This window comes from Labeo rohita, chromosome 1 (assembly GCF_022985175.1).
Source record: "Labeo rohita strain BAU-BD-2019 chromosome 1, IGBB_LRoh.1.0, whole genome shotgun sequence".
Classification (NCBI taxonomy): Eukaryota; Metazoa; Chordata; class Actinopteri; order Cypriniformes; family Cyprinidae; genus Labeo; species Labeo rohita.
In genome coordinates this window covers 42865036-43009214 of record NC_066869.1, presented here as the reverse complement: position 1 = coordinate 43009214, position 144179 = coordinate 42865036, and the positions used below count along the sequence as shown (strand labels likewise).

Sequence of the window (144179 nt, the reverse complement as noted above, 5' to 3'; positions counted from 1 at the left end):
TCTATTTCAAATAAATGCTGTTCTTTTAACTTTCTATTCAGTAAATCCTGAAAAACAAATCCCCACAAATATTAAGCACAGTGACTGTTTAATAATAATAATAATAATAAAAATAAATGTTTCTTGAGCATAAATCAGCATATTAGAATTAAAATTGAAAATTCTGCTTTACCATCACAGGAATATATTACATTTTTAACCCCTTAACTGTCACTCCCTATCTTGAAACCAGACATGAAAATGCACTATCCAAAGTTACATTTTTATAATTCATGAACGAAAACATTTTGTAATATGATTTTGATGTACAATTTCCATGGTAATGCAATGTCTGATTTTAAAATGGTTTTCAAAGGATGAATTTTGAGATTTCAAGTTTTCAGTTATAATTTCTTAAAACTTCTATTGCGTGATAGGGAAAAAGGCAAAGAAGAAAGTCTTTTTGTAACAAAGGTCAGAACTGTCATGATGTAGATTTTTGAGGTGCACTCTTGTCATAAATTAATCTATTACTTTTTCCTACATAATTTGTAACACAAAACAGTGGTAAAATATTAATTTAGGAGTCTTAGATCTTCCCAACGATATATATTGTTTGTCATGGTTAGATTAGGATTTATTTGTAATAAGAGGGGACGGTGACAGTTAAAGGGTTAAATATTAAAATTGAAAAGAGATATTTTAAATTGTAACAATATTTCAAAATATTACTGTTTTTACTTTTGATATAATAATTGCCACCTTCATGAGCATAAATGATTCTTTCAAAAACATTCCAAAAATTTTACAGATCCAAAACTTTTGAACAGTATTGCATAATTTACCATACTAAATAATACATTTGAGTTTGACAGCCACGTTTTTATTTAACAGCTGATTTAAATGCTATTACATAAGGCACATTTTTGGGTTATCTGATTTCATTATGACATATGCAATAAAAGAGCAGTCTATATACAAAGAAATTACATAATCTTTAAATATGTGTTATTGTTATGGTAAAGAATATAAAGTATTGATTGACGTGCATTATACAATAACAGAAAACATTAATAGAGCTGGTTATATTTATTGTGTTCTGACATTTAAAAAACATTCATCACAGTTCCTTATCTCGGATGCTTATCTTAAAGATAACTGTTATCGGTATCAAAATTATTAATCAAATTTAATAATCAAATTTGACTGCACAGCAGTATGCTTTGCTGAATATGGTCTATGTAAGATGTGAAATATGAAGCATCTGCTCTAAAGGTGATGATACACGGGGCAACTTTTTATGCAATGTTGCCGTCAACAGGCAACCGGGGGATCTAGTGCCCAGATAGAAATTTGTTACCCATTCTCAGTGGGAAAGTGCCCAGACAACATTGCTCAAAAAGTACAGCACATAAACACACACAGACACTAACCTGACATTTTTCAGGATTTCTCGCTCAGGTCCTCTCTTGCGGCACAGTCCACGGCTTTCTCTGACGCAGTAGTGAATATTCTGGTATGTCAGAGTTGGGCCCGGCACCTTTACAAACACTTGTGTGTCATAATTTTCCCCAACAGGCAACATTTTTAGATCACATACATCCATGGAGCTGGAAAGACTCAGGTAGACAAGGTGACAAGCTTCCAGGTGTAATGAACATTTAAGAGTCTATTGATGCTCCACCCTTTCAGGACCTTATACTCCAGACGTAAATTACCCATACAACCAGAGGTCACTGTGCGTCTCCTGTCAAAGTCCTCACATGCCCCAGTTCTACGTAACACCTGCTGCTTTATAACTCTTGTACTTATGAAACAACATATAACATGGTTCAGAACAGGTTAAATGTTTATACATTAAATAGGAAAAGTGTTACCAATTTTTGTCTCTACATGCCAGTACTTTTTGTGAAATGTAATCAAAAGCTCCTTAAATATCATTTTTTTTAATTTCAGTGGCAGTATAGCTCATTGATGAGTTTCATTTAACCCTATAAAGACTACTATATCATATTTAATATGCAAATTTCTCAATTGTCCATAATCTGCTACATGCCTTCAGTCTTATGGTTGATAGTTTGTGGTAAACATGTCTTTTTGCTGTTAAATGTTTACTTATTTTTATGAAGTAAATGTAAATAAACACTTAATGCACAGCAGCAACTTAGGTTTACTTGATTATAAATGCTTTTTTATGAAAAATCATGTTAAAATATGATACATCAGGCTTTTGAGGAATGTTTATTTCCCTTTCAGCATTTATATCTCTCAGTCATCATTGTACTGCATTGCACTATGTTTTGCAAGCAACAATAACAACTGCAGAGATTGTGTTATCTACCTTTTTCTTCGCATAAGAGCGGGCATGACCATTTGCAAATTTTATGGGTCTGGCTTCTGGTCTCATCTGCTACAAAACAGCTCATTTTACTGTTTGATATTGCAAAGTGGTGTGTTACTATACAGTGCCCTCCACTAATATTGGCACCCTTGGTAAATATGAGCAAAGGTGGCTGTAAGAATAAATCTTCTTTAATACCTGAAGAGTTTGGAGAACACCTGACAAGAGATCAGAGACTATTCCTTCATACAGAAACTCTTCAGATCCTTTAGTTTCCCAGCTCCATGCTGGTGCTTCTTCTCTTCAGTTCACCTCACGCATTTTCTATAGGGTTCAGGTCAGGCAACTGGGACGGCAATGGCAGAAGCTTCATTTTATGCTCAGTGACACATTTTTGTGTTGATTTTGATGTTTGATTTGGATCACTGTCCTGATGGAAGATCCAACTACAGCTCATTACTAACAGATGTTAGTAATGAGCTTCTAACAGATGCAGTCAGGTTTACATTTTTTATCTGTTGGTATTTGCTAGAATCCATGATGCCATGTGTCTGAACAAGATGTCCAGGACCTCTGGCAGAAAAATAAGCCCACAACATTAAAGATCCAGCAGTATATTTAACCGTGGGCATGGGGTACTTTTTGTACCAAACCTATCTTGAGTGTTTGCTGCCAGAAAGCTCTTTTTTTTAAGTTTCATCTGACCACAGAAGCCAGTCCCGTTTAAAATTTAAGTCGTGTCTGACAACTGAATATGCTAGAGTTTGTTTTTGGATGAGCAAGGAGGATTTTTCTTAAAACCCTCCTGAACAACATGTGGTGACGTAGGGGCTGTTTGAATTTTTTTTTTAGTCTTTTGGCCCCAAGACTCAACTAATCTCTGCAATTCTCCTACTGTGATCCTTGGAGAATCTTTGGACACTTAAACTCTCCTCTTCACCATGCATTAAGACGATATAGACACACGTCCTTTTCCAGGCAGATTTGTAACATCTTTAGTTTAATTAGAATTCTGAATTATTGTCCTAATAATGGAAATTGGGATTTTCAATCCTTTAGCTCTTTTCTTACAGCCATTTTCTATTTTGTGAAGCTCAACAATCTTGTTCTGCACATCAGAACTATATTATTTGGTTTTATTCCTTGTGATGGATGATTAAGGAAATTTGGCCTTTGTGCTCTTCATATTTATAATCCTGTGAAACAGGAAGTCATGGCTGGACAGTATCATACTCCTAGTCATTCTAGTGTGCTAAATAAATGCAAATATGAATGGGAATATACTTCAGAGATATTTTACTCATTATAATCTCTAAGGGTGCCAATAATTGCACCCAACATGCATATGAGAAAAGCATTTATTTCATAACGTAAGTTTCCCCCCACTTTTAATTGTTTTACTTCAATGAAAGGTTAGCATTTTGTGATTTTTTTGAATGTAAGATCATAAAGATAAACAAAGCAGATTTATTTTCATAGCCGTCTTTGCTCATATTTACCAAGGGTGCCAATATTAGTGGAGGGCACTGTATTATTATAATGTATTATTTTACTCTTACTTACACTGGTTTGTAGTGCAAACTGTTTTACTGTTTACTACACATTTTTATTCTTCTGGTTATTTCTCTATAGCGGCCAATGAACCGGAAGTCTCAGCCATAGAAAGACAGACTTACATTACAAGCTGTCAGAGTTTCATTTTACTTTTTTTGGCCATATAAACATAAGCAACTGCACCAAACTGTATATTTTTGATCAATTTGGCCCTCCGAACTCAACAAAAAACATATGCAAACTGTTTTTAGATTTCTTTAGATATTTTGTCTAGATGATCAATAAATTGTTTAATAAAAAATAATAAATAATTTACATTGTTATAAAATATTTATATTTTGAATAAACACTGTACTTTTTAAACTTGTTATTCATGAAAGAATCCTGAAAAAAAAAAAAAAAAAAAAAAAAATCACAGGTTCCAAAAAATATTTGGCAGCACAACTGTTGATATTATCCAACATTGATCATTCTAATAATAAATCCGCATATTAGAATGATTTCTGAAGGATCATGTGACACTTAAGACTGGAGTGACAGCTGATAAAAATTCAGCTTTTCATCACAGGAATAAATTCTAAAGTATGTTAAAATAAAAAACATTATTTTATATTGTAAAAACATTTTGCAATATTACTGTTTTTTTTCTATATTTTTAATCAAATAAATGCAGCCTTGATGAGCATAAGAGACTTCTTTAAAGACTATTACAAGTCTTACTTTTGAACGGTAGTGTACATAAAAAAAGAGAGGAGTTTTTAAATATGCCAACGTTAAATTGTTTTAATCTGTAGACAGTGGCGGTTCTAGACAAATTTTACTAGGGGGGCCAAGAAGGGGCCAGTGTTTAACCAGAGGGGCACATTAAAAAATGACAACAAATGATATTTAAAGATTATAAACTTTATTTTACTTTAAAATCATACAAACATTTATTATGGAACTAACATGAACAGCTGTATATTTTTTATGAATTAACGTTAACAAAGATTAACAAATACAGTAACAAATGTAAAAGTGTTACCAAGCTTTTAAACATCTCGAAACCAGCCATTTACAAACTTGATTTCATTATCAGTGTGAAAAACAAAAGTAACACGGTTATGTGCAAGAACAACAAGTCACTCACGAGATGAAATTGTTTCGCTTACCTTCGACTCTTGCAACAGGAGAAATGAATCGTAGCTCCTCTATCCAAGAGTAGTTAGCTGTTGCTGCGCTCTCATTCACCGAGCAGCGCCACAGTGTTTCGGTTCGCCGCTCTAATTTACCCGTGTAGAACGATGCGTCGCGTTAGTTCCGCTTTTGGCGCTCGTGTGTAAAATCTTAATAAATTCATAATTGTTTTATTTGGTCAGCACGGGGGGGCCACAGGGGTGGCCAGGGACATGTCTACAGAGGCACGGGCCTCCCTAGGCCTCCGTGTAGAACCGCCACTGTCTGTAGACGTCTACCTGTAGACGTCTGTGACTTTAAATTGGTTTTGAGCACGAAAGATGCATTCGTGTACTTGTATAATGACGCCCTCTGTAGGCCAAAGAAAGGCATCACAACATGCTGTATAATCAAAATCCCTTTCTCTTTGTTTACCAGACGCCAACTGTAATGAACAGAGGGGCAACAGGAAAAGACTTTGTTAAGGACACTCGCAGCATGAATAGGGACTCATTATGGGCTTGCGCAATCTTGCGTTCCTACTCAGTGTACTTGAGGCTAAAGTATTTGGTGTGGCTGTTCACATAAACAGGGGCGGTGTCTTCATTCATTGTCGCTCCGTGACAGATGACAGACAGTTGACGCATCTAATGAACAGTTGAGCCGTTGACGCCCAACCACGCCCCCGCGTGTCTGCAGCCAATGCGCGTCGAGCATAACTCAAGAGGGCGGGGTTTGAGTCTCGGCAACGTTAAGTTGTTTTCATCGACTGTGTGGCGGAGAAGTGCAAGCACCGTTCGCTATGCAGACGTAAACTAACAGCTGTCGATGAGGCCGCCGCCGACAATCGACCACGGCCGGGTTTAATCACCACGGAGAACTTTTTAAGCGAACGTTACAACATTACAGCAGCGGTTTAAGTGTTTTTGCGGCCATGGAGGAGAAGAAGGAGGAGGGGGAAGCGGAGATCCAGGAACACGGACCCGAGCACTGGTTCTCCAAATGGGAGCGGCAATGCCTAGCCGAGGCCGAGCAAGAAGAACCGAGTGAAGAGGAGACCGAACAGAGCCAGCAAAAACTCTGGCATCTCTTCCAGAACTCGGCCACCGCCGTCGCACAACTGTATAAAGGTGCGAAATATGTCATAAAAAGTCACTGAGAGCTAGCTTTAGCCGGCTAGCTGACACTGGCAAACAAAGGACACTAACTCATAAGCTCAACGAATAGCCGGCAAACTAAATCTAATGCGGGCTAATTAAGTCCCAGAAGGGTGGTTTTACAATAAAACACATGTTTAGGACTCAATTCGGATTATTTCCCATCTTATTTGGCTGTTTTGAAGGTCGGTGGCGTTTAGTGATTAGCATCGATGCTAAGTGGGAGACGAGGAACGTAAACTGACACAAATACGTTTCTGTGAGGATACAGTTGAGAAGTGTCACCGGTTACCCGTCTTTGTTTGTTGATAAAACTAGTTACAGTACATTTAAACGTCTTTTACGATATTTAAAGCGTCACCCAGCTGGTTGTCTTATCAAGCAAAACAAAATGGCGAAGTGCAGGGAGGAGTTCATCTGATGAAAATAACTCGATCTGTGATCGAAAACTCCTCTGTTGTGAACTCAAACGTCACATGTGTAGACAAAAAGATCTAGGGATGCAAACTATAATATGAGCTGATGAAATCGTGACTTTTCGCTGAGAACAATAATAGTATGCGAAACAAAATGGCGAAGGCAGGATTAGCAGGCTAAGTTCAAAGATTGTGAGTTATTGTGTCAGAGCTGGGTTTGTTCATATTACTTATTAAATACATAACACGCCATAAAGCTGGTTTAATTTGCGAGTGCACGCTTTCTACTCAATGTTGTGGTTTGGACAAGCCGGTACAATCAGATAAACTAAAGCAACTCAACAAAATGGCGTAGAGTCCTCTTGCTACATATCAAATTTAGACGTCGTGTAATTAATGGCTGTGTCTCAAAACATAGAGAGCTGCACTTATGGTCATCATAGACGCTTTTAGAACATTCCAAGCGCGCTTATGCTGACCAAATGTGCTGTTTAAGTAGGCAGCTCGCTATCTCATAACACAGCCAGTGTGAGAGGCCGTTAAGGTACTAAATATAAAGCTGATGTTGGTTTAGTTGTCTTGGGTGTTTTCTTGGCTCTCTTTAACACGGTGGCTAAATGTATGTGTCATAAAAAGACGGGAAATGATGTATCTCTACTTGCAACGTAAACATTTCCTGTCTGTTCACTCCCTCAGATAGAGTATGTCAACAACAGGGGCTTTCCTTATGGGTTCCCTTTCAAAATGCTGCAACTGCCGTCACTAACCTATACAAAGGTAAGTTGAGAACATTTTTTAATAGGAACTGTTGCATTTTAAGTGACTGTTTGTGGTTTGCCATTAATTGGGCTGCAGTTTACTGTATCTTGCATCTTTTTTTATATTGGAATCACACTTATTGTTAATTCACTTAAGGTCTTTCGTGCTTTTAAAGACAACGGGCCCATTCTCATTAAGAATAATAACTATATTAGTGTCCACACCAATGCATACATATTATAAGCACACTTTTCTGTTATGTCGTCTGCCGCTTTAAATGTTTGAGCTCTTTAAAGCCAGGCAGATTCTGATTGGCTAATGTTTTTATCATTCATCATCTGGGGAAAAAAATTTCTGATAAAATTGTACTTGTGGCATGGACTTCTCCTTCATAAAATTAGAATGATTATTTTAGAACTTGAAATTAACACTTAGAATAGTTATCGTTACAGGTCATTGGTGTGAACCTTAACTGTAGCACAAACCAATAGCATTAGAATGCAGGCTGTAAGGATCAATGTCTTTGGTTGGACCTACACTCTCAGAAAAAATAGGTACAAAACTGCTAGTTGGGAAGGTATTAAAATGTACGTTTAGGTACTAATATGACCCATTTAGAGTCATTGTTTTGACTGAGCGTTTTGTTGTTTGCTTAGTTAATCATGTAAATCTATCTTGGTTACAACAAAATAGAATAAGGTTGAAAGGCTATGAAACTGTTTTCTAATAAATCTGTAAAGTGAGTAATTCAACCACTTATAGTGAAAACAAGACACTTTTTGTAACCTGCAGAAAGAACCACAGTACAATGTTTTGTTTTTTAATTGAGGTAAATTAAAATCTGAGAACCTACTATATAATGGAGAACGCCTGTTTGTCCATAAAAAAAAAAATAGCTGTTGAACAGTGATTTGTAGGTTGTTCATATAGACTAGCAACTACATGGTCGACAGCAGTTCTTAAAACCCTGTTGCTGTATTCCCCTCTCCAGGCAGAATCTGATTGTAATAGTGGAAGTCTTACTCACAGCCTAGGGTAGTTGTGATTTATTAGATTGCAGTTATGAAAACTTAAACCTATCACAATAATGTGTACGCTATTGTCTGCTAGCAAATCTTGAGTCCTCATTCAGATGTTTGTCTGTTTGGTTTGGGGTAATGAGAGATGATGTGGTGGGGAGAATGTCAGATGTGTCATGTGAATGATTGGAGTCGCGTTATTAGGAGCTGTCAGGAACAGGGAGTGTTTGTTTGTTCAGTTTACTGGAGATCACTGCCTACATATTGACTGATTTAGCAAGTTCGCTATTGTGAGACGTTTTCGAGGCATATAGGATGTGACCAGCTGAAGTTTGATGCTTTAGTATGGAAGTTCACAATTTTGACTGACCTTTGACCGAACCAGAAACTGTTCAGTCCAAGTGTATTTTCTAAACCTCCTCATTTTTCTTATAAAGACCTTAGTGAGATTTTATCTTTTCTTGAATCATGCACCCCATCTCAAGATTTTCTGAGCGTATAATTCATTTCAATCTGGTTCCAGCCTGGCAATAGAAACCCTGTCAATTGAAACAAATCTTCATGCCTGCCAGTTATGGTTGAGGTGGTTTATTTGTTGCCTGTTATGGATTGAAAATATATTGAAGAACAGTGGCTGCTGTTCCTGAGGAGATGATGATGCTGCTGCTGTTCTGGCAGAATGAGAATTGATGCTGTTACGCAATTGCTTTGGAAATCGATGATATAACATTTACATAATTACGTTATTAAAAAGCTTCTTATTTTAATTATCAGCAACAATTTATGTGCTGCTCTGTTTCTTCACATAAAATACTTGCTCTCATATTGATGCCGTAGAGCAATTTCTGAAATCAAAAGCCCTTATTAGAATTTTTAAATGTGACTGACATCAAACATTAGGAGACCTGATGCAGCTAGGCTGATTCCTGACATACATACAGAAATACTCATGCCAAGGATTTTTTTCTCCCCCCATCTTCCAGAGAGCGTTGATGCCCATCAGCGGAGTTATGAGCTGGGTATTCAGATCGGTCATCAGAGACGAAACAAAGATGTCCTGGCATGGGTGAAGAAAAGGAGGCGGACTATTCGGCGTGAGGATCTTATCAGCTTCCTATGTGGTAAAGCCCCACCGCCACGTAGCTCCAGGGCTCCGCCAAGACTTGCAATGGTGTCGCCAAGCCGACCCACGTCCTCGGAGACAAGTTCATCTGTAGAAACAGACCTGCAGCCTTTCAGGGAGGCCATTGCTCTGCATGGTGAGTGAGCCTAACGACAGTGCCATTTAATTGCTTGATTTGCAAAATATGTATATCTGAAATCTCATTTGTATTGAACTGCAAAGAAACATGTCTTATGACATTCTTTGAAGCGTGTAATATAAAGTGCTTTCTTGCTTTGGGCAATATGCATTGTACACTTTTCCACTGCAGCTCACTCTATGGCCTCTAGTCATAGAGATAGTACGGCACAATACAGCAAAATGTCACTGGCGATGCTTTTCTGAGTATATGAACTAGACTTAATAATGTCATTTTACAGAGCTCTGCACATAGCCACAAATTAAGAATTTGTTCTCTCGTTTTATTAATTTTCTCCCTTCTTTTGATTCATTCAGAGGCACAAATTAAGAATTTGTTCCCATGACTTAAAGGTCCACTGATGTGCTTTATAACCCACAGTGTTATTCAGTGTGAAAACAGAAGGAAAGGACGGGACATATCAAACAGTCCCCTTTTTAAATAGCCAATAGTTTCCTTTATATCACAGCTTGGGCCAGAGCCGTTGAGCTCAGTAAAGTCACATTTGACAGCCACAATTTCATCCATATTGCTATAAAGTACAGCATTCTGTGTAGAATTTAAATGTTTCCGATACGTTTTATTGTCTGCACCGACTCGGGCATATATGATCCGCTCCATGCTATCGTTTCTCTACATGTGTGACACAGCACAAAACCAGACTTCTTTTGTCCCAATGAAAAGCATATTTACACTGAATTATTCCCTTTCCCCTATATAGTGCACTGTGTCATTCGCTGTACAGAAAATACTAATTCTGTGAACAAGTGACCGTTTTCAGCCACCGCTTTAGCATCTATTTGTAGTGTAGGGGGTGGGACGCTTTGGATTCTAGAGAGCATTTGATTGGACAAAGTTTGAGAAGCTGAAGTGCAGGGTGATGTCATCAAAATCATTGATCCTCATTAGCGGAAGTTAGAAACTAAGTTTTGAATGCTTGTCTTGTAAATTTGTCATTGTTTTGAAACACAGTAGCTTATAGAAAACCTTAACTCATACTAAAAGCCAAAAACGTCATGGGGATTTTGATTCAGCTTGCTGGGAATGATTTTATATATGTAATGTGCAGGGTTCTGTATTTTTCAACAACAATTTTTTTAATGGTTATAGTTGTAGCATGTTGTTATTTTGTTGTCTTGATGAACTAGGGGTTGTGAAATGTGTTTAAGTCATCCTACCTGTGTGTGTTAAAGGTCTAAGCGGAGCCATGGCGAGTATTAGTATGCGCTCCGGAGCCCCAGGTTCACCTACACACCTGAGCGCCAGCTCCGCCCCCAGCCGCCGCAGGAACGGTCTCCACGACGTGGACCTCAACACTTTCATTGCCGAGGAGATGGCGCTCCACCTCGACAACGGAACTCGTAAACGAAGCTCCGCCCAGTGCAATGATGTCATAACAGACTCGCCCACTCACAAACGCAATAGGATGATCTGAGCTCTTAAGAAAAAGAAACCAACAACAGCGAAATGCGTGAAAAAATGCCACTCCTCAGTCATCCTCCCATCTTTATTCAGACCAGGAAATAAAAGCAACCAATAACAGTGCTCACCACAGCCCAGCACATTCTCCGATTGGTCTACAGAGCCCAGTTGAGGTGATTGGTGGGAGATGGTGTTCAGTGCAGAGGCCTAAGTGCCCTTCCATAGGATCCTGTTGACAAACACACAACCCTCATTCACTATATTGCTGCGTGAGTTGATTGTGTGTGTGTGTAAGGTTGTGTTACGGCTGAACTGAGATGTGATCGAATGCAGGAACAAGAAAACATTTTTGTGTGCATGTTCGCAACATAATGAGCAATGTCTGTATGATTGCGTGTGTGTACAAGTACTTGATGTGCGTGTGTGTGTGTGAACGAGCGATTGAGTTTTGTGTTAGAGTGTGTTTGTGTGTATGTGTGGTACCTGCCTCTTCCTCCAGCACCTGTCACTGCCCCAGCTCTCAGTTACCACGCTGCGGCTTTGAAAAGCAACAAATGTTTTATTTTAATATTATTGACAATGTTATTCATGATTATTTTCTTCTTTTTTTTTTTGCCTTCTCTTAATTCTGCTCTAGCAGCAGGCACAAGTGCTGTGATAGCCATGCATCCGCTGTCATGCACATCTCTCAATCACTCTTGTTTTCTTCCTGAGCATCCATCTTTTTTTCATTCATCATCTTTCATCACTCTTTTCCCCCCAGCACCTTTGTCTCCAGTGTAACATTATGTCATGTAAATACCTGTAGGTGCTGACATAGACTTGTGGTACATATTGTAAAAAAAGCTGTGCAGAGACCATTGAATTGTTAATGTACAATAATGATTCTTGCATTAAAGAAATCAAGCTTTTAACTACCTCTTTTTCTCTGCTACCTTTGTCTAAATAGGGTTTTATCCTTAAACTAGATTAAAATGCTAATATATTGAAAGTACATTCTGTTGTATCAAAAGTGCAATCTGTTACTGTTCCTTTAACAATCTGTGAACAACAGCTGCCAATAATAATGCTTTCAGAATGATTGCTTGTGCCCATGTGTTCAGCTGTGTTTGAACACTCTGTGAATGCACCTCCATTGGCTGGAGATGCTATGGCCCCACAATACTAGCTATAATCCAACACTTGTAGTTTTTAACATCTCATATGCAGCATACTGGAAATATAAAAGGGAGTTAATAGGGTTTCATAGAACTTAACGTGCAAGGAAGTGTGTGGACAGAACTGAAGAAATCAAATGTCAAATCGGAGATGATTCTCAGCGTTTCTGTAGAAATGTGTTTGGCAGGTGACAACGTGTCAAGCGGTGTCAACAGTGTGACATGCTATATTCCATCCAAAACTATTTTAAACATTTCTTCTAAAAGAATATTTAAAAAAAAAAAAGTGACATTGCAGAACAGCACCATTAAAATGGTAACAAAACTTAAGACAAAGACACTCTCTTATACGATCATATACATTTCAACCTGAAACCATATGTATAGGCTTAAAGGGGCAGTTCACTCAAAAATGACAATGTCATTATTTATTAAGCTTTGTTAATGTTAAGTTAAAAATACATTTGTTCATTGTTCGTTCATGTTTGTTCACAGTGCATTGTGATTTTAAAATTAACATCAAATAAGATTAAAAAATGATTTAAAAAATTAGTAAAGTGTTACCAACTATTCCCTTAACTTGTGTAATTTTTTATTTTTTTCTCCTATATCTTCTACATTTATGATTTAATAAATTCTATACTGCAGTTATAAAATTATTTCACAGAATGACGTTCAGAAAGCTGCTTCATAAACCTCATAGGAGATCCCATATAAATGTAATATGACTATAATATGACAGTTAATCAAAAATGAAATCGGAACATCTCATTGAATCGGTTCGGTTAATGAGCGAATAACACCTACAACACAAATCTATCCACCGACTTCCCAGATATGACACGCTTGTTACTCTTTAGAATATTGTCTTTGAACTTCTGTTTCTGCGGTAGCTCTGTATATTTCTATGGCATCGAGTAATCAGTGTTGGGGAGTAACTAGTTACATGTAACGGAATTACGTAATTTAATTACAAAATAAATGTAATTGTAATTAGTTACAGTTACTGAGAAAAAATCTGTAATTAAATTACAGTTACTTTTGAAAAATGCCAGTGATTACAAAGGGGATTACATCTGAATTTTTTCACATACACCCACCCCCACTTACAGATTTAATTGACTTCTTTTAAATTGCATTGACTGCTCTAAATTGAGGCACCAATGTTTCAGGAGTTTAGGACAGAATAGGACACATGCTTATTCGATAACTGTTTTATTTCCTATTTGGGTTTATGCATAAACTTTATTTTTTAAGATTGTTTTTTCCAAGGCATTGTTAGATGTTAGTGTTTTCTGTCAGAACTATGCAAACATTTGATTTCAAATCCAGTATTATGGCTTCTAAATTATTTCTTGTTATGATGTTATTTATGTTATGATCTTGTTATGACATATAACGCAACTGTGCTCACGGTGACCCGAGTTCGATTCCCGTCTCGAGGTCCTTTGCCGATCCCGCTCCCCTCTTTCCTGTCATCTCTCTACTGTCCTATCACAATAAAAGGCATAAGAAGCCCAAAAATATAAGTAAAAAAAAAAAAGTCTGAATTTGTGGTGGCTGTGCTTTAAATTTAATTATTACACAGCTCATACTCTTTCAGGGCAACTTAAGTCAGTGCTATATGCTTGAGAATTTTTCTTGGCGGAAGCTTTGCGTTTGGTTAGCTAATAAAATGTTAAAGCCTAATTCAATATTATGTGTACAATTTCTTAATTCTGTCACCCTGGTATCGTGGACTTGCTCTATTGTTTCATACAAACGCAGCTGCTGCCATTTTTTATTTTATTTTTTATTTTTTGTACACTGTAATGGATTATAAGATAACTAACAAACTAGTACTACTACTTAATTATTTATGTGGTGAAATGTTGTGTAAGAAAACTGGTAGGACTGCACTGTATCCCTAAAATGTTTAGTTTGAACCTGCCGTTTGCTAGCAACTGATTTCTTCATAGAAGCTTTGCGTTCAAATATTTCAACTCAGATCAGTGTTTCGTGTCTAATAATTTTGACAGGAAACATCTAAATAATCTATCAAGCAGATATGTAATAAGTGAGATAATGTACATTCACCCAGTTGTTATCGCAAAATAAAGATGTATGTTATCCCTTACTTATTATAATCTTAATTCAAGTGCTGAAGGATTTTGAAAGTCTGACAGTAATCAGTGTTGAACACTACTGTAAGGTTAACTCTGTCTGGTTTAAATGTTTCAAAGTGATTAACAGTTGAAAATATTAGAAATTTAGAAAAGTAATCAAAAAGTAATTAAAAGTAATATGTTACATTACTTTAATAAAGTAATTGAAAAGTTACACTACTTATTACATTTTAAACCAGGTAACTTGTAATCTGTAACCTATTACATTTCCAAAGTAACCTTCCCAACACTGCGAGTAATTTATTTGGTAAACTGGCTTTATGTATAGTAGAGTTAACAAAAATTATCGTGAGGGTTGTAGTGTTTAAAGCAAATGTCTTAACAAATGTCAGTAGACCTGTAAGATTTTAAAACGAGCGGTTCATTCATAAATTTGTCAGGTCACTGTGGAAATACAACCGGAAGACAGACAGCAAAAGCAGCGCTAAAAAGGGGCGGGGCTTAATGATGTCAATAACGAGGTTTCCACTACAAACCAGTGTTCATAATTAAGATAATACATTAGAACTAGATAAAAAAGTTTGTCAAGACAAACTTTAGGTTGGCTTGAGAAAGCCGGACCAGAAAGTTTAAAAAAGTTTGAAAAGTTTATAAAGTTTGAAAAGTTTAAAGAGTTTTAAAAAGTTTTAAGTTTGATGGTTTTCAGTCTGAAATAGTTTGAATTCTAAAGTAGTTTTAAAAGGTTAACGTTTGGATGTTTTGAAGGCAATACAGTCTGTCAGAGATAGATAGAATGTTGTTAGCATGTTATTAACATGATTAACATGTGACTAGCATGATGTTATAATGATTAGCAAGGTACTAGCATGTTGTTAGCATGCTTATATGATTATTAGCAAGTTACTAACATTTTACTAGCATGGAGCTAACATAATTAGCAAGTTACTAGCATGTTGTTAGCATGATTAGCAAGTTATTAGCATGTTCCTAGCATGATTATCAAGTTACTAGCATGTTACTAGCATGATTAGCAAGTTACTAGCATGTTGGTAGCATGATTAGCAAGTTACTAGCATTTTACTAGCATGGTGCTAACATAATTAGCAAGCTACTAGCATGTTAGCATGATTAGCAAGTTACTAGCATGATTATCAAGTTGTTAGCATGTTTCTAGCAAGATTAGCAAGTTAGTAGCATGTTAGCATGATTGTAGCATGATTAGCATTTCGTTAACATGTTATTATCATGATTAACAAGTTACTAGCATGTTACTAGCATGATTAGCAAGTTACTAGCATGTTGCTAGCATGTTTCTAGTATGACTACCAAGTTACTAGCATGTTGTTATCATGATTAGCAAGTTACTAGCATTTTACTAGCATGGTGCTAACATAATTAGCAAGCTACTAGCATGTTGTTAGCATGATTAGCAAGTTACTAGCATGTTTCTAGCATGATTGTAGCATGATTAGCATTTCGTTAGCATATTATTAGCATGATTAGCAAGTTACTAGCATGTTACTAACATGATTAGCAAGTTACTAGCATGTTGCTAGCATGTTTCTAGCACGAATAACAAGTTACTAGCATGTTGTTAGCATGATTAGCAAGTTACTAGCATGTTGCTAGCATGTTTCTAGCATGAGTAACAAGTTACTAGCATGTTGTTAGCATGATTAGCAAGTTACTAGCATGTTGCTAGCATGTTTCTAGCATGAATAACAAGTTAGAAGCATGTTGTTAGCATGATTAGCAAGTTACTAGCATGTTGCTAGCATGTTTCTAGCATGAATAACAAGTTACTAGCATGTTGTTAGCATGATTAGCAAGTTACTAGCATGTTTCTGGCATGATTAGCAAGTTACTAGCATGTTGCTTGCATGATTAGCAAGTTACTAGCATTTTGATAGCATGATTAGCAAGTTACTAGCATGATTTTGGTTGCTAGGCATAGATAGATGAGTTTGAATGAGTTTAAATGGATTAGAAGGGAAGCTTGATTGAGTCTCAGAGGATTCTGGGAGTTTTGACAGTTGGAATTTGAAAAGTGTTGGCTCATTTGAATATTCCGTCAATGTAAGTCTATGGGATTTTTCCCAATTTTAAAAGTCTTTTTTAGGAAAACCGTAAGTCCGATTAGTTAGAAAAGATATAGCAACTAACTCCAGATCAGTCTGAAGATCTGGGCTGAGTTTGGAGTTTGTAGAGTTAAAGCTCTAGGAGGAGTTAGTGTCGACAGATTTAGTCTCAGAAGAAAATAGCATATCAGTAAGTTGGCTTTCTCAAGCCAATTTAATAATTTGGTAAGACACACCAGTTTGCAAGATCAAGCAGCAAAACGATTTTTTGTACATATAAAAATAGCTGGACATGGATGAGACCGGAAGCCAGACCCATAAAATGTACAAATGGCCGCGCTCATTCTTACGGCCAGAAAAAAGGTGGATAGTAGGACTTTAGAAACAAGACTTGTAAACTGAATAGCATCTTTTAAATAATGTTTTTGCAGTTTGAATTATTCAGTGACCATTTGATGTGAATACGTCTGTATATTCTTCAAAATATTTTCTATTGCGTTCCGCAGAATAATAAAAAACACACGGATTAAGAAAGCCGTGAGGGTTAAGTAATGACAAGGAATTAGTTTTTGTTGTTGTTTTGTTTTGGGGGTGAGCTATCTCTTTAAGATGTTCTTAAATTCAACACACCTTTCTTGTATGTTGTTCTCTTGAACCCGTTTTACCCAACCCCTCACAACATCCATTCCTTCCTTATTCTCACGCGAAACCTGTTGTTTCATTGATAAAGTAAGCGTTCACGCTTTGCGTGCGCGCGCTTCAGGGGTGTAACGTTCCCCTATTTCTATGGTAACAGTCCGCCGCTCACCGTACAATGTCATCGGCTTCGCATTCCTTTACGCTGCTGCTGTCCTCCGAATCATCTTCGCTTCTCAGTAAAGAGAACCGTGAGCCCATCACCATAGCAACACGTTACATATCTAGAAGTAATATTTATCCTTCCCGGCGAGGAGAAACTGAGGCTGTTTTTATCCTTTGCCACGCAATGCCGACCAGTCACCACTAGGGGGCAGCAGTTAACAACACAAGGAAGCGTGACGACGAGAGCGTGGAAAATCAAATCCGTCAAAAACACCAAATTGCTCTTGCGGATCGCGTCTTCTCGACATAGATTGTGTGTAAATGAGGTAAAAGCATCTTTTGAAAGTAGTTTTGCCATGAAAAAGGTCGATACAAGGTGGTTTTCTGTCTCTTTGAAGAGAAATAAGAAAGGGAGGGGGACTTGGAGAGATACATTTCTGTAAAGAAGATGAGCTCACTGGTGCTGTGCTGAATGAGAAAAATCACAAACAAAGCTTCATGAGTGGGTAGAGGGAAAGAGAGAGAGAGAGAGGACGAGAAGGAAGGAGAGAGAAAAGTAGAAAATAAATGTGTATTGTAGAAGCCTGTCTATAAAACACATCAAGCACTTAATAATGCACACTATAAAATGAAACTTGTGTCATCATTTGCTCACCCTCATGTCATTTAAAACCTGAACGATTGCTTCTGTCTAACCCAAAAGGAGATGCTAGGCAAAATATAATGAAAATGACAACAAAACCATTTCCTATTCTTTTTAACAACATGAATGAGGCTGACAAGCTCAGTATTTAAAGGAACAGTTCACCCTAAAATGAAAATTTGCTTATACTTTTCTCAGCATTCACGATGTAGATGAGTTTGTTTCTTCAACAGAATAGATTTGGAGAAATGTAGCATTAGCACACTTGCTCACCAATGGATCCTCTGCAGTGAATGGGTACCGTCAGAATGAGGTTCAAACAGCTCATAAAAATAATCATTCACAACTCATCAATTAACATTTGTGTCTGTAAGAAACAACTCCATATTAAAAGCATTTGAACTTTAAACTGTCATTTAAAAGTGTTAAATACATCTCAATAATGGATTCGTTTATTACAAACAAGCAGCTTTTTGCTTCACAAGACGTTAATTGTTGGCCTGGAGTCATGTTGATTACTTGTGGACTGCTTGTGAATTACTTACAAGTGATGTAATGCTAAATTTCTCCAAATCTGTTCCAATGAAGAAAAAACTCATTTACATCTTGGATGGCCTCAGGGTAAGTGAATTTGCAGCAAACTTTCATTTTGGGGTGAAGTATTCCTTTAAATGAGTTTTGAAAGCTGCCAGGGAGATTTCAAACTAAACGATTTCAGTTTTGGTCTGTTGATTACAAATGAATATATCATATATAAGAAATATGAATTACCTTCATTGTGCGTTTTTGCATTTTTTTTTTTTTTTTTTTTTTTTGGAACTTGGCAGCTCCACTACCCATTTACTTTCATCAGAAGATGTAGATTTTATGTGTATTCCTCTATTCCTTTAACCCAAATACAGATTTGCTCTTCCTCTCGTTTTCTCGTCCACCTTGGTCGTGTTCCACTTGCAAACACACAAACACTTTGGTTCCTCTCATGTATTGAATGGTCTGTGAAACCCAGCCCCCGGAGCACTTTCAAAATATTATTACTTCTGTCTAAGGGCAACTCTGTCTGTGGCTCTATCTCTGCCACACACACAAAGTGAGACCCCGAGGCTGGTTCTGTGAAATTACTTGCATCTCAGAAACACCTCCGAGTGAACAAAAGCCTATTTTTATCACCAGAATCTTTGTGCGCAAATGTCCGTATCTGTAGATGCCTTCTCTGACAGGATCATGTTTTTGCATTTGATATATAAATTGCAAATATATAATGTTTAGTCAATATGAAATCAAAATAGAATATTTACTTCCACAATGCGTGTTCCAGGGCATATTGTACATGATTCATCAGTGCATGTTATTTCAAATAACTTTCTGTGCCTTTGAAATTACTTTTCTTTACAGCTGATGTCATCTAGGCCACGGGGGCGGGGCCAGTAGTGTTAACCAGTTTTTTTTATTTTATTTATATATATATATATATATATATATATATATATATTATTTTTTTTTCATTTGGGTAGTTTAAGCTGTTGTGTTTGGTATTTGTGTGTTTTGTTTGTTTGCTTTTGTAAATGTCTATATAGTTTATTAAAATTATGTTTATTTTAGTTATTGTACATAGTAATGAGCTATTTTATTATTATTATTATTATTACTATTTATATATTTTTTTTTTACATATTTTATTAGATACATTTTGTCTTGGCAACTAGCTGAAATAAAATAATTGTATTTTTCTATTTTATTTTAGTTAATGTTTATTTATTTATTTATTTTTAGTTAATGTTTAATTTATTTCAAGTAAGTTTTTTTTTAAATAATAATTTTAGTTAACTATAACACTGGTTCTCAACCAGGGGGATCCAGAAAACTTCCAAGGGGGCCTCAATATGACGATTTGATGACTTAAAAAAAATAAAATAATAAAAACAAGCATTAAAATAGGCAAAAACAACTAAAATTTAAGATATTTTTAATATCAAGTTATTATTCTTTTCTTATTTTAGGCCTAATTTTAAAAGTGTGATGTTAGAGATGGAAGAATCATTTAAATGAATGAAATTTGCATTTTAAAATAAGTATATACAGTTGAAGTCAAAAGTTTACACCTTGCAGAATCTGCAAAATGTTAATTATTTGACCAAAATAAGAAATACATTACATAGAAGGGAATTTCATATGTATCATTCTTTACATATAGTCCACAAGAGAAACTAATAGTTGAATTTATAAAAATGTCCCCATTCAAAAGTTTACATACACTTGATTCTTAATACTGTGTTGTTACCTGAATGATCCACAGCTTTTTTTTTGTGATAGTTGTTCATGAGTCCCTTGTTTGTCCTGAACAGTTAAACTGCCTGCTGTTCTTCAAAAAAATCCTTTAGGTCCCACAAATTCTTTGGTTTTTCAGCATTTTTGTATATTTGAACCCTTTCCAACAATGACTGTATGATTTTGAGATCCATCTTTTCACACTGAGGACAACTGAGAGACTCATATGCAACTATTACAGAAGGTTCAAATGCTCACTGATGCTCCAGAAGGAAAAATGATGCATTAAGAGCCAGGGGTGAAAACTTTTGAACAGAATGAAGATGTGTATATTTTTCATAATTTATCCAAAATGTCATTTTTTTTTATTTAGTACTGCCCTTTAGAAGCTCGATTAGATACTTACATGTTTCCCAGAAGACAAAATATGTTAAAATTACCCTGATCTTCAAGTTTAAAAAGTTTTCACCCCCAAAATATTTTCACCAATGAAAATATTTTTAATCCTTAACCCTTATCCAGTAAATAATAATAACAATAAAATAAAATAATGGAAAGGTCATCCGGCTGTCAAATATTGTTGTGAACAAATGAGGGCTGGTAGCCGAAGAGGTTGAGAACCACTGTTTTAGGCTATTGCTGTAGATAATGAAGCTTTTCTAAAATGTCGGTCTCCAAATGAGTCCCACTTGTAATTTTTTCTCTAAGCATCTCATTTTACTCTTTTTAAATATAAAATGGGTTCTGAAAGTCACTGTGACTTTAATTCAGCATTCGTGATACTTCACAAATACATTTTCTCCATTGTATTATCACCATATTTTTGCAAACACCATCTGGTCTGTAGTATATTCGAGTTTTGTTCTAATTTCATAAGCTTGTCTTACATTCGTCTCTGATTTGACTGGTTTTATAGTCACAAAGACCACAGAGATGGCTTTCGTTATACACAAGCAGATGATGAGAAACTCAGATTTGTCTCTTGTGGAGAGCAAAGACGAGCTTTGCTCTTTCATGCACAGACTTCAATTACGTCGCGTCCCATAAAGTTGTTGCGACAAGCGGTCCTTTATCGATCCAAACATCTTTTTATTTTTTTAAATCTAAAATCTTTTTTTTTTTTTTTGCTAAAACAGCTTTGTTACTTTCAGGCCACTCAGCAATGTTCCATCTGACACAAAGTTTTCCTTCTCAATCTGGGTTAGACCAGCTGGCCGACACAAACACACACACACACGCACACATAGAGACGGTGAGCACTTATCAGAACGGACAGAAAATGCTAACTTTAGTTCAAGTTTTGCATTCCCTAGACACTCACTCTTTTACTCTCGATTCCTCCGTCTCACTCTTCCTCTCCCTTTCTCTCTCTCTCTCTCTCTTTTACCCTCTATCTCTCTCCCTTCATCTCCCGCAGGGTGTGCTGTCTGGGATGAGAGCTTTCACAGCAAGAACATTTTCTCTCTCTCTCTTTCTCAAACACACACACACACACAGTCGCAGGACTCAGCATGGACCTATGCACTATTTTGAATAATATATGTTGACCGCAGGAGCAGCTCAAGAGAATCATCCTGTCTTTAGTAGGGTAGTAAATTTAGCAAGTCTGATCTCATACGCTTTTGGGGTCACTGTACGATTCATGCTGACGTTCGGATGGTGTCACCCGTTCGCTGCAACTATGAAATGAGGTTGAAATAGAGATTAATCTAGAGAGCATTTATAGTCTTGATGAAAAGCTTTCTGATTCGGGAAAGGCCGTAGGTGTATGTGGAGTGGAACAGCTAAATATCTCAAGGAAAAAGTTATGTTTGAGTCATAAAAACTGTGTATATATGGCACAGGCTGAAAGCTGCTGGCGATTGATATTTTTAAGGGGTGATTCTAAGATGTTGAGACTGTCGCTACAGCAATAGTTCATACAAAAAAAATGTCAAAATCTGTCATTTTCATTTACTCCCTAATGTAAATGAAGGAATTAATTGGAATATTCAACATCCATATTTAACATTCACGAAAACTTCCATTGCACAAGTGTCTTTAGATTTGCTCTACATACCAAAGGCTAGAATACTCTACATGACTTTGCACGGATTTGTGCCACGCTTTGCATTCTGGATGAGTCAACGCTAGTTCCCAAAGTAAGAACCAGCCTGCAAATAGGGATTGGGCCGTCGGAGGTGACACATTTTGCAGAAAATCAGTTCCAATTTTAAAAGTTGTGTAATGTATTTCCTGCCTTAAAGGAATAGTTCACCCAAAATTTAAGATTTGCTCAGAATTTACTCACCCAGGCTGTTCAAAATGTAGAAGAGTTTGTTTTTTCATCAGAACACATTTGGAGAAATTTAGCATTGCATTACTTGCTTACCACTAGATCTTCTGTAGTGAATGGGTGCCGTCAGAATGAGAGTCTAAACAGCTGATAAAAACATCACAGTAATCCACAAACAATCCACACCACTCCAGCCATCAGTTAACTTATTGTGATTTGAAAAGCTGCATGTTTGTAAGAAAGAAATACATTATTAAAGCATTTTAACTGTTGCTTCTGCTCAAATATTTGAGTCCATAATAATAATCCATAATGGATTTCCCTGTTGTCAGTGCATCCTGTTTAGGAATTTGTAAATGGTGCTTGATCTAAGCATATTTCTCTTCTGATTCAGACGAGATGACTTATTATATTATAAATAATGGACTTGTTTGAAGTTAAAATGTCTTAATGGATTTGTTTCTTACAAACATGCAGCTTTTCATAAGCATGTGGATTGCTTGCGGATTATTGAGATGTTTTTATCAGCTGTTTGGACTATCACTCTGACGGCACCCATTCACTGCAGAGGATCCACTGATGAGCAAGTGATGTAATGCTAAATTTCTCCAAATCTGTTCTGATGAAGAAACAACTCTTCCAAATCTTGGATGGCTTTAGGGGGAATACATTTTCAGCAGTTTTTTTTTTTTTTTGGGATGAACTATTTCTTTATGAAAAAAAAAACGTAAAAATCTTAAAAACTGAAAGAAATCCATCAAGGTGTTGTAACTTTTAACTGTAGCTTTTGGCCAAAATACAAGTCTATAATCCATAATAACGCCAGTGAAAAAGTCCATCCCTTGTCATCATCACACTTCAAAATGCACAGACATATGTGTTTAGACCTTTTGTAGATTGTAAATCTGCTTGATCTAAGGATATTTCTCTTCTGATTCAGACAAGATGACTTTCACTGGAAAAAGCAATATTATGGATTACAGACTTGTTTGAAGTAAAAAATGTCTAAATGGAGTTGTTAATTGATGGACTGGAGTTGTGTGGATTACTCGTGGATAGCTGTGATGTTTTTATCAGCTGTTTGGACTCTCATTCTGACGGCACCCATTCACTGCAGAGGATCCATTGGTAAGCAAGTGATGCAATGCTAAATTTCAAGAAACAATCTCCTCTACATCTTGGATGGCCTGAGGGGGAATACATTTTCAGCAATTTTTCATTTTGGGATGAACTATTTCTTTAAAAAAAAAAAAAAGATTCTTAAAAACTGAAAGAAATCCATCATTAAGGTGTTGTAAATTTTAACTGTCGCTTCTTGCCAAAATACAAGTCTATAATCCATAATAATGCTGAAAAAGTCCATCCTTTGTCATCACCACACATCAAAATGCACAGATGTGTGTGTTTAGGACTTTTTTTAGATTGTAAATGTGTTTGACTTGTGCATATTTCTCTTCTGATTCAGACGAGATTACATTTTTTTCCTGTAGAAAGCAATATTATGGATTATGGACTTGTTTGAAGTAAAAATGTCTTAATGGATTCTTTTGTCTTCACAAGATGTTAACTGATGGACTGGAGTGGTGTGGATTACTTTTGGATTATTGTGATGTTTGGACTCTCACTCTGACGGCACCCATTCACTGCAGATTGGTGAGAAAGTGATGCAATGCTAAATTTCTCCAAATCTATTCAGATGAAGAAACAATCTCACTACATCTTGAACGGCATGAGGGGGAATACTTTTTCAGCGAATTTTTATTTTGGGATGAACTATTCCTTTAAGAAAAATAAAAGATTCCTAAGAACTGTTCAGTGAAAGGCTGTCTGGGGAATCCAAATGGCTCTTATAACATGGAAATTCTGTCTGTGCCTTTTTGGCTTTTTAGAGGAAAAAAAATCCACGCAGGTTTGGAATTACACAAGGGTGAGTAAACAACAACACCATTTTAATTTTTGAATGACCTCTCTCTTCAGTCTAATGAGGTTTGATGTTTAAGTTTAATGACTAGTAAGGGGAAGATCCAGTGTGAAATGACCTGTGAAATAAGATATCGCTGTTTTTAGTAAACATGAACGATCATATAATCACTGACTTTTAGGGTGCTGACAGCTAAATTCATTGCTGATTAGATGAAAGACGAGGCCTGAAGCCCCCCTTAACAGGCTCTTTAATTGCCCATGTGATGTATTATCAAACAAAGGCCCTTGTGCAAATTCAGGTGTCCTTATTAGAGCAGAAATTCCCAGATTAGAAGCAATCACCAAAGACGCACATATAAGGCCGTGCCAACCCTCGTGATGTTTGATCTGTTTTAATCAAATTCAAATCCAAATGGTTGGAATTAGGAATTCAGATTCTGCAATAATTAGAGCGTACTTTGAAAGAGGAGGACAGGCCTGTGATTGTGCGGCACCAACATTGTCTATTCTGATTTGCCTATTAAGACTACCTGACGGACAGAATAAAAACGCCTGACTTAAGGGGCTGAGGAAGGATTCGAGAAGCAAAGGGGGGACACATCAAAGCGTGGATCTTTGAAAAGTAATGATTATCTCCCAAAAGCACTGACAATGAATATTCTCAGTTTCCAAAAGTGAGGGGGACATGTCTCCTCTAGTTATAATGATTGCCAGGCTCCTGCCAAAGCCTGCAATCTGGAGGAAACAGGAAACACTCTGCTGCATTCGGAAGATTTCCCCCCTTAGATGTAGACGGGGCGCTGCGTGGCTGATTTGCATATCTTTTTTGCCGTTATATGCTTCTCATTCGGTATGAATGGGAGAGATGGGAATGTTTTTGAAACGGGATGGTGAAATTCAGCCAAACAGCTGGTCCTGGGGAGATGCTGGTGATACTCAGCATGAACCTTCTAGGAAGGAAGACAACTTTTCAAATTATATTCTCCGTCGGAGCCGTGACGCAGCAGGATTTGCACGTGCTCGACGGGACGCTGGTTTGAGTTTGCCCCGCGCCGTGTCCTGATCGAATTCCCACCGGCTATCCCTTCACGCTGCTGTCTGCTCTTTTTGGTTCCTGCATATTAAAAAAAAAAAAAAATCAATAACCTATATGGAGGGTGAAGATAAGGATTTAATGAAAGAAACACAAATCTTTCCAAATCTAATTTATAAACATGGATGCTTAGAAATGCAATCTAGAAATGCAGTCTCAATCTTTATTTTGTTGGTTCTGTATTCATATTGGTTTGAAAGCCATTTTCAAGAAGTTTTGCTTTCATGACTGTGAAATTGCAAGTGGTGCACCTACTAATAGCTTAGCAAAAAACATTTTACAGAGTTAAAAGTATTTGCATATTATAAACTAACTTTGCCAAAGGGCAAATTATCTGTCAGGAGAGTCTATTTCTTGTCACATGACAACAAAATGGATTCTCTTATACCTTTTTTTATGCTTCACACAAAATATCAAAATGTTTTTTTTTTTTATTATTATTAAAGGATTTTTATTAAAATATCCAAAAAACACTAGAAAAGTGTTATATGAAAATTACGAAATTATATTTTTTTGAGGAAAATATTTCAGGAATTATCTCCATATAGTGGACTTCTATGGCGCCCGCGAAGTTAGAACTTCAAAAATGTAGTTTAAATGCAGCTTCAAGGGGCTCTAAATGATCCTAACTGAGGAAGAAGCATTTAAGCATTTAAAAAAAAACAAAAAAAAAATTTAACCTCAAATGCTCGTCTTGTCTAGCTCTGTGTGAACTGTAACGTGTATTCCGGTTCAAGACAGGGTATGTCGAAAAACTCCCATCTCATTTTCTCCTCCAACTTTAAAATTGTCCTACATCGCTGCAGAAGTACCAGTGTTTACAAAGTGAACCTGTAAAGAAGATCAAACCCCCTTTACAAAAAAAAAGTTAAAACAGCGATGTAGGGTGATTTTGAAGTTGGAGAAGAAAATGAGATGGGAGTTTTTCAACATATCCTAACTGTCTCGAACCGAAATACACAGAGTACACACAAGGCTATACAAAATGAGCATTTGAGGTTAAAAAGTACATAAATTGTCAATTAATGAAAAAAAAAAACACAATCGTTAAGACGTTGTATAATCATAAATGATAAGACCTTTCTTCCTTGGCTGGGATCGTTTAGAGCCCTTCGAAGCTGCACTTAAACTGCATTTTGGAAGTTCGAACTCACAGGCACCATGTAAGTCCACCATATGGAGAGAAATCCTGAAATGTTTTCCTCAAAAACATAATTTCTTTGCAAATGAAGAAAAAAGACATGAACATCTTGGATGACAAGGGGGTGAGTAAATTATCTGTAAATTTTTGTTCTGTAAGTTAACTTTTTCTTTAATGATACAATAACTGGTAGATGGATGAATAGATGGAGAGAAAGTACTTTGCTAAACATACTGTAAAGTTCTACTAACTAATGGCCAGTGCATGAACTGAGTTGGTATATAGGCTAATGGACAACACACAAACGTATGTTCATGACTCTGCAAATGTGTCTGAAAAATGTGTATGAGACATTATGTGTGTACCTTTCATGAATAGATTCATGAAGCCTTAGATGGAAGCATGTAGGTGTGGGAATTTGTGTGTGTCGTACATAAATATATAATTACATGTCAAAGTGTGTGTGTTCATGTATGTGCACAGGGAGCAGAGAGCTCATCATAAATATGTGAATATAACTCTAAAATGAGTGTGCATGGCATGATGAATTATGTACATAGTGGGTGTCCAAGTGAATAAATATCACTCTGTTAACAGTTCATGACCCCCTTGTCTGTTTGTATGGGTGTGTGTGTGTTTGTTAATGGGATGTTAGATCAGACTTCAAAAAGTCAAAAGAGAATCTCACAAGATGTTTTATTGTAGCCTGTTAAGTAAATGTGTGTGAACATTTGGCAGCTAGCATGAGACCGAAAATGACATGAGCTGGCGCTCATTACGGAGAAAGAGAGAGAAGAGACACAAAAAATATTGATCAAATTAAACCAGCCATTATTCCCATTAAATTCTGTTAGTTTGTTGGAGACGTGGCCCGGCGGGTAGTAAATGGCTCCTAATGTGCGGGTGATGTGTCGCTGAATCTTACTTAGGTCACATCTTGGGTCACAAAAAGTATTAAAAAAACTGCATTTTGCAATTGTTCTGGCTCGTATCTTAATGGCATTGCTCGGAGTCTAGTCGCTGTCACAACTGCAGCAAATGCTCATTTTATTTCTATATACTAACTAGCGGCACAGATGCTGTTTTCTCAGAGTGCTAGGAATCCCAGCATGCACTGGGGCATGAATAAATAATACAGTTGCATTGTTTGACCGTTTGCCAGTTTTATTTGCATAGTGCTCTGTTCAGTAACTTGTTCTCTGGTGATGTCAGGCTGAGTTTGTTCCTCAATTACAATGATCAGTTGATTGTTTTCCTTTTCGTGTTGCAAGTCTGTGTGTGGCATTTTAAGGTTTTCATGAGTGTTGTTTTGTTTCATGAATGCTCATGTGACATGTAAATAATTTAAAACAGAAAGTGCTTTCCTTTCCGTGTGCATTCATTATTGAGACATTTTATGTTAAGTGAATATGTTTCACGAAAATAATTAGGTTGATTACCTAAAAAAGGATAGTGTGCCCAAAAATGAAACATGATAATCACGTTAAAACATGTTAATCATTCTAACATCATGCTAATCATGCTAAGAAGCTAACAACATGTTAATCATGCTATAAACATGTTAGCAAAATGCTAACAACACATTAATCATGTTAAAACATGCTAGAAACATGTTAACAACACGCTAATCATGCTAAAAACATTCTAACAACATGCCAATCATGCTAACAACATTCTAATTATGTTAAAACATGATAATCATTCTAACAGCATACTAATCATGCTAGAAACATGTTGGCAACACGTTAACAAAATGCTAACAGCATAATAATCATGTTAAAACATGCCAGCAACATGCTTATCATCTTACAAACATGCTAACAACATGCTAGAGACATGCTAATCTAGCTAGAAACATGTTATCTAAAGTTAGAAACATCTATCTAAACTTTTAGATAAACGCTTTTACTATCGCTTTAAACTTTTAGTCAACCCTGCTGAAAAAAACAACTAAAACCAGCCTAAGCTAGTTGGCTGGTTTTAGTTGGTCATCAGGCTGGTTTTAGAGAGGTTTTGGCCATAGGTTCCTTAGTTGGCCAGGCTGGTCTTAGCTGGTCAGGTTGGGAACAGCTAATACCAGCTATTTCCAGCTTAAACCAGCTAAGACCAGCCAACCAGCCTAGGCTGGTTTTAGCGTTTTTTTTTTTTTTTTCAAGGCTTTTTCAAGTCATCTTCAAAGTTTGTTTGCAAACATTACTCATCTAGTTAACTATAATATCAGTTTAGTCCATTTAGAAATGTTAGTACTTGAACTTATGTATCAGTTAATTGCCAGTTCAATAAGTTTTCCATCTAAATTTATTTATTTGAAATTATTTTCAGTTTTACTTTTACAGTTACAGAAAATGATTTTTAACAGTGTTATTTAACAATAACAATAAACTGAAGAGAACACAATTAGGCAAATGCATGATCAAGCACATAATCATTACATCAAAAATCCACTTGGCTTAAACATCAAACTTCAGTTTAAACAGGCATCACACGTCTGCTTCTCACAGATCAGTTCAAATGACTGAACGATCGAAAGCCGACTTCTACAATGGTGCCTTGTTTCGGATTGGCAGCGTTCATTCTTCTGGTTAGCGACAGAAGAAGCCTGCTGGTCTCTACACCCTCTTCCAACTGCCGTCAAGTTGCATACTACTCCCACGCATTCTCAGGCTCTTTGTTTTTTTCCATCCGAATGTCTCCAAAACCCCAAAGTAATCCCAAACCCCTTAATATATGTTTAATGAGTTAGCGAGACTGAACAACCTCTAACTATAGTACAGTAATTGCCCACTGCCAATTAAAGGAGGACAGGCTCCCCTCGGGTCTGATTCCTCACTAGGTTTCTGCTCGTTGCGCTGCTCTATGGGAATCATTCCTCCCACAGGTCGCTTAAAGGTACCCTACGGCATTCTCTGAGGGTTTCAGACCCAGCATTCTGTGAAGTTGCTCTCTGACAAGATCCATTTGAAGATGCATCGCAGTAGGAAGAAATTTAATAATGCATGCAGTTGAATTGTTGGAAACCATCAGCATAAGCTGTTGTATAGGACTAGACATCCGGCTGAGAAGGTGAAAGATCTATGATGGAGATGGAAAGCTGCTCATCTAACATAACAGCGCTGGAGAATAACTAACTAAAGGCGGCGTCCAACCGGCTGTCTTGAAACAACCTGATTTATACTAGCGCTTCTCAGACATTCAAAATGTTTTCGCTGAAATCTCGCTCTGTTCTGTCGGAGGTAACTAAACGACTGCCTCTGACATTTCTGTCCATTTTCCTGTTGCCAAAATGTGAACGGGAGCACGGCATGAGCATAAACAACTGTAACTCATGGAGTAACTTTATGCGGTGAATGTGTATGATTATGCATTTGTCCCTTCGGGGCTGTAAAATGTTCATGCGCAGCTTCAGTGAGAAGATGATTTACATTTAATAAACAGACTGCTCTGCCTCGACTTTCTTATTTTATTAGTCATTTAACTGTAGGAAATATCCCAGAAAAACACTCTGTGGATAACAAATCGTGGTTGTGATTTATGACTTGCTGTTTACTGAGGAAAAGGTTTAAATGAGATCAGAGCATTGACACTGATTTATCTTAGCAATCGTGGCTCAGCCAATGATGTGAATTTGGGGCGGGGCCATCTGTTTTAGGAAACTTGTTGGGTAACAATCTTTTTTTTTTGCTGCTCTTCTTGGTGATGTGAACTGTGATCCATAATGTTTTTGTGCCAAATAAATATACATAATTTGTAATTAAAATAATTATGGGGTCAGTAAGATTTTTTTAATGTTTTTGAAAGAAGTCTGTTATGGTCACCGAGGCTGCATTTATTTGATTAAAAATAGAGTAAAAATAGTGAAACTGTGAACTATTATGACAATTTAGAATATTTTTTCTATTTTAATATATTAAAAAAAGCTTTTAGCTGCCATTACTGCAGTCTTGAGTGTCACATGATCCTTCAGGAATCATTATAATATGCTTAAATAAATAAAGTTACCTCCCAGTGGTGATGTCAAAATGTAAGCATCCATGTATTCCACTCCAAGTATTCTGCTATTGCAAAGTATTCTATTATTTGGGTTGTGATGTTAAATAAAGCATTAAAAACCCCAGAGCACTCCAAAATGTCAGCGGGAAACTTGTACTAATATTCAGCTCTCATGTTTGCAGTTTCAGTGACTGTATCACTGCTGTACAAGATGAGAACACATCTTTATAATTTCTTGGATCAAGAAAGAGTCGATGTACTATATATTTCTTACTCTCCTACAGTGAAACATTTGCTCTGACTGGATCTGCTTAAATATGCAATACCAATGTTTTCCTGTTATATATCACTATGTCTATGGCTATGTTACTGCAAAAGTGTCCTTATTGTGCTTTCAAGTGTTTTATGTTTTATGTTTAGAGTGTGCAGTGTAATTACAAATATAATTTATAAATGGAAACCAATCAGGAGGTGTTCAGTCTATTAGTATGAGAGTAAATTGTCCTGTATCTCCTACTGGAGGGAAGTATAACTGTATAACTGCATACCAATGTTATTTTGTGCCATTTTGATAACTTGTAGCAGAGCTCTTGTACGACTCTTGTACAACTACCACACCTGGATGTGATGCAATATGTCAGTACGCTCTTCACTGCACGTCGATAAAAGTTCAAAATACGTTTCTAAATAAATAAATACATGAAATCTTACTGATCCCGAAGTTTTGAAAGGTATGTATTCGCTATATTTTCTGAGTTTGCAAAGCTTAGCCTTGCCAACACTGCTTGTTATACATGTTAATTACTATGGCAAGCCATTTTAACATTTAATCCCTAAAACCTACAAATATCTATTTTCATGCTAGGAAAGCTGATCCTCCCTATATACAAAATATGTATGCTGCATAAGGTCCACAAAACACCAGGGGCCCCCCTTGCCCCCTTGAAAGATGATTTAATTTAGTTGTGTTTTTTATTTTGGCCAGCGGTTATGAAAACATGAATGTTCCTTTCCTTCTCCTTATGCCCTTTCAATGTAAAAAAAACTGTAAAATCATGCAACATGAATGCCGTATAGAGTCTCTTGCTCAATAGGCTACAAAAAAAAAAAAAAAAAAAAAAAGTGTGTTTTGCTAAGAACTGGCATCTCTTCCATTAGATACTAGTATTTTTATGTACTTTTTTGACTCAGACACTAGTTCTTACATATTTGACACTAGCACTTATTTTTATAGTTACTACGCTGTAAAAAAAAAAAAAAATTGTTGAGTCAAATTAAAATAATCTGTTACCCTTCTACATTAAAATTGTAAGTTCAGTCAACTCAAATAAGTTTAGTTAACTTGAAATGTTAACTTGTACTAAGTGACAATTTAGACATTTGAGTTGACTTAACAACAAATTTTGTTTGCTAAACTGCCCAGCTGCCTTAATATTTTAAATTGAATCAACTCAAATATCAAAGTTGTCACTTAGTACAGCTTAACATTTCAAGTTAACTAAACTTTTTTGTGAGTTGACTGAATGGAAAATTTTAAGGCAGCCGGGTAACAAATAATTTTAAGTTGACTCAACAAATTGTTTTTTAAAGTGTAGTAACAATTCTATTGTTATAGGGATTTGTCATTCTGATATCAAATATACAATTCTGACTGGTATAACCCTGCACTGGGTGAAATATGGACAAACCCAGCAGTTGGGTTGTTTTGACCCAGTGGTTGGGTTAAATGATTAACTCAACCTTCTGGGTAGTTTTAACTAACTCAACTATTGTTCAAAAATTACTATATGCATAGCTTAAAATGAGCCCCAAATAGGTTGTATTTTAAAAATCGGACACATAATTACTAGAAGCATCAGCAATAATCAAAAGGTGAACATTTATTTATGTTTATTATTTAATTATTATTTATTCAACTTATTAATACATGTTCATTTATTGAACATAATACATTTTTATTTCCAGCCTATTTTGGGTTCATTTTAAGCTAAAAAAATAAGTACTAGTATAAAAACAGATATTAGTATGTTTTAAGGATTAAATGTTAAAACGGCTTGCCATAAATTACTGCACTAAAGTACCAAATGCAGTTCTTAGAAGACAAAGACTTCATGAAACTGCTTTGGAAGGCAAATTCTTGGAATTACAGACCTGTGCCTGTTCAAATACACATAAACACACACACTCGCTGTAAGGTCAACACCTGCCAAAACAGCAAAAAAAAAAAAATGTTCTGCAAAACTACCGGTATTTTGGCAGCTTAAGTTGCTAGTGTGTGTGCTCTCATTTTAGGTCTTTCGTCAGGTTGCCCTACTTAAGTGTGTTTGTGTGTATGCGTGTGTGTTTATGGGCTAATATTACAGGCCGACTGGAAACTTTGGTCCATCTGTTACTAAAATGTGTTCTCTCCACAATTAGGTCTAATGGAGACTCCCTAGTAGAGAAGTTCTAAGTGCCGACCCCGTCCCCAGCCTATTAAAGTCTGCTATAACACACACGCGCACCAACAGAGGTAATTAACTGTGACCAGTGCTTCACACTCTTCAAATTACTGATGGACCTTTATTCCATCCTGTGCCTGAAGAATGGATCCACTCGCAGTAGGTAAGTCTACTAAGTGAACTAAAAGTAAAAATTATTCGAGGGTTAGATATCCACCCCCCTGGAGAGCAATTAGTGAGACTTATAAGGTATTTTAAGAGGAAATCACAGGGTAGGTATTTGAGAAGGAGATAATCTGGATCAAACGCGAATTACTTGACTGGATATTTCTAATTTACAGTGACATTTGAGTTAGAAAGTTAGAAAGTTACTTTTTCGCTTCCCACACAGAAGCCTTAGTGCTTTAGCAGGCATGCATGTTCAACTTTCATGGGAATATATCTGTACGCTATCATCATTTTAATGGGTTTAACAGAATGAATCTTTATCTAATCTAATTAATTAAATTATCTTTATCTTATATCAGCTCTGGCCCTGGTATTTCAGGCTTTAGGTGCAAAAATACAACTTCTTGCAAAATCAGCAGTACCTTTTCAAATGAAACTGAACTACAGGCACAAACGGCGAAGTTTTCTGTGAACGACCCATTTTACAGTTTTGTGACTGATAGGTACTATGCGTGAAGCTGTCAGGATGTCATGTATCGTTAGGTACGATCTTGAACCTGGAGGCTTGGAAACAATCAAACAAAAGATGTCAGCCATCAAACTGCAGCTTTTGTCCCAATGACCCAATATTTTTTTAATTGAGATGTTCTTTGTGTGTGTCGTTTCTGAAGTTTGCTCCACGGGTAGTCAGGATGACATCATCGCTGCAGCCCACACTCTGACAAGTCAACACTCGAGAGATACATATTAAATGTTAAGATATCACATTAAAAAATAAATATATAACACTCGTCATGAATTAAACATGTAGGGGGCCACCTGCGTAATGTTCCAGACTTTCCACTGTCTTGTCAACCCCATCCACATTCATCTCTCTCACACACGAACACATTTATGAGGGGAAACTAGGTCTTTGCATCGACTGACAGCTACATGAAATGCCCAGCAAAACAGGAAATGTTGCTTCTTTATCCCCAAAAGGCAAAAGAGAGAAGATAGAACAAACAAGAGTAATGAAGTATAAAAATTCATTCTTTCAGTTTTAACAACTCCACAAATAATAGTTCATTAATTTCTTTCCTTATCCAATACACTTGTAAACTAAGATGTTTTTGACACTTTAAGAAATAGTAAATGCAAAAATGAAAAATGTACTCGCTCTCAGGCCATCCGAGATGTAGATGAGTTTGTTTCTTGATCGCAACAACTTTGAAGGACTGTAGCATTACATCACTTGCTCACCAATGGATCAATGTGGTGAATGGGTGCCGTCAGAATGAGAGTCCAAACAGCTGATAAAAACATCACAATAATCCACAAATAATCCACACCACTCCAGTTCCTCATTTAACATCTTGTGAAGTGAAAAACTGCATTTTTATATTAAACAAATCCATCAAAACATTTTTAACTTCATATATCCATATATCCATAATATTGCTTTCTCCAGTAAAAAAGGTGTTATCTGAATCAGGAGAGAAAAATGCACAGGACAAACAATTTTAAACAAATATGTCATTTTGATTTGATGTAAGAGGACCGCAGGGTTTGGACTTTTTCAACTTGAGCAAGTGTTATTATGGATTACTACAGACTTGTATTTTGGCCAGAAGCGATGGTTTAAAATTAAAATGCCTTAGTACCATTACAAACTGACACAAACAACACTTAATTTCAACATTTCTATCTTATTTTTCAATGTGGAAGTACACTGTTTTCTAGTAATGTGCTAGAGAAGTAAAAAGTTATTTTTGTTTTCTTTGCACACAAAAAATATTCTCATAGCCTCATAATAATTACAGTTGAACCAATGATGTCACATGGACTATTTTAATGTCCTTACTACCTTTCTGGGCCTTGAACATGTCGGTTACATTGCTGTCTATACAGGGTCAGAAAGCTCTTGGATTTCATCAAAAATATCTTATTTTGTGTGGCGAAAATGAACGAAGGTCTTACGGGTTTGGAACAACATAAAGGTAAGTAATTAATGACAGAAATTTAGTTTTTGGGTGAACTATACCTTTAAGTTGTTGTAAAAGTAACAATGAGCAACAATCGTAGTTATGTTCTCTTCAGAGATTTTATTAAGGTAGTTAGTTATCATTGCGATATTTACAAAGCCATTGAATTCTTTTTTTAAAATGTAGGCACTTCATAGCCAAAAATCTGTGAACAGCTGAACTCCTCACCCATATGTGCTTGCTGAACATTTAACAGCTTCTATTCTTCTGGGAAGACTTTCCACAAGATGTTAGAACATGGCTGCAGGGATTTGCTCCCATTCAGACATGAGCATCAGTGAGGTCAGATACTGATGTTGGGTGATGGGGTTTGGCACACAGCCAAATTCATCCCAAAAGAGTTCAGTAGGATTCAGGTCTGGGCTTTATGCAAGTTCTTACACACCAGACTCAGTAAAACGCTTTGTACATTAATGTTGGGCGATATGCTCTACAGTCATATCATCCTATCGTCAGTCTGCGAGATCGCAGATACACGATATTATCATGCTAATTAATTTACTTACTTTCATAGCCGGAGAGTGAACCAACTCCAGGGTAAGGCTAAAAGCAGCCTAATGTTAGTGTAATCTATTACATCTTTTTAGTCAAGTAGCATATAGATATTTAGTATAGGCTTTTGGGTATATTTGGTCACACCCTTTATCTAAATGACCCCGTTACAGCTACCGAAAGGGTAAAATGCAACATCTTTTGATAATTATTGTTCTAGAGATTCCAGAGAATTGTGCTGCAGTGGTTCTATTGACGTTGAGCAAAAAACCTGGGAATAGTTAGCAAAAGTAAGTTTTTAACATAACTGAGAACATTTAATGATTTTGACAGCAGTGGTTCTTTAGGCAAAGTTGCTCAGTATTAGAAGATCTATCAAATGATGTGAATATTGTGTGGATGTGTAAAACACCACGTAATTACAGAAGCATAAAACTCATTAGCATCAACTAGTGGCCGATTTCTTTCAAGATTCTTACAGAACTTTAGGGTCATGATTGAAACATGTCCACTAGGTTTCCGAGCGGTCTCCATTAACCTTGTCTAATAGGTGCTCAAAATTCATTGGCCATTTTTTTTTTTTTTTAGATACGTGAATGTCCTCATAGACCCTGGTGGCACATTGGACAAAGGCGCTGCATACCAATTTTCAAATTGTTTGGATGAATGGTTGCGTAGTTAAACCCGTTTTGATGGGTTTTCTCCCCATTATAGTGCCACCAACTGGCCAAGCTGCACAATTTTTTAAATTTGACCAAAGATTGAGCTTTTACACATGCATACCAAGTTTGATGAAAATATCTCATTTCGTTCAAGAGTTGTAGCCATTATAGTAAAAGTGGCCCCACCTCTTTCAAAAGTTTTGGCGCCTCTTTGCGACGATGAGTCGACTTTTTTGGATAATTATTGATATTTACTGTCCAGAGAATCTTTCTGCACCACTTTGGTTCTAATCGGGTGAAAAAACTAGGACGAGTTTTCAAAAGTAGTTTTCTCAAAAAATCCAAAATATCAGTGTCATAAGACACTTGAGCCTGCGACTAACAGTTTAGGAGATATGAGCCATTGCTGTAGCACCAATTGGCCAATGGGGTGAGCCTTGGTGATGCTCAAACTACACACTTGAACCCCTAATAATAATAGTATTGCTATCGTCAAAGGCATCAGCCATATGCGATATATCTGACGTTGATACACAATACTATTGTCTGTCAGCACAACCCTATTGTGTATCATCATGCTGGAACAAAAAAAGGGCTTCATTCTGCTGAAAAGGAGTTTTCTTGGCTGCACAATTGATTTTATGCACTTGTTAATAACATGTGCAGCTGAAATCTCTAAACCTGTTAATTAAACCAGGGTGTTCACATACTTTTGGCCATGCAGTATGTTTATTAGATACACTTCAGGCTTACCGTTCAAATATGCATCCAGTTATGTCAATTCTATTCCACAGAGTATTAGTCTTTTATTGTATTGAAATGAAATTTCATCACGTTCTGCTTGACGGCATGTCTAATGGCGCTATATTTAATCCAAACATTTTGACTTCTGGCTCCAACTGGGAACTCACCTAAAATAACACTGATTTGCATGTGCATTTGCATAAACAGTTCCCATTTGGTGTGTTTTTGAACGCATAATTAGAGTCATAACTTTGCTTTATATGTGCGGCCTCTTTCCCTAGTGACTTTATGAATGAACATATTCTCATAGACTGACACTCTCTGGGCGCAAGAGAATATTCGTAAGCCTATACACTTTCACACTCTCACACAAACAGAGAAGCACACATTATTGGGTTCACATGCAATATACTGAGTTTAATATTGTTGATATATGAATATTGATTAGTTTTAAAATGCTTCCAAACTTAATTTGAAATAACTTGCACTGCACATCAGGCCTGTATGCATGACACATTATGATGGGATTCTTAATGCACTGTAATTCACTCATTATGCTGTATAATACACCTGTATGTTAAAAACATTGCATTCATCTTTTGAATTATTGAGGTCACAATCATATATGTTATGGTAAATGCATACTTGGTTATGCACCTTAAGATGATACTGTATTAAAACATGTTCAACAACCAACCTCATTTATTTTATATATATAATTATTGCAATTATTCAGATACAGACCATTATAAGCTATATTATAATGCATTACTACGATATTAAGAATGTATTTGTAATTAATAATTAGCATACAATGTATTACAATGTGTATTATAAGGCATAACAAAAAGCTTTTTAAATTAATACAAAAAGCCTATATAACTGACATGCTTTTTTATTTTAGTCATGGCTGAAGGGCATTGATGGGCCCAACATGCTATGCATTGATAAACACGGTAGCTAAGTGAGCAGCTGTTTTGCATCATTATAGCTATGTTTTTCTTAGCACAACTGGAATGATATATCGACCAATCCACATTCAGCATCTGTTTTAAAGTGCATTGTTCATTTTAAGAATACACTGATATTTAAAATGATGTTATTTCTATTACTTTATCTAAATTTGATTCAACTCAACTATATTTTAAAAATTCCTATATGTCTTAAAATGAACCCAAAATAGGTTGTTAAAAATTAGACACATAGTAGAGGCGTCAGCAATAATCAAAAGGTTAACATTTATTAATAAGAAATTTTAAAAAGTGTTTATTATTTAGTTATTATTTATTCAACTTATTAATAAATGTTGATGGATGTACTATATTAATGTTCATTTGTAACCTATTTTGGGTTTACTTTAAGCAAGAATTATAATACACTCTAAAAAATGCAGGGTTGTTTCAACCCAACTTTGGGTCAAATATGGACTAACCCAACTGGTGGGTTACATCTTTCAATTACATTTTTAAACCAAAAGTTGGGTTAGTCCATATTTGACCAAAGCAACCCAGCATTTTTCAGAGTCTACAATTTAAGCAACAGTTGAGGTTAAATAAAACTACCCAGAAGGTTGAGTTAAACATTTAACCCAACCGCTCAGTCAAAACAACCCAGTCACTGGGTTTGTCCATATTTCACCCAGCGCTGAGTTGATTTTAACCCAGAATTTTTAGAGTGCTTGAAATAACATTAAAATGTATTGTATGATAACCATTTTTCATATGGGACATTACAATGTTGCAATTCCAAATTTATATGTAGAATATAAAACTGCTTATTTTAATTATATATTTTTATTCCGACAAAATAGTATAGAATTTTAATATAGTTATTGATTACACATTTCAAGATTTGCAAAAAATAAAAATAAATAATAATAAATAAATAAATAATAATAATAATAAAAATACATTTTAGAAAAATGTTATTCACTAAAATGTATTATTCAATTTTTATTTAGTAAAATGTATCATTCAATTATTAGCGCTTTGTGTGCTTGTTTGATTATAGGTAATTATAGTGAAATGCACAATAAAAAAATCCAGTTTCTCCAATATCAGCTGATAACTAATATGGTACAAAAGTTGGCATCCCTAATTACTAATAATTACAAAAAAAATATTAGTCAAACGACTAATCGCGATTAATCGTGAGTTTGCCTTATATATGTGTGTGTACTGTGTGTAATTATTATGTATATATAAATACACACAATTTATTGTATATATTTCAGAGAAATAGGTTATATACAAAATATTTTTATTTATATATAATATAAATTATATAAATTTTTAATAAATACATATACTTGTAAATATGTATTAAATATACTTTAAATAAATATACTTGTATTTATATATACATAATAATTACACACAGTACACACATATATAAGGCAAACTCAAACTTTTATTTTGTATGCGATTAATCACGATTAATCATTTGATTAATATATGTATATATATATATATATATATATATAAAAAATGTAAAAACATTTTTTAAAAAAATTTAAGTGTAAAATGTGCATTAGCCATCAGGTGTTTGATATATATTGTGCATCTCTAATTACAAAAAAAAATAAAATAAAGCAAATGTTATGTAATTTAAAATTCAATTAAATTTAAAAGTATAAAATGTAAACCAGGACTTCATTTTATCCATCTGTAATTAGTTAAATTAAAAATGGGCAATACATATCAGAAACAGTGTCTAAATACAAGAATTAACATTATGAAAATTCACTGGAAATTTGATTGCAGATTAGGAAAGCAAAATAGCAATTTGGAATAACATGCACTGACTAACCGCTCACAGTAAGCCCCCAAACGTAAGTAGGGTCCGTTTTAATTTCATGTCGACTTCAAACGTGCATCGGCTCCAATATCCTGTACTTTGATTCACCACATAATGTGTGACATGTGGCATTATGGTCACACCACATATGGAGGCCTGGAAGGAAAGTCTCACACATCCATCTGAAACACGCACGCACACACACACACACGCAGATGATCATAAAAGGTTGCGACTCTGAGAGTGGAATTTGAAAGGAGAAACCCTTGCATGGTGTGCCACGTGTGCAACGCTCCCCTGCTCGCCCGAACGTCATCCTCTTCCTCCTTCTCTCTCTCTCTCTTCCTCCCTCCCTCTCTTGCCTCCAACTATCTTCCTCTGTATTTTTAGTATTGGAGAGTAGGCGTCGCGCCCTTATGAATTTTCATGGGTTCTTCTATGTGTAGGCAGAGCGCGCTCTTCTGGCAAAAGCTCAGAAATACTCGCTCACAAACGCAAACATACACTCATTCTTTCTAAACTGCAACCTAGAAGAAAACTCATCAGCATCATCTCTGTTCCTCCTGTTTGGCACAAATACACACGTATACACCCACACGAGCGAGATACAGTACACACCTAACACTACATGAACATTCAATGTCTCACAGTAGATTAAGCCAATGAGAAATGACTTATATCTAAAAATGGATAGATCTGGGTCTCTCGCTTTCCTCACGGGCCCCCACACAGACCTTCAGAGGAAAAAATCCCTCGACTTCTTCACGAGCTCCATGCTAGTGACATGATAATACAATGTTAATCGGGTTTTTACGGCAGGCGCGCTTCTGAGATTTATTTGGAGTCACTGACCCCTCCGTTTAAGCTCACACGTACGTGCGCTCGCACGCTCGCAGCCGTGCGGCTGAACGCACACGCGTGATTACGCGCAGACTCAACTTATGCAGTACTTACTGACAGCAATCCAGCGTATGAAAATCATGTGTGAGTGTAAATGCTAATGCACGAGCATATTATAGGACTTCTTTAGCTCGAGGGGACGACGCATATGTCCACATTAGGGCCTTAATTATGCTAATTCTTCAAATTTGATTCATTTAACGGCATTCTTTTATTTTTTTGACATGTGCTTCTATGTGTGTGAGTAATTGTCTCCAGCTCCCCTCTCTCTCTCCGATAGGCATCAGTGTAAACATGTCAGGGCGTGCATGCCATTTTACTGCGGGCTATACAGTTGTGCATATGGATCAAGTCACGATTAATTAGATTAGGATGATCTGACTGCAGATTAACGCCTGTGTATTTGAGGCTGTGTGTTTAAAGCTGTATAAATGATGGAAAGTTGTTTGATAGACTCTCATCTGCCCTTCGCACTGACTCCTCTCAGCTTCACCACAATACATCTGGACCTTTTAGTGCCCAGTGATGAGTAAAAGTAATGCTTTCGCCCATGTGCATCACTAAACACACTATGACACATGCATACACACACTGAAAGACTCCAGATTTCCGGAGTGGGAATGTATGGAGGCGTTAGGTCCGTGATATGCATTAAAACATAACAGATATTATAAATATAACTGTCGAAAGTAATTAATAAAGAGAGAAAGGATGAAAACATAAAAATTGCAGGACAAACTAGAGAACAAGGGAAAGAGCTAAATAAAATAAAAAATAAAAATAGAAAAGGGTTTTAAGTATACAGAAAACAACAGTGTTCTTTTCATAAATCAAAATATTAAAACTCATTGATACACTACCAGTCAAAAGTTTTTGAACAGTACGATTTTTAATGTTTTTAAACAAGTCTCTTCTGCTCATCAAGCCTGCATTTATTTAATCCAAAGTACAGCAAAAACAGCCACATTTTTAAATATTTTTTACTATTTAAAAAAAACATTCTATTTGAATGTATTTTAAAATATAATTTATTTCTGTGATCAAATCGAAATTTTCAGCATGAGAAAGCATTCTAGTATGCTGACTTGCTGTTCAAGAAATATTTTTTATTATTGTTATTATCATCAACATTTAAAACAGTTGAGTACATTTTTTCATAGAAAGATCCAAAGATCAGCATTTATCTGAAATAATAAGCTTTTGTAACATTATACACTATATCATTCAAAAGCTTGGAGTCTTTTTATTTTATTTTTTGGCAAAGAAATTATAGAAATTACTACTTTTATTTAGCAAGGATGCTTTAAATTGATCAAAATGGATGATAAAGACATTTATAATGTTACAAATGATTCCTATTTCAGACAAATGCTGTTCTTCTGAACGTTCTATTCATCAAAGAAACCTGAAAGAAAATCTACTCAGCTGTTTTTAACATAATAATAAATGTTTTTTGAGAAGCAAATCTGAATATTAGAATGATTTCTGACCTCCTCTCCACATGGAGGGATGTTTAAATGCGTTCACAACAAGTTACAATATGGTATAAGCATTCGCCTGTTTGCCACAATAATAATCTTTTGTCAGGCAATATTCCATTTCATTGTCCGCAATGGACTCATAATACAGTAAACACTCTGGGAGATATCTATGATGACAGTGGTTTAAAATCCTTCCAGGATCTTAAAACTTAATATAATTTTCCTGGCACCTCCTTTTTCATGTATTTGCGCATTAGATCGGCCCTAGGGGCCTATGGGGTGCCTTGGAACTCTCAGTTGCCTATTCACCCTTTGCGCAAACCAGTTCTTCCTTCTGAGGAATCTCCCTCCTCTGCTTCAGTTATCAATCTCTTTCTTCTTGAGCATTCATACAAACCTTTATTTATTACAACTGTTTGGGCTAAGGATCTTAAACCGTTGGAGTCCTCCTCACACAATGGACAGACAAACCTGGAAAGTGTATTTGTTGGACATTATATCAATGGAACTCTCAACTTCTCGTATACATGGATCTAATGTCAAAACTGTAAATTTATGGCATTTCGTTTTTTTTTATGTTGTGTCATCTTTTCTAAAATCTTTGTAAAAATATTGTATTATTATTATTTATTTATCTATTTGTTTATTATTATGATTTTTATTATTATTATTAAGGTCTACATTGTATTTTATTTTTACTTTATTTTATTTATTTTTGTTGTTGTTTTGTTTAAAGTCTACCAGGGGTGGGATGGGTTGGGGTGGGTTCTTAATTTGCACAGTTGATTTTTTGCTTTATATTACTGTTATTTGAAGAAAATTCAGTTGTTAACAGTTGTTAACAACAAAAGAATGATTTCTGAAGGATCATGTGACTGGAGTAATAAGGCTAAAAAAAAATCAGCTTTGAAATCACTGGAATAAATTACATTTTTAAAACATATTCAAACAGAAAAACGTTTTAAATAGTAAAAATATTTCAATTGTACTATTTTTGCTGTACTTTGGATCAAATAAACACAGGCTTGGTGAGCAGAAGAGACTTCTTTAAAAAAAACATGAAAAATCTTAAAACCCTTGACTGGTAGTGTATAAATATTAGATAAATATATTTTTAAAAATGATAAATATTAGAATACATTTTTTAACTTAAAATATATTATAGAAATAATACTAAAATAGAGAAAAAAATCTAACATCTAAATATAAAATATAAAATATAACAAAAGTTAGAAAAAATATATATATCGAAAGTAAAATAAATAAAATAAAGAGTAGCTTTGAATGGAAGTATATGAATATAACTCATGCTCAGGCGTATTACAAATACTTCTTGCCCATTTCATTAACACAGTAACATGCTTTGTATCATTAGTTATATGGGCTGGAACCATATAATGCTGCTGAATGGCCTAAACTGTGTTAAATGACAACCCAAATCATTATAAAATCATCTAAATTACAGCACTGAAAATCAAACTGTTCTGTAGTGTACTTACATTCTCCCATTGAGGTTCTCTCATGAAGTGCATTCCCTGCCATTAAAGTGCTCTCAAGAAATAGTAGGTCACATCTGGTTGAAAGTTGTAAAGCATGCAAAGCGGTCTTTTAAGCCTCTGTGAAAAAAAAACAAAAAACAACAGTGATGGAGAAATAAAACTAGAAATTATCGCTATCCTTTATTTCAGACCACAGGGTCTCAATGGATACAGAAATCCATCATAAAACATGCATGAACATTATGAAATACAATTATGGAGAAAAATATTAGGAAACATCTGAAAATGTATCAGATGTCTTTATATAGTACAACTCAGCAAGTAAATCCTTGTTGAAACACGATAAAACAAGTCTAATTGCCTTTTTTCTGAATTCTACTAGAATTTTTTTTATTGGATTTTAAGTTACAGTATGCATTACATTAAATATTGATTTAAAACAGTTTAAATCAGTTCATTTCTGCATTATATTGCAGAAAAAAAATCAATGTAACAGCAAATTAAAATGGTTAAAAAAACATCCCAGTAAATTTAAAGCTGAAGTGTGCAATTTTTGTGCCACCAAATGATTGTTGCCACACAAGTTTTCTGCACACTCCTACCATCTTCTATTGGTTGGACAAACAACCTGGTTGGGGCAATGTTGTGGTTTTGGGCTGGTTGTGATGCTCAAGTAAACAGAGCAAGGTTTGGACAGCAGTTTTAACATCTAATAAAGTTACACACTGCACCTTTAACCAGGACAATTGAACTGTTGAGTCATATTAATCCAAATGATTAATCAGTTACATTGTCTTACTAAGACACACTTACCGAACAATCACACACACAGTCCTCACACATACTAGTCGGACATCTGAACTTCAGGGACATACACAGTGAACATAAACAGCATTTGTCTACTGCCAGTGTACACACACACACACACACACACACACACACACATTAGTCTATTCATAGTACATCAGCCTACTTGTACTATATAGTCTACCTTGGACAAATACTCTGGCTGTTACTGTGTGTTACTGTGTATGACAAGGACGGACATCTATATATACACTAGCTATCGGTCAAAAGTTTGGACTAATTAAACTTTTTTAACATTTTTGAAGGAATCCCTCATGCTCACCAAGGCTGCATTTATTAGAATACATTAGAATGATTTCTGAAGGATCCTGTGACACTGGAAACTGAAGAAGAAATGACTGCTAAAAATTCAGCTTTGCCCTCATAGGGCTAAATTACATTATAAAGTAGAAAACGTTCATTACTTTGTAATATTTCACAATATTACTGTTTTTAATCAAATGGTTACAGCTTTGGTGAGCATAAGAGACTTCTTACAAAACATTACAAAAACCATTGTGCGTGTGTATACAGATAAATGATATTTGTGAACATTTTTGTGCAAAACTGGTGTAGAGTAATGCAGCTATTCTTTCTAAGACTCTCAAAAGGGCTGATAAAGTGAATATTAAAAGGCTAGTTCACCCAAAAATGACACTTTGTGACCCTGGACCGCAAAAGTAGCATGGGTATATTTGTAGCAATAGCCAACAATAGATTGTTAGGGTCAAACATTTTTCTGTTATGCCTAAAATCATTAGGATATTAAGGAAAGATCATGCTGCATGAAGATATTTTGTAAATTTCCTAAATTTTCCTATGTCAAAACTTGACAACTATGTCAAAAAGTTTTTGATATGCAAAAAGTAACATGCATTGCTAAGAACTTTATTTGGACAACTTTAAAAGCGATTTTCTCAATATTCCAGTTTTTCAAATAATTGTATCTCAGCCAAATATTGCCCTATCCCTAACAAACCATACATCAATGGAAATCTTATTTATTTAATAATAAAAAAAAGACTCTTATGACTGTTTTTTTTTTTTTTTGGTCCAGGGTCACATTTTGTCATCACTGTTCCAAACATGTATGTATTTCTCTTTAATGTTGAACACACAGACGAGAAAAAAAAAAAAAAAAAAAAAAAAAAAAAGATTTAATGATATAGCTTGGTAACCACACAGTTACTGGTAGCCATTGACTTACACAGTATGGATAGAGAGAAAAAAGGCAATAACTTCTATAGTATAGAGAGAGAGAAAAAAACGATTAAGTCAATGGAAGAAAGAAAGAAATAGAGGTTTGGAACAACATGAAGGAGTGCAAATGATAAAAAAATTAAATTTTTGGGTGAATTATCCTTTTAAGGACATGAATACTAGTTGTGATGAAATCAGAGCATTTCTTCCTTCTCTGAGCCAATTGCAGTGCCACGAGATGCCAGATTTGTCAGGGTCTTTTGGCAACTACAAATTACAGGGAAAAAAGGAATAAAATCTAATGCAAAGTTGTTTTGAAAGACCTGCCAAAAACCCATCATGAAACTGTTATCAACATCATTATGTTTCATTTGAAAGGAACTGCTGCAGGTCGTCAGCATTAAATGTGTTATATACCTTGCTGACACTACCTATACATTAGCCTCTCTTATATACAGAAACACTGTCAGAGGCTCTCTACATCTGTGTTATGTGCTTGAATTATATACTGTTATATATACACAATATTGCCAAAAGTGCTTTAGAAATTTTCACGAATACAAATCTTAATGTTTAAGCATATAATGATATTCTAGGGAATTGTGTGCTTCTGATTTTATAGCAACAGTTTGAACAAGGCCCTTTCCTATTCTAACATGACAATGCATCTGTGTATAAGGCAAGGTTAAAAAAGAAATGATTGATTCAGTCAGTGTGGAAGAACTTGACTGGTCTGCATAAAGCAAAGTCCTAATCCCAGCTGAACACCTCTGGTGTGACTTTAAATGCAGACCTTGAGCCACAAACTCATCAAATAAACACTTGTACATGCACTATATGGACAGAAATATTGGGACACCCCATTCTACAAAACAAAAAAGGCACTTCCAAAACTGCGCTAACAAAGTTGGAAACATAATTTGTGTATTTAAAAATTGTATTTCAGTTTCTGTTGCAACAGTGTTGGCAGTGTCTAAAATGACTGTACCCACAGGTACAAGTCCTTGGTGTTTGGTGCTGAGTTTTTGGCTCAATGTCTGCATTTAAAGTCACACCAGAGGTGTTCAGCTGGGATTAGTACTTTGCTTTATGCAGACCAGTCAAGTTCTTTCACACCTTTTGAACATTGTCCTGTTAGGTATGAAAAGGGTTCTTGTCCAAACTGCTGCTATAAAATTAGAAGCACATATTTCCCTAGAATATCATTATATGCTTAAACATTAAGATTTATACTCATGAAAATTAATAAAGTAGTCAAAACTGTTAATTAGAAGTGGGTGTCCCAATACTTTTGGCAATAGTTCTATATATATATATATATATGTATATGTGTGTATGTGTGTGTGTGTTAAGGAAAGATGAAAATTATTTTTCAAATAGGTCAGATTTTTCAGCGGCTACATGATAAACTTGCAACACCCTGGCAACCAGTTTACAATAGTATAACTTTGTGGTGGTGCTGCTTTTTGCACGGTAAGGCACCACACAAGATTTCAAGTGTTTGCTAGAAGATTTTTCCTTAACTGTTCAGTTGTTATTCAAGTGGTAATGTAATCAGCAATTTTCCAGTGATTATAAGTTAGCTGATTAACTTAACGAAAAGCAGCTGTTTTCTACAATTAGGTCAGAGAAAAACAAATCAAGCATTACACAGCAGGAGCAATTTCATATCCAGCTTAATTTTATAAAGAGAAAATTTGGCCAAAATATGTGAAAAACTACCTGATTAAAGCTTCACTACCAGAGGACTAGTCATCTGCCAACCTGTCATTTTGATTTACTTGCATAGTTAGATTTTACCTAAAAGAATAAAACATACTGTTACTGGTCATATTAAAATAACCTAAATAGTCCAAGCGACACTGAAAGTTTAAGTAAGCGTAAATAGATGCAGTTCGATCTCACCATTTCAAAAACATTTTCTTCCACAGCACATAAATGATTTTCTGTCTGCTAAACAACCTGATGGAAAAAATGAATAGTTTTCAATTGTACTTATCTAGTGAAATGAATACATTACAAAACCATACAAATAGCAAGACAAAAGACTCATTTGGCTATTGTGTCTGTTTCCAGTCTATAAATGACTTACAGGTCTACATATGATTTCAGTAAACACTAATTTGTACATTTTTAACACTTTTACATGTTCGATTTTGAAAAATGCAAATCCAACTGTAGGAATACAGCACAATGTTTGAGGAATGTGACTCAACATTTGCATAATTTAACATTATTACACTATTTTAATGTAATGAATTCTAGCAGGGGATCAAGCAAGTATAAATTGGTCTAAATTTGCATAATGGAAGGAATGTAAATGATGTAAAACAGATCAATGTGCAAATAGATTTATTCAAAATCTACCTGGAAATACAAACACACACTGGTTGTGTAAACCACTACAATCTAATCACAACCCATCTAAAATATCCTACCGTGTCTTGGATCTAGTTGTTGTTGTCTACATTCGAGTGAGATGTTGACGCACACAGACATGGCCTTTTCCATGGAGGCTGATAATAAATACGAAATATGAATATGCTAGTATTTCATAGACGTTAATGAGGTTAAAAACAAGCAGCTCATTTGAATATTTCTTGAGTGTAAACACAAGAACGCCTGCCCTTCCGGATACAGAATGGAAATGGTTAGAGGCAGACGTGTAGCAAACGACAGACTGACCTTATGAAAAATGCTTCTCTCTTCTAAAGCCACAATATATTCTTTATTATTTTCAAACCATGTTCGTGTGGTGAGTCTGAAACCCGGTATGTACCCTGAAATGTTAACCTCGCTTCGCTTCGGACACAGCGTTTACTGAAAGCACAGCAAAGAAAAGGTGATCCAGTTAACATTTGGTCATACGACAGTTTTATGTTTGTATTCAAATGAGAATCAAAATCACATCTGAGATGAATCCATATTTTCACATTCACTGTAAACATATACTCCCATTCACATCAAAATCAAAAAGAACAATTCTAAAAGTTTGACCATAGAGAAGATTAACATGCTGTTATCTTTTTTCTTTTAAATATATATACGCAATTAAATCACATTAATAAATTAATTCCACATGTATAACATTTCATAAAATGAAAGGAACTAATAATAAAACATATTAAAACTAGGAAATTTCATACATAAATATAATATTGCAACCTGATATTGTGCATATCGCTGGAACGACCATTATAATTCAAAACAACCAAAAATATTTGTGAAGTATGAGTGTGCGGTTGGATTCTACAGGAAGTGATGTGTTTGTGTGTTCGAGGCAAACAGGAACTTTTTATATCTCGGTGGTTCTGTATTGACATCATTAGTTGGTGTGGGCTTTTACATTTTCGACGCCTTCTCCGACCACAAAAAAGACGGCATACCTCTTTTTCTCTCATTTCCCTGCATTCCTCTGTCTTCTTTTCTATGACACAGCAAATAGACTTTGCACACCTTTTTCAAATATTTGGCAGTGTATAAAACTGTGTAAAAATTGACTATCACTTTTTGCAATATTCTAGACAACTATAGAAATATGCTCAAGATGATACAATTTCGAAGAATGAACATTGACACTTACTACACTGTTGTGCTGTGAGCAGAGGAGTGTCTTCCTGCGTTTGCGCTCTGCATGCAGGCAAGGTTAAGGACAGATTCGAGGGTGGGGAGGGTCAAAGACTTTTTCCACTTGGTGTCCTCAGAGACACGAACGAGTCGCAGGCCTGGTGTGCACCGAGTTTTCCTTCTCTGAAATTCTCTACCGTACTTGATTTCAGAGATTACACCCGAGACTAATCATACAGGTAGTGCATTTTGTCACAGTTCAGGCTGGAATGGAAATCTAATCTTTGAACTCTGAGCAGTCTTTGTGGACCGTGCCTCAGTGCAGCTTTTAGATCGAAATGCATTCGTACATGCATTCATAAGCCGTTCAAACAGCGTAACAGATGTTCTGCCGCCTTTCCAAAAACTCAATCAGGTTTGGATCTGCTAAGCAATTATTTATTTCAGAGCATGTGATTGTGTGCAAGTGCACGCCTGCCGTTTATGCTATTACATTGTACGTGGTACTTGTTTTTTTTGGTCAAGAGAGATTCTAGTTTATATTTAACTTTCAGTTTATATCATCCTTTCAGTAGTTTGAGATCATGTATCGTTTGTGCCTCTTGCATGTGCATGTGTATTTGTGTGTGTGTCAAAGTGCAGAATGTGGGTATCACTTATGTTTTTATTTATTCAATTTTTTGGTTGCTCGTGTTGCGTGAAAAAGGAAACTCTTTGGAGCTGCCCCTGTACTTCCAAGCAGCTTTCGCTGCTCTTCCTTCGCTCAAAGGCGCAAGAGCGTCCTGCCCACCATTTTTGATGTTTTCTGGAAGACACAGAGCTGCCGCTCGACTAGAGGGGAGGACCTGATGTAAAGTTGAACTCTGACTTCTGTTCAGACAGATAAGTCCAAGAAGGGAAACAAAATATATTCCAGACTCGCTTGCCTTATAGTCAAAAAGCTTTACAATCCCGCCAAGAGTTCCATGGTTAAGCCATATCCTGGTGGAAATATCCATGCATGTCTTTTCATAGTCTTCCAGAGCACGTTGCACTCTCTCTATCAGACATCAGACTCGATGCTCGGCATCCTCTTGTAGACACGCCGAGCGCCCCCAGCGCTCATCGCCCTGGGAGCGGTGTATGTGCCGACAGGGGGAGGGGCTACATAAGGCATGACATGCTCGGGGTAATAGAGGTCAGGGGTCGGCATCCCCACGCCGAGCACATTGCCATCGGCCTGGCCTAATGTGAGTGGCACGAGCTGCTTATAAATGTCTGTGGAGCTGCGGCCGTGAGCTAGACGCTGGTCGTCGCGGAGCGTCTGGAGAAATGGGTTTTCCGTCGGGCGTGCCGGATACATCGACTTGCTGCGACGGCCGATCCCGAGTCCGCTGACGCCCACCCCGGCGAGCGTGTGGTTTAGGTGGACCGCCTGATTTTTTGGGGGCTTGTCCGGGATGAGAGTCGCCGAGGGAATGTTGGCATACGGCGTGTTGTCCTGCAGACTGACCCGCCGTGACGAACTCTTCTGGGGCAGGTTCTCGTACGAGTGCTGGCGGATGATTACGCCCTCGTTCTGGTAGTGACTAATAAGACCGTCGCCCTCTTGGTCACTCTGGGGAAGATAGGCTGTGAAGGAAGCATCAGGCTGAGGGAGAAAAGGAGAGAAGGCCCTGTCAACACTTCCGCCACCAGTGCCCCGTCCATCTGGATGGAGGAACTGGTCTTCGCTGATGTCGTACAGGTTTGCGGAGTGCAGACAGGCATCGCAGCGATACTGAGGGGACCGTACAGTGTAAAGCCCAGAGTAACTGGACACTTTCGACAGGCAGCTGCGGCAGTGTGTCTGTCGTGGATCCTGAGTAGAACCAGGCCCGCCGGCGATGGTCCCTGCGCCGCCAGGCTTTCCGTACGTGTTGTATTTCTTGTCCTTTGCGATGGCGGTTTGCATCACGTCCGGTTCATGGGCCTGGGAGAGCAGACTGCTGTTGAGCTGCAGAATTGGCTGCTGCTGCTCGGAGGAAGAGGAAGGCCGGAGCTTGTTGTCACGGTGATCGCTGAAGATATCTGGGTAGTGCAGCCCGTGCTCCTGATCGATGGAGTCGATGGTATAAATCTGACTCCCCTGGCTGCTCTGAGAGTAGATCTGAGCACTGTGGTTGCTCTGCTGACTGGGTTGGCTTCGCAGAGTTGAAAGCTCAACGTCGCTCAGATCCCGCGGTAGGCGGTTCCGTTTCCGAAGCGTTTCTTTCAACTTGTGCTGCTTTTGCAAGTCCACCCGGCCGGAGCAATCTGAAATATCCGAGCGGGCGGGTGCGTCTTCAGGCAGGTACCGCTGGCTCTTCATAGGTAGAGTCTCGGAGGCCTGCGGGGCAGATGGTGGGGAATTTCCCCCAGGTCCTTGGTTCTGCCGTAGAGTCTCCACAGACTTCTTCCACAGAGCACGCGGCTTGGAGGCTGGAGCAGGTCGAGCAGCCTCACCTCCGCCTCCCGAGCCACCGTTTCCAGCAACACCTGGCTGAGCATCCGTCAAGCTTAGGGCACGTTGCCCTGGCAACAGAGTGTTGTTAAGTGGCTCTTTGTGACGGTTGCTGAGCATGGTGCTGGCATTGCTATAGGGAGCATTTTTCTGGGCGAGGTTGTTGCCTTTTGCTCCATCTATAAATTCCAGCAAGCCCGTGGTAGGACGGAGAATGCTACTCACGGGCCGCTTGGGCGAGGTAACTCCAAGGGTGGTGATCTCTTTAGCCGATTTCAGAAGGTGTAACATGTTGGCCTGAGGGCTGAAGTCCAATTCTGGGGATTTTTTCATCTCAATATGGACACCGTGAATACAACTCCAAATCCCCTGTAGGTGGAATAGAGACGGAAAGGTTAACAAATAAAGTTCATAAGTGGAGGCTAACAGCAAAAAGTATATATTAGCACAATATTTCTCAATATTGTCCCGCTGTATTTTTTTCCAGGGCCTGAAACTCTATAAACGGATGAAATAAAGTAATATATCCTGCTTTGACAAACAACCGCACCCTGTAACTTTATTCTACAGTCGGTGGCTGGCGCTATTATATTCTGTTATATAAGCTCTTTCTTATTTCGCAGCAAAAACTGTTTGTCAGCACATAAGCAGCAATCCCTACACTGATGAAGCTTTAAGACGACTGTGGTAAACAGCCACCATGACATGTTAATATGTCAAGATTGAGCAGATAATGGTTGCCTTCAGCAACGGAACCTCTCTAGTTAATTTACCGTAGTGTTTCTGCGACATACCCTGCTGATAGTGAAGAGAATTCCTGGCCGACCAGAACAGAGACCAGTGAAACAGTAACGTAGCCTCCAGTAGAAGAGGTGCTCCCAGACAAAAGTAATTAGCGACAGTGCCATGGCCGCCGCAAGCATATAGAACACACCAGCCATATTATCCACATCCAGCTGACTGCTCATCACTTCATTCTTCTCATTATGACAGATACCAGTCAGCCACTGGGCCTCCAGCTCCTCCATCTCACCTAGTACACAACACAACATCACACAGTTAATGCTTATGCACAGACTCACAGAAAAACAGGCTCACTTTCTGGCTCTGTTCCAAACACTAGCAAGCTGTTTACCTGGGCTGCATTTTTAAGCATTTCAAGCAAGCTCCTGATGCAAAGTCTGTTAAATAGGCAGCAAAATAATTTTGCCTTGTGAGATAAAAATAAACTGAATAAAAAAAACAGCTAGTTTTTCCATCCAAAACAGTACAATAGTTTAATCTAAAAGATCTGCACAGTGAAAAATTATCCACCTCTTTCTTTCCATAAGAGTGGGTGCAGCCATTTGTACATTTTATGAGTGTGGCTTCCGGTTTCATCCGCGTCTAGCGATTTTTAGCTGTACAAAACAAATAGTTTTTCTGCTTAATATTGTAAATTGGTATGTCTTATTATTATTTTGATGTATTATCTTAATTATAAACACACTGGTTTGTAGATCAAACAGTTTTACAGTTTACTGGACATTGTTACTCTTCTCATTATTTCCCTATAGCGAATAATGAACCAAATTAAATGTGATTTTTTTCCGAAACACTTCAATAGTATTTTCTTGGTAAAACACAATCTTTACTTACAACTCTGAAAATTCATTTTTACAGTGCATTTACCCATTATTACTCTCTGGTATACCAAATACTAATTGGTTTCTTGCAGCATTGTGCATTATTATTATTTCTTTAAATAATGACTATAAACGCATTGCATATTTGAACACTTTGAACATTTTTGGCATCTCTTTGCCACAGTGAGTCGAAAGTTCAACTTTTTTTTTTTTGATAATTATTGATATTCTCTCTCCAGATAATCTTTCTGCACTGGTTTGGTTCCGATCGGGCAAAAAACCTAGGACCAGTTCGCAAGTAGGTTTTGCAAATAATGTGAAATACCTGAACATTTTAATCGAATCTGAGGCATGAGCCAAGGATTCCAACGACATAGAACACTTGAGCCTGCGACTGACAGTTTAGGAGTTATGAGCGATTTCATACTTTTGATTGCTGTAGCGCCCCCGTCAGGCCAATTGGGGTCAGCCTCGGTCATGTTATAGGCGGTATGAGTACTACCATCCCTCCAAGTTTCAAGTCTCTACGACTTACAGTTCGGTCTGCATGATCAGTTTTATGTGGAAATCACTCATACGTGACCATTCTAACAGTTACTATAGGGTTTTAGCGCTATGCGCTTGAACCCCTAACAAAAGATTCCTATTGTAATATTTTTTAAAATAAGTATGAATATTGCATGTTCAAGGTCAAATATATTCTAATCAACTGAGTCACATGCATGATATTTATGCTGCACATCTGGGTGAGTGTTTTATCTTCTTGTAGTGTGTTTCAAATCAATCATTTATGAAGTTACATTTCATTTAGGATGCTGCCTATGTAGAGAGCAAGGAATCTCATCAGGGAAGGAACAGAGAAAAAAATGCAGGAAAACGATTTACCGTCTCCAATGATCCCAAGGATAGCAAGGTCAACCAGCCGTTTCCAGTAGGATCCTTTCTGCAGGGCAATGCCATATCCTGTTGTGGCAAAGATGTAGCCACTGCCAATAGTTACTAGCTTACAGCCATCATCACGCCCCGCCATATAGTTGAGCACAGCCGCATCATATATGAAAGCATCCAGTTTACTGTACAAATCACAAAAGTACAATTAGTGGCTTATATATATATATGTATATATATATATAGAAATATTAACATTAGGTACACCAGAAATGATCTTGTTGACCACGCAATACAAAAAAATGTGTATATGCCAACCATACCCCGTCTTGAGGCTGACCAATGCATCCTGAACTCCAGTCTGATGGTATTTCACCATGTACTGGTGCATGTCTGGGTAGTTTTTCCTGATGTTTCGCTCTGTGCTCCCATTAGGCACGGTCCCGAAGCGAAACGGCGGTGAATAGGAATAAGGACTCTGAAACTATAAAAGATATGGGAAAAATACATCAATTACATGAAGAACAGTGAGGGCAGCTTTAAGAAATACATTGAGAGAATCAATACAAGCTCAAATACAGAAACATATACAGGGAGATAAACCTAGTAACTGGTGTAGTTCAGACGTTCCATCTTGTAAATTTATAATGACATACGGGCGCTTCCTCAAAACCTAGTGAGCTGCCAACTAGACAGCACACTGTAAAATGTGTTTTGTCAGGTAGCCTGAGAAATGTGCTTCATGTGGTAACATCTAAATTAACTGGCTTTATTGAAGTCAGAGAAATTATTTATTATGACTTGAATAAACCGGAAAACATTAGGTTACACCAGGATTCAGTCCAACAGAGCTGCTGTCCTGCAGAGTTCAGCTTAGTCTTCAGGATTATAAAGGCTATAGGCAGGTGAGTTTTTTTTTAGGATTTGAGCTAAACTCTGCAGGACAGCAGCTCTATATGACCGAACAGGCCTACCGCTGGATTACACAAAAACAAAAAAACATTAAGGTAGAAATGGCTTTCTATAGCACCAACTGCATATTCTTACTTTTTACAGGGCATTTTAAGCATGCACCTACGTGTGTGTCATCCACAGATAAGATCATCTCACAATGGATTTGTGCTGAGCTCGGCAACAATAATCAAGATGGCTGACAGAGCCAGAGTTGGATGCTGTCTATAAATGTAGGTATATATTTATATTAAGTTAGAACTTCAGTGTCAACAAGACAACTGCTGCCAGGGGTGTCATGCATATATTTTTTGAGGGGGTGCCAGTGCCAGCCCTGCCTCACTCAGTGCCCTAGGGAAAATAAGACATGACTTAAGTAAAAACACACATTAACTACTTTAAAGATTATATTTATACACACATATATATATATATACACACACACACACACACATATATATATATATATATATATACACACACACACACACACATATATATACACACACACACACACACATATATATATATATATATATATATATATATATATATAAATTACATTAGAGACATTTATAATGTTACAAAAGATTTCTAATGCAAATAAATGTTGTTATTTTGAACTTTCATCAAAGAATCCTGGTGTAAACATGTATCACGATTTTCAAAAATATATTAAACAGTACACGGTTTCCAACACTGATAATAATAAGAAATGTTTCTTGAGCAGCAAATCAGTATATCAGATTGATTTAAAAAAAACATTAGACAGATTCACAGAAATATATCACATTTTAAAATATATTAAAATAGAAAACAATAACAATATTTCACATTATTACTGTTTTTGCTTAATGTTCATTTCATTAATGGAAACTATGAAAAAAAAAATTTTGACATTGACAAGCTTTTTTTTTTCCATGACTAAAACGAGATGATAACAAGGTCAATAAATGATACATGTGACTATATCTACATACAATACCGTTGATGATAAAAGACAAGACTAAAATGTATTTTAAAAAAACAAAACTTTACCAAAATCTCTTTTTATTTTTGTCAAAACAAAAATTAAAACATTATTGCGGACTGCTGTACACGCTTCTACTCTGTGAGCTTTCATGTGTGCGGTTGCTAGATATCAAGTTCAAATCCCCAAAACAGCTTCTCTGTTAAAAGGGTACATTTTCTGCCTGGTGTTTTGTTTATTTTTGCAATCTGGCAACCATACACATGCACTTGCTCTTCGTTGTGGAAGCCCCGACGATGAGCAAAAAATGCAGACAAAAAAGTAAGCTGGAGCTTAGTGACCTTCATGTGAGATGTTCGACTTAAAAGACATTCAACCAGTCTGTTTTCTGTCATAAGATCTCGATCACTTACTTAACCATTGTTGTTTTGATAGAGAAACATTTTTGCAATTTGGAATTATTGGAATTGCTATTAGGAATTGTTATAATAATATTGTTTGTTAGATTTATCTGTTTTAATAAGAGAGAGTGCATAAGTGCAAACAAATTTATATAATAAATAGCCTATAATAAATCAGTACAATAGATGAGGTAAAATAAGCAATGTGTATGAGTCGACACTGTTGATTTGTGCTTATTAGTTAAAGTGCTTGAAATGCAAAAAAAAAAAAAAAAAAAAATTTCAAATGAAAACAAGCATTACCTCATTTCATTCATAATTTTCATTGACTAAAGCTTGACTAAAATGCTCAGGCATTTAGTTGACTAAAATTCGACTAAAAAACAGAACAAGGTTAAATATGATGTACTAAAAAGTACTTGATTTATTTGAGTATTTGACACAGGACTGAGACTGAGACTAATTTAAAAGACTATGACTAATTCTAAGACTAAATTTAAAAATGGCTGATAAAATTAACACTACTTTTGATCAAATAAACGCAGCCTTGGTGAGACATATTTCTCACATAAGAGATCAATTTTAGTTCTTTCCTAACATACAGTTACAGGTATAGACATACATACATACAGGTTAGAGAGGCAGAAGACAGCTCACTGTATTTCATAATACATAAAAAATTACCTTTCTGTCACTAAGGCCTGTGACTTGGTCCACAAACTCCTCCTGGATCATAAAGGCAGCCAAGTTGGCAGTGTAGCTGGCCAGGAAGATCACAGCGAAAAAGGCCCATACGGACACAATAAATTTACTAGTAGTGCCCCTGGGGTTCTGTACTGGGACAGAGTTGTTGAACACCAGACCCCACAGCAGCCAGATAGCCTTGCCAATGGTGAAGGAGGGTCCATGAGGGTCTATAAAAATGCAAGAAAGAGGGAAAGTTAGTGAGTAGGAGTTAGGAGTAAGTGGGAAGTCATAAGAGCTTTGTAAATCTACAGGTTTCTCTAGGTGCCTATTGTTTAAATTTTTAATGTTGGGATTTTAAAATTTTAACTACGTATTCTGGCTGCTTCAAAGCAGACGTTGGTTGACTGTGTGGTTGAGGTTGTGTATCATACCTTTGCCCTGTGCCAGGTTTCTATTGAAACCGAGCGGACTGATGAATTCAAAGAGGAAAACAGCGATTGCTGTGACGATGAGTAACATGACAAACATCATAACCCACACTGAAGCACTGAAGGGTTCTGAGGGAGGAGAGAGAATAGAAAAAATGCATGAGGGAAGGCAGGGATAAAAAACACACTGGTTCCAGAGGGATTTCAAAGATATTATTTCATCTATTACCTAGAAACGCAGAGGGCGACACCGTTCCATTGCTACGCGACACCATCACGCTGATGCCTGTCTCGACAAATGGGACAGAGAAGTCTATGACCTCTGACCGCTCTTCATTTATGGTCAGTGAGCCCACAGCCATTACAGCCTTTTTATAGACTACCTATAGAGCAGGGGAGAGAAAACACCTCAAGAAACAGAACACACTGAATAAAACAGTGAAATATATATAGACAGTGTATGTGTGTGTGTGTGTGTGTGTATATATATATATATATATACATATATATATATATATATATATATATATATATATATATATATATATATATATATATAAAAAATGGAAGACAAGTATGGATGGATAGATAGATATAGAACAAAAGACTGATACGATATATAGATAGAGCGACAAAACGACAGAATGATAGATAGATAGACAGACAGACAGGCGGATGGAGAAACAGAATGATAGACAAAGAACAAAAGATTGATAAAACGATAAAATGACAAACAGATAGATATAGATAGACAGACAGACAGACAGGCGGGCGGAAAGATATAACGATATATGGATAGAACGACAGAACGATAGAAAGATAGACAGACAGGCGAGTGGGTGGAAAGATATAGCGATATATGGATAGAACGACAGAACGATATAATGATATAGATAGAATGACAGAACGACAGAACGATAGATAGACAGACAGACAGGTGGATGGAGAAATAGAACGATAGACAAAGAACAAAAGATTGATAAAACGACAGAATGACAAACAGACAGATAGATAGGTAGACAGACAGACAGATAGACAGACGGGGGAAAGATACAACGATATATAGATAGAACAACAGAACGATACAACGATAGATAGATAGATAGATAGATAGATAGATAGAAAGATAGATAGATAGACAGACAGGTGGGCGGAAAGATATAACAATATATAGATAGATAGAACAAAGTATGATAGAACAATAGACTGACAGAACGATACAGATAGACAGAACGACAGAACAACAGAACGACAGAACGATAGATAGATAGATAGACAGATAGATAGATAGATAGATAGAACAATTGATAGACAACAACAGACTGACTGACTGAATGATATATAGATAAACAAACAAAAAAAGACAGACTGATAGACACAGACAGAAAAACAGACAGAACGATGGATAGATAGACAGCCAGACAGTGATGATTTACTCATTAGGTTAAAGTGACTAACCTCCCCCACCATGCCGTTCCACACATTATTGATCTTCTTGCCATGTTTGCCATTTGTGACCAGGTACAGGTCATAGGTGAACTTTACATTTCTGGCAATCTTCTTCAGGATGTCTATACAAAAGCCCTTGCAGCACTGCTTGATATAGGAGCCCTCTGTGGTATTACTGCAGCATATACAGGCACAGCAATATAGAAATCAGCTGATACCGAGAAAGACTGCAGATAACTCAATCTAATAAGTTCTAAATTTAACACACACAAAAGTTCATAACCACATTAGAGACTGCACAATTATTTCTGTATTCCCCAGGAAAAGAAAGCTCTCACGCTAAAGGTTAAGATAGGATGTATAACACCTGCTGAGCCTACTAGTTTATTCAAAACTGGTATTAGCTGCTATGGTTAAATAATCAAAACAAAACTCACTCTTTAATGTGTTTCCTGCAAGGTACAGAGTTACGCATACAAGTGCCAGTAAGAATGTCCACATCGTCCACTATAACAAAGGGTCTTTCCTCTAGAGTCACAATGCTCAAGTGGTTCTCATCAGCGTCCATGTCTCCGAACGAGTTATAACGGGGCCAAACTGGAAACTTCAATTTCAGTGAGTGGTTTTCCCATCGTCCCATCTGTAGACATACACAAACAAACATTGGCTCACAAATAAACAAAGCTTGAAGGTTCCTCTAAAGTGGCCTCCATTATTATAAGTTTGGGGACGAAAATGTGATTTTCCGCTCTTCAAAGCAAAGCTAAGAAACGTTATTAGAGAAACACTGTATATTTTATCCAGCAAGCAAATAAGTCACATTCAAAGACTGGAAACCAGGTCTATCTTTCCTTTAGTCCTCCTTATTCTGTCATCTCCTTTGCTCTCTTTTAGAATGTTTTTAACATCTACATTTTCTATCTATCTATCTATCTATACATACATACATACATACAAAAAGTTTACCAATTGTACCCGGTCTACTCAGTTTACTCGGTCTAACAGTTTTCTGTTTTAATATACTTTAAAATATCATTTATTTCTATCATGCAAAGCTGAATTTTCATCAGTTATTACTCCAGCCTTCAGTGTCACATAATCCTTCAGAAATCATTCTAATATGCTGATCTATTATCAATGCTGTAAACAGCTGCACTGCTTAATATTTTTTAGGAATCTGTAATACTTTTTTCAGGATTTTTTGTTGAATTTAAAGTTAAATCGAACAGCATTTATTCAAAATAGAAATCTTTTCTAACAATATCAGTCTTTACTATGACTTTTTATAAATTTAGCACATCCTTGCTGAATAAAAGTATTAATTTCTTTCAAAGAAAGAAAGATAGAAAAAATTTACTGAATTTTTAAATAAATGCTGTTCTTTTTAACGTTTTAATTCATTAAAATCACAGGTTCCAAAAACATTATTAAGCAGTACAACTGTTTCCAACATTGGAAATCAGCATATCAGAATGATTTCTGAAGGATCATTTGACACTGAAGACTAAAAGTAATGATGCTGAAAATTCAGCTTTGCGACACAGGAATAAATTCAATTTTAAAGTATATTAAAATAGAAAACCAATTTAAATTGCAGTAATATTTCACAATATTACTGTTTTTTCTGTGTGTTTTTAATTAAACAAACACATCCCTGATGAGCAGAAAAGACTTCTTTAAAAAAAACATTAAAAACTTTACTGATGCCGAACTGTGTATATTATAGTTTTTTATATTTATATATTTTTTATATTTATATATTTTAGATTTTCATACATTTTTGCAGTACATTTAATCAGGATTTCTCGACTGGTGGTTTGTGACCTAGAAATGCAGGCCTTTTTTGATGTGGTTTTACAGGCAGCAAGGGAAAAAGCAAAATGCAAACAGTAAAACACTAACCCAACCCTCAAATGTGCACAGTCAGGACAGAAAACAAATGTGCTTATTAAGTTTTAAAACAGAGGAGAAAATGCTTCCCATATTATTTGTTGTTTACATTAAAGTCTATCTAATCGAACTTTATGGTGTTTTGCTGCGAATTCATCTGACACTTATAATAATATGACTAATACCAATATTATATTTGGCCTGCTATTTGTTCTGAATGTGTCAGGCTGGTAAAATCACAGCTGTTCCGCTGTTTATGCATTAGCAAAATTCTCAGTTTTCCCATTCAGCCTATGTCATGTTAATAATTTCGCACATTGTTTGGCCTGTGCGGTTCATGCTAATATTAATCAATGTGTAATGTTACTTTTGTACAATAAACAATTTTAGCCGCAACTTGATGCCCAAGATAATATTGGGGACCAGTACGGAATCAGAGATTTAAATAATCCTGCATGTGTACTAATTACAAAAGAGAAAAGCTGTTTAAAGTAGTTTCAGATAGCACGGCACATTGCGAGATACTGCTGTTGCTGCTGGAAATGCCATGTCAACTATTCATATAACAACGTGTCAAATTTACCCCATGTATGTGCACGGCACTCTGTGCGATAGTTATGTGTTCCGTCAAGAGTATGTGCAGTTTTGTTGCTGCTTGAAATGCCATGTCAGCTACATGTGTAACAACAAAATGTGTCAAGTTTACCTCACGTTTGTGCAATGCACTCTTCATACAATAGTTATGTTCTGTCAAGTGCGTGTGTTCGTCTATAAGCTCCGATAACACGATCGGCTCACACCCTGTTCTAGCCCCGCTGCAGTGAGAAATGATTAGTGTCACACTATTCACACAATCACTGCAGGGTTTTAATGTGAGTGTGTGAGCCTTCACACACACTGCAGGGCACTGTCAAAACACACAGCATCCAACACACCTCAGAGAAATAACAACTCATTAAAAGAACGCATGAGTGAGCAAACGATTACGAAAACGAGTGTGTGAAGCGCCGAGATAGAATAGGAGAACATGTAAAGCTAATTAGAGAAAGGGAGCAAAGACAGAGAATAGATTTCTGTACATAAAAAACATGCAAATTATTAGTGTTAATAGCCAAAATGGAGAGAGAAATGGAAAAGGGCAATAATCGAATTGGATGGAGACACATGTGCACTCTTCTCCAATTTACAGCTGGAGGTAATTTTACAATAGATCAGTTATGAAGCCAATGCCTTAATAAGGGCTATTTTGACTCTTTATGACTAAGCAAACAATATTTTGAGTCATGTGCATGAAAAACCCCAGGCTGTGAAATGGGAAGTACAAATGAAATGTTCTTTTTCTCTAATAGCAAAGTCCAGTGCGTTTTCAGTCACAGTCACAAAAAGGCTTTGAGCTAGTAAACAGAATATTGATTGTTATGGTTCCAGAATCCCCTTACAGGCAAAGCTAATAGAAGAAAATGAAGATTCGGGAAGGATATGAAGATTAAAGGCTCTTACCTTCTCCCATTCCCTCTCCGTGTTCAGAACAATGACAACCAGTTTGGGATTGACTTGGTAGCCATCGTCCATGAACGAATGATCTCTACCCCCTAAATTGACTCCCATCATATACCTGCAACACACACAGACACAAAAACCCCAAACAGTTAAATATCAGCAGAGCTACGACATGCTTTAAGGTTTACTTATTGGTCTGCCTGTCTATCATATTGTGTTTTTATTCTTTTAAACTGTTTGGGAGTGGAATACAAGTCCTTCAATGAAATATAAGTGAAAAGCTCTAAGGTAAACAATATAAATAACGTCTGATTGAACGCCATTAGGCGTCTTATCTATTTTTGCAAGACATTAAATTGCCTTTGTAATCTTAAATGAGTTTGACAAATCAATCTATCCCAGTTCTGTTTTCGAAGCCAAAACCCCAAATTAAATGAGCCAGCAAACACAAACACAAAGTCTTGCAAATGCATTTAGACCATCAACTAATTCATTTTAAATGGACAAATTATGCATTGTTTCTTTTCCATCTTTCAATGCATTAAAACTCTTCATTATTTTAATGTGCAATGTTAGAAGTATTCTGAACATCAACAGCAATAACAGTTTAACGTATTCAGGCTTCACAATTTAATATTTGGTAGATGCACAGTTTGCTGCAAAGACAATGTTTGGGTGTGTATGTAAGAGCTTCACACACTCTACAAGTGTTAATTTGCCCTTTAATTTAATTCTGGCAGATTTGTTCTAGGTTGTTCAGGTTAATAGGATGCCACTTGTGCTGTTTGCAAACTTAGTTAACAACATTCTGATGTTGTATGGAAATTCTCCTTTATGTTCTTAAAGTGACAGTTCACCCTAAAATGAAAATATTGTCATTATTTACTCACCCTCATGTCACTCCAAAAACAAATTATTTTTGATGAAATCCAAGAGCTTTCTGACTCTTCATAGACAGCAACACAACTGACACGTTCAAGACCCAGAAAGGTAGTAAGGACATCATTAAAATAGTCCATGTGACATCAGTGATTCAACCGTAATTTTATGCTTATTTTTATCCTTCTATTTGACTATTTGATGTGCTTTCACGACTAAGGCTGCGTTTACACTGCAAGATTTAATGCACAGATCCGATCTTTTCACCATATCCGATTTTTTGGCTCGCCTGTTTACATTCACTTTAGACAGGCCTCGTATCCGATGTCCGTGTTTACACTAATCTCCAGCATAAAATCATTCCACTGGCTTTCACTACCATGAGCGCAACTACTGACCCTCAAATTCTGGGTGGACTTGTGCTTATTCATATTTTCCAAAGTCGACAAAAGTATACCCGACAGTAAATAATTAAACAAGGAAAGCGGAAACTGCTTTTTAATGCTGCCATCATAAGGATGGCGTTAATGCTTTCTACATCAGTTTCTCAAGCGCGACTGGCTGCACGAGCTTTGATGATGACAGCTAATTCACAATTTACCAGACTCACTCACTGTATTTCATCCCATGCTTTAATAGGGTTACAAGCTCTTTTTTTATGTTAATGCTATACGTACTGTGCGCACTGTATGCTATGCGTACTGTGTCATGTTTATCAAAATCGTCTACCCTCCTTGCTGAACGTGTTCGTTCTAAAGTGAAAGTAAAATTGGAAATAATAGCGTGCATACGAGTGGCAGGAGTGGTGAAACCAAGTCGACTCTTTTGACGAGAAGGAAACGGTACAACATTTTTGAATAAACAAGTCTAGCTTTGAGTTTCTATGCGAGCACTTTTGCTTTCTTTGTTTATTATTTGCTGTCCGGTATACTTTTGCAAGGCGTGTCTTGCAAGCACATTCGACTTTTTTGTTTGTTTGTTTCAGTAGCAGATTCTCTTGTATCTTTCAGCATGTTTTTCATCCATTCTGTAGCCATTACCCAATTTGCACCAAATTGTTATTCACTCATAAATCTTCTCCTCTGCATGGACTGTATTCATGCTTCTTGACAGGAGCTTGACAGACCGCAACCCCTTTCAAAGCCCTAATATGTTGTGTTTGATAGAAGAAAGAATGTCGCAGGTTTGGAAAAAACATGAAGGTGAGTAAATAATGCCAGAATTTTCATGTCTGGGTGAACCTATCCTTTAAATCATTTTTCCTGAAATGTTCCCAGACACAACAGGGAACATTATCTAAAAACACCTTATTCTAGTTAAATCTGACCAAGTGGTTACTTTTGCTACATCTACCATATGGCACTATGATAATGCTTGACTGCTCATTCTTTTGACCATATTTTACTTTCTTCTCAACTGCTGAACTCTGTAACTCTTTCAAAGTGATCACTGGCCTCTCTCACAAATCTGCTTGTTTGTGCACAGAGTTTTGAGGGATGACCTTTTCTCGATTGCGTCTGGGGGGTTTGTGGTAGTTTCCACTTCCTCATAATTGAACCAGCACCGCTGGGACATCCAAAGATTTGGACATTGTTTTGTAACCTTTTCCTAAAGCATTTGTCTAACATTATCGCTGACATATTTAGAATGCTCTTTAGTCTTCATTTTCACAACTGTCGTTTAGATTAACAACCTGAATAATTATCCTGTAACCATGACAATTTTGTTTATCTAGGAAAGGTTATAAGGACTCACAGGTATAATCCAATTGTACCTGTTCATATCCTCCACCAGCATATTTTGCTTCATTTTTTTAAGTATTTCTTGAAAGTTGTAAACTGATTAACATTTGTTTTGTTTTTTTTTTAATCAATTTTGTGCTGTTTAAAGGATTAGTTCACTTCCAGAATAAAACAATTCTTGATAATTTACTCACCCCCATGTCATCCAAGATGCTCATATCTGTCTTTCTTCAATCGAAAAAGAAATTAAGGTTTTTGAGGAAAATAATTCCAGGATATTTCTCCATATAGTGGACTTAAATGGAGATCAGCGGGTTGAAGGTCCAAGTCTCAGTGCAGCTTCAAAGAGCTCTATTTGATCCCAGTCAAGGAATTAGGGTCTTGTGTAGCAAATCGATCTGTCATTAAAATGTATATATTTTTTAACCACCAACGCTCGCCTTGCACTAGCTTAACTTCGCGCATGTAGTCCCATTGGAAATGTCACGCGAGACATAGGCGGAAGTACCGACTGAGTGTTTACAAAGCAAACGTGTAAAGAAAGTCAAACGCCCTGTACAAAAAAAAGGAAAAACAACAATGTCGGACGATTTTGATTTGGAGGAGAGAAGTACACAGACAAAGAACTAACCATGTGTGACCTTTCCAACGTGGCTGTGTAATGCATGAAGTTGTATCTAATACTGTAATAGTATATAAATAACACTAAGATAAAGTCACTTTTTTTTTTTTTTAAATCATTTACTACTTAATTACCATTAAACTGTACTCAATTTACTCTAAGCTCACAAACATTGTATGGTTTTCAGAGTTGTGAGATTCTGTAACCAATAGCCACTGAATACACACACACACACACACACACATCATAATCTATTTTTTTTTAAGAAACAATGGGCCTCATTTATCAATCTATCGTAGAAATGAGCGCCCAATTTTCTGCTGCACGTTCGTTTTGTAAATAAGGCCCAATGTAACTCATTAATTTACTATTTTGATGCTTAAAAGTAAAAATGTCACAGGAACTTGATGATTTGTAATTTAGTAAAAAGATAGTTTGGTTAAAGAATTCATTCTCTAAAAAAGAAAAAGCCTGTTCTTTACTCACCCTTGTGTTGTTCCAAACCCATATAATGTCTTCCATGGAAAACAAAAGAAAATTAAAATTTTTGACATCTGCCCTAAATCTCCTGGAAAAAGCATCTTTTCAATTAAATGTTGATCCAGTTCACAAAAACAGTCTGACTCAACAGTTCACAGGAGGGGAAGATTACTACTATACACAAAGCTATCACATGGCTTCAGAAGACTCGGAATTGAGTACACAAGTTGTATGGACGACTAATATCACACTTCTACAGTGCCTTCGTGTCCTTTGAAACTGGAAAGGAAATGAGCGACCAGTCCCGTTATTCAAAACGTCTCCATCTGAATCACACGGAAGACGGTCAAACGGGTTTGGCTCGACATGAGGGTGAGTAAATAAAGCCTGAATTTACATTTTTGGGCGAACTAATCCTCACTTTCGCCAAACCCTGTTCATGCACACAGACTTCTCTGAATAACAGAAGCTCAATACTGTATCTCTGCCTTCTCCATGTAACGCACAATGAAGATTAGCTCAGCTGTGCACTACTCAGATGGCACAAACACACACAAACTCTCTTCGGAATTTAATTAAGAAACAGGAACATAACTAGGAAATGGGGTTTAGCTTCAGGCAGGAATGAAAAGAACAGGGTCAGAGCTACACCTGCTACTCAAACACAGCTTCTGTTGTGCATGTTTGTTTGTAAATGTGTCTTATTCATATATTGGATATTTCCACAGCGCAAAAAAAATGAAACTTGATTTTTGTCATAGCTGTCACAGTGTTTTCTCTTAAACAAACACATCGTTCTGCACATCTAATCTCGCTGATTGAGAAACAGAGAGAGACGGGGAGAGTATAATATACTAGACACTACACAGGGTGACCTTTATTTTCCATAGTCTTTCTGAAATTATCGAAAGCTTACGACTAATTATGTCAGTAAGCGTTTGCGGTTTATAAAATGTCATTTCAAATGGCTTTCTGTACACAGAGCCTCTTTATGCATGATCTCAATTAACAGTGAAATGTTAGTCGCAGATTAGATGTAGTTAAATGCATATTAGGTTATGATAGTTCCACATGGAGCCACGAATGCTATTAATCTTTCTCTGGTCAGGTCTTTGTTAGTGTTAGGCTAAAGTGTATGATCGCTAACAGGGCTGTCACGATAGTAAAATTCTGGCTCATTGTGACAAATTATTGCAATAGACCCTTTTGTTCAGATGAAGTATAAGTCATTTCATATTTACATAGAAATTGGAAGCCTTGAATAATATATAAGGCTTTGTAATACAAATATTGCACCTGGGAAATAAAATAAATTAAAAAAATAAAAAAAATAAAATAAAATAAAATAAAATAAAATAAAATAAAATAAAATAAAATAAAATAAAATAAAATAAATAAAATAAAATAAAAATCACTCCAACCAACCTAAAAGTTATAGTAATATTTATTTTTATTATGCAGTAGTAATAAATTCTGTCCTTTAAGGCAGGCCAATTAACCCCATGAGCCCTTATTTCACATGAAAGAAGACCTTTAAGTTTCTGTGTATATTTCATGATAGTCTTTTCAACATTTTCTTCACTGTCTCATCCCAATAGAAATAGAGGCATTTCACTGACCTTGCATGGTAATATTAAAAATACTGGAGACCACTATGTTCACAATGCATGTTGAAGCTTTTAAATTTAAAGCACATAACATTTGTGGTTACCGGAAATAATTGTGATCATGCATTTATATAATAATTATGACAGGCCAATCACAAACTAGGAATATAATCCACCTATAGGCCTCTATGAATACAACATCATCTGTGTTAAAACACCTTAGCATATCTAGTGTATAAATATGTCAAAATGTGAGTAGTTGAACATTAAAATGCACAGAGTTAGGACATTTCAGTAACACTTTACAATAAAGTTTCATTTGTCAACGTTAATTCATTAACTAACAACTAACAAACAAAAAAACAATACATTTATTACAGTATTTATTAATCTTTGTTAATGTTAGTTAATGAAAATACAACTGTTCATTGTTCATGTTAGTTCACAGTGCATTAACTAATGTTAAAAAGCACAACTTTTAATTTTAATAATGCCTTAGTAAATGCTGAAAGTAACATTTACTAATATCACTAAATGCTGTAGAAGTATTGTTCACAAGGGGAAATTTTCCATATAGCAAACTAAGAATTTGTCAGATCAAACACAAAAATGATGAATTATTAACTGAATATTAGAGAACATTAAATGGCATTTCTGTAAGATAGACTATGTAAGTAAACACAGGTTTGTCAGTAATAATAACCCGGGCTGACATATCCAGTGCAACCAATAAGAACTGGCCCAGCAGTTATTATGTTGTTTTGTGTGCCGAAAGACAATAAATAGGAGGTCAACAACGAGGGAAAGCTACAACATAATGCTTCAGAATCGATTTTCAAAGATCCTGCCTTGCCTACAAGCGAGGCAAGTAAACAAGTCCAGAATCAAAGGACAGTAAGCGTGGAGAAAAATGTCTGATGGAAAACAGATTCGTGTTCCCATAATACAGGGCTCGCACCGCTAAGGTGTTTAATGTTTAAAAAGTATATCAAGCGTTGAAAATACCCCCAGATGAAGTCGACTTAAAAATCTGTACAGTATGTGTGACTACATTAAAACTGAGCAAGGGGGAAAAAACGAAAACCAAACAGCAGCGCTCTAGACGAGCAGATGATAATCGATGCCATTAACAGTTAATGTGTCAGACTGTGAATAATTTGGAGTAAAGGAGTTGCCACAACTCTGGCAAAACAAAAGGCAGACACTTTTGCCTTAGGCTGTGAAATCACTCAAGCGCTTAAAACATGAGACTTGTCAGCCTCATGGCAGCGACTTCTGTGTAAAGGTGATAATGTTGCAAGAGGTGCTTATGAAAGGAGCTGCTGTATTTGCGCTTGAGCAGATACAGCAGGTTTGTGTTGGGCTCACAACAACAGTCAGATAAACACAAACACAGGCAGAACTTACAGAACTCTCTAAGTAACTAAAGTTTACATCAACAACAAGGGATGCACAAAATAACAGTAACTGTATCACAGTTATTTCAGAAATATGTATACGAGCCGATACCTGATTATTAAGAACAACATGGCAATAGCAAAATGAGGTGTGATGCAACGACTTCCGTTTGTATATATAGTAAAGACTTGGGAACCCTTTAAAAGGTTAAATGTCAGATATATTAAAAAAGGAAACTAAATTGCTATAGGATTTTTTTGCACAAAAATTAATTAAATCTAATTTCCCCTTCGCAAAAAGCTTGATTGACAGGCGATCTGACCAATCAGAATGCCAAATCCACCATTCTGTCTGACAAACAAATCAGACAGGAGAGTAGATTAACTTTGTGGACTTAAACTTCAAACATTATGTGTATTGATGATGCTCATTCATGTTTTTTCGTGTTTTAATTAAAGACAAAAAGACAATCGGTTCATGTGTCATTGATCTAATAAGGCAATACAGTGATCTGTCACGACACATTAAAGAGCCACAAAACAGTATTTATTGTTTGAATTTCTTTAAAAAATGACAACATTTTAAAGCTGAGACCTTGTTTCATACCAGAAGTAACTGCTCTCTTTTGTCTGTTGGCGTGTTGTCAGTTGTGATGTGTAGCGTGAGAGCGGCATTGTTTGTCGGACACAGCCACAGTAACTAAGGGGGGGCAGATTTTTGTGAAGGGTCAATTCATCACATTCCAAAATTCATAACCATCACAAAAAAACAGGGAGCTTTAGATTACATAATAACAATAGGAAGAGATTGGGCAATATTAGATTTTGCAGACACAGATTACTAAAATTGGAAAATATAGCCAATGACAATAATAACATAACATTAATATGAATTAAAACTTAGCCCTTAACGTAACAATTATAAAGTTTATTAGAAAATTAACCAGGGTTTGACTGATTATCTGCCTGGCTGATTATTAGAGCCAATATTAAGCATTTTAAAAGAGTTTATATATCGTTTAAATATCATTTATCTACTTGATCTGTAATAATCAGAATTGGCCCTGAAAAACACATATTGGTTGACCCCTAAAATTAACTTATATATGTATATAAATTAAGAATGTTCTGTAATTATTAAAATAAATTAAAATACAGCTTCATCACTAGTGACAATGACTTTATTTTTTATTTTATTGTCATTTGAAATATATAAACGAACAAGAAGGAAAGAGAGGAAACATTTTTAATCTAATACACGTGTCTTCACATGATTATGGAGAAATTAAAATCTATCACTGCTGATTTTTACCGATATCTATCTGTGCTTATTAATTGCTAAAAACTTTATATACTTTGTATTTATGTTTATACCTACATTATACCTCCATTATTTAAATATATTTTCCAGATCATTGTTATAATTTCAGAATTTTGTACATGCAGTATTTTTTTCTTCTAATGTTGACAACCCTAGACCAAGCAACACAGCGGAGGTCTTTTATTTTTAATGAATCACTTAAGTCAATGATTTTTTTTTTTTTTTTTATGTTTTAAAATGATTCAGTGAAAGATTCAGTGATTCACATATCCACCTTATTCTTAAACGTAGAAGACTTCCAGTCCATTAGCCGCTTTAGGGAAATAACGAGAATAACAACAATGTGCAGTAAATGGTAAAACTGCACTACAAACCAGTGTGTTCATAATTAAGATAATACATTAAAATAACATGGTAAGACACACAAATTTGGAATATCAAGCAGAAAGACGAGCTGTTTTGTTCAGATAAAATAGCTGGATGTGGGCGAGACCAGAAGCCGGACCCATAAAATTTACAAATGGCTGCACCCGTTCTTGCGGGAAAATAAGGTGGATAAACACTGCCACTTGCTTTGTTCCTGAATGAATCTGTGGTTTTGAACAAATCACGTGAAGGAATGATTCAGTGATTCACTTGTAAAGATAGTCCCTTGTTTCATTCCAAAATAGATCAATTTTTTTTAAACAAATCACTTTTTACTGTTACTGAAAAATTCCCACCACTAATGCATAGACAGTCTATCCGACAACTGAAGCAAACTTTTATAATATATAATTAGATATTAAGAACATTAACACTTACTTGCCTGTGTGATATTAAACAATTTTAGACTAATCTGTACGGACCAAAGCTTCTATATCAGCATATTTCTACTAACAACACATGACAGTCTGTAATATAGGGACTAATTGCTGGCGTTACTGTTCGAGGGCAGCTGTATGTACACATGTGCATGTGTGCGGAAGGGGAGTAACAGACTTAATTAAGACAACACATACAGTACATTTGTCAGAAACGGGGTTTAGCCTCTAGGCAGACAGAAGGACGAAGGCCAGAACTACACCTGCTACTCAGATGTAGTATTTTTGGTTTGTGTCTATATGTATATGTATGACTGCTTTTAAGATACACAGCCAACTGTTTTATACTCTGCAACTTTCACTGACATCTTACAGAACGTTTTTGATTACAACACCACATCTAATTCTCTTTTATGATCATTCTGTGTTACGTAAAATACCACTGCTCACTCTATACTATATTTGTGTACTTTGCTGTAACACAACGCATCTATGCATCTTTCTTGGAGGCATTTCGAAGGTTAATTCTAGCTCTGTGCATGGTGGCGTCATACAAAATGTTCCCACATTGAAGAGTCTGCAGTGTCCCAGATACAGACAGCCTTAGCAACGAGGGAGAGATCAAAAGGAACACCTACTCGGAGCAGACGGATACCAACGCTGCAAACAGCTACTGATGGTAACCCATGGCAACTCCTGATAACTGTGCATTCTGAAAAAACAGCCACAGCAAGTGCCTTCGCAATCTAAACTAACAGTAGATTCTGTTTCCGACTACCGTGTGCGATACGGACGTCTTCCTGGCCGATGTAGACATCACAAGGTTGCTCTCGCAGCTCAGAACGGAACTGAAAACCAATCCAATCATTGAGATATAAAAGGAATTGGGCAGGAGGAATTAAATGGGATCCAAAATAGCAATCTTTGTGCTTCTTTAAATATCCAGCACCTCTCAAATGGAGCAAGAAAATGTGTTGCCTGAAAAAACTCCTTGTTTGTCACTGCTTAGTAAGCTGAGACCCAGAAAAGAAAAATATTTAGAGACCTAAAAGCCAAGAAAAATGATTTAAGCGACAGTAAATAAAGGGTATCTGCAGAGTTTTTGAAAAATCAAATAAATCACACAAATAAAATCAAAACAGTTTGTCCAAACAATCTTTAAATAAATCATGTATTTCATATTCTTTTATTTAATTAAACAGGCTGTGGTACACATTCAACAAGGACTAAATATATATATATATATATATATATATATATATATATACATAGAATGTGTTAAATAATGTTCTTAGAACATGGCTGTAAATATGCCAGAATTAGCCAAAAAGGCTTTTTTTCATCATGTTAAGGAGTCACCCTAAAAAAAATGCAAAGCATCTTACTCACACATACACACAGCTACAAAGAAGAAATAAAAGAGTAAATACTATAATATATAGTATATATAATAGGAAGTATTTATGTTTTCTTCCCCTTTAATAATAAACAAGCCTAAAATAAACCAGAACTCTTGTTTTGAAATGTCTATGATTTACTACTGCCAGCCGCTCATTTAAAAAGATTAAATATGCACTCTCATATTGTCATGATTTATCAAAAGTAGATCATAAGCAAATAAATGTGCAGTATTCATTGATTGTGAACTGCTGTGGAACCACAAGCCTGTAGAATCCACATCTGCAGTGCTGCGTTTGTACATGCAGCATTCACATTCAATTAAGTCAAAGTCTTTTGAAGTTTAATAATCACATTAAAATGAATAGCCATTTCTGTTTTTCCATCCCTCGAATGTAAGACCTTCTCAAATTATAATTAAGACTTTTGTTATACAATTTAAGATATTTAGGACTTGAAATTTTAAGAACCCACAGGAAGTTTCGAAGTAAATATTACATCATTTTATTATGTGTATGTTATACAAGTTACACAGTTTTACAATATCTAGACTATAGCAGTGGTTCAGGCTTAAATATTTCCAATATTTCTGCTGTAATTATGACAAAGCTGCTTGTTTTTATTAAAGGGGTCCTATTATGCTTTTTCACTTTTTGAATACAGTGGCCATGTCGGAGTCACATGCCACAGACGTGTGTAGTGCGTGGTAAGAGATTTACTGATCATACAGTGTAGCTTCACTTATAACGCAAGTGTTTTTTAAAATGTATAAACTTGCACTAGACTAGGCTAGGATAATCAGTGATGATGTTCTTTGATAATGTTAATGTTCTTTTCTCGTTTTCTGTAGCACTGGAAATGTAAGCATTATAATTAGTAACTTACAATGTTTTTTATTCAATTATTGTCATGTTAAATACAAATTAAGCCATATTAATAACATTAGACTGCTTTTACCCTTATGCTGGACCTGGTTTCGGGCAATGAAACGAAGTATGTAAATAGTTAAATAAATTAGCACGATAATATCACGTATCGGTGATCTCTCTGGCTGAAGATAGGACCCAACACTACTGTAGCATATTATTTACTCACCCTCCATGCATCCTAGGTGTATATGACCTCCTTTTTTTCAGACGAATGTAATCGGAGTTATATTTAAAATTATCCTGCCACTCCCAAGCTTTACAAAGGCATAGATAGGTGATTCTCTTCATCAGTCCAAAACAAGTCCAATAAAGTGTATCCATTCATAATAAAAAGTGCCTCACATGGCTCCGGGGGGCAGTGTTGCCAAAATTGGGCTACTTTCATACTGTTGCTGCGGGTTGTTTTTCATGTGTGTTTCATGTAACATATTTTGTTTTTCAGAAGACAGGGCTTCATCAAACCCAGAACTAATCAAGGCATTTGTGCCAGGCTGGGGAGAAAGGTATTGTAATATTGTAAATCATGTAAAAAATAATGCATTTTTCAAACCACCAAGCATGAGAGCATGTTCTAGTACATCCTCAAAACAAAATCAAGACTTTGTAAGAGCATAATAGGACCCCTTTAACAGAAGCTGATATACTGCATGTCCCTATGATTAATTTTGTGATTCCAGAAATTGCAAAAACCGTATGCTCTTTAATAAAAACACATATTTTTAGCTATTGATATATTGCTTGTTGATTGTTTATGGGGTTTTTTAGCTATTGAATTTTTTTTTTTTGACCTTTATGTTTTGCTGGCTACTAAGTTAAGTGCACACAACAAGACTTGCTTGTCACCCTTTTGTCTTTTAAAGGGATAGTTCACCAAAAAAAATCATATTCAGTATTCATTTCAGCATTCATTTTCATATTCATATTCAGTATTCATTAATTACTCACCCTCATGTCGTGCCAAACCTGTAAGACCTTTGTTCATCTTTTAAAAAAGAAAAATTAAGATATTTTTGATGAAATCGAGAGCTTATTGACCCTGCATAGAGAACAATGTAATTACCATGTTCAAGTGCCAGAAAGGTAGTAAGGACATCTTAAAATAGTCCATGTGACATCAGTGGTTCAACCATAATTTTATACAAACTACAAAAATACTTTTTTATGCTCAAAGAAAAGAGAATAAAAAGTTATTTTCGTAGCATCATAAAATTACGGTTGAACCACTGATGTCACATTGACTATTTGATCAATGTCCTTACTACCTTTCTGGCTCTTGAACATGGTAAATATTTGTCTATGCAGGGGCAGGAAGCTTTTGGATTTCATCAAAAATATCTTAAATTGTGTTGAGAAGATGAACAATCTTACGGGTTTGGATCAACATGAGGGTGAATAATTAACGACAGAACTTTCATTTTTGCGTGAACTATCCCTTTAAGCATCAGATCGTCATGGATGCTCATAGTGTGCGCACTTGTGACACACTCCCAAACTTGTTTGAAATCTAGCCGAACCGTCAAATATGTGCATTTGCGCATCTCCAAGCAGCAATGACAAACAGATTTCCAGGGAAAAAAAACAACACAAGAGTAGGGCAAAGCAGCGGGAATTGGAAGCCAAAAACAACATAAAAAACATCAAAGTGGCAGCTAGCTACTGCCCACGTCTGCTCATCCACTGTCTCATCCACATTGTTTGGCTCTTTTTGCCCATTCTGTGCAAATCTCAAGACCTTTCTCCACATTGTTCGCTGACATGTTGTCAAGAATGGACTTACTACGGGTTAGCATGTGCATGAATTCGTATTTTGCGAAGGGTGCTGAGTTTGTGTCTTGCAGTGCGAGGAGCTCTGTAATGCCTGGAGAAAGCTGTCCGTTAGCATTCATTTCAATGCCAGTTGCTCGGTCTTCTTGGAAGTACGCGATTTGAATGCTGCCATCTTTGCTTGCAGCCACACAGTTCCGGACACAATTGTTTACAAGTCAATCAGGGGCTAACTGAACCATGCTAACCAGCCAAACCTTGACCCCTCGGTATGTCGCCTGTCCCGATTTGTCTTCCGAAACAACCAATATGATGGTTTTAGCCTCTCTTCTGCCCCCAAAAGCTGTCAAAAGCATCCAGACAATAGACTGACCGGTGCATAAGTTGAAAAAAACATTCTCTGGAAGTTTGTCTCTATAACTCGTTCAAAGTTATCTCAACATGACGGCTACATCAAAAGGGTCACTTATGAACAATAAAACAGCTTTTTTTAGTCCACTCAAACAGTGTCAGATCATTTTGACACAATTGTCAAAAGTACTTATCATTTCTTTAAGTACTGTTCTCATTTCTAAGTGTACCTATTGCAGAGCGGAATAACGTACTCTGGAAACCCATATTAGCCACTTTGCTGGATTGAGTTACAAGAAAGAGTACTGTTAGCCAGTGTAAAAGGAGCTGCTTGCCCAAAGAAGTAGGTGGCCAAGCTGTAGTACAGAAAGGCGAGCCAAAAGACACAGCATGAAGCGTCTGCTTAAGTATGTTGAGATTACAGAATTTGAAAAAGAGTGTGCTTTATCATGTTAACGTTCATGTAATCTCTCTTTCTCACAGATTAACTATCATTGCACAGCACATATGAAAGCATTTACCTCGGATTAGCTCTGTATTTGTGTATGTCTGCCCATTTCATTATACAAACAGACTTTCATGCAAGCAACCGTAAGCAATCTGTGCTTACCTGCGCAGAGCATTTGCTGGCACCTCCGGCTTCTCTGATTGGCCGTAGCAGCTAGCCGTTCCGTCAGGTATCCGACCTTCCTCTCTGAACATGGTAGCGGCTGCAGAACTGATAATTCCCACAGCGTCCTGTACACGTTTCTCCAGGGGATAATCCCACTCGTCGTACGCCACAGATATCATACCCGTCGGAAAGGCTTCCGGGGTATGTTCGAGATTTCCTGTCGTCAGACTAGGAACAATCCACACAAAGCCAGCCCCCGTGAGCCCTAGCGAACGGGCTTCCTCCATAACCAACGCCGCTTCATCTTTGGAGCAGTAGAGGAGGATGACGGGCGACTGGATGCGTTTAAGCTGCACGTGGGCTCGGTCCTCGGGTTCTCCGACGCCGTCCAGCGTCACTACGCTCTGGAGGTCCCAACGAACGAAGCTGTGGTCCACCGTGACACGGACGGTGGCTATGAACTCCTGGAAACCTGGGAACTTGGTGGTGACCACCGAGAAGACGTGCCAGTCGTACTCCTCCATTATAGCAAGCATCAACAGCGCCTCCTGCTGGAGGGAGGCCCCAAACTGGAAAAATGAAGAACTGGCATCCTGGAAGAAAGAGACAGAGATAGAGATAGAGTAAGAGAGAGCAAGAGGGAGGGAGAGCCAGAAAGAACAGGTGGTGGAAGAGAAAAGGAGAAAGGGAAACATGAGTAGGAGTGAAGACAGAAAAGGAAAGTTAGATAAAGAAATGCGGGGAAATACAAACCATGCGTTGTCACATCCGACTCTAATAGTTGGGTAATTGTACTTCCACCTGCGTTCTTGCCAAAGGACAGTCGTGAGTTGTGGTAAATCAGCTAAACCACCTTAACTGAACTGGAACAATAAAACCTCAACATTGTAAATGGTCTTTTTAGCTGTGAGCTTCCAGTTTAAATATACACCAGTATCTGAGGAAATAACTAGCGAGGTGATTCTCAGACAGAGCGTTATGGTCCTTAAAAAAAACGATGAGTTGTACACTATTCAGGTGACTCTCAGATGATTTCATGCAGCCAACTCAAGTCCAAAGAGACATTTTGAAAACTAATGTTACTTCTAACGTTTCACTGATGCTGTTGCAGCACATTATTTTCCTTTTTACTTCAAACGTAATGTAGTTGCAGACACAGCAATGTTTCCATCTTTGCTGTTACGTACACTGCATTCAAATCCAAACTCACATCTGCAATTTATCTTGATGTATACATTCGGTCATTATACACTGAAGCTCATTTGACTGGGGCTAGAAATATGCTTTTATCTGAACAATTTAAAATGGGTATGTATAGTATATGGAATAAAAAGTGCATGAAAGTAATGTGAACATCATTGTTCTCTCTGTGCAATATTGTTGTTTACCAAGTCCAATTTTTACTCATAAATGCATGCTTTTTGTAATGCATGCCCCTGTTTCTCTAATGCTGTTTAATGTGATATATGTAGTCTTGTTTATATTGCATATTTTTTCTTTAATAAAAACAACTTTTTGAACTGCTGTTTACACATGTACAGTGACCTCAAAAAGCACCTGGACACTTACTGTAAGCCACATTTAACATGTATGAATATCAATTTATGAATAACAAAAGTGGCATTTGTTTAAAAAAAAAAAAAAATCATCACACTCTGAAGCAAAAACCTAAAAACGATAGGTCTTAAATCAAAAAACAATGTATGTGTCCTTGGACCACAAAACCAGTCATAAGTAGCACAGGTATATTTGTAGCAATAGCAAACAATACATTGCGTGGGTCAAAATGATCAATTTTTCTTTTATGCCAAAAATCATGAAGATATTTTGTAAATTTCCTACCGTAAATATATCAAAACGTAATTTTTGATTAGTAATATGCATTGCTAAGAACTTCATTTGAACAACAGTATTTTGATTTTTTGCACCCTCAGATTCCAGATTTTTTAAATAGTTGTATCTCAGGCACATATTGTCCTATCCCAACAAACCATACATAAATGGAAAGCTTATTTATTCAGCTTTCTAAAAAAATAAGACGATACAAAAACAAATATGACGATAAAAACATTAATAATGTTACAAAACATTTCTATTTCAAATAAATGCTGTTGTTTTACAATTCAATCCAAAAACTAATTCCACAAAAATATTAAGCAGCACAACTGTTTTCAACATTCATAATCGGTTTGCAATTACAGGAATTAATTGCGTTTTGAAAATATATGAAAACAGATCCAGCACTGGTGAACATGCAGTAAGAGACGGTAATGTACTTTGATATATTGCATCTAATGCAATGACATTCATAGATTTGTAAGTGTGTTACTTACTCTTGCTTTAAACCATCAAATATCTGCTTTCATCCAGTCGTGTAACATGAAATCATTTTGTTTCGTCACCCCTGAGAAATATTTAAAAACGGTGGAAAGGCTGTTTCTCACTGCCACTGATAAAGCAGAAGTTTCTTTACCCTACTACTGAAGCCTTCAGCTTTGCGAACATGGAAGTGTGAAAAAGGTCTATAGAGGGAACAGGAAGGAGCAAGATAGAAGGGCACACACATCAGGAGCAGACAGTGAGCTGTTGAATACAGGAGAGGGGAGAAAGACAGAAATTGCTGCACACTGTCACACTGGAGTCGCTGACTGAGTTAAGAATAATGACTGCATCCTTGTGCGGTGACAGCTTGATATCTCAGAATACACAAACACATAAACGAGCGACAATGGAGCTTATGAATATCATGGTTCACACACTGTGCAAACACACAGACGCTGATCTGTCCACCACGGTGCTCTGACAGATTTAAAATACTGAGCTTAAGCAAACAGTGACATGCAAATAAACAGGTAAGGAGGAGGTATTCGCCGAGGATTAGCACCGTACTTTGCACGGAATAAAATAAAGAGGCCGAAGGCAATTGAATTTACATGGGGTAAATGTACGCTCCTCAAACTGTACTTCACTGTAACTGAACCTACTGAGAAAATTGAATCTTCAGCTCGTAACTGAGTCACAAAGCAATACATCTCCACTGATCCAAAACTGAGCGAGCACCAAACTTCACATAAACCAGTTATGTCACGTTCTAAAAATATATCACACAAACAATTCAGGAGACATTAAAACTCTGTCCCAGATACACTGAGGAGTTAATAAATCAATGCAAATGTAGTGGCTGCACTCGATGTTTTGGATGGTCCCTTTTGCACTGTGAATGCAGCACTTCAGCGTTTAAGAGGCTCTAGGATGAAACTGGATTAGAGGTATGCACACAGCTCACGAAGCGCACACATACACACGAAGGCCCACACAAATCTCAGGTGTAAACGGATATAAGCCAAGGTGCACACTGTACGTTTATAGCCACGTACATGTGCGTACACATGTGGCGCGTCTAATCGAAAATACCCGCTCTCAGACCAGGTTTCCAACATTATTCATACAGACTCACACATAGGAATCGTTTTTTTGGTACTTGAGGTGTTGAGAGGTTTTCCAGTTTGGCAGGAGGTTGATAAGCATGTGAAGAGGGTTAGGATTTAGCTGCAGAGCTGGCGGTTTGCAGGTAGATGCACACACAAACAAACACACAAAAGATGTGTGCGCCAGGAAATTGCTTTAATCAGAAAGGGTATGAGGGTCAGAGCGTGGAAATATCTTTCCATTAAGGCGCTTCTTCAATCTTGTCACCCATTTGTCCACACATCCTGACCTTGCTGCTGCCATTTTCTTGATAATGCTGCATACGAATGTTGCTTAATGAAACATTTTTTTGATTGCCACGATGAAGACATACAGTATTATCGTTGCAATCATCTGTCTAATCTTTATTCTTTTATGCTTTCTTTGATTTAATTTTTGTTTTCCAGCTTTGGAATGTCATGCATATGTAAAAACAGAAGGAAAAATCATATCAATAATTCAACATCTGCAGGGATCTTTTGAAGTAATCTCGAATGATATGGACAGACTGCAGAGATTATCCTGATCATGCACACACACTTACTGATGCTTGATATCCACACATACTGATTAGCCCTTAAAATGTTAAAATGGTTAAAAATGTAATTCATATTTGCATTTCCAAAGTACAGTTTATCAAAGATTATTTGATTTGTTTATGATGATTGTTAGCATTATGATTCAGGATACAACGCTTGGGAGTTTGCTATCCTACGGTCATGTTTCTTTTTTTTAAATACAGAAGCTTAAACACATTAGAGAGTAATGAGCGACTCTGGCACTAAAGACATTCGGAATAAATCTTTCTGAATACATGCTATATGTCCCAAAGCAATCCCATTTTTTGGGTGGAAAATGCCTGCTGTTCTCACTTCATCAAAGTGGTAGAAGTACAGAAAAAGCTCCCTGTTCTGCTATTACTCAGCAGAGACTGGCCAGGGTTTGAACAACTGTGTGACTGACACTCCCGGGGAAAAACAAAAACAGCCAAAAACTAAAAAAAAAGACCCCAGGACAGGAAAAGAGACTAGCATCCACCCCTATTACTTCTAGCCCAAGAGAATGATGGAGGTTGCAAGCAGTCTTGCAATTTCAGAGTTGACTTGCTTCTCAATATTTAAGTAAAACAATAAAAAAATCCTAATATATTAGTAGCATGTTGGTAATCAGCCAATATTAGGAATGTTTTAGATTATTGGTATTTACAGTAATTGTACATGCTTATTATTTTTAGAATATATGTTTGATGACAAAGCAAAGCAAATATTGGAAAGAAATGATAATTTAATAATACTGTTAAATCCAATATTTAAAAAAAATATATATATTTTCATTCTTTACATTATAAAGCTGTGATGCTCAAAATCACTTGAATTTAATGACTGATTTTTTTTTAATCAGACAAAATATGGAACTTAAATATAATGTATCAGCAATAATATGACCAATATAGCTGCAAGCAGCGATTACCGGGTTTCAAGTGCTTTGAGGCATTTAAGCACAAAAAATACATTATTTAGCAAGCCTGTAACCATCTAAATCAATGATTTAAAAAAGCAATTTTGGCAAATCCAGGTAATTTCCTTGTTAAAAACACCAGCATATGCTGGTTATGTACGTTCTGAAGCATAGCTGCTGTTTAAACTGGTTAAAGCTGGCCCTTAGCTGGTCATGAGCTGGTTTAAGCTGGTCCTAAGATGCTCCTTAGCTGGTCATGAGCTGGTTTAAGCTGGTCCTAAGCTGCTCCTTAGCTGGTCATGAGCTGGTTTAAGCTGGTCCTAAGCAGGTCCTGAGCAGGAGCTACTGTATTTGCTTAGGACCAGCTCATGACCAGCTAAGGAGCAGCTAAGGACCAGCTCAAACCAGGGGCCATGCTTCAAAACATACCTAACCAACAAAATTACCATAGAAATGTTATGTTTTTTAATGTTTATGACCGTTATAGTGCCAGCTGTGGTCCGATGTCCTTCAAACTTTGCATGCTTGTTTAGAATCACATGTTGCATGTGCTCAGCAGGTTTTGTGAAGTATAGAGTTTTGGGTAAATTTGGAAAAGCCCCTTTTCTAAACGACCCCGTTATAGCTTCCTTTATAGGTAAATTTAGAATGTTTTTTTTGATAATTATTGACCCAGAGAGTCCAGAGAATTGTACTGCAGTGTTTTTTTCCAGACTAAGATAAAAACCTAGGACTAGTTGCAAAAGTATTTTTTTTTTTTCATTTTCTCGATCCCTTAACAAATGATCTGATTGACAGCAGTCGTTCTAGAGGCAAAGTTGTCCGGAATGAGGAGTTCTATCACGTGATACATATATTGCATGTATGTGCGAAAGCACAATGTACAATCCGTTTGGGGTCGTGAGTCAAACAGGCTCAGTGAGTTTCGTTCTGATTGGCCTCTGTTAACCTTGTCTTATAGGTGCTCAAACTTGATCGGCCAATGCCGACCATGTTTTTTTTTTGAGATACACAAATGTCCTTAAAGACACTTGTGGCACTTTGGACTACGACCAATCGCACAGCGATTTTCATGTTGATAGGACCATAGTTATAACCATTTTAAAGGTTTTTCCCTCTTATATCGACACCAAGTGGCCAAGCTCCGCAATTTTTTTCTTGTGACCTCAGACTGAGCTCTTACTCAAATCTGAGGTATGCGTTCTGTCCGCCGTGAGCCAAGGATTCCAACAACATGAGATACTTGAGCCTGGAACTGACAGGTTGGAATTTTATACCAGTCAGGGGCAAGCCTTGGTCTGTGGTGTGAGTACTTCCACCCCCTTCAAGTTTCAAGTCTCTACGACTTACGGTTTGGCCTGCACGATCAGTTTTATGTGGAGATTGCTGATCCTTGGCCTTTCTAACAGTTACAAAAGGGTTTCAGCATGATGCGCTTGAACCCCTAATAATTATAGACTTATCAACAGCTGCCAGAATTGTAATATTAGTGTATACAAATGTTGTCCTCTATTTTGTAGCACTTACACTACCATTCTTTTTTTTCAAAATGTTACAAAAGATTTCTACTTCAAATAAATGTTCTTGATGTTTCTATTCACCAAAGAATCCTGGAAAAATGGGCCAATTTTCCACATGAATTCAGTTTTGCCATAACATCTTATTTTTTAAATATATTACATAGTCAGGAATGACCCATTCATTTCAGCTAGCATGATGTTTATTCATTTAGACAGTACTCAGCCAATTATCTCTTCTAGTTTAAGTTAAAGCCAATGACAGAACTTGCATTTTTTGTTTGAGCATTTTCATCCTTGTAGCATCGCCTACTCTGATGAGCACTGGTGACCACTGAAGAGCACAGTCATGAAGAATAGGACCAACTTGGACCGTACTTCCTTGTTGTCATGAAAGTGGTACCTCAGGCATTCTGCTAGACGACCTATCTCTGCCATCGCCACTGGGTGTTGTTCCACCATTGACCTCTTAGATCAGATCAAGAAAGAACACTCAAAAAGGATCACCTTTAGTACACTGACAGCCCACACTATTCAGTGAGCTCCTGTGAGCCCCAGGCTTCAACCTACCTTCATAAAGATATATTAGAGCCAAGGGATCCATCAGTCAGAAACTGACCCTTGCAAACTCCAGGTACAAAGAGGTGCATGAAGCCTTTGCAATCAATTGTGCTGTCCTGTTGATAACATCTGTGATTGTAATTAAAAACCAGACTCACATGAACACGGTTTCTTGTACATGGGGCCGATCGACAGCCCTTGACCTTGCCACCTGTGCTACAGTCACCGACCCAGAAGCTTGCCAACAAATACTTCCTCTTCACCTCTTCACCTCTACCACTTCAGTGCATAGCAAGAAACCCACTGGGAACAATAGTTTTAGATGTTTTATATTTTAGATTGTCCAAAGAGGCTATTTTTAGCTTTGATGACAGCTTGGCACACTCACAGCATTCTCTAAACCTTATCAAGTGTTAATTTGTGATATTTCTCAATTTCAGACCATTAGTTGTCTTGTGTAGAGGAAGGGGGAATAAGCCCTATTAGTGCTACTACAACGATCTACAAATTCATAATATGGCAAGAAACCATTTAATTAAAAAAAGACAGTCCATAATTACTGTCAATCCAAAAAAAAAAATCTCAAGAACTTTGAATGTATCCGCATGTGCAGTCTCCAAAACCATCGAACGCTATGATGAAACTGGCTCTCATGAGGACCGTCTCAGAAAGGAAAAACCAAGAGTTAATTCTACTGCAGAGGATAACATTTATCAGCCACAGAAACCACATATTGATAGCACCTCAGATTACAGCCCACATAAATGCATCTCAGAGTTCAAGTGGCAGACATATTTCAACATCCACTGTTCAGATGAGACCATGTGAGTCAGGCCTTCATGGTCAAATTCCGGCAAAGAAACCATTACTTTCCATTAAAAAAAAAAAAAAAAACACAAGCAAAAAACACATGGAATAGACATTAGATCAGTAAAAAAAACCTGTCCTTTGGTTTGAGGGGTGCAAATTTAAGATTTTTGGTTCTAACCGCCACACCGCTTTCAAATTTTGTCATTTTTTTAAAGAAATACAAACAAAAAATACAATTTTTTGGCTCTTTAATGTGTCATGACAAGTCGCTTTGCACCTCGGTTCAATAGGCATGTGAACCATTCGTCTATTACTAATTATAAAATAACATGAATGAAACTGAGAAGGTATCTTGTTTCAACTGTGGATAAACGTCAATACACAATTTTCAAGTTCAAATCGACTGATATTAATCTTCTCTCCTGTCTGGCTTGTTTGTATGACAAAATGGTAGATTCAACATTATGACTGGTCAGACCACCTGTCAGTCAAACTCCCGGCAAAGGGTCAATTGAGATGGTTTGGGATGAGTTGGAAAAGCAGCCAACAAATACTCAACACCTTTGGGAAATCTTTCAAGATTGTTGGAAAGCCATTCCAGATGACTACCTCATGATGCTGACTGAGAGAATGCCAAGTAGGGGGTGAACTTGTCATCAAATAAAAAAATGGCTACTTTGACGAACTGAAAATATAAAACATATTCTTTTAAATGTGTTATTTTACACATTTTTGTTGACCAAGTAATTCCATACTTGTTGTCATAATTCTAACGTCTTCAGTATTAATATACAATTTTGGAAAAAAATAAAAACCATTGAATAAGAAGGTGTGCCCAAATTTTTGATGGGTAAGGTATTAAGTTACACAGACGTAAACTAACATAAAATTAAAATGCACGTCTACATTGAAATCATGTGCACACTCATTTTGGCAGTGTAAAGAAAACAAGACCTATATAAAACATGCCTTTTGGTGATCTTAAGTCTTGCTGCATTCAAGATACAACAACAACAACAGCAAATATCACAACGTATCTAATAGTTCGATTACAGTGCATAAAAAAAGACATTTCAAAGGAATTCATCATCATGACCCAACTATAGTATAATAACATTGTGTCTTGGGATTCTTTCTGATTTCTGCCTCTATAAAGACTTGCTGAAGGCAGCGATGGAATATTTTAGTATCATAAAATTACTCTTGCACTGAGAGGCTATAACAAATGATGAAATCTCAGGAGTAGGAGATAATGAGCCAGTTAAGATAGCAAAACAGAGATAAATTAGATAAAGACAGACCTGGACAGACTGACAGAAAGGAAAAATTTGCAGCAAGAAAGAACCCGACAGTATCCAAACCACACAATTTCATCTGTGAATAATGTCCCAAGGATCATGGTATATGGGTACTACTGGTTCTCTCCAATTTGTCATTGTTGGTGATTAAACTGTTGGCTCTTATCCACTCGAATGCCTTAAAAATCATTGGATGGGACTTTATTTGGCAGCTTGACTATAACTCTGCTTAGGCACCCTAGGAGCGTTCGGGCACAAACAAACAGGAAAAAAATGTTTAAAACAATTGTTTAATCTGAATCCAACTGTGTGTTTTTGATATCCGAATGACAGCGAACAAGGAGGCACCGAAGGTGGCAACAGTACAAGCCTGGCAGAGCATCACAAAGGAACATGTCCAATGTCTACAGTAGGAGCTGTTAGCTTCAGGTAATGAATAACTGCTAAAAGTAGAGTACTGCTTTCCACAGGGTTGTGCAAAATTCAACTTTTTCAAAAAAATGTTTTAATTATTGTTCAATTCATCCATCCATCTATTCTTCAATCATCCATGCATCCATCATCCTTCTATTGTTCCATCCAACCATCCATCTATCCATCTATTGTTTCATCCATCCATCCTTCTATTGTTCAGTGCATCCATGCATCCATCCATCTATTGTTCCATTCATACTTCTATTGTTCCATCCATGCATGCATCCATCCATCTATTGTTTCATCCGTCCATTCTATTGTTCCATCCATCCATGCATCCATCAAACTATTGTTCCATCCATCCATCCGCTTTTTGAGCCCACTATAGGCCAATTTCCAAAAGGCATTAAAAAGTCTTTACTCATGCAATAAGAGCATTACACAAGTTATCATTCCTTTATATATAGGTTTTAAGAGCTTCCTTTATTCCCCCGTTTCATTTATTAATCTGTATTCGTCAAAGTGTTCTCTGAATGTTGTCTTAATAAAGAGGTTCACTGTCTCTCCTGTCACTTTTGAAAGAACTTTATTTCCCCGTCCTCAAATCTATTCTCTTTTTTTCATTTAGGTATCAGGATGCTCTTTCATTTCTAACATCTTTCCATCTGAACATGCCACCATGAAGCAGGTCTTGCATGCTTTCCACCGCTCTTCTAAAACATCCTTTCATCAGAACACTGTACTTGTTTATTCTAACCATCCATCATCCGCCTAACTATACTCTCAGCCATCAAAACGTAACGTTTCTCACTTCACACACACCTCCACCCTGACATCTCTCCATTCCTAAAGCCCTTTATCACAACAACCACTCATCCATCAAATACCACTATGATGCTCACACACACACATGCATACGAGAGATATAGGCAGGGTTTATATTTTGCCATATGTGTCACTTATCACTTATCTGTTCTCTCTTTTGGAAAAAGTAGAATATATTACATAATTTAGTATTCAGTATGCATACAGAAATACATGGATGTGTGTGCGCCTGTACATTAGTATTCGGTGCTGAGTCTCTCTTTTTGAGCGGAAACACATTACGGTTTCTGCTTGCAGAAACAATGCCTTTTTAATGTCTCTATTATTCTCCCCGTAGGCTATTCAAACCCCCAAATACTCAAAATCCCAGAATTCATTAGAACTTCATTACTGTGGAAAACTCAAAGTCCAATAAACTTGTAAGAGCAGAAGCATCATGCGACTTAAGGAAGACTGAATTCATACCATGAGGTGCCATTCAACCAAAGTAAGCATTTCTTCCAATGCCTTTCCTTATTAGATCAGGAGTAATGAGAGCTCCATGGAAAAAAAAAAAAATCATATTCAAATCCCATATTAACCACTATCTATGACTGGGTCCACGCAGAATTTTCATGCCTTTGCACATTTTCTGATCTGATTGTGATGGAAAATCTGCGGAATGAATTTAAAGCCAACATGAAACAGCAATCATAACCCACTTCACTTCAGTAATGTGACATATATTTGAAACTGGATATTACAGGATAAACAAAAAGTTGGCTAAGATTCAGTTTTATCCATTAGAATTGATTGGACTGAGAAAAGCGTGTGTTACAAACCAAAATGAGAACTTTTTTCCTTATAACATGCACCAAGGATGCACAATAAGACCAGGAACACCCATTAAGGATGTAAAAAGGGTCAGTTATGATTTCAAGTTGACTTGGAGCTCACAAGTTCCACCGCCTTATATTCAGGTCATTGCCCACTGGTAGAGTGGGTACATTGTGTTCTTGCTGACTTGCATGAAGGTAACCTGTTCTAAACTTTTTTTTTTTACATCCATCCATCTATCGTTCCATCCATCCGTCTTTCTAATGTTCCATCCATCCATGCGTCCATCCATCTACTGTTTCATCCATCCATGCATCCATCAATATATTGTTTCATCCATCCATCCTTCTAATGTTCCATCCATCCATTAGTGTGAACATAGTGTATTGGTAGCTAAAAGCATTACTAAATTGGCCAAAATATTTAATGAAAAACCATGCAAGCAGCAGATGCATATGCAGAGCTTTTTATATATATTTTTTACATTCATCCATCTATTGTTCCATCTGTCCATCTATCCATCTCTATTGTTGCATCCATCCTTTTATTGTTCCATCTATCCATTAGTGTGAACATAGTGTATTGGTAGCTAAAGGCATTACCAAACTGGCCAGAATACTTAATGAAAAACCATGCAAGGAGCAGATGCATATGCAGAGTTTTTATATATATTTTTTACATCCATCCATTTATTGTTCCATCTGTCCATCCATCTATCTCTCTACTGTTCCATCCACCCATCTATTGTTTCATCGGTCCATCATCCGTCTTTCTATTATTCCATCCATGCATCCATCCGTCTACTGTTCCATTTTACCATCCATCCATCTATCCACCCATCCGTCCATTGTTCCATCCTTCTATCGTTCCATCCATTCATTTGTGTGAACACAGTGTATTGGTAGCTAAAGGCATCAGCAAATTGGCCAAAATATTTAATGAAAAACCATGCAAGCAGCAGATGCATATGCAGATCTTTTTATGTGGAAATTGTGGAAATTATGCAAATTATGTGGACATCTGCCCAGGTTTCTGCTAGTTTCATGCAGGCCTACCTATAACCACCGCTGTTACGCCCCTTAACCATCGTCCACGCCAGGAACACCATTTATGGCTCGCTGCACCCGTGTTGTTGCTCTTTCTTCTGTTTCTGTCAGTAGAGCATTGGCATGCCAAGCAGCCTTCCCAGTATTCCCAGGTAGGTCAACTACATTAAATTCATGCAGCAGACCCAGAACATCATACAAAAGAAAGCAAGAAGGCAACTCTGGATAACAAAAACAAAATCTCATGGGAACACAAGTCTTCCTGGTTAACTCCATGCATAAAACAACACAAAATAAATCGAAAAACAAAATCTCAATGACAAAAAAATAAATTAAACAGTACATTTTTTATTTAGTGGTTATTAACAAATTAACCTAAATAAAATAATAAACAATGAAAATAATAGTAATTGAACCTCAATATAGAGTGTATAGAGATTTGTGAACAGCAACAGAGGTTTAAAAAAAAAACAAAAAAAAAAAACAAGTGCAAAAAAATCTCTTCCTAGTGATGGAATTAAAAACTAAAACAGCCTTACATCAAATCTACATTGCAAGGAAGTGGTTCGATATAAAAAGCTTCAATTAAAATCAACAATTTCTACACTGCAAGCACGGTTTGCTGATTATAATGGGAGCAATTTAGTTTTGTTACATCTTGCAGTGTAGATAAGAAACTCTACTAATTTATCTTGCTTTTTAAAGTGTATTTAGAAGTACGTCTTAATCTTAAATTCAAACGTTTTCCATTATTTTGGAGGTAAATAACAGTGAATGCTCAGCTGATTCCTTCAGGAGGAGGAGAAAAAAAAAACCTGTCATCATTTACTCACCCTCATGTCTTTTAAAACTCATACGCTATACCCAAAGGAACTAATACAGTACATTAACTGACTATAATTACTGTGACTAAAAACTGAATTTAATGAAAGTATTACTATGGGATTAGTTTTTAAAACTAAAGAACAGTATCAGTAATTTACTTCCAAAGAAATCAGTGTATTACATGTTTTTTTTAAGAGAACTGGATCTATCATTTTTTCTAATAAAAATAAACACAATGTCTATTGCCTGGATGTGGGGAATACAGAAGAGCATGTGCTCTGAATGCATGATAATAAAAAAAAAACAAAAAAAAAAACACAAAACCCAATAATTACAAATTATATAATCACATAATGCAACATAATTAAGGAACAAAATTAAGGTGAGAATGATATCTAATGCGGCTAGAGTGGCTATTCTAAGCAGTTTCTGGGATTGGACTCTCTTTATTGATTTAATTAAATTTTTTAATTGGATGGGATGCCAGCTAAAACCACCAACTTGTTACAGAAAGTTGGGGAAAAGGTCCATATTCACAATGAAGGTGCATGAGGCAGGGCAGCAACTTTAGTTTTCAGCTTTAGTTACGCTATGCGCTTACGATAAAGGTCAAAATAAATGGGAAGAAGCATTGTGAAAAAAATATTATACCGCAATCACATACATTTCCATCCCAACAGGATTAGGTGTCTCAGAGGACCAGAGTTAGCTGAAAAACACTAGATAATTTGCCAAGGTTATGTGAGAAAAACACAAATGCGCTTGCTTCGGATGGAATTAAAACCATGTCTGTGAAAAATGTCTGTGAAAAACAGTCCTAAACAGGGCTTAAGATACCAAAAAAGTGCCTATGAAATACTAAATAAATAAATACACTGAAACAAACACATATCGAATTAATTTAGTAAACCCGAATATAGTATATAAAGTATTATAGTGCAAAACTATAATAACCTTAATGCTCACAGGCACAAAGATAAGCGCATGTAAAAATCAAATCGCATTAGTTAGATCAAAGTTTCATGTTTATTTAACCTTACCCAGAGTAACGTTCTGTCAACATTCTGTCTAGAGACGCATATGACAACAAACTCCTATCCGGTTCAGACAAATACAGACATATTAACAAGGTGGCTCACAGACTGGAGAAAAGACTTCACTCTGATCTAATCAAAATCATTCACACCCCCACACACATTTAGCTATGAGACACTTACCAAACCCTTCATCGCATTGCAATCACACACAAACCGAACACATGACAGGACAATTCATTAATTAGACCGCCAAACAATGATTAAAATACACGCCATGTTAAAAGAGGTGAAATCAACATCTTCCTTTCTGTCTTCCTAAAAGAGCATCTGCCATATTAAGTGCGTCTGCTCGTGGTAATGACATGTTAGTAGCGTCTGAAATCTAAAACACATTCACTGAATCTTTGTAAGTGCGGCTGGTGAGATTGCTGAGGGCAAAATAGTTTGTGCCAACAGCTTGCTTCAGCAGGGTAAGCAAAATGTATATTAAGCTTGATTAAAAAAGCCCATTAGGAACCACTTCCACAAAACATCCAAGTTCAATATCTGAGGCACTTATAAGGGAGCATTTCTTTTTCAAGGAACACTTCCTGTAATTTAGCTATCTGACGTCTATGCAAATGATTATTGAACTGTTACGAATAATTTGCATATTCCAATGCCAAGCTATTAAGCCACGAGGCAGAAGACATCAAGCTACAGTAAGCTAAATAAAACCTCAGTGCAATAAGAGTTCAGTATTTGCATTTCTGTTTTTGCTAAATCCAAGTAGTTTCCAAATGCAAACTATTAGGCATGTATTAAATATTAAAATTATGGCCAACAGGTTAAGCTGTAAAATTATATTCGTATTATGGCCAAAACCAATAAACAGACAATATTAAAAGTATATAGCATTTTGTCTAAAAGTTTTAATTTAGGCATCAGAGCATTATGATTTAGAGTATGAAAAATTAATACTCATTTTGAGATTTACTTTTGCCCATTACCTAAATCTCATTGAATCTAAATTTAAAAAGAGGATTAAATATTTAATAACAACTAATACTAATGCATTAAAAAACAAAAAACACTGGGCTACTTAATAGTAAATGAATAAATGGACATAAAATATTCATATGAGCTAAAAAATATTTGAGAAGAATGAGATCATATTAAAAGCAGAGAGATGAAAGTAGGAAAATGTCTGGGATAACAGTCAAATGTAAAATTTAACAGCCATTACACAAAAATATTAGACCTCACATGACACATCTGACCAATCAGAATAGACTTTTCCAAAGAGACGTGTATTAACTTTGTAACACCACAAACCTTACAGAAACCTCTAATTTAAACATCAGAGCAACAGCTTCATTAATAGTACATGACTAAATATGAATTAATGTGTACTTGAATAGAACAGTGCTAAAAAATTAATGAATGTGAACACTGACAATAACACAGCTGGCTAAAAAGAAATTTAAAGGTACAATAGTTTCTTGCTTTCACATTATGTGTGATCTGTAGATTTAACAAATAACGAGAAACTAAGCAAATTCCTAAGATTCCATACGGATGCACTGACATTTTTATTGGAAGTGTACAACTATTATTCTTTTGTGTTTCACTGAGGTAAGAAAAAATAGAGGTTTGGAGTGAAATGAAACTGAGTGCATATAATTGAAGTTAAATTCCTATATTACATACACTACCTGTCAAAAGTTTTTGAACAGTAAGGTTTTTAATGCTTTTTAAAGAAGTCTCTTCTGCTCACCAAGCCTGCATTTATTTGACCCAAAGTACAGCAAAAATAGCATATTATACAAAATTTTACAAAAAAAGTAAAATATTTTTACTATTTAAAATAACTGTTTTCTATTTGAATATATTTAAAAATATAATTTTATTCCTATTATTTTATTTCAAAACTAAATTTTTAGCATCATTACTCCAGTCACATGATCCTTCTGAAATCATTGTAATATTCTGATTTGCTGTTTAAAAAAACATTTATTATTCTGAGTAGAATTTTTTCAGGTTTATGTGATAAATATAAAATTCAAAAGAACAGCATTTATTTGAAATACAAATCTTTTGTAACATTATAAATGTCTTTATCATCATTTTTGATCAACTTTAAGCATCCTTGCCAAATAAAAGTATTAATTTCTGTAATATTTTCTATTAAAAATTATACTGACTGAATGGTATAGTGTATAATGTTACAAAAGCTTTTAATTTCAGATAAATGCTGATCTTTGGATCTTTCTATTCATCAAAGAATCCTAAAGAAATGTACTCAACTGTTTTAAATATTGATGATAATAATAATAAATGTTTTTTGAACAGCAAATCAGCATATTGGAATGATTTCTGAAGAACACTGGAGTAACAATGCTGAAAATGTATCTTTGATAACAGACATAAACAGACATTAAATTACATTTTAAAATATATTCAAATAGAAAGCAGCTAATTTAAATAGTAAAAAACTGCTTTGGCTGTAGTTTGGATTAAATAAATGCAGGCTTGGTGAGCAGAAGAGACTGCTTTAAAAACATTAAAAATCTTACTGTTCAAAAACGTTTGACTGGTAGTGTACATTTAAAGGGGCAGGGGATATTCCTCTGTTCTGCAGAAATCTGCACAGCTTTCCCGCCAAACATGCCGGAGCAGATTCCGAGCAGGATTACAGATGACTTCAAGTAAAAAGCTAAAGCTAAAGCTGTACTCCCTGAAGTTTTAAATGAAAGCCATTATCGTGAGCCTCGATGTTTACTTTGCTAAAAAAAAAATCTGTCAGTGTCATATTGAAAGAACTGAACTAAATTAAGACTGACTCTGCTGTAACAAGTTAATCTTCTTGCTAGAATATTGTCAAGTTGTCATCTCTTGAGCTTCAGCCAGCAAGCATCATCCAAGCAATACAAGAAGATTCACTCAACAGTGCATTGGGATAATTGATGAGAGAGATTATTACGAGTAATGCTTCAGACTAAGTGGGATAAAAGGGTGGCAACAAAGATTGAGCAAGGGTGCAGACGATTACAGCCATGGAGAAGCAGCTGGCTCAGTTCAAGCTTGAATAAACACATTGGAGAAGCAGGTGCATGAAATAGATCACGGTGATAGTTTGGAAAACTGAAAGGAGAACGAATGCACGGTTTGTCTGAGACAATGAGGACGGCGCCGAGGCTGAAAAATATTTCGTCATAGTCTAGTTCCCGCGATTGGATTGAGAGATTTTCACAAATAAGAATTAGATTTTTGGACTATTTAGCAGTACCACAAAGTAAGCCTACAGTGCAAAACATACAATGGGAGCAGTGCACTTCACTTCCAAATGACTCAACTGGTTCTATTCAGTGAATCAGCTGCACTTATGAATCATGTAAAGTGTTAACGGAATCTGACTCAAAATTTGAGTCAAAAAAAGAAATTATTTAACATGACTGCATTGGGTTACTCTGTGAAGGTAATTTTTCAGGGTCAGATCAGGTAAAAGTGGATTAAAAACTGCACATTTTTGCTTTTTATAGTTCAGTATCAAACCTTTGAAATCCACAACTAATAAAATAAAAACATAAAAAGCTTGTGGCCTTCCAGGGTCCAAGAGCTTCTGAGCATATGGTGAGAACTGAAAAATTCAAAGGTTATGTGAGTAATCAGTGACAGGCGCGAGCCCTAGTGGACACAGTTTATAAATGAATCCAACTGTTCACACTAAAACAAACTGTATTTAAAGGGACAGATACCCAGTAAATGACAAATCTGACTACTCAGCCTCATGATTTTCTTCTCTCCCAAACAAGGATTATAGCAGGACTTAATTCTGTAGTTAAATCTAAATAAATAAATAGAAAAAAAACAGATGGGTGAATTAATAAACCAAAAATAAACAAAAAGAGAAAAGCATCATTCAGTTATCAAAATTAATTACATGGTTGATCTATTTATGATGTGCCAACTCATCATTTTCTTACATAAAATCTCTCAACCAAAATATTTAATTTACCATATGGCTTTAAAAGACTATATATAGTGTGCAGTCATATGGAGTTTGACAGCTGTGTGAAAAACACAAGTATGGACATTCTGCTAAACCTAAATCTTCTTTTTTACTTCCTCTGAGATATAAAATCATTCATGCTGAGAAACATGAAGGTGAGTAGATGACAGCTGATTTTCGGTCGGATATTCTCACACTATTTTTCGATTGTAAGCATAAATCCACATGTGAACAAAAAAGCAGCACACACTGAAACCAGCTAATTTGGCATTGTTGAAACACCTGCATAATTCTGCAGATTAACCATCTCCCTCTTGTAATCATCCTGCCAAATCAGTAAAAACTCACTATAGAGGACCACAGCAAATAATTCTGGGCCCTACATGGTGAAGAGTGAACATGCTCCAAAATGTTTGCTTGGCAGTCCCACCTATATTTAAAAATTAAATATTTATTAATATTTCATAGTAGTAGTTTTTAAAAAATACACTGAAAGAAATGTCTGTTAAACATTCTCACTCAATCATTTTTGTAAATTACATAAATAATTAAAGTTTTGCAGCATTGAAAGGGCCCTCGCACCCATACTCACCTCCACCCGGAGGCTTTAGGAAAGCAGCAAATGGTGAGCAATATGCATTTAAAGTGGTAAATGTCTTCAGGCCAGTACTCTTACCAAACATGTGAAGTCTAGTACAGATTGGACATTGCAAGTTTAAGTTAATGTAAAACGTAATTTCTTGTTGCCAGCTGGTGGCGCTATGATTTTAACAGAATATTGGCCTTTAGATGTGTTTAGGCCAGGACTCTTATTTAACAGGTAAGGTTTGAGGCAGATCACCGCCACAGACACGTCCTTCAACAAAAAACTCAAGATATTCGTAATTTAAGATCACAAAGTGCTTTAGATTACACTGATCGAATTTGGTCTTGATCTGTTTAAATCTCAAGGAGGAGTTTGTTTAAATACAACATCTGAAAATGGCAAAAAAGGCACAAAACTTTTAGAGAAAATTCAAAATAACAGAATTCCTGTTGGGTTTCTGACTTCAGGTATTGGTGCGTTACATGTGTCTACCGAATTTCGTACATGTACGTGAAATGTCGCTTGAGGGGCACCTTGTTGAAATTTTATAGGTGACACACCCACTTCTGAAACCCATGTCAGATATAAATTTTCACCACTTTTGGTGCGTGTGCAAAGTTTCATGAGTTTTCGAGCATGTTTAGTACCTAAAAATGCGATTCAATTTGGAGAAGAAGAAACTGAGCAATTCCAATAGGGTAACACTCAATTAAACTTGAAATTCTAAATGTGGAAAGACTGAAACAGTATTTTCTCATAAAATGTACACCAATTACAAGCTCTTTTTTTAACAAAACAGAATTTGGTCATGCATTGTGGCTCTTCACCTTTCTTTTCTTTTATGGGGAGAAGCAAATGGTAGCAGAGATAACTACGGCATTGTCTCAAAGAAGGGCGGCTGCACTAAGCCCTCTTTCTCTCGGTCTCTTTGTCTCCTTTTTTATTTAACCTCACTGGCGGCACTGTCTCTCTCTCTTTTTCTCTGTCTCCTGTCATTACTTTGTGCCTTGCTTTCACCAAGGGGTCGTCTAGAGTCCTGCTGGCCAAAATCTATGAAAGGCGCTCAGCTTATGCAGCCCATTTTATTCCTTCTACAGGGCAAAACAGTCTGATGTTTTGTTCAACCGCCTGGTTCTCTCCCTGCTAACATTTCTACAAGCATCACCATAAAACACTGCATATTTAGCATGTATTATTGAATTTTACAAATATTATTTTTACACTTATGTTAAGTTTTATTTGCACAAAAATATAGCAAGGTTTAAAACAAATGTGCATGATCATCAGACGTGGGATATAGTGACAGTGCAACGACAGTTGTGACAGTTGTGTCAACTGGCCTAAAACACACTCACACTGCCCCTGGGCCAGCAGACCATCATTATTGTTGAGCTCTGTTCTGTGAATCTCTCTTCCTCTCACACAGAAACATACGGTCAGAGTTATAATTCAGAAACACTGCAGTTTTCGGTTCACCGAAAAGGCAGTGCTATCACTAACCTACAGGAGTCCATATTCAACACTTTCCCCTAACGTCCACTAATAATGTCAATCAAGTTGCATCAAAAAGTCTAAAACAATTTAAAGGAGAAGTTCACTTCCAGAACAAAAATTTACAAGATCCAAGATGTTCATGTCTTTCTTTCTTCAGTTGTAAAGAAACTGTGTTTTTTTTTTAAGAAAACATTTCAGGATTTCTCTCCATATAGTGGACTTCTATGATGCCCTTGAGTTTGAACGTCCAAAATGCAGTTTAAATACAGCTTCAAACGACTCTAAACGATCCCAGCCGAGGAAGAAGGGTCTTATTTAGCGAAACGATGGGCTATTTTGTAAAAAAGATTACAATTTATATACTTTTAACCACAAATGCTCGTCTTGTCTAGCTCTGTGTAAACTCTGTGTATTCTGGTTCTAATTAGGGTATCTTTTTTGTCTCCTCCAACTTCAAAATCATCCTACATTGCTGCAGAAGTACCGACCCAGTGTTTACAAAGTGAACGTGCAAAGAAGATCAAAGCCTTTTACAGAAAAAAAAGGTAAAAAAGCGATGTAGGATGATTTTGAAGTTGAAGAAAAAAAATTAGATTGGAGTTTTTCGACATACCCTAATTGTCTTGAATCAGAATACACAGACAACAGCTCAACAAGACGAACATTTGAGGTTAAAAAGTATAGAAATTGTCATTTTTTTAAAAAAAAAAAAAGATTTTTTTGCTAGATAAGATCCTTCATCCTCGTCTGGCATCGTTTAGAGCCCTTTGAAGCTGCATTTAAACTGCATTTTGGAAGTTCAAACTTGGGCGCACCATAGAAGTCCTGAAATGTTTTCCCCAAAAAAACTTAATTTCTTTACAAGTGAAGAAAGAAAGACATGAACATCTTGGATGACAGATAAAATTTATCTGTAAATTTTTGTTCTAGAAGTGAACTTTTTTACATCATTCAAATATGATGATTAGGTGCCTAAAACATTTATTATTAGTAATGTTGAAAGCAGATGTGCTACTTAATATTTTTGTGCAAACAGAGATACTTTTTTTGCTGAACAGAAAATCCAAATGAAAACCAAATCTTCTGTAACATTATAAATGTCTTTACTGATGCATTCTTGCTAAATAAAATATTAATTTCTATTTAAAAAAAATAACTAATCCTTAGTACACTGGCATGCATTGAATTACTGTTAACTATTGGCAAGGTTTTTAGATCAACCTTTTTTCATAACTGCTAAAAAGTTGTTTTATAATTGATGAACTTCAGACCGTTATTAAACTGAACTGAATCAACAATGAACTGAGTGGAGCTGAATAATGACACTATTGTCTTGTTAGAGCTGCTTTACAACAGAAATTCGTCTCACATTTGAAGTTTTCATCACTGATTCTGTTTGTTTGCTCTTTAATACTGTGATACTGTGAAGCTGCTTTGAAACAATCTCTATTGTATAAAGTGCTATAAAAATAAAGACCTGACTAGCCTGAAACAACACCTAAATATCTGGCTAGTCGTTAACATTTTTCCCCCGCTCACACAGTTTTGGTGACATATTCCGACTTTTCTTTTATTTTTTGTTTAATTTTTTTTAAGTTGATTAAACAAAGGTATGGTCACTTTTACTGTTGCTTGTTAAAATTGTGCAAAGAAAAAACTGTAATTATTGTTAGACAATTTAAGTTGGTTATGTGAATTTACTGTGTTGTGTATGAGCTGTGGTTGTTACATCACTGCCTTTGACAATAGAAAATTAACCCAAGTTTGGTTTAAATATGCACTGACCATAACATGACAAAAAACATGTTTTAAGAAAGTAAACAGAGTCAATTTTTTAATTCTAAGTACGCTGATACGGATGATACTGCATTCCCCATTCAAAATTGGAAGTGGTCATACAGTGAGTTTAAACAATATACATCCCATACTATTACAGCGGACGAATGCCATGCATAATATACATGACAAGTACATCTCATAATAATAATTACATGCAAGTCAATCAGTGGAGTGGAACTCAGTAATGATCAATCAGTCTGCAAAAGACACATATATAATCTGCAGGTTCTATGGTTTGTGTGTGTGAACATAAGTGCGTTATTCTTAGAGCATCAAGGCTCCGCTGATGGAGAGAAATAGCCGCTGCAGGGTACTCATGAATAAAACACCAAAGTTACTCAAGAGCATATCTATTCACACACATATGCACACATACTGACTCTAATGGGAGCTACATGACTTGATGGTTTACACACTTCTCACACACATGCACCCACACGGAGGGTGCAAAACTAACATCAAATTGGCAAAGAACTACTATGAGCTGAAAACTGCTTAGTTAGTACATAAAAGTGGCGTTTTGTGTCGTAGCAGTTTTGCATGTTGAATTCAATCATGAAAACTGCTCTTGAATGACTTCTGCGTTTTACTAAGGCCATTCATTTTGAATTTACTCTAGCTCTGTAGTACTGCAGCATCATGACGTCTGGATGTCGGTCCGCACTAAGTGACCTCAAACTCACTAAATAATTCACTGGGCTCTGGGATGCGTTGGAATGTTTTTGCAACTTGACAAATGTTGCCACTGCAGCTTCAAAGACAAACTGACACACTTCATAACGAAGTGGACCGAAACATCAGAGGCCAAGATTTGCAGTTGCTCATTTCCTTTGACCAGCACAATCATAGCAGCTGGAAGGATCCAAAGAAATGGGTCTGTGCACTGCAAATAATTTGGTTTATTCAGATTATCCAGAGCCCTTCAAGGTGCTCCAGAAATCCCTCCCCCTGGGCAAACTCCAAACGGATTAGACATTAAATCCATTATTTTCCTGCCATAACATCATACTGCATTGGAAAATTTAATCAGTGTCAAGTATAAAAATTATAGACTGTCAAACAGCGTTCATTTAAATCATTCTGTATCAACACACATATGGAGCAAATCAAACAAAAAGCTTCTCAAATAGGTCACGTTTATTTGGTGCGCTTAACTTGCCGTTACTGCATTATAAATTATGACTTTCATTTTATGCATTCTGACCCCTTGCAAACGCCTACACTGGAACTATACGTGAGATTTAGAAGCAGGACTGATGAATAATGAACAATCCGTTTCCGACAACTCGAGTTTCCCGTCTGGACCAAATGTACCAGCAAATGGGAATAAACTTCTCTCATTAAAGTACAAGTTCAGTCTTCTGTGCCATATCTCAAATCCTGAAATCAAATTTCTGCACCATTTAGTGCATACCCTAAAGTTTTAACTTTTAGTTCCTTCTGTTCAAGCCCGAATTCGATTTGAAATATCATGTGTGCATTGCAAATCAGCCTCAAAAGGAATAATTACCTCTGTCAGCACTTCTTATTCACTTAATATTATGACTCAGGCTTCTTATGAACTAATCTACAGAGTTCGTTTGTTAGTGGAATTAAGCAGATAATAATATCTTTAAATTGCCTGCACAAATTGGTATTCTGAAAATAAAAAGGCCCCATGCTGCAAGCCCCTCTGATGGCAGATTTGTAGCGGAATCTAACAGACACATAGGGCAAGCCGGCAGGTTCGTGCTTTGCTTTCATCCCGTGGTACTAATGGCTCTAAAGCTTTCATCTTCCACCTTGTGACATATTGAGATTGGTGCACAATCCATGCAAAGGTTTCGCCAAAAGACCTTAGTTCAGAGCTGACCAGCCAATAGCAGCACAAGATGAAAGCAAAGGCAGGAACCTGGCTAATTTCTTGGGAATTATGATTTCCTTTGACTTCTTTTAGAGCAACTTTAAAAGCACCCCATTGTGCAGAGGATTTTGAAGTTTATCATTATCTTTATTCCTAGGAGATTATATGTTCAAAAACTTTTTTTGCACCACTCTCTTGATCTGGATAATTTGAATAAAGTTTGAAAAACAATTCTTAGTGTACTGGAGAACACATTTATACTCTAAGAAATGTCTGTAAAAATAGGGCACAATGTACTGTTAATATTAAGGCATTTTAGGCATTGTTTTACCTGTATTTTGAATTGCATATTCCATTGTGGAAATGTCAGTAAACTTAAGGGGATAATTCACCCAAAATTGAAAATAACCCCATGATTTACTCACCCTCAAGCCATCCTAGGTGTATATGACTTTCTTCTTTCAGACAAATACAATCGGAGTTATATTACAAAATGTCCTGGCTCTTCCAAGCTTTATAATGGCAGTAAATGGGTGTTGAGATTTTGAAGTCCATCCATCCTAAAAAAAAAAACTGCTCCACGCCTCTGGGGGGTTAATAAAGGCCTCCTGAAGTGAATCAATGAATTTGTGTAATAAAAATATCCTTATTTAAAACTTTACACATAGCTGTCTGTACGACAATTAGCGGTTACGGTTTATCAAGCTTTAAACATGGATATTTTTCTTACAAAAACACTTTCATTCACTTTAGGAGGGCTTTATTAACCCATAGAGCCATGTGGAACACTTTTATGATGGATGGATGCACTTTATTGGACTTTTATTGGACTATTAAAGATCAACAGCCATTCACTGTCATTATAAAGCTTGGAAGAGCCAGGACATCTTTAAATCTAACTCTGACTGTATTCGTCTTAAAGAAGAAAGTCATATACACCTAGGATGGCTTAAGGGCGAGTACATTTTCATTTTTGGGTGAACTATCCATTTAGATAATGCAGAAATTCAAAGTAAATTTGCTTCTACTGCTTTATTTTTCAGTGTTCAACAATTAACAGGATTTATTTACAGGATTTATTTAACAGCATTTAGAAATCTAGGTAACGGCTAATTCATAAAAATTGCTATTGTTCATTGTTTATTCATGTTAATTCAAAACCTTTAACTAATGTCATCTTAAGTGTATAAATTAACATTAACCTAAATTAATACGTTTGCCAAAGTATTGTTAATTGTTAGTATATATTACCTAATGTATTGTTTATTTATTTTTTTTAATTTAGCTAATGCATTAGGTATTATAATACAAATTAATGTGTATATTTAAGAGAAATATGTTATTTATGTACAAAATATTTTTATTTTTATATAACAGAAATTATATAAAAATTATAATAAATACATATACTTGTAAACATTTCTTAAATATATACACATGAATGTGTTCGTATTTATATATACATAATAATTACACACAGTACACACACATATATTAGGCAAACTCAAACTTTTTTGTATGCGATTAATCGCTTATAATCATTTGACAGCCCTAAATGTGTTATATATACACCTAACTATTTTGAGACATTTAATTGAAATGTTCAGAAATCTAGTATGGTTTTGATGCATATGCTAAATAGACTTAATTTTAACTTAATAAATTCTGCAAAAGCATTGTTGATTGTTAGTTCATAATACATATAGCACTCTATTTAGCACACCTACTGGATGTTACATTGCAATTTCATTAAAATGTTGAGAAATTCTGTATTTTTTAAAATTTAGCATAAACTGGAAATGAGCTTATTTTATCTGAACATAATTCAGACTTTTTTTTTTTTTTTTTACTTAAAACCAATATGAAGTGCAGACAGTGTATTTCACTTGACCTTTAAAATGTCCCTTGCTATCAAAATCTCAATTGATTTTATGTTAACCTTGCTGCACCTTTCAATAGTAATGATATTGAATCACTGTAAAATGATATTGATATATTAGAAAACAGTTCGCACAGTGTAATAAACGCATTTATCCATCAAACATATTTGGACCACTAGAACAATGTCTGACAGGGCTGGGTGTGTGACCTGAGCTAGTATGTGATCAATATTTCATTGGATTTTTGCAGTGACAGTAAGCATATCTCTCTGGCACATGCTGCTGCCTTTCAATGTATTTGTACGGCATTGATAAGCACAGTGTGAGCCCAGCCATTAGAACAAAGCCCTGCTGCTGCTAAAACACACACTCCATTCTCTTTCTCTCAATCTGTTTCTCCTCTTTTCGTTTTCTTTTCTTTCTGTCATACAATCACACACACATACACACAAAGCCGTGCCATTACCGCACTGCTGGTTGCTGTATTATGCCTAAACACACCCAGCAGCGAGCCAAAGACTTATGCAAACACTGTTAGCATGTTAGACGAATCATTCATGTTCATTTGCTATGGTATATTAATTTGTGTGCAAGAATAATTTGGTGAATAACGGTTCTCATGAGCCCTCTGCATATGTAATATCCTTTTAAATCCATGCTACTCTGCAGTAAAAAGAGGTCAGCTGGTGTTATCACCGAATGCTTGATGCGGAGACATCACTGCTGACTGCACAACTGACAAACGTCAATCAAAAAAGGTTTTGTTACCCTTCAGTGATTTGGATGGATTGGAATCTGAATCTGAATGAATGTGAGCAGCCAAATCACATAACGATCTACAGCAGTGATTCCCGAGCAGGGGGCACTTAAGCAGGATCCAGGGGGTCCTTGAAAAGATTTCAATTTTACTTCGTTAAATCTATAAAAACAGAAAGGACTAAAATAACTACTCATGATTTATTCAGTTCTTTAGGAAATAAAAGGGAAAAAAATATCTGTAATGGGTGTAAGAGTCTCTTTTTCACTAAAAGGGCTGTAGGGGAACAAAAGACAAAAAAGGTTGAAAAAAAACAGCCTACATCATATACAACCTTTAGAATAGATTAGAATGCGCTGTAAAAAACATTTGTAATTTTTACAGAATAACACTTAGGATACTACAGTAAAAACCTGTTATTTGGTTAACTGCAAGCAGGGCCCTATGAAATCTATTTTAGTTTTTCCCAGATTGTGTTTTATTTTTTTCTATTATATTTTTTCTGTTTTTTCTCTGGGGTTTTGTTTTTCCTAAACTCTGTTTTAATGGTTAAATAAAATTTTATTAATCAAAAGGCATGTCTGATTAATTGAAATCATACATAATGTAACAGCAATTTATTAAAAGTTTAACAAAAATTATATATATTATATATATATATATATATATATATATATATATATATATATATATATATATATATATATATATATATATATATATATATATATATATATATATATATTATATATATTTTTTTTACCAAATTCTGTTTTTCATTGATTATCTTGATTCCATTTTGATAATCAAAGGCATCTTTAAATAATATTTTTCTGGTAAATAAATTCTGGTAAATATTTTTTTTTATGGTAAATACTCCTTAAAAATAATGTTTTAATAATATTTTAGTATAATTAGTAGCATTTACTATCATTACATTAAATAATATATTTCTGTCACAATTTCTTTTCATGTCAAACTGAACTTTTATTTTGACGGCTTGTTGTAAAGACCTGTAAGTTTCTCTATGTATATATTTATGACTATAGTTTTTCCAGATGAAGCGACTCTCAGAGCAGTTTTAGAGATGTACTCATACATTATGGTGGCACAGGCAAAACACTACGACCGCCACGCATGCTTTAGTATGTGTGCAGTAAATGAAATCACACGTCTACTCCATTAATTTACACAGAAACACGCAGAACATGCAGGATTTATATTTAAATAGTATTTTATGGCTTAATATTCACAGACATTCATCCGTATCATGTTTTGATTTGTGTTCTGACCTACTTTTGATATTTTCATCCAAAATTTGGCAGATTCCGTGACATTCCGCATTATACAGTAAACTCCATTTTTAAGACTGGATTCTGTGATTCCATAGGGCACGATTAAGTTATACTTAACATATAGAGTGAATTTTTTTTTTAATAGGTTTAATATCATATGTAATTTTACCAAAAAAAAATAAAAAATAGAGTAGGATTTACCTGAAAAAGCTAGGAAAAAATTTGTACAAATTACAAGTACATTTCACAAAGAAACAGAAATTAAATTAAACACACTGAATTAATGAAATACACAGCTATACGCTGTCAGGGCTCTATTTCCATTTCAGTTGCATTTGTGACTGTGACTATGAAAAAATATTTAGGAGCACCATGTGCGAGTGACCCGATCAGCATATTTGTGTTTGCGCTGAGGGGAGCTTCAAAGGTTTCTACATGTTTTTGTAACGTTGAGTAATGTATCACAGATCTCATAAATCCTTTCATAAACAGAGTGTAAACAAGAGATTCATTGTGCAGTGTAGAGACATTCGTTGATTATAACAGAACTTTGTGAAATCGTGATGAACTAAGATGAGTGACAGCTTTAAGGATTTTTAAGGGAGTTTGTAAATTAAATATTGATTTAATACAATAGTTAAATAAACAAAAAGTTAATATTAAATGATTTGCATTATTTGTCTATAACACTGTTACCTGATTTAGCTTTATTTCATCATCAAAAATAGTCTGAAACAAGTCACAACTGAGCAGCTGCGCATCTCCATTCAAACACAGCGTTGTTTAGTTTATGAATGAACGTGCGTTTTTAAACGAATCTAGTGAGTCAAGGATTCAATTTCCCCATTCATAAAGTGAGTCACTTGCTTTATTCCTGAATGAATCAGCCGTTCGAACAAATCAAATGAATCAAATGAATGATTCAGTAATTAAATCAATGACTTGCTGCCACCTACTGGAAGTTTTTGTTTCGTTATTTAAATAATTTAATATTTCTGTAATCAAAATTTTATATTTAAAACATTAATCTCAACATGAGTTTATGAATTTGATTGCACTCATGCCACCTCTGAGTCTCATTAAACATATGAAAATACACCTACAAGCCACTTTTGTGTTCTTGTTTGTGTACTTGTTCTTATTCTTTTGTTTTAATTAGAAATTTTAAAAAGTTTAAAAAATATAATTCTTGAAAAATTGGACATAAAACATGACATGCTTTTAATAAAGTTTGAAAAATGCCATTACAAAGGTAAAAACAAAATTCCCCTGTAAATCACTTTAAGGTGTCAAATATCACCTTGTAATGGGAAGGCTAATTTATTGATCAGATTTTTTGATTAGTGATTAGAAGGTGCTCCTGAAATTTTGACCGCGCTCCTAAATTGTTTGAGTTAGGAGCACAAGTGCTGCTAAAGAGAAAAGTAAGCATAGGGCCCTGGCTGTAAAATATATAGGAACCAATATGCCATTCTGTAAACACCGGAAACACAGTCAGACTATTTTTAGCATGAATTTCTGCCAACCAGAGCTGTCAGTTTTCTACCCTGAATTTAACAGGAAATTGAACGAGATTAGAAAACAACACAGCATTGCGTACTGTAACGCAGCAGAAGAGAAAAACAAATCACAACCAAATCTCTGCAATCTACTGACGAATCAGAAATGACTCCTATCAGAAAAATAAAACTGCTTTGACAATTTACTCCAAAAAAAAAAGCGAGCGCTGTACATGCGGATCTACGTGGTACAGGTTTCACTGTCTTTGAGGATTTTCTAAAACATCCCTCAAAAGACGATTATGTAATGTAAAAGGTATGCGCTATAGAGGGATGAATGATACGGCTGAAAAAGTTCCCATGATGCCATGCGTGTTCGGCTCGCCCCTCATGGGGGCTTCATTAAAAGATCAAACTATCAAAACCAACAAATTTCTCCCTCACTCAAGCCTTCATCCGTTATACATCTCTCACCGCGTCTCTCCCATGTGCGTGCGTTTAACAGCTTTGAAATAGAGAAGGTTCTGAGGTTTCTTATCCTTTTCTGATATAATAACTCCAATAAAGCAGCACCATACATCCTTTCTCGCATGCATTGCGTCGTAATGATTTTGATCTCTCGTTCCCACTGCTCTGAGAGCCCTTTGAGAGCAAGCGTGTGATCACGAGCACACGCGTGTTAGGATGTGGGTGCACATGTTGCATGTAATCCCTTTCCTAGGGAAAATTCCTCCACAATCTTCACAGTAACAGCTGGGGTTACCGTGACAACACCCCATTACTGTTGCGCAAACGCTCTGGTAGCCTTGGCAACACCGCGGTGACACCATGGCAACAGAGATAAGAGAGGTGGTTTGGTTTTTAAATTCATCACCCTCGTCTCGCATCTGCCCTCTCGTGCGCACATTACTTTTATAGAAATTGGATTCAATTCATTTGCAGGCTTTAGCGTTGAAAAATGTGATCAACTGTAAACGTGGCCTTTGAGAGTCAATGGCGATGATATAAAGATGATGATGCCGCCACGCTCGCTTGCCTGTGTTTGGAGATCCTCTAATATTTATCATCTGGCCCTCGATCTATACGTCTTCATCTGCGTCTCTCCCTCACTGGTGCGGAGGAGAGTCGAACAGTCAAGCTTTATTCTGTCAGGCTGTAATTAGTTTTCAGATTCGATGACACTTCTTTTGTTTATTCATCCTTTGCGGTGTCTTTTTCCTCATTGAAGCGTGGCTTGGAGGAGTAACATCCTTTATATCAGATGAGAAATAAAACCGTGTTTCATATTCTCAGAACGCTCCCTCACTTCTCTCCGAATTCTCCCTGCTCCCTCACGCTATTCTTCTCAAAGACTTTAACTTTTACAACGCGCTCGTGTTTCCTTTCTTTTTTCTCCCCATCCCACTCTCCCTGTTGTCTTGTTCTGTAATTCCCTTCCTCTCTCCTTCCGTCCATATGTTTGTTGTGCTTTTCCTCTAAACTCTTGTTCAGATCTTTCCCTCTCTCCCATGGCCTCTCTTTGCTGATACTAAGGTCTGTTTGCTGTTTTTGTAGCTTCCTGTAAGCGAAGCCAATCTCCACCAGATATAGGGCACTCAAGGAAATAAAGTCAGCAATTTAACTTGTCACTCTGAACTCTGGGGAGACAGTCAAATTGCTAATGCTATATGCTGTGCCGCAATCAGACAATCGCTAATGCATCTGACATTTGTTCTGTCGGACCCTGCATGCATAATACCAGTAATAACGACCATCTGAAATGCTGTCTTTAAAAGAAATAAACAAATAATGACAGTGTGGAATAACTACTACTAAGCAGAAAAGACATGGCAGATAATAATAAAATGCTTTTACAATTCAAGAAACTTTATGGAGTTTTAAATGAGTTTTAAAGGGAACCATGGGTATTAAGACTCATATGGCTTAATATAACATAAATGATGTCTCTTTCTGAAATATGCAGTAGAAAACCCATGAAAGAATGGTTGCACTCGGTGAGCTACTGACACTACCTGTTACTATTTTTACCACAACTCAATAAAATACTGATACGACGCCACATTGTGCAGCTTTTGGCTGTAACTTTCAGTCGAAGTGCAACAAGAGAAGCCATGTAAGTCTTCACTGCTTTCCTAGCGATAACAAGAGGAGAAAAGAATGGGAAAAAGCTTGTGGATAAATAAACCTTTCTAAAGACACGTCTTTGTCCTCTCCACTTTAGCCCTGATGCCTTTGAGGCTTTTAGTAGAGCACAGCTACTGAAAGAGCTTACAAACGGCAGAGACAAGAAACGCTAGATGCCATCCTGGCAGGATGTAAACATGCCACTAAAGTTTCTTAGTGCAGATTTCACTCGATATCCTGGGGCATTTAGACTCCTTGCGAAAAAAAAAAAAAAAAACGATGGTAAGGCATTTGGTTTAGGCCTACGCTTATGCCCATTGCCACCTGTGAGCTCTTTCAGTAGCTTTGGTCATCGAAACGGTAAATGCGTCCCAAATTATGCACTATACACTATGCACTTATAAACTATGCACTCAACCTTGTAGTGTATAAATTAAATAAGATTATTTTGTCATTCTTAATCGGATTCTGACTCCCCCTTCACTACATAATTAAAGCTGCAACAGTTGATTGCATAAAGTGTTCAACATTACACACTTCATTTTCCCATTATTCTTCATTATTTAAGTGCATCATCCGGGTATTTAAAGTGCACTTTTTCAGTGTGAACACACTACTCTCACTATTTATACTACAAACTGTTATAGAATAGTGCATAAGTATGAGATTTGGGACGCACATAATATTTTATTTTCTAAATTGTGTTGCGATAAAAATAGCAAGAGGTAGCGCTAGTAGCTCACTGAGTGCAACCATTTGACGTCATCAAAATAATGGTGCTCTCCACAGTCCAAAAAAAAGATGTGGATTTTTTAAAGTAAATCTTTCATGGGTTTTCCCCTAGATGTTTAAGTAAGAGACATCATTTACATTATATTAAGTCATACAAGTCCCAAGGATCTCTTTAAAAAAAAAATCCATCCACTTTTGGTATGGCAAGATGTCTTAAAATGTATTTCTTTTTCTAACACTTAAACTTAGACCACATTATTAGATTACCCTTTGACTTTATGAATACACATAAATCACAGCTTAAATGTTTTTTTGTGCATTTATTTACCCATAAGGAAGGTAACACCAGTGACAATTTTTTTATGGAAAATGCATTTTACAAAATTGCAGGTCATACCAGTGAGTTCAGGTAAAAGCTTCATATGAAATCATGAGATAAATGAGAAACTTTCTGATAACTGAAAAGAAACAGTGGACTTATCATGGGGCTTTCTTTATGGATCTTTAGGAAATAGGAAGGAGGAAGTCATCAGTGGGATTTTTATTTCAAAATCATTTTTTTTAAATGATAACACCAATGACAATTCCAGGGGACCACTAGTTTCATTATATATTTTATAATATTTATTCAGCATTTTGTTTTTTATGCCATTCAGATCATATATTTGTTAGTTATGAGTACATTATTGTAGTTTTATGGTTTTTGGAATTCAAAAAATTAAAATAATAATAATAATAATAATAATAATAATAATAATAATAATAATATAATATTAATATTATTATTATTATTATTATTATTATTATTATTATTATTATTATTATAGTAACACTGATAGCTCAAGGTGCTGTAATTGTTCAAATAATATATGGTTTCATTTTAAAACATAAGGAAATTGCAACCCTAAAGTGTTTTTCCAAGTATTACAATATTATAATATTTCTGTAAAGGCTAGGAACTGAAAAATGGACATTTCCATAGAATGACCCATTTGTTCTCAATCTCAAGTCTAGGATAAACAATTGAGATATTAACTAAATCTCATTTGTGATTCATCCTTCCTACCGGTTGTTTTTCTGCACCATTTAACACAATTTAGTCACATCCTCATGAAAGCAGAAGAGTTTTAAGCCATCTCTTGGTAAAATTGAAAGTTTAGAAACGTCCATCACCGCTAATGCTAAAATCAAAGTCAAGTTTGTTTTTCCAAACACTTTGTTCAATACATTTCCCACTCTTTTACTAAACAGAAAAGACATGGCAGATGTCAAGTAACACCTACTGTAGCATCCATTTTCAAGAGTTGAACATCTTGTCTAAACCAGTCATGACATGACAAGTTTTCAGCAATAAGTAATATGCCTCCTCACTTAAAGTGAAAATGCTGGACAAATCACAGCTAGTCAGAAAATATTCCATGTTTGATACAGAATTATGTGGATAGTGATTTTGCATCGGCAACATTTTACTGTGGGCAGCGCTACCCTAAATAGAAACTAAGTTACCCCTCCGCTTGACACGGCTAGTCAGGTAAAATACATAAATGTAGTATAAAATAACATGTAGTATGTAAATGTATATTCCGGGTGGGTTCCTGCAACAACAAAAACTAGAAGTACACAGGGCTCTTATAACAGCCTGCACTAAAAAGCATTTAACAGCAATAAAATTTTGGGTGGGTGTCAAGATCCCACGCATGAGGAGACAAGCGATTGAGTAAGCCAGTGGTCAACCATTAAAAATCCTTAAATGGCTGCTGTCTCTGGCCTAAAAATCTGCAACAAGTTTTGTAAATGGACCAGGGATCAGTCACTAATGAACTGTGCAATATTGTTGAGGCACTCATCCATAAAGGGAGCTGCACTTTACTTACAGTTATTTGGTCTGTACATGGGTCTTTTTTTGTTTCGCCTAGAGGAGTTGTTTAATTAGTTTAAGGAAGATGTATTATTTCTAGGACACAGCTGGCTATTAAAAAACATCTGACAGAATCATTTGACATTGGTTTTTTTTTTTTTCCAAGGTTCACCTTGGATTTAGCAAAAAAACTCCTTTCTAAGAATCATTCCTGGTCTAAATGATTAATTTATAGAAAGGTCTAATCTGGTTCCTAAGTCACTGAAGGTTATAGAGGTTTGAAATAACATGAATATAGAATGATGTATGTTCTGACTGGCTACAGAAATGTTTAGACCTTGAGACTGACACACAAATTTAAAGAGATAGTTCACCCAAAAATGACAATTCTGTGATTAATTACTCGCCCTCATGTCATTCCAAAACCGCTGTTCATCTTTGGAACACAAATTAAGATACTCTTTAGGAATGCATGATATTATTGGACTTCGGCCGATATTATCGGAAATCGGCCGATAATGACTTTAAATGTAAATTTAAATGAAAAATTATGCTGATATGTCTTGGCGATAAGAGAAATAACTCACATGTGCTCAGGGTGTGCTAGCGATTAAATCACTTCAGCAGTGTGGCTCATTCTTGAATCAAAGTTTTGCTTGAATGATGATTAGATTCCTAATGATGATTAGGTCCTAATGCACCTACAGTAAGGAGTTTTTAATTCCGTAGGGGGCGCTGTTGGCCTACTTCTAATAAAATGAAAGCAAAATACACAAATAATGTTTAGACTGTGTTTCTGATTAAATAAAGCCGCAATTTATGTCATAAATCATGAGTTTGTTTTAATTTAAAACGTCAGAAGCTATAACTTACATCAATTAAAAAAAAAGAATAATAAATAAAAAAATAAATAAATAAAATAAATCACATACATACATATATATATATATATATATATATATATATATATATATATATATATATATATATTGTCACGGGTGCGGAGCAAAGCGACAGACACAGTGGGCATGACGTCATGTCATGCAGTGATTATATAGCTTATTTATCATTATTTTCAAAGCTTCAATGTTTTGTCATTATTAAAGAACTTCATTATTGTTTATTTAATTCTAAGTTCTTGTTAAAAACTAGCCAAAATGAAAAATAATTTGCTTATAATTTCGGCACAGGAGAGACTTGGTGTTGTTTCCAAAGAAAAGAAAATATATCGGTATTGGCATCAGCTATCGGGCAAAATGAGTTGAAAAATATAGGCATATCGGATATCGGCAAAAAATGCAATGTTGTGCATCCCTAATATTTTTAATGAAATCTGAGAGCTTTCTGAACCTGCATACACAGCAACGGTACTACCACATTCAAGGCCCAGAAAGGTAGTGAAGCCATCGTTAAAATATTACATGTGACATCAGTGGTTCAACTGTAATGTTATGAAGCTATTTTTGTTTTCTTTGCGCACAAAAAAATTATTCTCGTAGCTTCGTAACATCACAGTTGAACCACTGACGTCACGTGGACTATTTTAATGATGTCCTTACTACCTTTCTGGGCCTTGAATGTGTCAGTTGCGTTGCTGTCTACGCAGCATTCAGGTTTCATCAAAAATATCTTAATTTGTGTTCTAAAGGTGATGGTTTGGATCGACATAACGGTGAGTAATAAATTACAAAAATGTAATTTCTGACTGAACTATCCCTTTAAATTTAAACCAAACGGATGAAGTTACAATGCAATGTTATTTGTCTTTACAAATTGTCTCTGCGTGGGGGTTCAAAATGTTTAAAAGGCTTTCATTTATTTTTTATATCACTCGCTCTCTGTATCTGTTTGGTAGAGGTCAAACTAATCATGTCAAACCAACTGTGTGATTGTAGGAGTGAAGACTGCAGAACTGAGTCTTTCATGAGTCACACACTCTTAGATACAATAAATAAACTAGATACTGATTCATAATATTATACATATTTTCCTATTTATTATTGTACGTTGCATTCATGTTGCTGTAGAAGTCAAAACTAGACAATCTGTCGTATTACGCACATTCAAATTAATCAAAATACATATGCAAACACACAAACACACTATTACTACTTGTATTGCTCATAGTTTGGATTAAGGTTTTTTTTTTAAATATTAAAATCCATTGTTCAATGTGTTGGTGCTAGAGACAAAAATTATACCACAAATCATGCTGCTCGCTGAGGAGAGGTGTGCTATTACATTTCTAAGTGATCAGATTTATTTTCGCCTAGAGCATGTTAAAACTGGTGGAAAAGTATCACAAATTTTCATTAAGGGAAAACGCCAGAGCCATTATCTAGGATACTAGAACATCAGAGACTTTTTAGATTAGAAAACACCAGAAGACCATAGCAACTGCACAGCAACACACTAAAAACAACTCTGAACACATTAGCAACCACACAGCAATGTCCTGGCAATCATCCCAAACACCCTAGCAGACATTAAGATCTGGAATATCTAAGCCAGAGAATGTTCGTGTGCACATCTTATTTTGAAGACACAGTCCACCCAAAAATGATAATTCTGTCATCCATATACTCACCCTCATGTCTTTCTTTTTTTCTGTGGAACACAAAGAAAATATTTTAAAGAATGTTGGTAACCAAAAATCCAAAATCTAACATCACTTAGAATATCCTCTTTTATGCTCCTCAGAAGAAAAACACATTTCTCCCAGACATTTCACATTCAGCAAATGGATCTTACCCTTAATGCCACTGGTGATTTTTTTTGAAAGACCCTGAGATAATGCAAATAACTCTCAATTAGTCTGTCTTTGTTCTGCCTAATGTTCACCAGTGCCATATTAATCATGAGGGCAGCTGGAATTAAATCCTTTGGGGAAGTTAAAATAAGCTAACATATGCACATTACCTTGTACATTTTAACCTAGAACCTTGATGTTGATTAAAAAAAACTCTATGGACACATTATGAATCAACTACTCGTAAGTTTCTTGGCAAACTTTCTTTATTAGCTGAGCATTAAAGAAAATACAGTGTTTACCTTCAACAGAGTAAACTCAGCAGGAATGCTGGCAAAATGGCAGCTCTAACACTAATAATAAAGAATCTTCTTGTTCTGAAATGGAACAGAGCTACTGTATCTCCCTCTCTCCCATTCCTGATTTTTTGTTAGTGCGCGAGTGTGTTTATACTGCACACTTCCCACGCGCAGTGAGCCTATGACTTGCATAAGAGAACCTCACCTCTTTAACTCTCTCCTTCACACACAAATACACACACAAACACAAATCAAACTCTTTACTTACTAACCAGACTGATATTTCTTTAAAGCCAATAAAACAGGAACATTTTCAAAATGTTGGAAAATGCTGAAAAGCTAAATATCACACAGCAATGTCAAAACCAAACCACTGGCAAAGGATGATAAGCAAACCATAATAAGCAATAAGCTTTAAGTTCACGGTTCAGTTCACTAATAGAACACGCTGTGAACACAAAGCACTTCAGGTCATTTCACAATTGCAAATATTTTTGGTCTTTACAAGTTACTATACAAACGCAATGAGCAAACAATAGAAGACGGACAACATTATATACTTTTATAGAGATGACACAGTCATCTATAAACTAACTATACATGACCATATCAAGTTTCAATGCCACAACACAATACAGAAATTGCCTCAAAGTTTGGGGTCAGTAAAAAAAAAGAACAAAACAATTTTTTGCACTCTTTACCAAAGACCTACTAATTTAAACTTATTTTCGTAAAATAATCCAGAAGAAAATATGAATAATGTTTATTGAGCAGTAAATCAGCATATTAGAATGATTTCTGAGGAATCACTGAAGACTGGAGTAATGATGCTGAAAACTCAGCATTACCATCACAGGAATCAATTACATTTTTAAAATATATTAAAATGGAAAACAGTTTAAATTAAAATAATAATTCACTATATTACTGTTTTTTTATGTCTTTCAAAAATGTCAAAGAATCTTATGATTTCCGCAATGCAGAAACTGCTGTATAATGCGATATGTCACAGAATTTGCCAAATTTTGGGTGAATTAATCAAAAGCATGTCAGTACGCTTGACTCAAAGAGTGATATGGACTAGTGTCTGTGAATATTAAACCCCAAAAATACTATTTAAATATGAATCCTGCAAGTTCTGTGTCTTTGTGTGAATGAATGGCACAGACACATGGTTTCATTTACTGCACACATACTGAAGCACGCATGACACTTGCTGTTTTTTCTGTGCTTACCAGAAATTAAAAAAATGCATTTCATTGGGCCTCAAAAATGTAATTTTTATTCAACTTTTTTAAAATTAATTAGACATGCTTTTTGATTAATCAAATTTTATTTAACTATTAAGAAAAGAAAGGACAAAAACGGAATCCAGAAAATAAAAACAGAAAATGGAATTTGGGAAAAATTAAAACAGATCTCATAGGGCCCTACTTACAGATGCCAAACTTAGGGTTAGGGTAGGCCAAAAAACTCCCATCTCATTTTCTCCTCCAACTTCAAAATCATCCAACATCACTGTTTTACCTTTTTTGGTAAAGGGCGTAAGACAACCATTTGGGGTTAAAAAAATATATATTGTACTTTTTTTTTTTTAGAAAATAACCAATCATTTCACTATATGAGACCCTTCTTCCTATATGAGACCCTTCTTCCTTGGCTGGTATCATTTAGAGCCCTTTGAAGCTGCATTTACAATTGCATTTTGAAAGTTCGAACTCGCGGGCACCATAGAAGTCCACTATATGGAGAACATTCCTAAAATGTTTTCCTCAAGAAACAATTTCTTTACGATGAAAGAAAGACACAAGCATCTTGGATGACAAGGGGGTGAGTAAATTATCTGTAAATTTTTGTTCCGGAAGTGAACTTCTCCTTTAAACAGCAGTGTACATCATACTGCATAGATCCTTTCTAATATTAAATATATTATTATTATTATTAATTTAATTTTATTAATTAAAATACGTATATTTTAGTGACAACAAAAACATTGTCCATTAACTAAATCTGTTTAGTTACATAAGACTGTCATTTTAATTTTATTTAGTTTGATTAATTTGAAAATAAATATGATAAACACAACTAAAATGTAACTCAAGTGTGCAATCACTTTAATACAGGGGTGCCCAACCCTGTTCCTGGAGATCTACCTTCCTGCAGAGTTTAGTTCCAATCCTGATCAAACACACCTGTCTGTAATTATCAAGTGCTCCTTCAGATCCTAATTAGTTGGTTCAGGTGTGTTTGATCAGGGTTGGAGCTGAACTCTGTAGGAAGGGTTGAACTCTCTAGGAACAGGGTTGAGCACCCCTGCCGTAATAGGTGTGACTCTCAGACATTCTTGCAAACTGGAGGTGATCAGATACTGTCTGAATGGATACTCAATCCCCTCCTCTAGCTTGCAATAGCCTTAAATAAACCTGTAACCACGGTGACGGTATACAGAAGTAAACATTTAGACCTTCTATGCCATCCATAAGAATAATTTGTATCCTAAACAGTTTGGCATATCAGGCAACACCCACACTTTCTGTTCTTTTAGACATGTAAAATTCTGTTCTGTTTTTGGGCAATTCAGATTCTCTTTTTACTACCACATATTCTCACCACGTAACGGTTTTATCTCGCTCTCAGACACAATACCCCATTCTCTACCATTTTTCATAACCGGAGAGATGCTGACAGGCCTAACATCAGTGACTGACAGCAAAGAATAACCCACAATGTGCGTGTTAATGTCATACGCATGTCAATGACTAGCTTACTGCAGTTCATGCAGCATTTTATCAAGTGAACTTTCTTGTAAAATGTTGTTGTGACTCCTGAAAATTTAAGGTAGTCATTTTCGTTACACAGTAGTTTTTTCTCTTCATAACTGAATTGTGTATGAATATAGCAACCTGGACAGGACAGACAATCATATTCTGCTGCTGTGTGCATATAGACACACTTCACTCTCAATCTTCAATCACAAATGTCATCTGTATGTATGCTGTATACCTTCTGTAAATCGAATACTTCTCTTTGCCCTTCTCGAAGAACTCTAGTAGACACCGCTGCACTGGACTGAGAAAGTCATCTGACTTCTTCGTAAATTCAAAAGAACATTTTACCTTTTGAAGCCAGTTGCTAAAATGTCCACTTGTCAATAAAAACCAGATTTCTGCCTAAGGCATTGTGGGAAGACTCTATCTTTCTCTCGCTTTCTATCTCTCTTTCTCTTGTACTCCTGAAGGTATTCAGAGGACACTCCAATGGACAAAAAAAAGTCCTGTAGTTAGAGAATCTCTTAACCAAATCAGTTTAGTTACATAAGACTGTCATTTTTATTTAATTTAGTTTAATTCATTTAAAAAAAATAATATGATGATTTAATGCAATTACCCTATGGGCATACATAAATTATTATTAAATTATATGGTAATTAAAAAAAATAATATTGAAAGCTACTTTTTATCATTTCTAGTCAATGCTTTCACCTGCCACATTATTTTGATGTTTTTGAATTGTCTTCATTTGTTTTGTTTTTTTCTAAGCAAACACTGATATAGCTACACGATAAATTTAATTAGTTAATTGCCATATCAGGTCATTAATTTAATTAAAATCTTTAATTAATTAACAACATATGACGCACTACAAAATCAACCATAACATTTACTACCTGTGGAGTAATGACTGTGCAATTAACATGTTGCCGTCAAGGAATTTACATACATAAATACATATTTATGTATGTATCCTTTGATGCGCTACAGACCAGGCATGTGATGCGCTAATACTGATTGCATAATCATCCATTAAAACTTGTTGACAGTCAGTAGCACAGCGCAGCACACTCTTGGTTAATTAATAGCGAAAGACTCCTGTTTGGACATGAACTGAGCAAGCACTTGATGACAAGGCAAAGGACGATAATGACACGTCACATAAACGTAATGTGCACGAAGTATTCTATTTCTGTAAATCTCTGGCAGTCACATAGACGCATGCACACTGAGGAAAGGGATGAGGCACAAGGTCAGCCAAACTGCAGCCTGCCCGGAGCAGACGGGGCTCAAGTGCCTTGCTCAAGGGCAGAATGGAGGAAGGTTGTACGGTGCAGGGTCTTTCAGACACTCTTCAAAACGAAGGTTGTTCGATGATTCTTAGATTAAGTGAAGAACCCTCTTATCAAGAATCATTTTTCAGTGCATAGGGGTTCTTGAGGCGAGATGGCTGGTTATTGGTTTTTGAGCCAATGAAAACATTTATTGCTTAGAGGTTCCTTTTCCAGGGCTCGAGAGACTTAATGGAATTCTCAGATGTTCTTCACTGCATTAGATGCTTCTTCAAACGCATTACTTAGGGAATACAAAAGGACTAAAATAAGTACTTTTTAAATAAGAGCTAAATTTGGTAACTGCAGTTTTTTGATGAGATTCATTTGAATTTGCACCGAATTTAGATATCAGTCAGTCTTTTACACTTACATCTAGTGGTCAACTAATATTTTTTTTTATGGCTGGTCCCTAGTAAAAAAAATTAATAGATTTAAAACGCATTTATTTTATACTAAGTATAGTTCAAGTCTATTAACATATTTACTGACATATTGCTCAAAACTTACTGATATAATAAGTGTAATTAAACTTTATTTGGAGTACTACTTGTGCAGATTATGCAGATTTCTTAATGTTAAGTCTAAAATATGTTTTAATGTCACTATTAATGATGATTGCATGATATTTCAGTAATATTTAAAGTGTACCTTAAGTATACTTGCAATCGTTCTACTTTAGCACAATCAAATATACTTAAGTATACCTTCAGTTGGACTTCAGCACTACTTCAGCACAATTAAAGTACATTAAGTACAAAATTAGTTGTTCCAATTTAGCCGACTTTAAATATACCAATTTAGTACACTTTAAGTATAATTGCAGGGTATTTTTATTAAGTAAATAATATGTAAATGTATTTGTAGTATACTTAGCATGAAATTAATGTATTTTCAATACATTTTAGCATATTTATTTTTCACTAGGGGTCTTATCTTGGCTGATGGATAATATAAAGCTGATATATATGATCATAATATTTAATTTAAAGATAGCAAAAACACGTGTAACAACTTCTGAAATAAAATTTATTTTACATAATATTTACTAATTCTTATAATTTGAATAATAATTTGAACTTGATAAAACAAAATCTGTAAAATAAAGATATTTATTTAGATACTGATTTGTGAATTTCTTACAACTAAAGAAACTGTTAAAAAATATAAATAAATACAGGAATTAAACACTTTGCACTCAAGTTTGTGTGCACTGGAAATCATATTTTTTCCAAATAAAGACAAAGTAGTGCTAATTTTACACACAACATGCAATGAATATGACATAGTGCAGCATGGTTTGAAATCAAAGATTTAAAGTTTGTCGATCATGCATGTCTAGTGACAGCACAATCCTGCCAGCATTCAGTTCTCATGGACCGACTGTTAAGCACAGAGTACACGTGTTTTCATGCAGTTTGCAAATGCACAGAGGATCTCAGAGCTGAATTTGACAAAGCTTGCAAGATCAGAGAAATTAAACATTTGTTAGATGAAATGCATATTTGCTGAATGCTGACGACAGATGAGAAAGTATTAGATGAGAAACTATTAGAGCATTTGCCTTTCGGTTACTAATAATAGAAGCGCAAATGCTGTAATACGTTTTCTTTCTACCATGCACTTTGTTTAAAAGTTCTGTGTAATACTACAGTGCTCAGGCACTGGCATTCTCAGTGCTGTCAGAATAAAAGTCCTCTGCACTGTGAAATGTATCACGGTTTCCACAAAAATATTAAGCAATGCAAATATTTTCAACTGTGATAATAATAAAAAATATTTTTTGAGCACCAAATCACCATATTACAAGGATTTCTGAAGGATCATGTGATAGTAAAGACTGAAGTAATAACAGTTTTGCCATCATAGAAATAAATTACAATTTAAAAAATATACTGAAATCAATTATTTTAAATTGTGATAATATTTCACAATATTACAGCTTTTACTCTATTTTTGATCACACAAATGCAACATTGGTGAGCATAAGAGACTTGTTTCGAAAACATTAAACAGAAAATGGATTTAACTGGAACCTTTAATTTTAATAGTGTAGGATCTCACTATTTCCTGATTAGAAAAAAAGAGGTCTGGAGAATGTTCGTGTACTGACATATAGTTTGGTAATAGAAAAGTGAGAAATGCAATCCTGCCTGAACAGACAGTGTATGGAAGTGAATCATAAGGGGTGATCAGTCCCACACACAGCTACCGTGGCCCAGCGCTTTGAACAGCTACACATTTCTGCATCTAATCCTACGCCAGGCAGTCTTTGATCATGCGATGACTGCTAGACCATTATGACCAAACATGGACATTCTCTAAAGTTACTGTTTTATGAAATAGCACCTGATACAAAGACACAGCCTCTCGATTAGCTTTTATGTAATTTCAGTGTGAAATATCAAACATTAAAAAAGCATATTTAGCTGTGCTGTGCCCTGTCTGTCTGTCTGTCTATCCATCCATCTGTCTATCTATAATTTTTGAAAGAAGTCTTTTATTCTCACAAAGGCATTTATTTATTTAAAAATACAGTAAAAAGTCAAATCATGAAATATGATTAGGGTACAACGGGGCTAAAGGCGCCCCAGGGTAAAAGGCGCCTTTGATATTATTTTCCTCTAAACCACTACATGGCAGAAAAATGTGGCGTAGCACTTTCCAAAACATCCGCTTTTCAACACAGACCTGCAAAATTGGCTGATCCTTGACGCGATCGCGGCAGCAGCGCAAAGTCAATTCTGTGCTTACTTGATCTTGATCTAAGATCTAAATATCATATATTATGTTGGGTGTCCATCTTAGAGATACTCACCATGTTTAGAATGAAACCGTCATATTTAAAAACATGCTATGATATATCATACATGATATATCATATCACATAATAAAATATCATTTGTTGTTACTACTGTAAATCTATATTCAATTATTATGGGATCTCCTTCAATGCTTTCAGAATCTCTACATTTTAAAATGATTTTGTATTTAAAAATATGTTTTATATTAACATATTTTAATGACAGTATATGCATTAAAAAAAAAAAGCAGAAAATAGTACAAACTTTGCTAAAGTGATTGTTTTGAACAAGTATTAACTTAACATAAAAAACATTATTTTAGCTAAAGTATTTGTATCAATACTGTGTGCCTTTTACCCCATGCTGGTGAGCCTTTTACCCTGTGTGTGGTAAATGGTCTCCCTTACCATCTCACACATTTATGAGATTTTTAAACAAAATAAATGACTTGTATGATTTATTTTCACACAAAATCTGTTGCTCCACAAATGTTCAATACAAAGCACATTTTTTCTTAGGGGGTGCCTTTAGCCCTGTTGTACTCTATAATTTAAAATAAACTTTTTTAACATATTTTAAAATGTAATTTATTCCTGAATTTTCAGCAGGTTCAGTCTTTGTCACCTTATTCTTCAGAAATCATACTAATATGCTGATTTGCTCCTGAGGAAACACTTCTTATTAATAACAATGTCAAAAACATTTTTGCTGCTTACCATGCTTTTTTTGTTTGTTTTTTGGAAATTGCAATTCATTCAAGATTCTTTGATGAATAGAAAGTTCAAAAGAACCGCATTTATTTAAAATCTTTTGTAACATTATGAACGTCTTCTGAAACTACTGATTCATTTAATGCATCCTTGATGAGTAATAAAACAAGAAAGAAAAAAGAAAATCCCAAATGTACTTATCCCAAATTTCTGAATGGTTTATATAGCAGTGACTTATTGTTTTGAAAGGCAGCTCAAGCTGATGCATACACAAAAATGATCAGATTTAACATATTACCATAATCTCCCAAACTCTCACTGCCTGTCTTTATAATTCAGTCTCTCACCCTCACAGACAAAGAAAAGCCTCTGGCCCAAGACAAATCCGAAAAACAGTAGGAATTATGAGGTTAACGTTTCACTCTAAATGAATTAGCCTGTGTGTCTACTTCACTATACAATATTCATAAAGTTGGTGTCGCACAAAATGCAGAAGGCTGCGGAACAGGGAATCTAAACTTAGCTCTTAAAAGCTGCTTTCAAAGGTTTTTCGAGTTGTTTCGCCCGTTCTTCTCCCAAATAGACTGTCATTTCCCATGAAGGCAGCGCTAAGAGGGAAAATGACCTCATTCGGTCCTGAATGCAGCCACCAATCTCCATGTTAGCCGATTGTCCTTTACAACCCGCGGGAAAGAAGCGACGAGAGGAATGGGAAGAAAGAAAATAAGTGAGGACGAGAGAGACATGTTGGTGGTCTGCCAGGGAGAGGGATCCTTTGTGTAGACCCTCTCTTCTGATAAACCCTGAAGGAAGAAGGATAGAGAAAGAAAATAAAAGAACGGGAAGAAGAGAGAGAGAGATGGGGGGAAGGAAGGTTCACATATAGAGGGATTGCAGAGATTAAAAGAAGAGGGGACAGACTGAAACTTGACAAAGGTCTGAAAGCTTTATCTTCCAAGAAAAGACCTGTAAAGCTCCATCTGATCCTATAGTTCAAAGCGCCACATACAGTTTGGCAGCTTCCCTGTAACCTGACTTGAAGTGACATTTGTTATCCAGTCTCCACATGACAGCAACTGAATGTAAATTAATTTCTAATTTCATATCTTTGTAAGCCAAGTCTTCTATAATAGCATCTCAGAACTGCAGTGAGTCACTGTGGTACAGCCCAAATAAGTAGGTGGCCATCAAGACGCTACTGTTAGCAGAGAGAAGGATTTATCATACAGTATTGAGCGATGGCAGATCGTTTGTCCACTGTGTACCATTCCGGAGCCTTTTAAAGAATCTTAAATTACATTCCAGCTTTGGTCCGCCATTGTAACTTTATTTCGATGTCTGCTTGAAGCACAGCGATACATCACACGAAATAACGAAGGACAAGTTTATTTTGGCTTATACAGGACTTTCACTTAAGCTGGTAGTGATCCCTCCTTGGGGGCATTTGGGAATGTAGGAACACAGGTAAGGTGTAAACAAGAGCTGGAACAGTATTTCAAAAGCACACAGAATGCTGTTCTAAGCTATAATAAAACTGACATCTTAAATGACACTAAAAACATCCAAACTCTATTTCCGTCCTATAAATATTTTAAGAATAGATACACTGCCATTCAAAAGTTTGGGGTCGGTAAGATTTTTTTTTACTGACACTTGATAATCTTTTTTTAAGAAGGATGTGTTAAATGGATCAAAATTGACAGAAAAAGACTTGCAAAAATACACAACTGTTTTTTTTTGTGTTAAAGTGCCCCTATTATGCCATTTTAAAGGTTGCTAATATTGTTTTAATAGACTCCCAAAACAGGTTTACATGTATGCAAGGTCAAAAAACACTAAATCTCCAAAAATAGATTTAAATTTACCCCATTTCTAAATGATTCCTAAACGACTCGTGCGAAGCAGTTCGAAGAATCAGTCTCTCTAAACCCCTCCTTTCCATGAGCCCTCACTGCTGTGATTGGTCAGATGGCGCAGTCCTTTATGATTGGTCTACCGCGTACGGTGTGTCGGAAAACGAAACGCCCATTGCCATAACTGACTGACAGCACTGGATACTTGTCAATACATAAAAAAGATGGCATCGATTCCAGCCAGAGTCTGATGATGAAACGGCTGAAGTGGCTGATCCACAAGTTAGCACGGTCTACCGTGGAAAGTGCTCGCAATTTGCTTTTAGAACCGAACCGGGCACACCTCTATGTTGTAAACTTCAGCAGTGTATAATGCAGTAAGCGGCTTTCACACCAAACGCGGAAAGCGCTGCACTGGCCGCTGGGTTCAGTGCAGCCCTTCAGAGCGCAGCGGAAAAAGTTCATTTGAACAACTCATTTGAACTTTGCTCCGCTGCGCGTCCGCTTTAGTCGAAGCCAAAACAAGCCGTCCACGCAGGGCGGAAGCAATTGAAACGAATGGGTTTCATAGCACAGCGCTTTCCGCATTCGGTGTGAAAGCCGCTTCGTACGCCATCCTTTATCATTACTCCAACTAATGAGACAGTCAAGCTGCATCAATCACAAATTGTCAGACTACAGTGGGTCCACAGCTGAACAACAGAACTACACAAGCGTGATTTAGCCGGTTAGCATGACATGTACAGGGTTGTTACACAACAACATACACAACTACGTATTTTGAACGATCGCTAGAAAATATAATATTTGTAGATTCATCATCTTTTAGAAGTGAATATAAAACAGTTTTACTCACAGCGTATGATACAGCGTCTTCCGTATAATGTACATGTAAATTTCCATGTGACCTAAACCACATGGAAATGTATGGGCGGGCAAGTTGTTCGCGACGTAGAACGTGGGTGGACATTATGCAAATCTGTTACTTCGTGACGTGTGGCCGTAACAGAGAAAGATTTGAAATCCTGACGACTCGTTTAGGCAAATGTGAGTCGACTCTTTTTTTGATAGACAATAACTTTATGTATCGTGCACTGTCGGCTTCACAACTTTGCAGATAGTTTATGTTCACATACAGCTACATGACACACTACATGAAAGATCATATTTGAAAACGCATAATAGGGGCACTTTAATTTTGATTTAGTCTTAGTCATAGTCTTTTGATTAAAATGGCATTTAGTTTTAGTCATATTTTAGTCATCTGAATTTGCTTTAGCTTTAGTTTAGTTTTAGTTACCTAAATAGATTTTAGTCTAATAAATCTACAGTAGATTTAGTTAGCTTAAATCTATCAGTTTTATTTAGTGTAATGCATTTACTAAGCATTTCTCTAAAATTCTCAACTCAGTGTATAGGTTTGATATTAAAGTTTTATCATGATAGACAGATTTATTCGCTGTGACATGCAACATGCCTTTATATTAAAATTAAATGAAACCACTTCTCATAAAGAAACAAGAACATGGTCTTCTTTTCAATGAAATACCAATGGTTATATAGACTACTTATGCATTCTTAATATAACAACTTGTTCATCTCCTTATTTTTTTTTCAAGCAGACATATTTATTTATATAAATAAATTTAGATGAATCTTTACTAGGGCTACTAAAGTCATTCAGTCAAGGGCAGTGAGTGATTCATTCTTTCTTTCTTTTGTTGCTTGATTAACATCAATGCCACAAACAATAGCAACTAAATTAGGCTGCTGTCCCTTTAAAACAGAATGCAATGCAATGATACATGTCAGATATTCTCCCAACTGTTTACGTTCACCCAAGACGTAATTGAGTGTGTTTACATGAATACTCCTTGAAAACGGACAATTTACCATCATTTTGTGTCTATTTCTCCATCCATGAGATGTGAAAGAATACTCATGTGCTGTGTGAGAGGCGCTGCTTTGGTGTGTGCTCAGAAAACCAGACCGAATTGAGTTCTCTTTTGCGTCGTCAAATTTATCCATATGTCTGCTCTTCTCTTACTCCCAGATATTGACGTTTTGGAATGTTTTATGAAACGTGCAGCAAATGTACACATCTAATCTCCAAACCATACAGCAGATTCGTTCTGAATGAATCTATTCCCAAATCATCCCTCCCTAACATTTTCGTCTTGTTTTTATTTGTTGATGAAAATATCAATAGATTTTCATCATAGTTTTTGTCTCATTGCCGTCCGTAAAAAATGTCATTGACAAAAATCAATTAAATGAACACTGCTGATTTTATAAAATGTAACAATATTTAACATTATTACTAGGGATGTGCCCGAATCCAAATACCATTTTCGGAAAGGAAATGATGTGTACTACATAACCCCTAAAACGAATATATACGAGATGGGAGGAAAATATATATTTCAATGCTTTCTCTCGCAATTATATTGTTGGGTAATTGTATCGTATATAAATTGCGGGCATCAGGGAGGCGCCATTAATATGCGGGGCATTGAAATCGCTTTTGAATGTGTGCTTGCTACATTCTTTTACTTTTGAGATTTGCAGTCACACATACCCTGTGTATACCACGAAGCGGCAGTACCTACCACACATTTTACAAGATAAGATGTTTGAAAGTGGTGCTCAGGATCTGCAAATCATTCGACGTCATCCTATCAGTCATCTCTCTTCACTCTCTTCATGTGGTAAGTGAAATTTTATGAACTGTAATGTAACAGGCCACTTCCTGCAAGTGGCTAACCATAGCTGTGTTTCCATCACCCTGTTTTTAAGCGTATTTTGAAGTATCGACCTAGAAACGAGTGATGGAAACACCAAAATTCGCAAAAAGGTTTTACGCTCGCCTGAGGTGGTTATTGAATTGTGCGAAAAAGGGTTGATGTGCATAATGGGAGAAGAAAACGCATTTTGCGAATTAGGTTCTCCACACGCACCAAAAAAGTCATGTGACTCCATTATGGGACAGGATAACTTGACTAACTATCAGACTGATCTCATTGCACAGTAGTGTTGTCACGGTACCAAAATTTCAGTATTCGGTACCAATACCAGTGAAAACCCACGGTTCTTGGTACTAACTTCGGTACCAAATCAAAACACAAAAACATGAATTGAACACCACACTATTTTTATTCATAACCAAAAATAAAACAAAGTTTTGACTTGGAAGCTGGTATTTTGAGCTGAGGTGATGAAGCATTTGCTGGAATCCCCATTTTTCACTGTACAAACTGGCACTTAATCCATACATGTGAATTCAGCAACAGCTTGGTTCAGTTTTCTTGCCTCAGGTGAGTTTTTGTCGTATTTCTGCTGCTGAAAAGCATCTGGAACCGTTGTCTGCTTAGGAGTTTGGTTCGTGGTCTTCTTCAGCCTTCAGCTGTAAAAGGAAAATATAATATACTTCAGTAAAACAATGGGCTGAGTCTAACTGAATGCAATATTAGATTGACACCAGCTAAACAGAACTTTATATATAACTTTTCAGTAAATAACAAACCTCAGCTTTTTATAACAAAGTTAGATAAGATTACTTATACTGAGTGTAAGATATCAATGTTACACAGACGGAAACTGTAGTATTAAAAACACTTTAAGTGTTACATAGCAATTATTCTTCTTAATTTCAAAATGTATTAATAATTTATTTTAAATTAAAAGTTGTATCTGTTGACATTATTTCACGCACAATGAACAAACATGAACGATCAAATGTTTGTATAAAACAACATTCACACACATTAATTAATGTTCACTCACTGTAAATTGATGTTAGATAATATATTAAGTCATGGTAATGAATAGTATCTTTTACCAAACTATACAGGACTGTATTTGACTGTACTTTTATTTAATCAAACTGCGCAAACTATATTTCATAGCCTAGAACTACTTTTCTGATGGACCGATTTTAAGGCTATAAACATTAACCATACATTTGTACATTTGTTCTCTAACACACATATTTTAGCTACACGGGTCATTTAAAAGCCTCAGGTGTGTAAAAATAGTTACACTATCATGTCCTGTTTTTTTTTTTTTTTTTTTTTTTGTTTTTTTTAAATAAACGCTATAGGAACATGAAACACTTAATAAAGAAGTTTATTCTAATACTCGCGTTAGCATTAGCCGCGCTTATGCTAACGATTAACTAAGCAAATGGCGATGTTTATTTAAGGTATAATTTTTATAACAAAAGCTCTAAATATAAAATTTAATTAAAACTTACCTGATTGAACTTTCATTAAATCTGGGTGTCGGTCATTGAGGTGTTTTATTAAGTTCGATGTATGTCCTCCTTTTGAGAGAGAACTTCGATGACACCATTTGCAAGTGGGTTTCTGATGATCTATGATGTTGCCCTTGTCATCAGTCGCAAATACAAAATATTTCTACACGTGGCTCCTTCCTCCTTTCTTTTCAACAGGCGGATTCAGAGCAGCCGCATCAGCAGCACCACCGGTCGCCATGTCTCTGTGCTTTTATGAAGAAGACGCAACTGCGCAGTGTGCGCACTTTTCGCATAGCGCAGCAAGAACTGGGTTGACCGGATGCTCGGTACCACCGGTACTTAAGAAAACCTGGTACCGTAACATTTAATTTTTTTTAGTACCGACTTGGTACCGAAGTACCGGGTCTTTTGACAACACTATTGCACAGTATCTGAAATAACGTTATGGTCATTCTAAAATGCCTGAGCAAAGTCTGCCAAAGTATTTTTGTATAATTGCCTCAAAGAACTGTCTTACAAGACTGCATTCCCAAACAGCTGGTATCCGCCTCCGAAAGCCATGACCATGTATTGTGTTTCATCTCTCAGATTCACAAGTAATTTAATATATGTGAAAATTATTATATTCAGAGGCTTCTCCTACTTTTCTTAGTGATATTTAGTGCCAATTTATCAGGAAGTGAAGATTTTGTTCTCTCTGACTCGTTGAATGAAAACAGTGCTTATTCACAAACATTTTAAAGTGCTCCTATTATGCCTTTTCAAATATAACCTTTCAAGCGTCATGTGTCATGTAGCTTTATGTGAACATAAACTATCTGCAAAGTTGTGAAGTCGACAGTGCACAATAAATAAAGTTATTGTCTATCCAAAAAAAAAAAAAAAAAAAAAAAAAAAAGAGTCAGCTCACAAACGGCTAATCGAATTGTCAGCAATTCGAATCTAATTTTGTTACGGCTATACATCACAAAGTAACACATATGCATAATGTCCGCCAACGTTCTACATCACAAACAACTTGCCTGCCCACAAACACAGTAAAATTTCCATGTGGTTACGTCATGTCGAGAAGATGCTGTATCCTACGCTGTGAGAGTAAATTTGTTTTATATTCACTTCTAAAAAGATGAATCTACAAAGAATCACTGGTTAACATTCATTTTTTCAACAACACCTCAGCAGTACAATTCCATTCCTGTGTTGCGTTTACGTCATTTTACTGACAACTGCTTTTCCAATCTCGGGGAGTAATTTACAATGCGGGATTCACCAAAAGCTTGCTCTTAAAAGATGGATCAGTGCCCAGTTTATTTGGATTGTCTTGCTCCTCTGAACCTCTGCCTGTAAGTATGATTAATAATTGATGATTGTATTGTCTAGCGATCGTTCAAAATACGTAGTTGTGTATGTTGTGTGTAACAACCCTGTACATGTTTTGCTAACCGGCTCACGCTTCCGTAGTTCTGTTGTTCAGCTGTGGGCTAACTGCAGTCTAAAAATTTGTGATTGATGCACCTTGACTGGCTGTCTGTCTCATTAGTTGGAGTAATGATAAAGGATGGCGCACGACTTCACACAGTGTAATGCATTATACAGTGTTGAAGTTTACAACATAAAGGTGTGCCCGGTTCGCTTACGTAAGCAAATGGAGAGAACTGTCCACGATAATCCGTGCTAACTTATCGATCATCCACTTCAACCGTTTCATCGTCAGACTCCAGCTCGAATTGGTAAGGTAAAATCGATGCCATCTTTTCTATCTATTGACAAGTCTCCAGGGCTGTCATTCAGTTATCATTCGACACACGCTGTATGCGGTAAACCAATCATAAAGGACTGCACCATCTGACCAATCACAGCAGTGAGGGCTCACAGAAAGGAGGGGTTTAGAGAAACTGATTATTCAAACTGCTTCCAACAAGCCGTTTACGAATCATTTAGAAATTAGGTTCTATTTTTGGAGAAACCTAAAGTGTTTTTTGACCTTGCATACAAACCTGTTTTAGGAGACTCATAAAACAATATTAGCAACCTTTAAAATGGCATAATAGGAGCACTTGAAATGATATTCCAATTTTGCACACAAAGTAAATTTGCAACTTTTGATGGAAACCCAGCTCATATCTCATTAGTGGCTCCACTGTACACGTTATTCATTTTTCCCTGCCTTTCTGAATATGGAGTTACACTACGGACACACCGTTAAATATTACTTTTGTTTACGGTATTTTTGATTTTCGAAACAAATGCAGACTTGGTGACCATAAGAGACTTTTTACAGAAACATTTTTAAAAAATGTTACTGGCCCCAAACATTTCAAATGTAGTATACATCATGATTTAATAAAGTATTAACTGAAAAATGATACAATTGGACCTAATGTTTGTGCTAAAATTACATAAAGCAAAAAGTAGCTACTTTTTCAATTATAAAGATGCTTTTTAAACATTTTTTCTTTATCATTTCTTTTTTTTGTTTGTTTTTTTCAAAAATGTATTTTTTATGCTAGGACACAAAACTATGTATCATGAACCGATCCAGCGAGGAGAGTTTTATTGTGGCTGACATCATCAAACAAATGTCTCGATGACATCAGCGAAGTGTCTCATAAATTTATTGGAGACGAGTTGGCTTTTACCCTTCAAGTGGGTTTTCTGTGCACTACTGTGTTTTTTACAGGCACTTATTTGGCACTGCTGATGACATCATATGATCTAATGTGCCAGTGCAACCTCGGTCTATTGTTAAATGAATAACAAGAAAATTTGAGTGTGTGGGAGATGGATAAGCGAAAGAGAAAAGGACTGTGTGTCTGTACACGTCCGCCTGTAAGTGTATGTTACATATTTAATTTATATCAGCCCCTCTATTTTGTTCTTTTCTCCCATAATGCACCTCTCTAATACAGATGGGATAAAAGCAGCTTCAATGGGGCAGAAAACAGCTCTAGTGTTGAACTCTTCAGGACTGGCTCTCTTTCCTTCTTTTCCTCCCATTTTCTTTCGCCCCCTCTGCACCCTCACATAGACCCTAAACGCATACGCCCAGACCTCATTCCAGAAACTGAACATGCAAACCACATAAAGCAGCTCATCGAATATTCAGTCCTGCCCCCTCAGTGTGTGTAAGTGCCCTTTCTTTCCCATATGAGAGGTGGAAACATGGATAAAAAGATGCATCCCGGCACCTTCATTTTTAATAACACGAGAAGGAAAATCTGGGTTTACAGTGAAGCAAAGCATCCTCCAGGACTCTCACATACACACTCTCAAAACACACTCACGCACCCCCCCAGAGTACACTGTAAAAAGACATGCAGTTGAACTTGATCAAAGCAGGCCAAGAGACACAGCAGTACAAGAGAGAAAGGATGTATAATACTATAGAGATAAAGGCCATTCTGAAACATTTTAAAGGGATAGTTCACTCAAAACCTAAAATTCCGGCATTAAGTTCCTTCAAACCTAAAAGTTGTCTTTTTTCCACAGATCACAAAAGGAAACATTTTGAAGAAACTTTACACAGTTCAGTCCAACTCCTACTTGTTCAAATCTCTCCTTTTGTGTTTCATGGGGAAAAAGTGGACTAATATAATGGGTGCTACACTTAGAGATTAACCAATAATCGGGACGGCTCTCCCTACAAATTTATGTACTATGCAGGATGCAACCACAGTTTTCAACAAAATCCACTTGCGCAATACTTCTGACAGTATAGCAAAATTATAAACTTTATTTTCATACAATTTGTGAATGCATAACACTAAATTTTTACATAAAATTTACCTAATTTGACACTGAAGTGGTTTTATTCTGTTCAGTCTAATCAGAAAAACTGAGACCAGAAGCATCACAAGCCGACCTTGATGTAACGGTCAGAGGTTATTTATATAAATAATGAAAAAGCGCTGAGAAAAGACTTACTTCATTTGTTTTCAAATACCATTTGGCTTGATATTTTGCTATTTTATGCAAGAAAATTCATACATGCCAAGGTACACTTCTCTTTCAATAGTTTAAGGTCAGGTTTTTTAAATGTATGTATACTCTTATTCAGCAAAGACATATTAAACATCAAAAGTGGCAGTAAAAACATTTATAATGTTACAAAAGATTTCTAGTTCAACTAAATGCTGAAGTACTGTTCTTTTCTGCGTTTTCTATTCACTAAAAATATACTGAAAAAAACTACAAATTCTCAACTGATAAGAAATGTTTCTTGAGCACTAAATTAGCATATCAGAATGTGACACTGAATGCTGAAAATTATAGTGTAAATTATATTTAATAAATAATATGTATTAAAACATTTTGCATGCATATGTTAAAACAGTTATTGTAACTGTGATAATATTTTCACCATATTACTGTATTACTGTATTTTAATCAAATAAATGCTGCCTTGGAGAGTGGAAGATGCTTCCTACAGAAACATTACAAAAATCGTTCTGACTCCTTATTAAATGTGAAAGGATCTGACAGTAATTGTGATATTTTCTGTCTTTCTATTTCTGTTTATTTCAGACTTGGAAATGCATTGTGCTTGACATGTTATTGCACAGCCAATGCAGCCAAGGCTGTATCAGCCCGGGTATCAAAAGGAACTCTGGGAGATGATTTAAAGAAGGGATGAGAAGTGTTATGGGAGACAGCAAGCAGGGGGCCTCTTAATGTTTGAGCTACATTCACATCAGCCCCAGCATTTGACTCCCTAAGCAGCGCTTCCCTCCTGAAGAGTCTCTTCAATTATTACCCTCCAAGCTCTACCGCAGCACCGAGGCCTAATGTGTCAAATACGAAGTTGGATGATGTCGCTCGAAGGAAATTAGATAATGAAAAATCAGAACCTTATGAATTCTAAGCACCTTTCAATATATACACTTGCCATCACAAATAACTCGTCATACATGCAATGAGGGAATAAGCAGATACTAAAACAAAAAACAGAGCAGGAGTACTAATTAAGGACTAAAAATAAAGTATCTACTAATTATATAAAAACTAAACACCCATTGCATAAGAATTAAAACATCAAAAACATTGGTTTAAGTAAGAAACGTTCCTAACCACGAGCTTTGACGAAGTAGACAATCCACTTACTTTGTGGTTGTATTTCATCACTGTTAAAAGAGATGCGTTCATCTAAAATTATCAAATCACTATTTGGAAGGCTAGTTTGAAGTGAACTGATGATGCAACGGGATGACATGGTCGTCTACAAGAAGTTTCTACAGTTTATATGGATGAACACTGTGCAGTAATAGGCTAATAGTCAAAGTATCCATTTGATAATGCATTAACGTCAAGATAAAGACAGCATCAATGAATCAATTTGCAATCAGAAACATTCTCAGTTTCGATGGTAAACTCTGTGTGGCAGCTCTGTCACTAACCTGGCCGCAGGTTTCTTTCACACCCACACAACTGCAACCGATTTTGCTATAAACACAGCTCATTGCCAACTTTGCAAAAACAAACAGACAGACAGAGGGACAGTGACAGGAAGACTGGCAATCCGTCAGACTATATCTGATGCAGATGGCATGACTGATAAAGAAAATCTGTCAGGTATCTGAATTGTGTCTCGTTTAATGCCACACAGCTAGACAATCCAAAACATGCTGTTGAATATCTGAAATCAAGCTTTCTGGTGGAAAACATCCGATCATTGCCAGATATGATGAAATATTCTGCGGTGGGTTGCTGTTAATACAAAGAAGTGGACAGATAAGAGCCAGCAAGGGAGAAATGCACGCTTACCTTTTCGGCCATTGTCATGGCAGCGCCGCCGTGGATTCCCAGTATGGGCATGGAAGTCTGAGAGGAAACAAAGTCCAGCATCTGTGCCACAGCTTCCTGGTCTGTGCCGTCTCCATAGACCAGCCCGTGCAGTCTCTGTCGGGACATGAGCTCACACAGGTGTGTAAGCATGCTTCCTGGGTCCGTCTGGTTCACCTGGACGCTGAGAACAGTCACATCCAGTGGCGCGCCTATCCCACGAGCCGGACGCAGGGCTGTTTCGGATACGGTGGGGGTTTGGCCCAGTATCACAGCTACACTCAGGGATGGAGGCTTCTCTGCGGCCTGCGACCAACCCAGCAAGGCCCATAACACCATCAACCAGACTACAGCTCCCATCATTCCTGGCTTCAGCCCCTGTAAAGACGAAAAGTTTTAGCTCAGACTTACCAATCAGGCTTTACTACATCTAAACTAGACATTAAATTACATCTGGCCTATTACTTTGCATGCAATGATTCAGTGAGACTGGAAATGAATGAAATGCGGGTCCGGAAGACAAGCTTTTAAAGGTTAAGATGGTATGGTACTCTGTTCAACTACTCAATCATTTAAAGTCAATACTTTTCAATTAGCCTAAACAGTTAAATGGAACAGTGGTTCACTTATTAGCAATTAACTCTGATGTACTGTCTTACAATATGTCAGTGTGGTTGCATTTAAATGGCCCTTCTAATTGATAGGACTCTTCAATAATTTATTACGATTCTAGGCAGAATTTGATGCCTGAATGATTCCAGATGGCTAGTGTAGCTGTCTCTTAAATTATAGTAATAATTTATGAAACCATGCACTAACTGTAGTGCATTATAACTTCATGAGTGAAGAACAGCTTACACATGGTTAAATTAAAGTGCGCTGATGTCAGCGGTTCAAAGATGGTTCAATCTCAAGAGATTGAATTTAAAAGTCAACTTTGGAATGAAGGAAACTGTACTTATGGCTTAAAGGAACAGTTCACTCCAAAACTCAATGTGAACATCTTTAAAACACTTCAAGTTAAAACAAAATACATAGAAATAGATTTTTTTCTTGTTCATTTGGCTCTTTTTATCAAGGTAGAGATACTTTGCTATCAAACATGCTTTGATAGCAGATTGATCAAATTCACTCTGAACTTTTCACTCTCAGAAATGTCACTGGATACACCTGCTTCATCCCTGGAGTTTAGACATCAGTTATATTTGCACCTCCATTTCATTCACAGACTACCTTGGGCCAAAGCCAATAACCACAGATGAAAAAGCACTCAGATAATGTTATAACAAAAATATATGAACTAGTACATTCAAATATCCTGTTTCTCAACTCTGGTTGAGAATATCATTGGTAACACACAAGCACGGGGATAAATACGGTAGCATCATGAAATACTGTCAGCTTGTCTCTTAATATACTGTATGTGCCAGGGCATGTAATTTAAAATCAATACTCATCATGACACAAAAATCAATAAAATGAAATAAACCCCACAGTCTCCACAGCTTGAATTTTGGGAGTTTGTTTGGGGTTCTCAGCAATGAATGATGTGATAAGAATGTGCTGCCATCAGCTACAGCGAATACTACCATTTTATATCACCAGTCCTCAACAAAGGACAAAGCTTAATGCAGAAGCTCATAAATGCACAGCTTAACAGAAAGCGCCCTACGCTGAAATATTACGGAATAAATTGCAAATACTTACTGTATATGTGGGCAGTTAAAAATAATATGGGCATGAATATTTTTAAGATCAGCACATTTTTAATAATCTTATCTGCATTTCATTTAAAAAAGCGATGCAATATGACAATTATTGTGGCAAAGAACAAACATTCCATACAGCTTCCTAAGAAAGTATACTGATTTTTATTAGTAATTTTAATCACAACATTGACAGAGCAATGCACGAACAGAAATGAATGACTGTTACTGCCTCATGCATTATATAATTCCTTCAACAATGTCATTTTTGAATAAATGAAGCAACGACTTGTTTAACACTTGACAAACTAATAATTTATTGATGCGTTTTCAAATGTTGGCAAACACTTATAGCAGATAGTAAGAGGGTTCTGCTTCTGACAGCTAAAACATTCAGCTGTATTGCGAAGCATACTAATTAGTGCCAATCACATAATTGCCTAATTGCTTTCTTGATGGTTGCACTGGTAGTTTGTGAGGGTCCAAAAGTGGTACATGCCTCAGTGACCACATTAGAGATTCCAGAGACAGGCAGTTGTGCTCTGTTACCCCGTAACTCTCTCATTTAGCATACTTGCTAACGTCCATAATTGGCATACTCACAGAGCTACCCCAGCAAAGCAACCATGCCCTTAAGTCTACCCCAGAGTAGCACTTAGCGTTTGCACTCTGCATCACTCGTTCTGCATGTGCATCTGTCAGATTTGTTGGACACTTTACAAGTAAACGGTGTGTAATGTTTTCAGTCACATTAGACATCACCTTCACCCTGAGCTTGCAGGAGACAACTGAAGAGCAGCCAAGGATCAAAATAAAGACAGTTCGTTTCGCTTACATACAAGAACAGACCCATGGATTTTTACACATCAAAATTTAAGCAACGCTGCCAGAAACGTCTTGCCAATAGGAGTGTTTGTGCAAGTGAGGCTGGAGTATATGCCTGGAAGTACCAACCACAGTTTTGATGGTCTGTCACAGCCCATATTTCATAATTCAAAACCACAGCATAAAGTGCCAAGTGCAGATCGGCTCCTCTGTTAGCAGAATATCACCGCTGAGATCACTTCTCTTCGCAGGCGAATGGGGAGGTTGTGGGTGGATTTTCTGAGTTTGACTGTGTGGAAAGGTGGAGGGGTCAATAGTTACAAGTACTCTCAAAATAAGCACCTGCACTAGGTCTTCCTCCCCCATCCATCTCTTTCTTTCTGACCAGCACATATGCTCATGTATTCTTCTGTTTAAGGTTCAAAATGTATTCTACCTGAGTATATGAATTTTGTAAGTTTTCAAAATGTGTTGAAAAATGTGGTACTATATAGTCTAACATAGTCAGTTTTCTCTTTCAGGTCAACTATTGTTATGGCATAGCAAAAGTTTAAAGAAAATCTTGCTATGCAAGCTTAAAATCAGTATATGTGACCCTGAACCACAAAACCATTGTAGCAATAGCCAGCACTACATTGTATGGGTCAAAATTTTCATTTTTTCTTTTACACCAAAAACCTTAAGGATGTTAAGATATTTTGTAAATATATCAAAACATAATTTTTGATTAGTAATATGCATTGCTAAGAATGTCATTTGGACAAATTTAGAGGTGATTTTCTCAGTATTTTGATTTTTTTTGCACCCACAGACTCCAAATAATTCCACAGATTTTCAAATAATTGTATCTCAGCCAAATATTGTCCCATTCAAACAAACCACAAACCATCTTATTTATTCAGCTTTCGGATTATGCATAAATCTCAGCTTTAAAAAAACTGACCGTTTTAATTGGTTTTGTGGTCCAGGGTCACATATTTTATTTCAACTTTCATTTTAATTGCCAGAAATTTTGAAGGTAACTCCATTGCCCCCTTAAATCCTGACGGCTGTCACCACCACAAGAGCGCATTAAGTATGTTCAACAGGGCAGTGCATTAGCCAAGTGCACATGTCTGTGTTCACGTATGATTAAATGATGTTTCTGCCCTAAGGCATCACAAGAGTTGGTCCAGTACAGCAAATGCAAGAATGCATCGCTGTATATCTGGGTGTTCAGTTAAGGTCATCTTATCAAGACGTGTATAAGAGTCTCTATACATGAATGTGTAGGTAGGGAGGGGGCGGTTTTGAAATATTTCAGCTTCTAAAACTGTATCCTCCATTGCAGGAAAGACTATTTCAGGCCTGGTCCTGTAAGCAAGAGGAAAACATCAAAAATGTGCTTGGACAACGTGACTGCACCCAAATCTGCAAGTCCCTCATTCCCCGTTTAGCCTGAACCCGCGAGACAACGGCGCCCCCTGTCGGATCTCCGTGTCAGCCGCTTCACACCTATGACTAAACGTTCAATATTTAAAACGTATCTTACCTTGCGTGTCACGAGGTGTCAGTGAAGAAGACTCGCCGTGGTTGAAATGTGCCATCTGTGAAACTGACCGATGTCTTGTGAATGTTATCCACGAAGATTTCCTCACAGAGAAGGCGCGTTTCTCGGCGCATTTTTTTCAGACCTTCGGCGAACCACCTTGACAGGAGCTTAAGTGTTCAATGTTCTGGAAAAAAAAAGTCAAGCAAAATCCTTACACGAGGTTAACAAAAATGACAGAACTCGTTATTTAGTGTATTTCTATAACTTCTCGCTCGTGTTCAGTGGGTCTGTGAGAGAAAAACCACACCAAAAGGCTTCGCGGGCAAACTGATATGCGTGGAAGCGTAACGGTTCCCCCGCACAGAACCAAGTCACCTCAGACGCTGACTACAACACCATATAACCGTGTTTTGAAGAACACTCATCAGTGAGCTTCGAGAGTGTAGTCAGTGATTAAAAGGTGAGTGAGAGACCCGGTGTGTTTAAATAACGGCCGGTGTGGTATTCCCCTCACGCGCGCGCGGGGTTTGTCTCTATGTAGGGCGCTCGCTCGCGCAGCAGGTGTTGCGCATCAAGGCGGTTGAAATAATTTCTCCCGTCACAAAAATAAGCCGACGATTTCGTCAACGGGAAGCTCCAACGACTCCCATTTGGCTATGAGAGAGCGAAGCCACATTTGGTAAGGAAAATAATACGCGAATGATACGCTCTTTGATGTTTTATTGAAAGTAAAAAGAGAACAACTCACCTAATATCCTCGTTATACATTTCCAATACACCAGTCAGGGAATTAAACCGTGTCCTCAGTCTTCATCGTATAACCTTGATCTTTCTTTATAAACAAATCCGTCAAGTTCAGCGCTCTTAACGGCGTAATTCCACCAGTGTTTACCGTGTCCATTCCTCACAGAGATTAACCAGAAAAATCAAACGGGAAAAAGACGTTCAACTGTGGAATTTTCAGCTTAATATTTCTGTTATTTATTTCTGAGTGTCGAGCGCTTTCCGCAGTGGAGCTTGTGGAACAGGTCCGCGTGTCGCCTCTGAGGGGGGATTCCGTCAATATCGCATCCTTTTGGAGAAAACAACAGCAACACGCCGTATTCAGTCGTTTAAACGTCGATAACAGGGGTGAGATCTATTTTGGATAGAGGTTCCTCTGCGACACCATCGACTGAACTCGAGACATCATGGCAAACTGTCGAGTGCTGGTACGCTCCTTAACATCTCAGCGCGGAATTGAGACTGTACTTGCCAATGCCTCCTACGCGCTCCGCGCCAAATTCAACTCAATTCTCTTACCTTGCCACCTCTAATTAAACACAAACACACGTTTCATAAGAGTATATATACTTATTTTATATCTGTCAATGACTGTCGGACTAGTCTTATCGTTTATCTGTTTGAGGAAAACATTTGGTTATGAGGCGCGTTCATATTTCCATCCAACTTTACAGACCATTGCTCTCAGACGCACACTCCATGAATCGAGTAGATGTTAGATTGACTCTCTCTCTCTCTTTCTCGCTCTCTCTCTCTCCGTCACACACATGAATACAGTCAAATGATAATGAGCGCCATTAACAGTCCCTGCGCACGATGGGCGCGTCAAAACTGTGGAAAAATCTCAATCACACGACGCCTCAGTAAACAAGTCATTTTCCCGCTCGATGTTGCAAAACCATGTCCCATCCACTGTCGCCTCCACGTGTTAAAGAGAGCAAAACAGTTCAACGAACCGACTTCTGTCTGTCTCAATGAAAACGGTGATTTTGGGCTTGCTCCGTTTGCGCCAAAATTGGTGGGTTCGTTATGAGTCAGACGCTCCCAGCTGTGTAATTTCCCTGTTGGAAATCCACGGGAGCCGTTATGATCCTCAACTCATGCAATTAAATCAAATGATTTTATGCTTTAAGATCATTGACCCAGTCAAAGGAAAAACTGCTTGACAAGTCTATTTAAAGTCTTTTAAACTTCAGATTATGGGCGCGTGTTTAAGTATAGATACTGAAAGCACGTGTCCCGTCAGATTTTTCAGCCAAGTGGATTTTCATGCAAATATTTGTATCTTTAAAAAATTAAGATGCACCATTACTGCGGGTTTAAAAAAAAAGTGCCTCCACAGAAAGTTCAACACATTATCACAGAATTCATGAAATTCAACACCATCTGATTCCTTTACCTGACAATAAGAGCAGAGTTATGTTTTATTACATTTTACCCTATTGAAAATAATTTTGAAGATTCTCCCCCAAAATAACCCAGAAATACTTAATAAAAAAAACACCACAGATTCCACCTGGGCCTAGTCATGTCTAATCTCGCCCTGGGTACTGAGTGAGTCAGAACTGCCACTGGTGCCCCCTGAAAAAAACATCTCTGTTTAGATATATTTAAAATAATGACGCATTTCTACTCCATAAGACATGTTCGAACCTTATTTCAAACATAAAGATCAGTTTAACAGATTTTTTTGAAAGCATTGGTAGCATTTTATACTGCTATTCACAACACCAGCCCACTATTTTATGGTTACCAGGAAACTACGTTTCAATATGATGTACCACTACAATACCATTTAACATACATATCATTTAACCATTTAGCATAAACACACTGCCTCAGAAACATTCTTTGTCTTGCTGTTTGTCCTCAGAAGGATTATAATTACTCATTCTTTATAGGTCAACCTTTATATACTAATATATTCATATTTAGAATTTACCCATTTTGACAACCTACTTTCCACACATTGATTTTGAGGAAATAAAGCTGAAATTGCACGCAAACCACTATGAAGTAGATGTGACGCATCTAAACTTATATACATCGTAATGTACCGCTGCTTTTCGTTACCTCCAGCGTTTTTTGTCTCCCTCAGCCAACCAATCATGTTTCAGAACAGGCTGGAAAAGGACGTTTTACAGTCCAGTGAACAAATTTCAAGATGATAAACTTTACCATTTGTAACAGCAGGTCCATTGTGATTATCCATGTCTGTGTATCTAAGTTTGGAAACCTATGCCTATTATCTGCTTGCTTGAGCAAATAATGCAAATTCATGGCTCAAAGGGAACTCTGATATGCTTTGGCAGAAATGATTTTCCTTTTCTTTTTCAGATCATACATGATCTCATATACAGAACACATCAGCAAAGGTTTCAGAACATTTACAGTAGCAGAATCTAAAACTCGCTCAAACAGTTGAGAATGGAGCTAACAATGCCAAGGCAGAGCATTCAGAGAAAATATAGTTTCTTGAATGGAAAGTAAAGTGCTTCGGATAAAAACCATCTAACAAATGCTAGCTAATTATTTTATTCATTAATTCATTGTATAATTAGAAAACAGGGTTATGTTTATGTGTGGGCATGGAAGCAGTATTGAAACTCCAGAGTATCTGTAACAATTATTAACAAATCTTTTATACTGTGTGAATCACTCAAAGACACAAGCACTTATTTGTGCGTATTAAATCAGCCCTAATGCAGAGTTAAACTGGGTCAAATTAGGAGATGTTTACTTATTAAATGAAAGCCCAGAACTGACTTGAAAGGAGTCGCAGGTAATTATCCAGAAAGCTCATAATGAAACAATTTACAACTGAGAACAGATAATACATTTTACACACATTTTCTTTTAAGGAGAGAGCTATACACACATGACATGCTTTGGTAACAGACACAAGCTCATGTTGACTAATAGAGATCTAATTTCTTTGGACTGTTTGGATTTACAATATCTCACTTCCACTAGCAAACATCAATAAATTGTAATTCCATGCAAAATACAGTAAGGCAACAGCAAGAGGATCACAAAATATGCACAACTTCGTGAATAAATGAAGACGGAATTAAGAAATAAAGGAGTAAAGAAGAAATAGAAGAGAGGTTTGCATGAGTCTGTCATGAGCACAAAAAAGTGGGAAAATTCTGTCTCCATGGTAACCCAATTTTCAGTGTCACCACTTTTGTTACCAAACAGACCATGCTACATTACATAAAACACACACTCACACCCCCCTTCACACACAGACAAATGTGCGCACACACTCACAAACATACATTTGCTCAATAGAACAGCAGCGTTTCACTCTAACAATAGTATTTGCATGACAGTCTTAGCTTTGACGCACCATAATATCTCTAGAACGCAGCCTTCTGTTCTTATTACTGTAGATTTTTAATTAAAAGTACTCCACGAGCCAACTTTTACACTTTAACACCCTATCGATCCCATCTGAAGTGTTTGTGAGTGATTCAAAACGAATCACTAAGACAGTGTTTACTATAGCGTTAATTATGCAATTATGAAAATTTACATTTGCAATTAGTTTAAATTCTAAATTTAGTCCTAATGCATCTTTCTTTACACACAACATACAAAAACAAACACACTCACACGAGCCCTATTGCACATGCATGGCCTCACGTATGACATGCATGCTTTCACACATACTGTGAAAATCACATACTGCTCATTAGTGGTGGGGTGTTCATAATATCGTTAAAATGATCTGTAGCCTTTAGTTTGAATTAAGATATGAACCTATCTTCGACTAATTTATAATAACAGATAGATAATGCAGAAAACAGCATCATTTTTCCTCAAACACAGTGATTCATTCACTGGAGAAAGCTTTAAAATGTCTCATTTTATTTCCGATGTCATTTTGCAGGATGTCCAATTTTGTAGTAAACAATTCAATTTATTACACTGATTCCTGTTTTATACCCTCGGTTCAGGCTGATACAGTGTATATTGTGAAATGATGTTGAATAATGGATGCAACATTCTCACAATGCAATGTGGGGGCTGCAAAACAATCTTATAAGCAACAATGAGAGGTCATCTCAGGCCATCACTAATACTAATTCAATAACAAAAAAAAAAAAAAAAAAAATCACAAACACATATTGTACATTAAACAAAGCAGCTTAAACAGAGGTTTTCAGAGCTTCTATATTCAATATCTAATTCAATATATAAAATGTGGTCATTACATGAATCTGAATTCTCATTTTGCATTCAAAATTATAAGCTTTGCAGTTTTAGCCATACACTCAGAAATAAAGGTACAAAAGCTTTCACCTTTTTAAAAGGTACATAATGTACCTAAATAGTCCATTTTGGTAACTTAAAGGTACATATAAGTACTTAAAGGTACTAAAAGATACACTTATGTACCTATTAGATTTTTTAATACATACAGTATTACAACCTAATAGGTACAAAACTGTACCTTTCGAAAAGGTAGCGCCCCAGTGACAGCTTTTGTATCTTTATTTCTGAGAGTGTAGGTAATTGCAGATTAGTGGACAAAAATGTCCAAATAACATATGGATATTTGAACTAGATGTCCTGTTTTTGTCAGGCATCAGTAACGTACAGTATTTGAGACCCTTGTCACGTTTCTGGATTTGTCTGAAATTTGTCCCATACATAAAACAACTACTTTGTTAGGCCTACTGTTCTGGCCAAAAATGTGACATCTGGTCAACATACTTATAGGATAATTTCCTTTTTGATGATGGTAATTTCAGTCAGATGATCCAATTAATGAGATGAATGGGGAGAGAATTTGCAGGCTCTTCTGAATACTAATGAGCAAAGTGTACAATATTGCAAGAACTCATAAACAGCCAGCTGGACAATGATATGCTCATACAGAGATTGCCATAACACCATAAGATAAAGAGAATGATGCAAGGGACAAGATCACTGCTACCCAAAAGGACCTCAAACATCACCGTTTTAACCACTTATCCTGTTTAGCAGATTCAGTATCTTACTATTTCAGTGGTTTATTTAATAGAACAGGTGTGTCCTGCTTCTGGAAAGCCACTTTAACACAGAGTTTAGCACCAGCTGTAATTAAACATACCTTAACCAGCTAATCAACTAAGGTTTTCAGAATTACTAGAAGTGTACTGGAGCAGAATGGAGAAAAACTAAGCAGCATTGCACACTCGAATTAGGGTGTTTATTTTAAGTAGCTAGTGTGGGTTATTGATGGTTTCAGTTTACTGTTCTAACCCTGTTACATATCAGATTGTGACAAAGTGAGAATTCTCTTGCAGAGAGTAAAATAAGCAGAATGGTGAAAGGCTAATGCAGTAATCATTGTAATAAGGCAGGCACAGCCAGTAGTAATCAGTTACATAAGGCAAACAAATCCAAATAAGACATAAACACGACTACTACAAATTACAATGAGATTGAAATGGCTCAGTCGCTTGTTTGCACTATCAAAACTTACCAGTGACTGCATATCCAGCTACTTAAACATATTAACGAGCGGTAAACGAAAGACAGGTGCGTTCAATTAAACCGTAGCATGTAGTAGGTTGAGACATCTGGTGGCTGGGGGAAGGAACTGCATGAATTTATATACACGTGGATGCGTTAGTAAATCTTGTAAACTCAATAAACTGTACGTAGTTTAAAGATTGAATTTGCATATCTGGTTTGATCTGTTTGAGGTAATCGTGCATTCCAGTGTTTAGTCAAAAGACACATATCCACATTATTTTACGCGACCATTTGTACATTTTATGTGTGTGGCTTCCAGTCTCATTTGCATCCAGCTGTTTTCAGCTGTACGAATGAGCTAATTTTGCTGCTTGATATTGCTAACTGGTGTGTCTTACCATGTTATTTTAATGTATTATCTTAATTATTAACACACTGGTTTGTAGTGCAAACAGTTTTACCATTTACTGCACATTATATATAAAATAGAAATGTAAAAAAATCTCATTATTAGTGATTTTACTGTAAATTTGATCAAATGAATGCAGGTGAGCAAAAGAACGTTGTTTCAAAAACTTCAAAATATATCTAAGCCCAAACTTTTGAACAGTGGTGTATGATCAATGGTAACATTTAAAATTATTTTGTCTATAAGTCATATGAGTTTAATAATCATTTAAATATACATTTAAATGATGAAGTATCCACAATGTATTCATACTGATTGATAATAATAGTGATGAATAATAATATGAATAATAAAGCTACTTAGAACTTTAATCTAGCTTTCTC

General features: G+C 36.1%; 3 protein-coding genes across 8 annotated transcripts in view; 1 reads left to right on the top strand and 2 right to left on the bottom strand.

Annotated features, from left to right (window-relative positions):
- The window catches only part of abcg2b (ATP-binding cassette, sub-family G (WHITE), member 2b), a 12623-nt gene extending 8408 nt beyond the window's left edge, over positions 1 to 4215 (bottom strand). Inside the window, 1 exon segment of the mRNA XM_051118558.1 lies at positions 1413 to 4215. Coding sequence (XP_050974515.1) covers positions 1413 to 1585 — 173 coding nt within the window. The 5' untranslated portion in view covers positions 1586 to 4215.
- A 1557-nt stretch (positions 4216 to 5772) lies between these two features.
- hapstr1b (HUWE1 associated protein modifying stress responses b) lies at positions 5773 to 12017 on the top strand. Its single transcript, XM_051115137.1, has 4 exons — positions 5773 to 6159; positions 7299 to 7379; positions 9364 to 9639; positions 10875 to 12017. The coding sequence occupies exons 1-4, from the start codon at positions 5964 to 5966 to the stop codon at positions 11114 to 11116; spliced, it is 795 nt and encodes a 264-aa protein (XP_050971094.1). The 5' UTR covers positions 5773 to 5963; the 3' UTR covers positions 11117 to 12017.
- Positions 12018 to 25210: 13193 nt separating this feature from the next.
- On the bottom strand, positions 25211 to 138782 carry grin2ab (glutamate receptor, ionotropic, N-methyl D-aspartate 2A, b). Of its 6 annotated transcripts, XR_007828068.1 has the most exons (18): positions 137884 to 138782; positions 137136 to 137319; positions 133056 to 133451; positions 76548 to 77143; positions 62645 to 62759; positions 59692 to 59894; positions 59264 to 59429; positions 58035 to 58188; positions 57809 to 57934; positions 57375 to 57604; positions 54692 to 54852; positions 54366 to 54553; positions 52650 to 52888; positions 48266 to 52224; positions 47733 to 47789; positions 47550 to 47627; positions 43782 to 43898; positions 25214 to 25464 (listed from the first exon to the last, which is right to left on the bottom strand). XR_007828068.1 is itself a non-coding variant. In XM_051114587.1 (14 exons), the coding sequence occupies exons 3-14, from the start codon at positions 133434 to 133436 to the stop codon at positions 50437 to 50439; spliced, it is 4347 nt and encodes a 1448-aa protein (XP_050970544.1). In that variant the 5' UTR covers positions 133437 to 133451; positions 137136 to 137319; positions 137884 to 138782; the 3' UTR covers positions 47037 to 50436. The 6 variants fall into 6 exon arrangements, 2 of the variants coding, with proteins under 2 accessions (XP_050970544.1, XP_050970569.1); XR_007828066.1 differs by having other exon boundaries at positions 25212 to 25464; positions 47733 to 52224; XR_007828065.1 differs by having other exon boundaries at positions 25211 to 25464; positions 47550 to 52224.
- Between the last annotated feature and the right edge of the window lie 5397 nt (positions 138783 to 144179).

Excerpts from the sequence above, each read along its gene's own strand:
- hapstr1b (XM_051115137.1), top strand. The coding sequence starts at position 5,964 with ATGGAGGAGAAGAAGGAGGAGGGGGAAGCGGAGATCCAGGAACACGGA. Across the intron at positions 6,160-7,298 it reads CGTCGCACAACTGTATAAAG|ATAGAGTATGTCAACAACAG; the intron begins GTGCGAAATATG and ends TCACTCCCTCAG. Across the intron at positions 7,380-9,363 it reads CGTCACTAACCTATACAAAG|AGAGCGTTGATGCCCATCAG; the intron begins GTAAGTTGAGAA and ends CCCATCTTCCAG.
- grin2ab (XM_051114587.1), bottom strand. The coding sequence starts at position 133,436 with ATGATGGGAGCTGTAGTCTGGTTGATGGTGTTATGGGCCTTGCTGGGT. Across the intron at positions 62,760-76,547 it reads CCAGCAAATGCTCTGCGCAG|GTATATGATGGGAGTCAATT; the intron begins GTAAGCACAGAT and ends TGTGTGTTGCAG. Across the intron at positions 52,225-52,649 it reads TTCTCTTCACTATCAGCAGG|GGGATTTGGAGTTGTATTCA; the intron begins GTATGTCGCAGA and ends TTCCACCTACAG.